At 29.1% G+C, this 144,179-nt stretch overlaps 11 protein-coding genes and 1 pseudogene across 13 annotated transcripts; 5 read left to right on the forward strand and 7 right to left on the reverse strand.

The window, feature by feature from the left end:
- Positions 1-10,028: 10,028 nt before the first annotated feature.
- On the reverse strand, positions 10,029-14,353 carry LOC114187677 (serine/threonine/tyrosine-protein kinase HT1-like). The gene is made up of 3 exons (XM_028075984.2): positions 13,372-14,353; positions 12,205-12,660; positions 10,029-10,357 (listed from the first exon to the last, which is right to left on the reverse strand). The coding sequence occupies exons 1-3, from the start codon at positions 13,789-13,791 to the stop codon at positions 10,109-10,111; spliced, it is 1,125 nt and encodes a 374-aa protein (XP_027931785.1). The 5' UTR covers positions 13,792-14,353; the 3' UTR covers positions 10,029-10,108.
- A 13,667-nt stretch (positions 14,354-28,020) lies between these two features.
- LOC114187478 (Ubiquitin-specific protease family C19-related protein) lies at positions 28,021-32,466 on the forward strand. Its single transcript, XM_028075740.2, has 4 exons — positions 28,021-29,226; positions 30,253-30,408; positions 31,437-31,648; positions 31,775-32,466. Exons 1-4 carry the CDS (start codon positions 28,516-28,518, stop codon positions 31,965-31,967), a joined length of 1,272 nt encoding a protein of 423 aa, XP_027931541.1. The 5' UTR covers positions 28,021-28,515; the 3' UTR covers positions 31,968-32,466.
- A 3-nt stretch (positions 32,467-32,469) lies between these two features.
- LOC114187479 (tropinone reductase-like 3) lies at positions 32,470-34,531 on the reverse strand (annotated as a pseudogene). The gene is made up of 6 exons (XR_014995693.1): positions 34,135-34,531; positions 33,649-33,765; positions 33,240-33,374; positions 32,953-33,080; positions 32,783-32,884; positions 32,470-32,698 (listed from the first exon to the last, which is right to left on the reverse strand). The product of XR_014995693.1 is annotated as a tropinone reductase-like 3 (transcript).
- Positions 34,532-35,238: 707 nt separating this feature from the next.
- LOC114187477 (EH domain-containing protein 1-like) lies at positions 35,239-39,425 on the reverse strand. Its single transcript, XM_028075739.2, has 15 exons — positions 39,179-39,425; positions 38,946-39,094; positions 38,797-38,854; positions 38,623-38,678; positions 38,488-38,527; positions 38,337-38,398; positions 37,628-37,741; positions 37,392-37,494; positions 37,265-37,314; positions 36,949-37,077; positions 36,622-36,873; positions 36,452-36,531; positions 36,116-36,242; positions 35,836-35,979; positions 35,239-35,758 (listed from the first exon to the last, which is right to left on the reverse strand). Exons 1-15 carry the CDS (start codon positions 39,234-39,236, stop codon positions 35,573-35,575), a joined length of 1,608 nt encoding a protein of 535 aa, XP_027931540.2. The 5' UTR covers positions 39,237-39,425; the 3' UTR covers positions 35,239-35,572.
- Positions 39,426-47,872: 8,447 nt separating this feature from the next.
- Positions 47,873-49,297, reverse strand: LOC114189179 (RPM1-interacting protein 4-like). Of its 2 annotated transcripts, XM_028077885.2 has the most exons (4): positions 49,166-49,297; positions 48,537-48,992; positions 48,207-48,404; positions 47,873-48,122 (listed from the first exon to the last, which is right to left on the reverse strand). In XM_028077885.2, exons 1-4 carry the CDS (start codon positions 49,169-49,171, stop codon positions 48,078-48,080), a joined length of 705 nt encoding a protein of 234 aa, XP_027933686.2. In that variant the 5' UTR covers positions 49,172-49,297; the 3' UTR covers positions 47,873-48,077. The 2 variants fall into 2 exon arrangements, with proteins under 2 accessions (XP_027933686.2, XP_085530404.1); XM_085674278.1 differs by lacking the exon at positions 47,873-48,122 and having other exon boundaries at positions 48,129-48,404.
- A 2,004-nt stretch (positions 49,298-51,301) lies between these two features.
- On the reverse strand, positions 51,302-54,472 carry LOC114188821 (uncharacterized). Its single transcript, XM_028077466.2, has 4 exons — positions 53,818-54,472; positions 52,622-53,071; positions 52,076-52,385; positions 51,302-51,982 (listed from the first exon to the last, which is right to left on the reverse strand). Exons 1-4 carry the CDS (start codon positions 54,217-54,219, stop codon positions 51,849-51,851), a joined length of 1,296 nt encoding a protein of 431 aa, XP_027933267.1. The 5' UTR covers positions 54,220-54,472; the 3' UTR covers positions 51,302-51,848.
- A 5,107-nt stretch (positions 54,473-59,579) lies between these two features.
- Positions 59,580-64,084, forward strand: IM (Alternative oxidase family protein). The gene is made up of 9 exons (XM_028074643.2): positions 59,580-59,883; positions 59,954-60,131; positions 60,530-60,623; positions 60,875-60,990; positions 61,700-61,808; positions 62,547-62,615; positions 63,091-63,162; positions 63,242-63,289; positions 63,649-64,084. The coding sequence occupies exons 1-9, from the start codon at positions 59,789-59,791 to the stop codon at positions 63,861-63,863; spliced, it is 996 nt and encodes a 331-aa protein (XP_027930444.1). The 5' UTR covers positions 59,580-59,788; the 3' UTR covers positions 63,864-64,084.
- Positions 64,085-73,011: 8,927 nt separating this feature from the next.
- LOC114187947 (1-aminocyclopropane-1-carboxylate oxidase) lies at positions 73,012-75,175 on the reverse strand. Its single transcript, XM_028076385.2, has 4 exons — positions 74,924-75,175; positions 74,585-74,811; positions 73,780-74,113; positions 73,012-73,593 (listed from the first exon to the last, which is right to left on the reverse strand). The coding sequence occupies exons 1-4, from the start codon at positions 75,026-75,028 to the stop codon at positions 73,306-73,308; spliced, it is 954 nt and encodes a 317-aa protein (XP_027932186.1). The 5' UTR covers positions 75,029-75,175; the 3' UTR covers positions 73,012-73,305.
- A 21,094-nt stretch (positions 75,176-96,269) lies between these two features.
- LOC114186876 (uncharacterized) lies at positions 96,270-97,370 on the reverse strand. Its single transcript, XM_028074933.2, has one exon. The coding sequence runs from the start codon at positions 97,119-97,121 to the stop codon at positions 96,474-96,476; it is 648 nt and encodes a 215-aa protein (XP_027930734.1). The 5' UTR covers positions 97,122-97,370; the 3' UTR covers positions 96,270-96,473.
- An 8,054-nt stretch (positions 97,371-105,424) lies between these two features.
- On the forward strand, positions 105,425-107,370 carry LOC114188812 (Plastid-lipid associated protein PAP / fibrillin family protein). The gene is made up of 3 exons (XM_028077456.2): positions 105,425-105,913; positions 106,559-106,754; positions 106,867-107,370. The coding sequence occupies exons 1-3, from the start codon at positions 105,486-105,488 to the stop codon at positions 107,179-107,181; spliced, it is 939 nt and encodes a 312-aa protein (XP_027933257.1). The 5' UTR covers positions 105,425-105,485; the 3' UTR covers positions 107,182-107,370.
- A 14,314-nt stretch (positions 107,371-121,684) lies between these two features.
- LOC114188593 (uncharacterized) lies at positions 121,685-125,663 on the forward strand. The gene is made up of 3 exons (XM_028077164.2): positions 121,685-122,069; positions 122,988-123,113; positions 124,048-125,663. Exons 1-3 carry the CDS (start codon positions 121,770-121,772, stop codon positions 125,491-125,493), a joined length of 1,872 nt encoding a protein of 623 aa, XP_027932965.2. The 5' UTR covers positions 121,685-121,769; the 3' UTR covers positions 125,494-125,663.
- Positions 125,664-129,697: 4,034 nt separating this feature from the next.
- Positions 129,698-137,105, forward strand: LOC114186927 (pyrophosphate--fructose 6-phosphate 1-phosphotransferase subunit beta). The gene is made up of 16 exons (XM_028075006.2): positions 129,698-129,968; positions 130,037-130,198; positions 130,291-130,412; positions 131,941-131,994; positions 132,063-132,169; positions 132,401-132,506; positions 133,122-133,185; positions 134,040-134,128; positions 134,291-134,422; positions 134,564-134,734; positions 134,822-134,937; positions 135,144-135,255; positions 135,412-135,496; positions 136,236-136,280; positions 136,563-136,631; positions 136,773-137,105. The coding sequence occupies exons 1-16, from the start codon at positions 129,794-129,796 to the stop codon at positions 136,847-136,849; spliced, it is 1,686 nt and encodes a 561-aa protein (XP_027930807.2). The 5' UTR covers positions 129,698-129,793; the 3' UTR covers positions 136,850-137,105.
- The last annotated feature ends 7,074 nt before the right edge of the window (positions 137,106-144,179 follow it).

Here is a 144,179-nt window from a genome sequence, read left to right on the forward strand (position 1 = left end):
TTATCAAAATCGCTTTTTCGTTTGTGTATTGCAAGAACTTTGCTTTTGGAGAACGATTAAAAACGTGATTCCTTACCTTCTCAAAAACAAAATCTATGTCCCTTTTATTTTTACACAAAAATATCTAAAATTTATCAACTAACTAATACTTTTTTTTACTAAAATCGTTATATATAGAGAGAGACACACAACTTAAGATCAAGAAGTGTAGAGAAAATAATAATAAAAATCCTGAAATTTTCTTAATTTTTTTAAAGTTAAAATTAACATTTTTCAATTATCTAAATTTAACACATTTATCTAGTTCAAATCTAAAAAAAAAAAACAATATTTTATGAATGAGACTAAGTTATGCAAAAGTCTCCTAACAAATTATTAGGCTAATACGCCATTAGGTTCGGAGTTATACTGTTTATTAATATTATATAAGGAAAAATCAATTTCGTACACAAAAGGAGCATTCCTATTCCTTCTACATGAGCTAATGTTTATGTAATTTTCTTACTCGATAATTTTCTTACATTCATTCATTCATATATTACGAGTAATCTCGTCGATAAACAATAAATAAATAAATTGTGGGATCAAAAAAATTTTCGTTTTAATTTTTTCGCTTGGAAAAAAATGTCATTTATAAAATAATCATAAAAATATAACATTTTTCCATTTAGATCAAATTATTATTTAACCAAAATTTTCATTTCGTTAATTGTAGTTTTCTTCCCTCTAAAGAAAAAAGGAAAATGACTTTTCGGTTTGCAGGACTAAAAAGGATTGTTTAGGATAATTTTTAAAATAAAAGCTAAATTATGTTTTAGGTTTTTTACCGATTTGAAAACTTTCGACTGAGATTTCATTGAATTTTTATGGTTTATTGAGTACTTGATAAGTTTTTTTTTTTTTTTTTTTTTTTTTTTTTTTTTTTTTTTTTTTTACGATATATCCCTGATATTACTTAATATTAAATTTGTTTGTAACTAAGTTACGTGGTAGTAATGGTTAAATGATTACGTTATTGTTAAATTATGATTTTATAATTTTAATCCAAAATTGAAATATATCATAGTTTTATAATTTATTTTAAAAAACATAAAGCCATGAAACCGATGAAAGCAACAACTATCATAACTACAAGATCAAAGAACAAAGATAAAGAATGGAATCGACTGTTATGTTATTTTTTGCTCTTTGTTTAAAGAATACATCTTGTGGTGTACTTAAAGTACTCAAATAGTTATGGTTTTATGTGTTAATTAAATCATTGAATTTTTTATTATGTCTAAATTTTAATGTTGTTGGTTATATTGAGTTGTATAGTAAAAATATTTGTTGATGAAGGTATATAATTTGATAAAATTATAATTTGACAGTAAAAACTATGAAGTAGATTGCAATTCGACTATAATTCAATAAAATTATAATTTGATAGTTAAAACTATGAAGTGAGTCATAATTACTGTAACAAAAGTTAAGCATACAAATAAATAAATAATATATATATATATATATTTGAATAGTAATAAAATTAGACAATACTTATTATTAATGTCCTATCAAATCATAAAATTTTAAAATCATAACTTAGAAAATTTTAAAATAATAAAATTACATATAACAACCACTCATCAAGACAATATAAAATAATATGATATCACAAGATAATAACCACGTTACCTAACATCACACAAATATTCAATACTCAATATATTATAAGAATTGATTAAGAATTTAATTCAAAAATTTCCAATTCTACGAGAAATCTAAAAGATAATTAAACCTCAAATAAAAAGAAAACCTACTCTTATATTTAAGAATTTTTATTTTCGCTATCAATAAATTCAGTTATTATTTTACTTGTCAATTAGCATTCATAGTGTAACACAATATAAAAGATAAATAAATATACTCTTGCGATATAAATATTTTACGATATTTTTTAACTTTGTTCCTTATCGCTCATGCTAAAATACTTCTTTACAATGTATAAATATAAATATAGTGTAGAGATAGGCAAAAAGAGAGGATAGGTTACTAGAGGTAGCGAAGAACGAGGTCGGCAAAAGTAGAGAGACTTCGATTTAAGTGAAAATGGACACTTCACTCCAAATATTGGTCTCCTTCTCCACACCTTTTTTTTCTTTTTTCTTTTTTAATTTTTTTATTCCTTCGCACCCTACTTTCAAATTAATGCTCACTTCCACAACACAACAAACAGTGAAAAAACAAAACAGTATATATCTCTAGTATGACACCACAGCAAGACAAAATTAATGTGCAAAAAAATTACAAAACAGTATTATTATTCAGACGATTTTCTTATATGCATGTAAACTTAATAAATACTTCTTATTTACGCATGTTCATTAGAAATAAATAATCAGTCAATAAAAATAGATGAATAATAAATATTACTCTCTTCACACTAGTTTACTGATAATTATATTTGTATTTCACTGCCCTCTGCCTCATGTAAGATGTATCAAGATATACTTTTTAAGGCTGTTATTTTATGAAAACCATCGATGTGTAAATAATTTTCTTTCTCATACGGGGAAGAAGTTTGATTATATAATAGTAGAGTTTTACGTTTATGAATTGTTCGGTCTTCTGTTTACCTGGTCAAAGTTCCTTATGTGTAATCCATTTGAAATATTAAATACTTTTTTCCAATTATGGTTGATTATATTCGTATTCTTAATAAGTGTCAAAATAGATTAATATATATTACATTTTGATCTCCTCGTTCTTAGTCTAACAAAAAATAGGATAAGATTGACTAATTGAAAATTTTAACCTCTAGAAAACGATTGAGCTTATTGACACATTATATATTTTTCTAATTTTGTATTTTTCAAATTTGTTATAGATATATTAAAGCTCACGGTAAACACTTTTTTAGTTTTAATTGATTGATAAACGCGAATAACTTAAAATGATTTAAGTTAAAATATTATTATATATTTGTATAATTTAAGTAATATGATACAATTTTTGTTTAAATTAATCTTTATTTTATTTTTGTTTTAAAAATATGAACCGGCAGACCTGTTTATTCTATATATCTCTGACCTGTTAATTTGAGAAATTAGATAAAACGAAACAAAACAAATTAACAGATTGAAAACTTCAATTCGATCTATCAATTTTTTGACGAACACACATATCAACTCACGAATTTATACATATTTTGCTATTCCTAGTTTTTAATTAAATGACGACTAGCTTTCAATATATTTTCTTAAGATTGTATTTCACTTCTCTCTAATTATTTTTACTAATATATATTATTTTAATATAACAAATGAAGAGTTATCAATAGATTAAAGTGTAACTTTTTGAAATATTTTTTATATTAGACTTTTTTTCGATATTAATATTTGAATAGTACTTTTTAATTTCTTCTAATTCAACGGATAAAGAATTTAGAAATAAGAAATAATGAGTAATTAATGATGAAGGAAGCCATTACTTGGTAGTTAAGTTTGAATCGACTGTGCGAGAGGCAATAGGAGAAACTTTGACTTAGTTTTATTATATTTTATTTTATTTTTTCAAAATCCTCTAATTTAAAAGGTTATTCATATATTCTTAGGTCAATTTTCTTCTCCATTTAGATTCGTTACGTACTTGACACTCCCATCAGCAGCTTCCTTATCTTAATTCCAACCCTAAAGCCACTCGTATTTCATCATATTTTTAAATATTATAAAACCCTCTTACCAATTCAATGCAATGAAAATTAACAGAATTATCTGGAACGAGCATAAAGTGACGTGGACAGTAATATTTGAAATCAAGTATTTAATTTTGAATGTTAACAAAAAAGGAACTATATACTTTGGCTGCACTTGATGTAATTTTGTTTTCTTAGAGTTGACTTTCAAGCTATTGAACTTATTTTAAATAAGAATGATAAAATAAACTAATATACAATTAACTCAATCGTATATTGTATTTTTAACTCAAACGAAACTTATTTCACTTTTTTATTACAAATTGTAAAAATACATATTTGAATTAAATGAATTAAGATAATATTAGAGAAGTTCCCTTTTTTATTGGAGAAATGTGTGAGCATAAGGTGATGAAAAAGAGAAAGACGAAAAGTAGTGGAGTTAGGTATATGTTTTTCTCTACATTACTGATTTTGTGTCTTCTCTTACATCATTGTGTGTGGTGATTCGTAAAGCCACAATAGGTAAAATGTGTCTTTGATTATTGGGAAAACCACATGGCACAAAATCATTTTTGATTCTATTCCTCTCTAATGCACAACTTTTAAAAGCATTCATTCAAAAGCCCCTTCAACCCTTATCATCTCTTAGAATAATAACTTTTATTTTATTATAACAAAATATAATTATAATTATGTTAAAGAAATAACAGATTATATTAATAAAGACTCTTTTTATTTTATGAAACAATTCATATAAAGGTTTCCTGCTCATAATAACGACTTTTACTTTCTCCAATTTTAATATTTGATTACCTCGTTTTCTAAATTTGTTTTCATAGAGGATTTCTATTTGTTTCTTCGTCACAATTTATGACATTCCAAAAACTTAAATTATGAGATGTAAAAGAACGTAGTTCTGTTACTTGGAGATAACGTGTGAGGTAAGGAATTAAGCTTTTTAAAAGATCTAGATTTTATGTGTGAATGATTGTATATGTAATTTTTAATTGTATATTTGCCACATTATTTTTGTAATTATGAGAAAATATGGATTATGACAGTGGTGTGGTTAATAGAAATAGGAGTGAGAAAAAAAAATAAAAGATTTTCACTAGAGGGATGAAGAGAGGGTGGAGGAGTGTGTCGATTTTGAGTGTTCATTATATTTTTTTAATTAAAAAATTATTTTATTCTTATATTTTAATAGAAATGAATTTTATTTTATCTTTATTTTTGTCAGATAATATATATATATATATATATATATATATATTTCTTATAGTTTAATTTAATTATTTTAATTTTAATTTCAAAAAATAAAAAGTAAAACAGGGTAGCCATATTTCAGGTGACATTAATTATTTTGTGTCGGAGTCTGAATGAGTCGAATCACAATCAAATCATGGTGTTTGAACTCATACATTCTTAAGTATAAAAAGTTACACTCTGATTAACTGATTAACAACTCTTGGTCAGGTGACAAGCGTTTAATCCAACATTTAAAATTTAGATAAATTCATTTGATTTTTTTTTAATTATGAAGATTAGAAAAGTAAATCTAGATTAAAAAAATGATTTGATTGTATATTATGATGTATGATGTTAGACATTTTTTAATAAGTTTAAATTGATATTTAGTAAAATTGACGTTTTAGCATAAAAGTAATTAGATTGATGCCAATGATAATTGCCTATTTAAGTACTAATTGATCTAGTTTAACAATAATTTGGTTGTTATTAGTAGGGTTAAATATGTTTTTGGTCCCTCAAGTTTGGAATTAGTCATAATAATATTTGAGTTAATATTTAAGTGAAAATGGATCAAATTATGTAAACAATTCAAATACTATCATGTCCTTGAAACGTTAAAGAAACTTAATAAGATCTTGGTTAAAAGGACTAAATCCATACATTTCTAAAGAAGAAAGACTAAATTGGTCAGTCAGAAGTTTCAAAGAGGGACCAATTCCAAATTTCACTGAAACTTGAGGGACCAAAAACATATTTAACCCTTATTAGTGAAACCATTAACAAAAAAAATATATTAAACTTTCAATAACTTTTAAGCCAAGTTATATAATAATTTAGTGGTATCAAAGCAAACGAAGGTTTTCATTGAAAAAAAAAAAACGTGTGTGAATACGAATAGTTATAATTCTTTTAGTATTTTATCTACTTTTTAAGTTGATTATTTTTAATAGAAAATATAATAATTAATAGGTTGGAAAGTTTTTAAGAATTTAAAGGGACAAACTTTAATTAAAATAAATGATTTATTGCACATTTAGTACAGAATTGCAATAAAATAATTAACTTTTTATTTATTTATTTATTGAAATTCTCTTGAATAAAGTTAGCCAAAAACAACATAAGTAAGAAGATAGATTTAACTGTGTTCCACTTTATCCTGTGCACATGTTAGGGAACATGGTCTATTAATGGCTTGAGAGAAAAAAAAAGTAGTCTAGTTTATTATGAGTGGATATATATTTTAGTTACATTGATCTCACGTGATTATGGGTTGTTAAATAATTAATAGTTAAACTCAATAAATGCGCGATGATGAAATAAAAGATTATAGAAAAGTAAACTTAAAAAGTCTTTTTCAAGAGTATTATGCATGTTAATTTAAGTTATCATATCTTGATCGTATATACCTTAAAAAGAAATGGTCACAAATTTTCTGTGTTCTCATTTACGATGGTAGTCAATTTAAAACCAATTTGGTGTGATAAAGTCTCTAATCTATGTATCTTTCTTTATGACCAAAGGTTTGTATTCTTTTTCAAGCAATTAAAAATATGGTTTATTGAATTTAAGCATCTTTATGAAAGAAAGAAATACGATGCCAAAGGTGTAATTTGTTTGAATGAGATGACATTACTTAGATTATAAGTACATTGGATGTTTGTTGGTAGCCACAAGTTATGGAAACTCTATGCCATAGGATTTCAAGTTATACACTTCCTTTCTACACTATTTTTATGCATAAAAAAAGCCAAACAATTTCACCAAACTAGTCAGTGCATGTTTGAAAATGCATTACGTTAAACATATATATGTCTTTTTTTTTCCCCAAAAGTCAGAGTCAAATAGTTTTCCATATGTGCTATAAAGAGTTTTTTCTGTATTTCGTCTTTTCGTTGAAAGAAAAACTAAGTTTATAAAATTAACATCTTAGTTAAAATTTAATTTATTAAAATTAAATAAAATTTTAAAATAATTAAATCGATCACATTTAAATATTTTAAAACATACAAATTATGTTAAATTTGATATAAAATGTATGTTTATTAAGTTTTCAGTCTACCATCAATTGAAATATTTTCAGTTGAGTTACTATGATTTTTTTGGTTAATTACTAAAAGGTTTTATATTTTTTAAATAAATTTTTAGTTCAATTATTTTAGTTAATGAGTGACATGTAACACGTTGTGTCATATTGCTTATTTGTTTCATGTTAAGAAATGTGTCATGTTACTTTTATTCTGATCCTAAGTTTAATTGTAAAATTGTTGTCAATCACCATGCATTTAAACTATTGTCTATTTTTGAATCGTATGCTTTTTATTTAAAGTGCCTTATGCCTCGCCTCCTAGATGATAGACGACTATTGGACGTGATAGGAATATAGTCTTCTAATTGATGTCTAAGGATAATAACGAATCATCCTAACGGAGGATTTAAAGGATCGATGATTTGTATCTCGGCCACACAATGGACGTCAATGTTCCGATCTCAAGTTTGATGATAGTTGCATACAAATTAAATGATTTATAATATAAATAAATTAAAATACACACATCATGTTAATTAAATAACAAAAAATGTTTCACAAAATTACTTTAAAATAAAGTTTAATATTTTCCAACTCAAATAAGAAATATTGTCTAACAACATTAATTTGAATTTTGTACTTATTATATTTTTCAACGTTACATTCGCAAATTAAGTTTCCAATTCTATGTTTGGTACTTATTTTACTTAAAGTATCATGCCTTGATAGGTTTTAGGTTTGTTGGGAGTACATTTCAATTCAGCTTATATAAGTACAGATATAAATTAAAAACTTTGGAATCATGGAAATTATTATTTAATCACAACAAATTAATGTAATTGAAACTTTAGATTGACTTATAAAAGGTTTATAGTTTCATCTCACGAAGTTGTATTAACAAGTTTTCTTGAAGTGATAAGGTCTAAAAAAGTGTTTCATTTAATCCTTGACCATTGTAACTGGCACAAAAGGGATTTGAAGTTAATAATGGCAATTGCTTACACTCACAGGGAGAAGACAGTTAAAAGGAAGAAGAAGGGTGAAAGTTTTGAATATGACATGATAGGGAGTGTAGTAATAAGAGTGATGCGAATGTTGGTGTTAGGTGGAATATAGCAGTAGTTGCTGATCATACTTTGCTCTCAGATTGTTTGGTGGATATTGTTGCTGAGTTCGATTATCCTGTGGTTGTTGGTTGTTGGTAGTTGGTCAGCTACTTCAGATTGATTTATGCTGTGTTATACACACAAAATTATGACAATACCTAGGTATATGTCTAAATTAATGATTCAAAATCAATGTACAAGGTTTTAATTAGGTATTATTTTCAAATTTTATTTTAGTCAAATATCATACTTAGGTTTTCTTAACTTGTGTTTGAATAAAACCTAGATAAATGATAGATAATATCTCCATAGAATTTGAGTTTGAGTATAGCATGATCCCATAAAATCAAGTTATACAATCATTTATAAAGTAAAAACTATCCTTTAGTATACTATTTTTAGATTCTATTTATGCTTAATAATACCTCAGTTAATTAATTGTGTGTTTATGGATGTATTTCATAATTGTGAGTTAATTAATAATTTTATTTGGGAAGAGTAATGTGTTAAAGGAACAGGGTGAGAATATAATTTTGGGATATTATGGATGGGGAACTAGCATGAGTGTTTGGTTTTGGAAATAAAAATGGAGTAATGAACTTGGCAGATGAAGGTAGTGCATATAGCAATTAGAAGAAAAGAAAAAACTCCTTTTTTAATTACCCCAAACCATATTCATCTACGTTTTGTTTTCACTTTTTTTTTCCTCATTCTCTCTAAGTTTTTCTCCATTCTTGTGATGATCTACGTGTGCAAGCTAGTAACCTTTTTTTTTCTTACTTCTTTTCAGAAGAGAATTATGCATGTGTATGGGTTTGGTTTTTTTATTTTATTAAATCTATGAAATTTTTTAGAGTTTAGATTTTTTTGTGTTGGTTAATAGGATTCACATATATCATCAAGGAGTAAGTACACTTGGTTTTTCTAACTCATCTTTTCTTTCAAGTTGTAGTTTCTCTAAGTAGAGAGAAGATTAAGGTAGGAAAAAGAAACTTAATCTAAACTTTGATTTACGCCCTGTTCTTATGAATGGAATTACTATTTAGAAGAAAGTGTGAGCGACGATTCAAAGATTATTTTTGCGTTCGTTTAAAGGTAATAAGAGGTGAAAATTCAATCACGTTGTATATAAAGAGATTGGAAGGGATCACATGCATATTTATATAATTACCCTTTGATTATTTAATATTTTCTACACACTGCACATGGAAACTAATAACTTCCTGAGCAAGATGACTATTCAATCTAAGCAACAGCAAAACATACAAACCCCATAGCACTACACACAGCAGATTCCTAAATAAAATAAAATTTATTATTCATTTTTTGAAAATAAATTTATGATTATTTCAAGCAATCAACACAAATTAAATAAATTATTTTAAATTGTTTTAAATTATTTATATAGTATTTTATATTAATTTTAATATTAGGGATATTTTGGTAATCTCATTTTTTTATCTATTAAAAGTTTTTCTTATGTCACATCACTCAATTCAATCACAAACTTTCACTAATTTCACTCTCTAATTCACTCCAAAATCACCTCCTAATCCCTTAAAAAGAATAACATCAACTTCACCCTCTAATCCTTTCAATCTCTTCCTCTAATTCTTCCTCTCAAAAGAACACAGTCTTAAACTATGAGTGAGTAGTTGATTTTATGTTATCTTGATAACTCTGCTTGTGAAAATGTTTGAACAATTAATTAGTAATTTGGGTGAGAAACTCATAATATCAAGACTTATATAATGCTTATTTGTATAATCATATTATTTTTGTTTTTGAATTTGATAAATAGTAATAATTGTTTGGTGATCATATTATTTTTACATTTTCTATAGTTAGTTACAATATAAGGTTAAATGTATTGGAATTCAATATAATTTTTCCATCTCCTTCTCAAAATGTGAACAAAACTATTTAATTTAGAAAAAAGTAAATTTAATGGGGTTTTTATTTTACGAAATTGATATGGATTATTTTTTTTGGATAGATTTGGTGTAACAAGAGGTGTATACTCTATTGCATATATGTTCTTAGGTAGAATCAAGCATAGACGGGTATGGAGGAGGTCATTGATACACAGCCTTTTAGGCGTTCGACAATAACATTTCTGCTTACTAGCCCTGAATGATGGCTCATTGGTACGCCCTCCTTCAAACACTCATCGTACTTCTCCAATGTACAAACAATGTCGCTGAAATCTGGTCGTTTCGACGGGTTTCCTGACCAACAACGCTTTATCAGATGTGCCAGTGCTGGTTCACAACTTGCTGGCAGAGGAGGCCTTTCATTCTGATCAAAAACAAAAATCACTTTTCAAATCAAAAACTATGATTTAGATCAAATGAACTATGATTTTCAATTTTTTGTGTTCCACAATTTTAGAGACAAATGGCTATTTATCTGTGCCTTTTGTGTGGGGTCTATGGGATGAGTGTGCCTCATGGGAATGCACTAATGGAGACAACAATATTGCGGCTAGCCTTTTGTGCAAAGTTCAAGGACTACTTTTTACAAATGTATGCACCAAAATGTAACAACTGTTTTTGTGTTAGCCTCAAATTTTTTTTATCTGGTTAAGCGATATCAAGGGATTCGTGTTGGGACTAGGGAGGGAACATCACCAAGGCCCATGCATCGGTGCTTCCCATTATTAGGACTAGAAGACACATGCACCGACTGTTACACTTTTCATAAAAAAGTTCACTCTGTTAAAGCACTCTTGAGTTAAAATAATCCATGATCATTGCTAATGTTAGGTTCAGCTTCTGCACATGTTGCCCAACATGTACATCACATAGCTCAAGTAATTCAAGATTTCAATGCCTGGTTTTAACCCCTGAGGCTTCACAATAGAAGCAACATGAACAAGCAGAGTCACTTTAATTACTACTGGTAAACTATCTATGTATGAAAATAAAAATTAGTGGACACATTTATTGATATATGTAGTCTGTGGTATGTAGATTACTTTTTCTGAAGAAAGATTGTATTATATAAGAAAGTGCTATGGCTAAGTAAACCATGTTGTGACACAACGAAATTATCTTGCAAAAAGCGATTAGAGGTTACAATATTTTTGTCTTCACCTCTTATGCTTTGAGGGACACTTGCATCTTGTCAGACAGGCTAAGAGAAGAAAGAGTAGAGGGTTAGAATCTCTGAAATGCAGAATCCCTTAAACTCTGCATAAAGGTGTTTGTGGCACTTAAACTAAATTGAAAAGTGAAAGTATATTGATTGACCCATCCGATTGAAGGAAAGGCAATACTGAATGAGTAAAATAGTAAAAAAAAAAATGCTCACATAAGTCATGAGCCGTGAGAATAGTGAATGCAATTATGGATAACAGCTACACGATAAGGATTCTCCAAGTAACTCTGCCTTAGAGAAGATTTTGTACTAAGTAACCATTAGAAGGTAGATAAAAGTTTGGGAAATTACTGTTGTTTCATGTGGTATAAGATTTTAAAAGATTGGATATTGGGAGAGATCGAAACCAAGCTTCCCAGTTGGATATTTTAGATACTCGAGTGACATAGCTACTGTTGTTTTCTACACTGTTACTAAAAGGGCAGAAGTCTGTAGTGAGTATGTTTGGAACCTTTTTTATAAAATTGAAGTGTGTAGATATCAGATTTCTTCAGTCCCATTAGGGGAGCAAATCAAACTGTTCCAAGCAGAAATTTCCATATTATTGAGTATAAGTCTTATCACAAAGAACTTGTCCAATCAATCATCTTGACAATGCAACAACTGTTTTCAGTTCGGAATTCTTCTTTTTATGCATAAAATTTCATTTCCAGACCAATTTTAAGTCATTTCAGAAATAAATTTTGGTTCAGAAAGGACCAAGAATTATGCCATATGTCAAATTAGACAAGAATTATTCGTCCACTATTAGACACGACCAAGAAGTTCGAGTAGAAAGAAGGAATTTTGGTCAGAGTAGAAAAAAGTCAAGAAGGGATTAAAGAAAAAGATTCTATCAATAAATCTATCAGAATTGGTAAGCAGAGAAGTGATGTAATTGTCTCTCTAAGAGCAATTAAAACTGGTGTAGCAGGATGAACTAAAACAAAAAGCAATTAACACAACACAGAAGAGATTTAGAGTTTAGAGAAATATAGCCATGTTACCTTCTCAGCCACAGCAAAAGCAGCTTGCACTGGGGTCATTCCTTGGAAAGGAAGTAGAGAAGTAGTGAGCTCCCAAAGCACAATACCAAAACTGTAGACATCAACTTTTCTAGTATAAGGTTTTTCCTTAACCATCTCTGGTGCCATCCAACGATATGTTCCCGAGTTCCCTTTGCTTTTCCGGCATCTTGTTTCAAGACAAGATGTGCCAAAATCCGCCACCTTAGCCCTCAAGTCATCGTCGAGGAGCAAATTACTTGACTTCAAGTCTCTGTGAATCACACCTTGTGAATGAAGGTACTCCATGCCCCTTGATATATCCAGAGCCAACCTTATTATTATTTCCAGTGAGAGTGAGTATGGCTCTTTCTTGTTCAGATACATCCTTAGATTCCCTTGTGACATGTATTCTGTTATGATACAGTACACCGGCGGTTTTTTACATGCTGCAATAAACTGTAAATTAAGAGTCATTTAATTATCAGAGTTTACACAAACACCTCTGCAGCTAAAGGTTACAGTTAGAATTTGGGTTTTAGAACCCCAATTTGCAAGTAGCTCAGAATAACTCAATAATTGATGAACCAATAGACTCGATAAAATTCAGATTTCAATGTAACTCAACTTTAAATAAAACTGTCTCTTAAGATTGTTCCCATATAAAAACTATTTGGTGGTTGTTGACATTCAAAAGTAGAGCCAAATCAAATAATCTAACACACAAAAAAATGCTAGGATTCCTCATGGTCGTTCCAAAACCCCAAGGACAAGAAAGAAGATTAATGATTGTATTACTCATCTAAAAATGGCAAAAATTAGAACAAAATAGAAAAGTCAATAGTTGGCAGCGATAGGTGTATTGTATATGTTACTGAGTTCAGCCAATATACTTATTTAAATGGTCCCTGTTTGCCTCTTTTTATGTTTCTGAAACAGTTTTACCAAGAAAAGCTAAGACTTTCCCTAAGTGGCAAGTGGCAGTGTCTCTTTGTGGGAACAACCAAAACTATATATATTAGCTCCTCTCTTGCTTACCTCCTCTGAGTTTCACATCCTCACAGATAAAACGATCGTAATGGATACATAAACAAACAAACTACCATGCAGACAAGAAGATTGAGTTTCGAAACAAGGTTGGAGAGATATCTGTTGATTAAAACAGCGTACCTCCACAATGTTAAAATGGAAGAGACGTGAAAGCAAAGCCACTTCAGAGTTAAATTGCTCCTCTAGTAATTCCTTTTTGTCCTCATCCTGGGATGGCATCTTCACCATTTTCACAGCAACTGCTCTCTGCTTGTAGACTCCACGGTAAATTCGGCTGTGAGCTCCACAAGCAAACCTGTTGCCGATAAAAAGCTGTGATAGGTCGGCAGTCCATTCCTCTTGCTCCCCCTCCTCCTTTGAAGCCTCCCATGTATCCATTGAGTCCAATATCATGGACCACGATTCCATGCTATCAAATCTCTTCCTTTCATTGTTCTCCGTGTCACTCTCCAACCTTAACTTGGAGGAGGATGAAGGGTCTGGTAAAGGTTTACTCTTAGACATCCTTAGCCTTAGTCCATGGAAACATGAGCCCGCCATTGAACCTAGAAAACAAGTGTGTATTTTTGAACAATGATACAAAGAGTGTCAGAGCATACAGTCATGACAAATCTTCCAAACACGAGCTCCAACGTAGGATGAAGAACTAGTATAAGTATTTTAAAATCATCTTGAGGGTGATGTATATTGCAACTGCACCCTTTGATAATCAATCCACGTAAGCAGAAAGGCCACGGTTTATTTGAGTATGAATATCAATACTTGGTGTATAAGAATTGTGAAGGATATGAAATATCTCACGGCATTCAAGAGTGGAGTAGAAAAAAAGAAGGAAGTGGGGATTTCATTGGTTTTTCACAGTAGCATAAGGAGGAATTGAGAGGAAGAAAAGTTTCAAGGGTGTCTCGTGAGTGGTTGGGAAAAAGTGGAGTAGCTTGTTATAGAGAGTGAGAGATAGAGTTTTTGGGAGAATTTATAATTGAAGTTGGTTGGTGATGGGATTATGATGAATGAATGCAGTGCTAAGTGGACACAATGCAAAGCGAGGTGACTTGAGCTTGGCGATTGGTACATCCAACTATTGGTGTTTGCTTTTGCAGTGTTCTCAGACTTTGGATATATCCCCATCCTTGTTGGGGCCATGAAAAGTTTGAGAGTACAAGTGGCATCTTCCATAACAAAAGAAGAAACAACAGACAAGTGCCAACTGCAAGAGATGGACCTCTCTCAGTTTATACCAAACATGTGATTGATTTCTACGTATTACTGTTTTTCCTTCTGCTGTCAAAACCATTGCCTCATTCCAATACATATATCTTATGCTACTCTCTAATTCCTAACTGCGTCTTTGTGTTGGGTTGCTGCTGCCAATAAAAATCAACTTCATCACAACACAACCAATAAAAATCAGGTAAGGGTCAACCGAAAAAAAGAAAAGAAAAGCATTTAAGTTTGTGATATGGAAAAACATTTTTAGGTTCATATACAATCTCTCCAGAGATTTTTAACAAGAAACGTATACGATTCTATTTATTAATTATAATTTGAAGATGATCCAATGTATGTTTTCTAATTTATTGCTTAACGTATTATATAATTTATATTTGATGATTACCGATTTTACCCTGATTTGACCATAAGTAAACTCGGATGGAAGAAACAGAGATGATTGATTAATTGAGAGATATAGGGGAAAAATGCATATATAAATGTTGATAAAATTCGATTTTAAAAAAAGAAACAAATGGTTTGAGGGAGAAATAAAAGAAGTAGAAAGAAAAGTTAAGGAGACATAAGAGTTTCGTCCCAAAACTATCTAAGCCATTCAATATTTGGTTCCAGGTCACACGATATGGACCGCATATTGTTAGGTATGCGCCGTAGTGTGGTTTTTGTGGTATGGGCTTATCACGAGGAACATGTAGGGGATCTCGCTCAGGGCCCAAAAAACAAATTTCGACATTCCGTAACAAGTACTACCATAACTTTTTTTTCTTTTTTTTTTTTCTCATCCATCTATATTACCACTCTCTTCTTTTGCCATTTAGTATAACTACTCCACTTAATTAGAAAATGGCAAATATTATTTACACAATAATAATAATAATAATTCATAAAGCAGATTTTATACTCTAATAAGTTTACATTTAAAATAGAGGTAAAATATAAAAAGTTATAAACAAACATTACTATAAAAAAAAAAGATAGAAACATAAAATATTAACGCATAAACTAACGAACGAGTTTTCCCTAGTCATGCACTCTTATATGCATTGTAGGAAGGTTTTGTTGTTTCATATATATAATTTAAAATAGAGGTGAAATATAAAAAGTTATAAACAAACATTACTATATAAAAAAAAAGATAGAAACATAAAATATTAACGCATAAACTGACGAACGAGTTTTCCCTAGTCATGCACTCTTATGTGCATTGTAGGAAGGTTTTGTTGTTTCATATATATAATTTAAAATAGAGGTGAAATATAAAAAGTTATAAACAAACATTACTATAAAAAAAAAAAAGATAGAAACATAAAATATTAACGCATAAACTGACGAACGAGTTTTCCCTAGTCATGCACTCTTATGTGCATTGTAGGAAGGTTTTGTTGTTTCATATATATAATTTAAAATAGAGGTGAAAAATATAAAAAGTTATAAACAAACATTACTATAAAAAAAAAAAGATAGAAACATAAAATATTAACGCATAAACTGACGAACGAGTTTTCCCTAGTCATGCACTCTTATGTGCATTGTAGGAAGGTTTTGTTGTTTCATATATATAATTTAAAATAGAGGTGAAATATAAAAAGTTATAAACAAACATTACTATAAAAAAAAAAAGATAGAAACATAAAATATTAACGCATAAACTGACGAACGAGTTTTCCCTAGTCATGCACTCTTATGTGCATTGTAGGAAGGTTTTGTTGTTTCATATATATATATATATATATATATATATATATATATATATATATATATATATATATATATATATATATATATTTAAATATGTTTACTTTGATGTGAAATTAGATATTTTTTTTGTTAAACTTTGATATATTTTGTTATTCAAACTTTAAAAATTGATGGATATAATCTTATTAATTCAACTCCAAATCTCAAACTAATACATCTCAAATTATATACATAATCCAAGCTTTGAAACATCTTTTCATATGTAAAAGGAAATAAACTCGGTTGAGTTAAAAATTACTATGTTTATTATTTTTTAAATTTGAAACATGAAGTCTTATTAATCCCACATAAAATATTTAACGACTTAAAAGACTTAAAATATATTTAACTTTTGATAATAAAAATACAGAAAATAAAAGAGGATATGTTAAATGATTGAGGATGAAGCTTAGAGGAAGAAGAAAAAAAAAATCCTGAAAGGGTGTGCGAGGGGGGAAACGGTTTTTTTTTTTTCATTGTCAAGTCACAACAAAGGAAACAAGTAACAAGTGACGTGAAGTCATTTCAGCTATGAAGAAAATTTACCATCTTAGCTGTGGAGGAGATATTGATAAAAAGTGAAGTGCAATATAGAGAGCAATAAGATCTGAGAAAGGTTATAAGAATATTATATTGAAAAGGCGAACAATAATAATAAAGAACGGTGAAAACATGGATAATCAATAGTAGTTTTCAAGAAGACGTCATGGTAGGTACTAGTGAGAGGGTATGACTCTGGGTGCGTATAGTTTTCAGAGTTGTCCACAACAACACGTGTCCAAACTTCCACGTACATGGTTTTATTGCAGACATCCTGGCGCTAACTCGAATGCACTGTCCTCCCATGTTGTAAGAGAAGCCACCTTCTTCACTGTCTTTCTTTGGCCAAATCGTGATGAGACTTTGCATCGACGCAATGCCCCTGTTGGGTCTTCATCACCTGCTGCTCAGGTACCGTGTTCCTCCGCCAGGGGTGCTTACCCTTTTATTTTCGTTGCTTTTCTTTTCCGTGTAACCACAAAAGGAGACACCTCAGTTATTGTTTTTGAAATGAATTCCAATGCCAAGCATGTTAGGTGCATTGTACTGTTTCAGAGAGGGTTTCATATGAGGACAAAACTCTACACAATTTATTTCTTTTGGTTTTGTTTTGTGATTAAAGTTGCAGGTGGGTCCGAGGTTGGACGCTTCATCTCCAACTGGTGTAAGGTTCTAGATCGTTCCTTCATCGACTGGTCATGGAGTTCCTCACCTTCATAATGCCTCTCATTCAGATCTTCTGTTGGCCCTTTGTCCCTCCTTTCCCTCCAAAACATAAATCATACAACTGAAACGTAAAATCTTTACATCATCACACTACTATACTGTGATTCAAGGTTTAACGTAAAATCTTCTAAGATCTTGTGCATTTGTAAGTGTGAGGTAGATATCTACTTCCACTGCACAATATCTTCCATGTAGATTAGGTTTTGAAAAGTGGAGGAAAAATATCACTAACTCCTTACATAGATTGCATGGTGTGTGAGAGAATTAGATCTGTAAAAGATGAGATTATAGAGATTGTATTATGTTTCTCGACTGATGGATGACACGTTTTTCAGACAGAAAAAGAGATTTTTATGGGCAAATAGTACAGACTATGTATAAGTAGAGAACGATCTTAAATTTGGTTCAATATATTTTATATCAGTCTTATCTATGCCTTAATAGTTATCTATATTTTTAGTTAAAATAAAATTTATTATAATTTAGTTAGTTTGTTATAACTAATTTAAATATATAATTTCTAATAAATACCGAATGATAATGACCAAAAGAGTATTATTATGTATAGCTTTTATTTTTATCTCCCTCTCTAAATATTATATGTCATTAGTTAGTATTTATCATAATAAAAGTTGTTAATTCAGTTACAATTAAATCATACACAAATATTTAGTTTCAAGCTCAATGAATATATTAAAAAATTTATATCAATTAAAAATTAAAAAGAAAATTAATTTACAGTTGTAAAGACAATCCTTATGATATGTTAAATTAATTTCATAAGAATAATTATTAATTTGATATTAAATGACAACAATTTAATTCATCCATCGTCAATTATTTGAATTTATAAAAGAACTTATAACGATAACTGAATTAACCTTAATTTTATAATAGTCTTTAAAAGTCATTTTTAACCGTAATTAGAAGTCTCATTATTTGTAGATGTATGCAGTAATTAATTAAAAAAAAATTGTAAAGATGCATCCCAATCTCCATTTTAAAACAAATTGGATAATATTTTCACTAACTCCGATTACATAGTTCTTTTTCTTAGGGTGGGTGAGTTTGAGTGGATACCCTTAAGTTAAACATGTGTTAATTTTGTTGAAGTTTGTGTAACCTTTTTGTAAAAATAAGGATAGAAAGTCAATCTTATGTTTTTCTTCTTGATTCTCATGTTTAACCTTATTCGAGATGGAACCCACTCCAAGATAACATCCTATAACGACATTTAATAAACATAAATGTTTATCACCAAATTATCAAAATAAAACTATTTCTAATAAAAAAACTTGTAAACACCTAAATATTTCTTTATTAAAAAACTTAATTGCATTTTACAAAGTTAGAGGCAAGAAATGCAAGATGAGCCAAAATAGGAGGAATGATATAGGCTGAAGCAACCAAACACACGTGTGGGAGCGTGGGCAGTGTTCGGAACCCAAAATAATTGGGTCTTCAATCTTCATCTTCTTCACTCACAGCTGCTTCATTCAACACAGTTCTTGAACAGGATTTTCTGACGTAATGTAAAGGAGTTAACTTTCATACAGAGATGACAATTTAATTAGCATTCAAATATTAACAAATCCTATAATGAGCCCATTCTAAGTAAATAAAAAAGTATAAAATTAGGGTTTAAGCGAGTCAAATTAAAAAAACTATGTCTCCAAGTTAGTCCAAGTCAAAGTTTGACATGGATTTATTAAAAAATAAAGTTGATTGGTAATTTAGTTGTTGTTAGGATTCTTTTACATTTATTTTCATTTATTTGGTTGTTTGGGTAGAAATTCTTTTGAAATTTGTGTAAGACGTGAATATACTACTTTAAATTTTACAAATATATGTGTAATCATATGTGTGAGATGAAAATTACAAATATAATTTCTCTGTTATCACATATAAATTTACAATCTAATAATCTTTATTTCTCTCTGGGATACTTTATTCTTTTATTATCCTACACATATTACAAATTTGTGTAATCATCTCTTGCACATATAAGAGATGAAATATGTGTAACCATATGGTTTGTTTCTTGTAAAATCTTTGGAGAAAGAAACGACAGCGGTTTGTGTTCAATGTTACAATTTTCGTTTCAGTGAAACACAAGAAGTAGGTCATTGCATATGTACAATTTCTACATGAAAAAAATTTCTTTTACACCATTATGATTATTTGACAATTTTTATAAAAATAAAATAGTATTATTAAAAGTTAATTTTTATATTTAGAAAAGAAAGAAAAAGAAAACGAATAGCAATGAGAAGTAATGTCCAGTTGTACATTTATAAAATTACATTCTCAATTTTATATATCTAGAATGTAGAATTTATATTTGGGATAGGTTACTCCAAAGGCAGCGATCAATGAAGAAGGAGAAGGAAACAGAAGAACCAAATAGACATAGACGGATTTTAGTTGATATGTAGTGGGACTTTATCTTGTAATTTTAAGTGACTTTATTTTACTAAAGCCATTTGATCATCTTATAATATTTTAATTTAACTTTTTACAAGTTTTATTTTATACAATTATTTTTAATATATATTGATAGAAGAATATATTTTTAAGATAACAAGATAGTTTTTTGTTTTTTATGATTTCTAATCTTATTTAAGACTTGAACTTTAGGTTATATAAACATTTTTTAATACACTAAGTTGTATAAGATAGTATTTTAATCTTATAACGTTGTGTATAATATTTTTAATGAAGATGTTGTAAATAAATAATTATAAATTTTTTTTGTTACTATTAATAAACTTTTGATATTACAACGGTAAATGTTAAATGCAAAGACTATGAACCATGAGCCCAGTTCCTAATAAAGCAACAGAAGCCCAAAGAAACTCTAATTGTTAGGCAATTACTTCTCGCACCCATCAAACTTTTAACCGATTACGGGAAAAGAATTGAGACCGCATCTTGCCGGGCCTCCGTAATTTTCTTCCTGAACTCTATATAAATCATTTTGAAAATTAAAAATAAAATTTGAAATATATAATTAGAAAGAAAAAATCTTTGAATTATATAATTTTTAAATTGTATCATTTGAAAAAAAATTTGAATCGCAGAATTCAAAAAGAAAAAAAATGAGGTAAATTTATATGGGATGTAGGACGAAACTACCAGTATTATGAATGGTTATAGAAATGCAAACCCTACAAACAAACATTACCAAAATAAAATTGAAATATAACTGTATGAACGTAAATGATTGCATGAAATTGATAACATTGGACGTATGGGTTTGTTGAAAAAATTTCTTTAGGCCATGGTTCTAACGATGAATGAATAAAATATTAAAGCAACCGATTTCAACCTAAGGTATGGTCATGCAGAATATTTTGACTGAAGTAGTACTAAATTAATTAATATGGTAACACATAACTTTAGGATGAAGATGTTGGTGGAATAAGCAATGGAAATCAAGTGTGTGTTCATTGATTGGTGCCACAAATTGAATTAAAATTCATTAGCTTGCTATGTTTAAAGCTCAAACATTTGGGTCCAATCCCTTGCAGCATATAAGTTTTAGTGCGCGCCACTCGTCACCTTACACCACTCCAAAACACACCACCATAGAATTATTGCGTAATATTATTTAGTGGGATGGCAAAATTTACAATTGCCTGAGAATGTGCAGGGACGTTTCTACGAGTAATTTACTTGTAACTTGTCCATTTTACGTTCTGGTTTTATATTCCAAGAATGCATTTCATAGGAATATTACGATTGAAAAGTTATTCGTTAACATATTTTCAAATTTGTTTGGTTAACTTTTCATATTCATGGGAATAATTTTTTAATTATAAATTAATTAAAATAATGGATGTGTTAGAAAAAAAAAAACTATGCTTTTTCCCATAGGAATCTAACTCATCCATCTCAGCGTGAGAATAAAATTTGTATTGTTAAGTAACATATGAATAAACATTTCCATATTCATATTCCTAAAAATATAAATAAGATTATGGGAAACAAATTCGTGTGAACATTTAATCAACAATGATAATCCACAATAATAATCCACAATAATGTGAACTAATTAATTTTTTTATTATTAATGTAAACTTCAGCATAAAGTTTGAAACATTTATTATAAAAGTAATAAATTAAAGTAAATGATAGCATTGATGAGAGTACATTTTACCAATAACTCATTAACAAACAATAATATTTTTGGTTGGTTGCATTATTGTTATTATTTTTAGAAAGTTTGGCATAAGAAGGAAGAGTCAATTTGCGAAGATTGGTAGTGACAGATGGGAAACAAGAAGATCTTTGTGATTAAAGAGAAATTAAAAAAAATGGAAATTATGAGACCCCAATGGCCATCGATGAAATGCAAAGTCTGGACCTATATAGGGTCAACTAAGTTCATGCATTATTGATCTTCACATAAAGTAACTTCAGCTTCAATCATTTGAAAAACAAGTTTCAATCTACAAGTATGGCCAAAAACATATGTATGAGCTTCAAATATTCATCTTTCTTCTTCTTTCATTTTGAAACCGTGGTTTCTTCTCAATAATGTAATAAAAGTGCTTTTTGAATAGTTTATGTAATGGAAAAAGATTGGGAGTACGTGTGATTTAGCTCAAGAAAGAAAAAGAAGAGCTACCTTCCTTATTCATTTAAATATTGAAAAGCTATTTGAAATGGCAACTTTACACATCTCTTTTTCTCTCCAACTCACTAATCACAAACTAAAGTGGGAGCTGTTTCCTTATTTGAATCCAACATCTCCTACACACAAAGCCCACAATCTCAACTAGGCTAGTGTATTAAAACGAAGCAAAAACAATATCTCACACTTGTTTTTATTTATTAAATATTTTAAAGAATTTTTTTTGTCTTTCGAAAATATTTTAAAATATTTATTCATTTATTATAATATAATAAATAATTAAAATACATAGATATAAATAATAATTAAATTAAATCAATCAATTTAAATTTTTACATTTTTCTTTTGAAATATAATTTTTATAAAATATTTTTTGAATATATTAATATTTACTTAAATATATTATAAACTATCATCTCACTCTTTACTCTCTTTTTTTTCAATCCAAATAATATTTGTATTTACTCTCTTTCCTTTTTTTCACTCTCTGATATCCCCTCTTTAATTGAAACACATACAAGACAAATTTAGGTAAACATTGCTAGTGACACATGCGCTGCAGACAAAAGACAATAGCAAGTTTTTTTGTTCTACTTGATATAATTAAACATTTGAGTAATAGGGATAAACAAAATTAATATAGTACTAAATATATAAATAAAATAAGTAAATTTGTATAACATGTTGAAAGAGTAGTTTAAGTAACATTTTTATACCGTAATTCAGTTGCAAATTATTATATATATAAATTATAATAATTTTTGTGTTACGTAGGATCCGTGAATTTTACACTAATATATATGAATAACGGATTGAGACCTCATTATATAAATTAACTTTTAATATATGTTTTGTGTGGAGAACATTTGAAATACATTTTTTTAACTCAACTAATCTCTAAAGGATGATTTTATATATATAAAATTTAATCCCGTATTTAAATTAATTATTTTTGTTTATCTTATAATGTTAAATATATTCTATTTCACTACTCTTCAGCGATACTGAAAACATAGCCGTGTGAAGTCTAAATTACTTATTAGTTTTTTTTTTTCGCAACCTCCTAACTTATGAATTGTGATCGAAACTCTTTTTTTTTTTTTAATTATAATATTTTTAATACAATGTTGGTTTATTAATTTAACCATATATGTATAGGTTAAAGAAAAAACTTACACTTTGTTTGCTATTATTATCATTCATTATTGTGGTAGTTGTAACTATTTTTATTGTTTATAATATTGTTGTAAACACTAATAATTATGCTACAACATTTTCATATATAGTAATATTAACGTTTTCATTTAATTTTGATATGTTATTAGTATACAAATACAAAATTATCTTATATTTTCAAAGTACTTATCACGAAAAATAATGACAATTAATCCTGAAATAATCCATTGATTTTTTTGGAAGCATATAAATCTTATGTTATAGGTGTGTTTCAATTAAAATAGTTATGTTTTAAACATAGAAAAGTATATCGATATATTTCTTCATGACGTGCTATATTTAATTAAATGTACTAATAGCATACATTAATGCATTAAAATATTTTAAGTTGTTAGCTAACCTAATGCATTAATTGGAATTGGAGTCAAAATCATTTATGTGTCTACAATGAATAAAAACAAATGCTTAATTCATGATTCAACCCCAATCTTTTATTTGAATTAAAACCTTGTTTTTACTAGGTGGTTGTGAGCTTTCCTCTAAAAAAACATCTAATTGACAATCTCCTTTAATAATATAATAATAAATATTTGAAATTTAAATTAAAAAACAAAATAAATTTAATTATTTTGAATTGTAATATAATTATTATTTTTTTCTTTAATAATGTCAAAATACATTCACTGTTAAATTTTTAAGTGTGGTGTGATATGATAGATTTAACTTCAGAAACGCACGTTTTGAATAATTTCACCACATCTTTAAAATTTAACTTGTATTAGATGGATTATCATACTAATCTATAAGATATATTGTTGACGGAAAAAAATATGTAGCATTATTTATTTTATGTTTCTTTTTCTTATTTTGTTTAATATATAACTTCAGTATTTTAAACAAAATACAAAAATATTTGGTTCTTCTATTTTTAAATTCTGTATTTTGTTCACATTTTTCTTTTTACATTTTAACTAATTATTTTTATCCTTAATGCCTTTAAATGAATATGTCTAGTTTAAGGTTTACTCAAATTCAAATAAAATAAAATAATATGTAATCAAACAAAAGTTATAGCATTTTTAAACTATCAGATTAAATGTTTGTATTTTAAAAGAAAAGACAGTAAATGAGAATTAAGTAAAGTAGGAGGATTAAAACTGTACTTTAGTAGTAATTATTTATACACTATAATTCTTAAAATCGTGAAAACAATATTTTACTTTGATTTTTTTTTTTTTTTGTGAAAAGTTGTTTTTATGATATAAATGACACAATTTTGTAGTTAAGTCATTTATACAATTTATTTTACTGTTAGGTATCTTTTATTACACTCGTAACACCAGTAATAGCAAACATCGCAATGAGCATCTTTTAATAGTAAAGGGTACTTTAGTCATTTCATAACCTTGGACCAGCATATATCCCGCACCGACTACAATGAGTATCCGAATTTACTATATTGCCCTTCACATGCCTCATTTGGTTAGCGGGAATCTCACTAACTAATAACTGTCGCTGATAATCTTTCTTATTTTTGTGCCAATCCCTCTTCGTCTCATAATTATTATAAACAGTTTTTTTTTTAATTAATGTAAATATATAATTTATAGTTACAGATTCGATATTAATAAGTTACAACAACTTAATTTGTCCTTAAAAATAAACGAATACAATTAATCCTTATTATTTATTATTTATTTATAATAACGAATCTCTACCCAAAATTTAAGTAATTATTGTTAATAGAGTGTTATATTATTTTAAAAATGTATATAAAGACGAAATACGAGTATGATAAATTTTGAGTAATAAAATTTAAAAGAATATTTTTATAAGAGAAGCTTTAATCTTGAAAAGGAAAAAGAAAATATTCCCCAACATCTTGGAGAGTGATGAGAATTAGAGCAAATATTTATCTATAACAATATGCAGTATAACAATATATAGAAATTCTCATGTGTCTAAATTTCAAAATATTAATTTTATTTTTTAAAATATAATTATTTATTAAATTTTTGAAAATTAATTATTATTTTTATAAATTTATTTATTAATAATTATTTTCTTATTTTTTTATATATTTTATTTATTTTTAATAAATATATATTAATTTAATAATATTATATTAATATAAAATTATGCATATTTAAAAAAAATGTGTACATGCACACTAGTGATCAGATTAGAAAAATGAATGTGATTTTGTAATAAAAGAGTGGGGAGCATTGAATTTGGGAAGAGGGGTCCATTAATGGAGTTAGGGCATGGTCCATTGGAGTTGTTTTGGTGCAGATAACATAAGAAGGAAGGAGGGAGTTTCCACATGTGGGCACATGATAAGGATGGTGGATCTACTACTACTATTGCCACTCAGTATGTGTGATTAGTCCCACACCTTCAAATTAATACCGTCATTATTTTTTGACGGTGATGGGCCAAAGCAAGTTACATCTTGCCGTTGAATTTACCCTCATTTGTGTGTATGATAGACACAAGGCCACAAAATCTTCCCCCATGGAGAATCCATCTAGTAGGACCCTACCCACTATTACTCATTTTTCATGTCCTACTTCTTTATGTCACAGAAAATGACGCCAAAATCTCTTTGAAACAAATTCGAATTCACTTCTGCTCAATCATAATATCTACATTTACGTCTGCTTTTGCTCACAAAAGTTGAATTAGTAAGTGTTGAATTTGAATTTGTTTTTTCTTTTATAACAGATGATGTTTGATTTTTATCTTAGATATTTTTATTGGTATATAGTTAGGGTTAAATATGTTTTTTAACTTTTAATTTTTAGTAAAAACTGAAATTAGTCTCTCTAATAAATTTTGAACAGATTTAGTCTCTCAATCTTGTAAATGTGTGAATTTAATCATTTTAACCTAATTAAAGAATTAAATTTATGTATTTTTAAAGATAAAGAACAACATTAATTCAAAGTTTTTAAGAGGAACTGATCCCAAAATTTATAAAGAATCAAAAATATATTTAACCCTTATTGTTATTTCATCATGGTTATCGGTTGTTTAGATATATTTTTTTTTCAAATTCACCATTTAAGTTTTTGTTGTTAAACTAAATTATAAAGAATTAAATATATTTTAAATTTCTAAAATTCACACAAAATTAAAATTTGTTTGTATCTTAAATTTGAATAGGTTTTGATATTAAATCTAAAAAATGAAAGAATGTAATTCTCGTAATCCAACTCTATTAAATTATTTTTACTTATCAAATTTGTTTTAGTAGTCCGTTTGTTACTATTCTAACATTTTTTAGTTCAAATGTAATTAAAAATATTATTTAACAAATAAAAAAATTAAAATTATTAGTTTATAAGAAGCGCTTCTAATAAATTTTAAATTTTAAAATTTAAATATCTATCGAAGTTTAAAAAAATTATAATTTCAAATATAAATTTACGTAATAAAAATATATTTAACCCAATTATAAATATTTAACCTTTATATTTTACGAAAGTTATATAAAATATCATTCTTGATAAATTACGTATACAGTTTAATAAAGATATTATTTTACATATTTTTTCTAAGATATGAAGACAAAATATTTTATAATCTAATTTAGAAATAAAATATAAGTTTTATAATAATTTGTAAAAATAAGATATTTATCTAGTTATTTTATTATTTAATTAGAAGGCAAGTTAATCATGTTAATAATCAAAGTATATGTATCTTTAAAATAAATCGTCTCAACTTGAATTTTTAAAGAAAAAATAATACTTCTGAATTTGAAAGCTGAAAAAATAAAATAAAAAAACAAGTGATTGGGTTAAAATAGAAAATATTCGGCCATAACCAATAAAATTTGATGATTCTAATTCTGGAACAGTCAACTTGTGGGAATAGTAATATAGGTACAGTGATTAAGAAATGTGTTTCTTGCTAGTCACACAAAGTTGACAATTGAGATTTCAAGTGTATATCTAAAAAGAACATTTAATTCTTTTCATAAATATCTTTAATTAATATTACTGAAAACACATGATGATAAGAGATGCGTCTTCATACTTATTAAAATAAAATAAAAAAGTTATAAAAAATATTTATTTAAAAAATATTTTACTTTATCTTATTTACTTATTTGAAGCTGTTGAAATAATTGTATTGATTTTGAAATAAATATATATATATATATATATATATATATATATATATAAATAATAGATTATTATCTATTATATATGGTAATAGTTAAAGCATAAAGTTTCGAGTTAATTTAAATATACCTTTGCTCTGTTGTACAATTATTAGTTATATAAATTTATGCATAAATACATTTAAATCAACGCAAGAAACAAAAAATGCAATAACTCTTCAGATTTGTCGGCCTTTTGTTTTCAAAAGTAAAATTGGAAACGAAATGTATTAAATTTAAACCAAAGAAAAATAAAGAAAGTATTAAAGGAAAACCCATTAATGAGCAACGAGTATGTAATTAGTTATATAATTAATTACTCTTCCAATGTTATATAAATTAACCTGCACCGGGCACAGAAAGATTAATCATAACTCAAAAAGGTGTAACTTAATTTACATTGTTATTATTTTATAAATAATGATAAAAGAATCATTATCTGGAGAAAACATATACTAAACAATGTTGACATAATCTAATGTAAAATTGAGTTATCACGTGTGTGATGTAAAGCATTGGAGAAGAACAGAACAGAACATCGTCAGCACACTCTCACTACGGCTGCCTTAGTTTTGTCTCCGTTGGTTGCTTAGTCTGGAATCAGCACAAAAAGGGGAAAGAAAAGAAAATAGAAAAGCAGAGAAAGTTGTAAAAAGGGTAAAACAAACAGGAAAAAGGTGAAAAAAAAGGAGGAAAAGGGTAATAAGGTAAAATAAGGAAGAAGTGTGGGGACAGAAGAAACACCAAACTGCAAATAAACCAGCAAGAATGAGGTATACCCTCCAGAGCCCCAACATTATTAGCACAGCTATTTGGCCAAAGAGACAGACAAGGGACACAGGTGTCATTATCAGGAACCTCAACCCCATTTCTGCAATTCCATTCAACCTCTCCCACTTCTAACTTAGTTCTCCTTCCACTTGCACCTTCATCAACACTTACACACACAAAGTGCAGGAGCAAACACCAACACTATCACCACTTTCAGAAACAGGAGGAAGAACACATACCTTTTGCTCTGTGAAGCCAAAGTTGTTAGTTTTTTTCTCAAATGGGGACGCGAATCCCTTCTCACCAGCTCAGCAGTGGCCTATACGTGTCGGGTCGACCCGAACAGCTGAAAGAGCGCCCGCCGACAATGACCTCACGCTCCGTACCGTACACCGGCGGTGACCCAAAGAAGTCTGGCGAGCTGGGGAAAATGTTAGAAATTCCCGGTGTTGATCAAAAGCCGTCGCGGCCGTCATCCGGGTCGGTGAGATCCGGGCCGAACTCGGGCCCCGCAGTGGGGAGGCTTAGCGGGTCGGGGCCCATGTCGAGGAAGTCGTCTGGGTCGGGGCCGATAGCGCTGCAGCCAACGGGCCTGATAACGTCGGGTCCTGTGGGATCCGGCCCGGTTGGGAGTCGGCGGTCGGGGCAGCTGGAGCAACCGTCTGCAGCAGCGTCGGCAGGGAAGACAGTATACGGGTCGGCGGTGACGAGTCTGAACGAGGAGGTGAAGGTGGGGTTCAGGGTGTCAAGGGCGGTGGTTTGGGTGTTCATGGTGGTGGTGGCAATGTGTTTGCTGGTTGGGGTGTTTCTCATGGTGGCAGTGAAGAAAGCTGTGATCTTGGTGGCTCTCGGAGCGGTTATTGTGCCCGTGGTGGTTTTGATCGCTTGGAATTGCGTTTGGGGGAGACGAGGGCTTTTAGGGTTTGTGAAAAGATACCCTGATGCTGAGCTTAGAGGCGCCATTGATGGACAGTACGTTAAGGTTACGGGGGTAATTTTCTTTCTTACCTATGATAATAACGATAATGGTATAATCACTCTTTAGTGATGTTTCATGATCATAAAATGACGATTCTTCTTGATGGCATGCTATTTGTTTTGTTCAGCTAACCTTTAATTTAACATTATTTATCATATATCCTCCCCCTAGTTTTTCTTTGGTTTTTTGTTTTTTTTTTAATAATGTGATGTTAGGTATGGGGTTTTGGTGTGGGTTTGATACTTACAAAACAAGTGAATGTGGTCGTGGTGATTGAGACTGCTTCTTTTGGAGTTGTCCTATATGTTGAAAGTTTTTTTTTTTTTCCTTCTAGCCGCGTTAGGGTCTGGAATGCAAGTATTTATAAGCTAGTAGATTTTTTTCTGATATCGATGTATAGGTATACTTTGTTCATTTTGCGGTACAAACTGGTAGGTCTATAACGTGGCTCAAAACAGAAGAGTTAACTTGCGTGTTGTGGAATTGTTTACTTAGTTGAGAAACTTGAATAAGAGTAAATGTCTCTTCATGAATTCAGCAGCCTACGGTGGTCAGGGATGTGATGTTTGACGTGCATTTTAGTGGTACTAGAGTAATAAAGAAGGATGGCTTATTTGGCTTTTTACTAGAATGGTTGGCATGTAAATGCAGTCAAAATTCTTGGCAGAAGTAACTTAATATGAATTTCTTGGATTCTTCTGTTTGTGGATGGTATTTAGGGATGTTGATGTTGAAGTTTAAGCGTGTGGCATTTAAGTATTACTTTTTTGCTTCATCTTCACTTCTTCCAACTCTCTTACTCTGCTGTGAAAAATTCTTCTGCAAGATATTATGAATATATCATGAATATCAGGCTTGTCAGTTGCTATGTTATTAGTTAATATCTAGTTTTTAATCGTAATCCCTGAACTGCTTCAACACTAGCTCCTATCACAATGCACTCACATAGGGGTTGTTCTATGGATGGATGATAATGTCCTATACAGACCTTGATGTTCTACAATGTATTTTTTATATGTATCCTGTCTCTTCCTGTAGGTTGTAACCTGTGGCAGCATTCCTTTGGAGTCATCCTACCAAAGAATACCGAGATGTGTATATGTCTCCACCGAATTATATGAGTATAAAGGATTGGGTGGAAAATCAGCAAATCCTAAACATAGTTGCTTTACTTGGGGTTCTAGATACTCTGAGGTTAGTTGGTTTAATTCTTATTGATGCTTTGTGTATACTATTGATTCAGGGCCAAGCACATGGTAATAAAAGAGAGAACCACATGCACACAGACCTGCATTTACTTGATTGGTACCTAAAACACAAAATGAATAGATGCTTGAGGAGTAACAAGTTGATGTATAGGTAAGAAAGGAATCTTAAAGCAACTTAAAATTAAGGAAACCTTAGAGCTCAGATTCGTGTTTTATGCTCTTTAGGTTATCGCCATGTTCCCAGTTATATATAATATGTTGATTTAACAATATAGCTTCATGTCAATGTAATTTGCTCAATAATAAATGTGCTTGAAGGTTTATTTGATATTATTATAATGAAATACTACTATATTTTCTGTCACTTTAACTGTCTCCACTTTCTTGGTATATGTAACTTACGTGTATACTTCCCCTGTGTCGAGATTTAAACAGAAAATGAAGATGAAAATGATGATTCCATTGAAATAGTAGTTAGCAAAAACACAGGAGTAGATGCTCACTTGAAACTTGAAAACAGTCTAAGGAGCCTTCCCATCATATGCTTTTGATGGATTGAGTTTTACTCCTATGCTTGTGGTGGCCAACCACACCAATCCACCGATTTGAAATTTGTAAAGCCCACCAAAAAGTCAAAAGCCCTAGCACACTATTGTTTTTAGTCTGCATAAGAAAACTATTTGCACAATTATCTCATAGCTTTCCATTTGATGAATGCATATACATTTTCATGTTTGGTTCACTCACCAACTGAATTATTATGTCCACATTACCACTTTGATTGAAATGATTACCGTGCTCTACATGTGTTTTGTATCACCAAAATGAGTAAATATATTGAATCTTGTAATCTGGTCTTCAGCATCAGCAACCTTTCTAATGTGAGAAACTGCTGTGTAAGGATTGTGGTTTATATGTTTGGTTTTATCAGTATAGATATGACCTTATATTTGTAATAATCATGTCTCTCATACTCTACATAACGCCAAAGATTTCATTATCTTCTATGAACAGAAATATGTAGCGGATTTCTATGTATCAGACTTTCAGTCTGGATTAAGAGCATTGGTAAAAGCAGGCTATGGTGCCAAGGTTGCTCCTTTTGTGGAACCAAATACTGTGGTTGATGTAACAAAGGATAACAAAGAGTTGTCTCCTAATTTCTTAGGCTGGCTTGCGGACCGCAAACTCTCTAGCGATGACAGGATCATGCGCCTCAAGGAAGGGTATGGACTGCTTTATTCTGCAGTTTACTAATCCTTCAGAAGTGTTTTTTTTTTTTCCTCTCGTTTTTAACAATTTCCTTCCTAATTGTGACTTAGTACTTATAAAGTAAATTTGGAAATGCATAGGTACATAAAAGAAGGTAGCACCGTAAGTGTGATGGGAGTTGTTCAACGACACGATAATGTGCTCATGATTGTGCCTTCAGCCGAACCTGTCTCAACAGGATGCCAGTGGATCCGCTGCCTTTTGCCAACCTATGTTGAAGGGCTGATCTTGACATGCGAAGATAATCAAAATGCTGATGTCATTCCTGTTTAGTTTTTTCTTTTGCTTGCAAATCAGTGTGACACACTTCTGAAATGACAAAACTGATGGGGAAATCCTACACTAAGGAATCAAAGTACTTTCCACTTGCTGGTTTTGTGTAAAATGGGTTGCAAGATTATTCTAAGAGCACCACTAAAGTTGTCATGATAATCAGAAGATTTGATTAATATGACGCAGGGATTCACGAGTCCAACTACAAGCACTTTGAGAAGGTCATCGATCAATGTATCCACGAAGTTGGGTTGTACTTTTTCTGCTTATTTATGTACATAGGTAGAGGGGCCCGAAGGGGTTCAGAGTAGTTGTGTTCTTATGTTTGAGCTAATTCTAGCCGGAATGTAGCTAAATTTTATTTGTCAAGTTTGGTTAACTTGTATTACTAAGTCGATATGATGTACCCTGCCTGTGTTAGTAGTTGTAAAAATCGAAAACCATCCATGTTACTGTGTAAATGTTGGTTAAAATCAAGTTAAAATACGCATTTACATTACACTTTCTTGTATGATTACTCACTTAAATTGATGTTTAGAAGTTCATACTTGACATTTTTAACAATTTTCAATAAAGTGGAACTACAACCTGGAAGGCATTCCCCCAGAAACCACGAGATTTTCTCCTGTTATGTAAGAAGCATCATCAGACGCCAAAAACGCTGTAGCAGCAGCCATTTCTTCAGCTGTTCCAAGCCTTCCGATCAATGCCGTCCTTTCAAGTTCCTCTCTCTACAATACAACTCCAAGAAAATCCACTCAAGTTACTAATTGATAGTTAAAACTAAAACTCTATTTGGGAGAATAGATACTCGCTATAGTATCGTTAGAGGTATAAAGTGCAACGAAATGAGTTGGCACAATTCCAGGAACAACACAATTCACCCGAGTGTTTGGTGCCATTTCACTAGCCAGAGCCTACACAAGGACTTAAGTAAAGAAACCATATAGAAAGAAAAAGGAACAAATGCAAGCTAAGTACTTACTTTGGTAAGTCCAAGAACTGCTGTTTTGGTCACTCCATACATAGCCATAGTAAGTGGTGTGGGTTATAAGCAGCAAGTGAGGAAATGAGTACAACAGAAGAACCCTTCTTCAAGTGAGGAGCTGCATCCTGTATACACCATGAAATGGATAATGCACCATACAAAATTTCAATTTCATCACATTCCATGGAGTTACATTAAGAGAATACGCTTAAACACATAATATATTGCATTTGTTCATATAGTCTTTTGGCTTTGCCGTGTTACTATATTAGACAATTAGTTACCTTGAGAAGAAGAATAGTGGATTTGACATTTATCTCCCACAGCTTGTCAAGGATCGATTCTTGTGTTTGCAAAATGGGATCTACCGAAGGATGTACGGCAGCATTCGACACAACAACATCTATCTTTCCATACTTCTGTAACGAAACCAGGGAAATTGGTCACTTTATGTTAGATTTTTGCATTACCTAATCATGAGAATGATTTGTGTTTCTCTTGATAGTATTTTACAAATTTTGATTGATCTCACAAGTGTTTCCTTAGCCGATCGATAAAGGAACAAAAACATGGACTAAACTTATCACGCTTGGAGGAGATGAAATCCACATGAGACTTCTTTGAGCTTGGACAAGATATTTTCTAAGCGAATAAAAATTCCATCGTGTATCAAAAGAAAGTTTAAAGTCTCACCTGTAAAGTTTTGTCGATCAAATTCTTCCTTTGTTGTGCATTTGCAACGTGACAAACAATAGGCAATACTTGGATTCCTTGAGCTCTCAGTTTGCCAGCAACCTTATCAACATTTTGCTGCAGTAACGAAACAGAATTCTTCCAATCCTATCATCACCGATTTCCTCTCATTTTCCAACGACAGAATGAATCAGTTAAGGGAAAAAAAGTGAATTATTCATATCCGACCACTAAAACAGAGGACTTTTATAGGGGTGACGAAGTGCCAACATGTCATTAATAAACTACCATACAGAAACTACCTTGAATTGAACAGGTAGATTAAATGGCGCGAAGACTTAAATTTGTTCAATGATTTCGAATTCCGGTATGGGACACATAACCATGTTAAGTATTGGAAGAAAAGGTGCTGTTGTAATCTTATTTAGCTACAAAAGGGAAGAAAAAGAGTGAAAAGAGGAACGTTGAAAACACCAATAAATTAACCTGTTTCCGAGAAGAGATGACAACAGATGCACCCTCCAAACCAAGCCTTTGTGCTATGCTAAAGCCGATTCCCAGAGTGGAAGCCGTCACAATGGCCACCTTACCTTGAAATCTCATGCCAAGTTTGATCTTCTCCATTAAAACAGAAACAGAAACAACTTAGGGAATGGTTGGTTTATGAATTGTGTGAAGAAAATTGCCTTTACAGTGGTATGACACTGAGAAATAGGTTATGTCCATTCAATCCACAGTTCCTCCACCATTTTTGGTTCTTCATCAGTCGTCAATTACCGGGCATATTGCACTGTAACCATTACTGTTCCATTTGATAGACTACGAAGGTGCATTTGCATCTAATAAAGCAAAATGGGATGTGTTTGATTCAAGTTTGAAAATATGAATGAGTTGGCTTAAATATCCTTAAAATATACTCCTACTTTTTTTTTTTCCTAAAAAAAACTGTCTTGACTTTTTATTCCACTAAAATAATTTTTATAGCTTTATTGTTTTATTCTTTTTAATATATATATATATATATATATATATATATATATATATATATATATATATATATATATATATTGATCCGACATAAAAACTTTAGTTGCAGTTCTTACTAATATATTTTATAGGGTTTTTTAGAATTATTATTTTAGAAAGTACTGCATTTTTACTTTAGTAGGTTGAAAGTACTGCACTTAGATGATGATATCATGAATTTACTTCCATTTTTATTCAAAATAAAAGGCATTTATTATACTATATCTTTTTTCTCATCATGCAAAATACTACAAGAAAATAAAATTCAATATATTTCGCACTAAAAAGATTAAAAATAAAAATGTCCAAACTCTACCCGCAAGACTAAAATTCTTACCATATACATTTATTTTTCTCACTATAGAATAAAATTCCTGTCTTCAGAGAACTATACTTGGAAAGCCTATTTTCAGCAAACGAGTCTATCTATTTCTTTATATTTTTCCGTGACCTTTCAAAGTGCATGTTTTGACAAATGGTACCTTCGAAAATAGCTTTTTTATATATACATTATATTATAAAGCATGTTCAATAAAAAAGCAAAATGTATGTGCAAACATCATATAAATCATAAAGAAAATGACTTCCATTGGTAGCTTTTGTTCTTACTATTGTTACTTGGACCTGGACAATCCAACTCAACTCCAGTAGTCCCAGTCAGCACTGGGGACAAACACATTCACAATTTACCAACATGGTTGTCCCACAATCGCCACTAACCCACAAGAGGATTAGAAGAAATGCTTCATTTGCTGTACCCCTCATTGTAAGTGAACAAAACGTTTAGGAGAAATGCATCCAATTGCAAAGTGAATGAAACCATCCACTATCCACTAATAACGACCATTAAAAATGTCACACAATTGCAAACGTACATGACAGCATAACATTTTCTATTTTAATCATAAGGATTTCTGAATTTCTTTAAAAGCTCTGGTATTTCATATCCAAGCATGTCATCCACGGCTTGAATCATTTTGGGCTTTAGTTTCTCAAATTTGTCGATGCTATAACCAATCAAAACTTCTCTGAAGTGTTCAACACTGGGGAAATCACCAGCAGGTAGATGAAACTCTCTTTGGACCTGTTTTTCAAAAACATTGAACTGTAAGTAGTTGAAAATTAAACACCCAAAGTACGAGGAAGTGATGGATGAAGGACCTTTGCAAATTCTTCCTCAAGATTGTCAATAAGTCTCTGTTGAGCCTTCGCTTTGCCCATTATTGCAGGCATCTCTTTCTTAAGGTGGCTAATTATATGCGCATGAATTTTAGCAGATCTAGCACGTTTCACAAATTCGTTGATCTGCACCATTTTTAACAGAACAAGTTTTGAAACACGAAATAAATATTGGAGTTGACATGAGGTAAAGGCATACATATAATTAAACTCAACCTTCGTCACTTTGTCAGACAAATAAATATGAAATTAAGGAACGTACCCGGCGATCGCATGACTTCTTTGGAATATCTAGCAAATCTGCAAGCAGATCACTTTGTTCCTTCTCAAACAGATCCCGTCCTAATGGACTTACGAAGTCTTCATCTATAGGCTTATCGTTAAATGAGCTGTACAGTCAAGCAAGGGAGTACACATTTAGCAATACGCATTACAGTTCTTATTTCGACAAAAAAAAAAATTAGAAATGTTCAGAATGCCATCATTGTTTTTTGAATTCCAAAATCACTGCAAGACAGTAAATTTGAAAGAACGGTTAAATACTTTCACATGAAAAACAGTGGAACGTTAGATATTGTCGAAAAATAAGAAAATCTACCCAATGTATACACGTGAAACTTCGGGTGTATTTAGAACTTTCCCCAATGACCACATCAACGCTCCATACACTCTCATAAGCTACAATATTGCGATTAGGCACGTTAGTACACAAAAAGTTACATAATAAATATAGTAAACCAGGTAACATCGTTCATATTATTGTCTTACTTGTTGAGTATCAACTTGATCAGCCTTATTCAAAACCACTCGTATCTTGTCATCATTACCACGTAAAGATGTGATTACACGTTTAAACTCATCACTGATGTCTAGTTTATGAGGATCAAACAGGAGAAGAATGAGGTCGCATTTTGCAGCAAACCAAGACACGACACCAGTGAAATCATAGCTTCGTTGAGTCCTCTGTTTCTCTCCAGATAAGACTCCAGGAGTGTCCACAAGTGTTATTTCATCCAACAGCTGAAAGAAAAAATTGCTTATGTAAGCACAAGAAATGACAAAGTCATTGGACTTTGAAATATAAATAAGACTCACAGGATGTGGCATTTGAGAACATTGGAACTTTGATAAAAAAGAACCTCCAAATGTTGTCAAGCCGCTGAAAGGCATGTCAGCATCAACAGCGATGGTATTTCCAGGAATACTCCTCTCATCAGGTCCAGACTATAAATAAAGTTTCGAAGAAAGCAACAGGAACATGATCAGAACACGACTGAATTTATGGAAACAAAATTTGGGAACAGTGACATCGTGATTTCTATTTCTTTTCACATATATTTTTCTATTTGGACTTTATCTACTTCCAGAGGCAATAAAATAGAAGAACATAAAGGAAACTTCTCGCTCGTACCATGACAACAACAAATCTATCAGTGGTAGGCTCTGGTCCAACATGTGCTCCTGTAAGAGTTAGGATCGAGAATCAATAAATCATCAATTTTATAAACCAACCCTACATTGACCGGAACTTAACCTACCTGGATAATCACATCTTAACAAATGTTTTATAAATGTAGTTTTTCCTGTTGAATATTGACCCAGAAGCATGACCATGGGTTTAGCATCAAAATCAGTGTTGGTCTGAAAGGGAAAAATCAAGATATTCCTTAAGTCAATATAGACATATTTATGTGGTATAAGGCATCCTAAGTGGAGAAAGTACAATGCGCCCACAAACACAGTTGACAAATGCTACTGAGTAGTTCGTCCTTACCAACAATGGAGACACAAAATCATTATACCGGTAAGTAACTTCCAACGGCTTTAACCTCTCGATATATAATCTCTTCAAGCCATCAATGATTGATGTAACGGAGTTGAGAGGTAACTAACAAAACAAACTACTATAGTTAGGAAATATTTAGAATATTTAGTAACAAATAACATAAAGAAAGAGTACATGCAGTAACTTGAGAAGAAATAATCACAAAGACACATTCTAAATTATCATTTAATCACTCCACTGCTTGCTTGTATATATTGACTCATCAGAATGATGAATACAAAATGGCGTAGAACATGAACTATACAAATAGTAAATAAATGATGCATCTACTCCCCTAAACAATCTACATGTGAGGAAAACTTCTGATTCGCTAAAAAAAAACGCGGAACATTTGCACCATAAGACTGAACGAAGATTATAGTGTAACTCGCAGTCCATACGTGAACCGATATATTTAAACCCATTCGAGTTAAGTACTATTGGCCGATAAGTTTTAGAAATATCTCTCAAGTCTTGACTCTCAATCACTGAAGAATCTGATAAAAGGAAATGGTTAATTCATCTCCAAAATAATGAATACCCAGTGCCAACAACTAATTGAATGAAATTCATTGCAAAGAAGCATGTAAAATAGAAATCCAAACGTCATGAAACCCTGCACAAACCTCAAGATCTGAAAATAAATAACATAACTCACTTTCTTTGAAGATTTTGAACCAAACCAACGATTAGTTGGAAACCCTTGTGGCTGAGCAATCCCTACATAATACAGGTAAAACAATCCAATTAAATATCAATCAAAGAATAGAACCATATAATAATTAACTAAAAAGAGTTACATATCCAACCATTTACTTCGGGTGGGGTAGTAATTGTTAAACTCTTTTGCTGGGAAAAAATCAATAAGGAAAGGAATCAATAGAGTTAATTAACACGATCTACAAATAAATCAAGCATAAGATTACACAAAAAGCGCAACTTACTGCTACCAAAGCATCGAGTCCTTCCAATATAGGAGGTTTAATATTTTCCTTATCAACTGCAATAAAAAAAAACAGAAGGATGAACTTACATGCATGATGTATCCTGCTCGCATATATATAATCCATGTTCTTAGCCCATCTTAATTTCTGATGATTATGAAAGTACACACTCACCTTGAGTTTTGAGAATATCTGAGTTAAGTTCTTGCCCTGCTTGCGCCAGCGAAACCAACTGTTTTATTACAAGGAAGAAAATTGAATTCAAGAGCCAGAAACCAGAACGACAATAAATGAAATGAAACGACAGTTAAAATGTATGCTACCTGCATTGCAGTAACGAACTCCGGGAAACCCAAAAACCCCTGTCGTTTGACATCGGCGAGAGCCCAAAGCTGTTTGAGTTGCGAGCGTGACAAGTTGGAGAGAGCAAAGAACTTAGTGGCCTCGCTTCCAGAGATTCGTCCATCTCCGTCTGCCACATTCCAAAGCCGAACACCAAATCAAATTGAATCGTTTCAATCTGAAACTGTGGAGTGAGGAAAAGTGGTGAACTAACCTGAATCAGCCAAATTGAACCACTCCTGATACTCTTTGGAAACCGACCCGGTCTTCATCTTTGTAAATCGATCGAGAAAATCCTCTAGATTCAATTCAGAGTTGGAATTCAAAAGCCAGAAAGGGCTCTTATCAGTTTCAAATATCGGCTCGGGAGCCTGATTTTGAATTTAAGGATGAATTTCGATGCTGTGATCACTTTCGGTGTGATTTAATTTTGATTAGGAGCGGGACCCGTAAGATGGATATAGTTTAATGTGAGACCGTGCGATTATTTATCCACCAGATGATTGTGTGGACATGTCTGCATTGGATACCCTTTGTTGAGTTTGCCGTTTCAAACTTTTGAATTTGGGCGCCATTGTGACCTGGCAGTTTCCGTCCACTTGTAACGCGCAGATTCGTTTCTCGTCACCATCTAGTATCATGAATTAATTTTTACTTCAAAATTATAAATAAATATTTTCAGAATTATAAAAAATATTGATTTTATAATAACATTTTATAAATTTAATAGTATTTTTTATCTATAACAATATATAAACAAAAATATAAAGAAGATTCTCTTTTTTGTATGCACATTTCATAATACCAATTCTATCATTTACAATATATTTTTTATAAAACTGTTTTTTTTATTCACCAACAATTAATTTTTCTATTCATTTAAATATAAATTTATTTTATATATTAACTTAACACCTACTAACATGAATCGAATTTAACCGAACCGAATCTTATTGAACTGAACCGAACCAGACCAGACCGAACCGAATCGAATTGAACTGAATCGAACCGGATCAGACCGAACCAAACTAAACCAAATTGAACCGGATCGAACCGCACTGAACCGCACTAAACTGAACCGAAAAGAATCGGACCAAACCAAACTGAACCGAACTGAACCAAAAGGAACCGGACCAGATCAAACCGAACTGAACCGAACCGAAATGAACTGGACCAGACCGAACCAAAGCGAACTGAACCGCACTGAACCAAATCGGACCGAACCAAATCGAACCACACTAAACTGAACTGGGCTAGACCGAACCAAACCAAACTAAACCAAACTAAACTGAACTGAAATACTCTTTAGTTGTGCTGAATTTTAAAACACCAGCAAAAAAGAGGAGAAAATTTAAAGGAAAATTTTACACTTTCATAATTAATTAATATAGAGCAAAAGGAGAGTTGCTTTGTAATGTGAGTAAAAAATGTCATAACCAAAAGTTTTTTCAGCACCAACACCACAATCGTAGGGTCCCTCTTAAACAATTGAAACATAATGTTTATCCTCAAATTAAATATAGCAAGTGTATAAACAATAACATAAACAAACTATATATTTTCAATAAAAAAAAATCCAAAAGACAAGTTTGAATTGGTTTGTATTCACCTTTCACACAAATAATTATTTTGTCAAAGTGGATAACAAAAAGTTTCGAAATTGGTAAAAACCTAAATATTTAAGAAAAATATTATAAGATGATGAAAAAAATGTAATATGGGAGTAGTGAAACATTAAGTATAAAAAAATGAGAAGAATGCAAAATGCAAAAGACATATAAGAGAAGGATAAAATGTTAGTTAGAATTAAGGTTCAAAAAAAGACATACTAGTTGAGTGAGATGTGAGATGTTAGAATTGTAGTGAAGGTGGTAGGGTGAGACGACGAGAGCAAGGCGACATGGCCTTATATAGTAGTGATGAGGATAAGAAGCTCACGATCATTGTCTCAATGGTGGTGATTGAATTAAAAAAAGAGTGTGCGTGGTGTTTAGGATAAGAAACCATTGATGAAAAATGAGAAAATAAAATACATAATTCAATTAGTGAGTAGTTAACCAGTAGAAGTTCAATTTTTTTAAAAATAAACAGTAAAACAATACTGTTTAATTTTTATTAATTTTTTTTCCTTTAATATTTAATTTTTCTTAAAAATAAAACACCATTAAAAAGAGAGGAGAAAATTTAAAGGAAAATTTTACACTTTCATAATTAATTAATATAGAGCAAAAGGAAAGTCGCTTTGTAATGTGCGCAAAAAATGTCATACCCAAAAGTTCTTTTAGCACCAACACCACACAATCGTAAGGTCTCTCTTAAACAATTTAAACATAATTTTTTTTCCAAATTAAATATAGCAAGTATATAAACAATAACATAAACATACTGTATATTTTCAATAAAAAAAAATCCAAAAGACAAGCTTGAATTGGTTTGTATTCACCTTTCACACAAATAACTATTTTGTCAAAGTGGAGAACATAAAGTTTCAAAATTGGTAAAAGCCTAAATAATTAAGAAAAATATTATAAGACGATAAAAAAATGTAAAATGGGAGTAGTGAAGCATTATGTATAAAAAAATGAGAAGAATGCAAAAAACATATAAGTGAAGGATAAAATGTTAGTTAGGGTTAAGGTTCAAAAAAAGACATACCAGTTGAGTGAGATGTTAGGATAACACTGAAGGTGATAAGGTGTGACGACGAGAGTAAGGCGACATGGCCTTATATAGTAGTGATGAGGATGAGAAGCTCACGATCATTGTCTCAATGGGGTGATTGAATTGAAAAAAGAGTGTGTGCGGTGTTTAGGATAAGAGACTGTTAAAGACAAATGAGAAAATAAAATACATAATTCAATTAGTGAGCACTTAACCGGTAGAAGTTTAGTTTTTTAAAAATAAATGGTAAAACAATACTATTTAATTTTAATTATTATTTTTTTACTTTAATATTTAATTTTTATTAAAAATAGTTTTTTTTTTTTACTTTAATTTTGTTACTTTAATATAATACATATAATTATAATTAAGTTTAGTTAGATTGATTTTGTTCATTTAAAACAATATATAAAGAGGATACCCTCTTTTGTGTTTATATTTCGTTCTTCCAGTTTTACCCTTAATTATTATTTTATAAATAGTTTACTTTTTAACCGTTAGTCTAAAATCCTCTTTTGTCTTCAACAGTTGTTTAAAAACCTCTCTTATGTACATATTTTATTTTTCTAATTTTATGTTTAATAACTATTTTAAAAATTGATTATATATTCTTTCTTGAACTGAACCGAACCGAATCGACTTGAACTGAATTGAACCGAACCAGACCGAACCGAACTGAACCAGATCAAACTGAACTGAACTGCATTGAACCGATTTGAACCGCCCTAAACTGAATCGAAGCGCACTGAACCAAAACGAACCAAACCAGACCGAACCGAATCGAACCGAACCAGACCGAATCAAACCAAACCGAACCAAAACGAACCAGACCAGATCAAACCGAACCGAACCGAACCGAACCACACTGAACCGAAACGAACTGGACCAGACCAAACCAAATTGGACTGCACTGAACCAAACCGAATCGGACTGGATCGAATCGAACCACACTAAATCGGATCGCACTAAACCGAACCGGGCTAGACCGAACCGAACCGAACTAAACTGAACCGAACCAAACTAAACTGAACTTAAATACTCTTTAGTTGTCTTGAATTTTAAAACACCTCCAAAAAAGAGGAGAAAATTTAAAGGAAAATTTTACACTTTCATAATTAATTAATATAGAGCAAAAGGATAGTTGCTTTGTAATGTGCGTAAAAAATGTCGTAACCAAAAGTTTTTTCAGCTCCAACACCACAATCGTAAGGTCCCTCTTAAACAAATGTTTTTCCCCAAATTAAATATAGCAAGTGTATAAATAATAACAAAAACAAACTGTATATTTTCAATAAAAAAATTCAAAGGACAACTTTGAATTAGTTTGTATTCACCTTTCACACAAATAACTATTTTGTCAGATTGGAGAACATAGAGTTCTGAAATTGGTAAAAGCCTAAATATTTAAGAAAAATATTGTATTGCAATGAAAAAAATGTTCAATGGGAGTAATGAAGCATTAAGTATAAAAAAATGAGAAGAATACAAAAGACATATAAGAGAAGGATAAAATGTTAGTTAGCATTAAGGTTCAAAAAAAGATATACTAGTTGAGTGGGATGTGAGATTTTAGAATTGCAGTGAAGGTGGTAAGGTGAGACGACGAGAGTAAGACGACATGGCCTTATATAGTAGTGATGAGGATGAGAAGCTAACGATCATTATCTCAATGGTGGTGCTTGAATAAAAAAAAGGAGAGGAGTGTGCACGATGTTTAAGATAAGAGACCATTAATGAAATATGAGAAAATGAAATACATAATTCAATTAATGAGTAGTTAACCGGAAGAAATTCAGTTTTTTTAAAAAATAAACAGTAAAACAATACTGTTTAATTTTTATTAATTTCTTTTACTTTAATATTTAATTTTTCTTAAAAATAAAACACCTTTAAAAAAAGAGGAGAAAATTTAAAGGAAAATTTTACACTTTCATAATTAATTAATATAGAGCAAAAGGAAAGTCGTTTTATAAATACATAAAAGTTTTTTTAGCACCAACACCACAATCATAAGGTCCCTTTTAAACAGTTTAAACATAATGTATTTTCCCAAATTAAATATAGCAAGTGTATAAACAATAACATAAACATACAATATATTTTCAATAAAAAAAAATCCAAAGGACAAGCTTGAATTGATTTGTATTCATCTTTCACACAAATAACTATTTTGTCAAAGTGGAGAACATAAAGTTCCAAAATTGGTAAAAGTCTAAATATTTAAGAAAAATATTATAAGACGAAAAAAAAAAGTAAAATGATAGTAGTGAAGCATTGAGTATAAAACAATGAAAAGAATGCAAAAGACATATAAGTGAAGGATAAAATGTTAGTTGGAGTTAAGGTTCAAAAAAAATATATCAGTTAAAAGGATGTGAGATGTTAGGATTGCACTGAAGGTGATAAGGTGTGACAACGAGAGTAAGGCGACATGACCTTATATAGTAGTGATGCGGATGAGAAACTCACGATCATTATCTCAATGGTGTGATTGAATTAAAAAAAAAAAGTGTGTGCGGTGTTTAGGATAAAATACTATTGAAGAAAAATGAGAAAATAAAATACATAATTCAATTAGTGAGCACTTAACCGGTAAAAGTTCAATTTTTTAGAAATAAACGATAAAACAATACTATTTAATTTTTATTATTATTTTTACTTGAATATTTAATTTTTATTAAAAATATTATTTTTTGTTACTTTAATATAATACATATAATTATAGTTAAGTTTAGTTAGATTAATTTTGTTCTTCTATAACAATATAGGATATCCTCTTTTGTGTTTATATTTTGTTCTTCAAATTTTACCCTTAATTATTATTTTATAAATAGTTTACTTTTAACCGTTAGTCTAAAATCCTCTTTTGTCATCAATAGTTGTTTTAAAAACATCTCTTATGTACATATTTTATTTTTCTAATTTTACGTTTAACAACTATTTTAAAAATTCATTATATATTCTTTCTTGAACTGAATCGAACCGAACCGAATCAAATTGAACTGAACCGAACCGAACCAAACTGAATCGAACTGAACCAAACTGAATCGCACTGAACCGAATTGAACCGCACTAAACTGAATATAAGCGCACTAAATCGAAACAAAACGAACTGGACCAGGCCGAACTGAACCGAACCGAATTGAACCAAAATGAACCGGACCAAATCGAACTAAACTGAACTTAACCGAACCGAACCGCACTGAACTGAAACGAACTGGACCAGACCGAACCGAACCGAATTGAACCACACTAAACCGAACCAAATGGAACCACACTAAACCGGACCGCACTAAATCGAACCGGGCTAGACCGAACCAAACCGAACTAAACCAAACCAAACTGAACCAAAACAAACCAAACTGAACTTAAATACTCTTTAGTTGAGCTGAATTTTAAAACACCTTCAAAAAAAGAGGAAAAAACTTAAAGGAAAATTTTACTCTTTCATAATTAATTAATATAGAGTAAAAGGAGAGTTGCTTTGTAATGTGCGCAAGAAATGTCATAACAAAAAGTTTTTTCAACACCAACACCACAATTGTAAGGTCTCTCTTAAACAATTGAAACATAATGTTTTTCTCCAAATTAAATATAGCAAGTGTATAAACAATAACATAAACATACTGTATATTTTCAATAAAAAAAATCCAAAGGACAAATTTGAATTGATTTGTATTCACCTTTCACACAAATAACTATTTTGTCAAAGTGAAGAACATAGAGTTCCAAAATTGGTAAAAGCCTAAATATTTAAGAAAAATATTATAAAACGATGAAAAAAAATGTAAAATAGAAATAGTGAAACATTAAATATTAAAACATGAGAAGAATACAAAAGACATATAAGAGAAGAATAAAATATTAATTAGGATTAAGATTCAAGACATACTAATTTTATAGTAATAATAATCAATTCTTATTTTATTATATTTAATTTAAAAAATATATAAACATAAATGTGATATCGCGTGTGTATATGCTAGTTTTATAATAATAATAATAATCGATTTTTATTTTTATTATCAGAAGATAAAAGTGAAGGGTACGTCACACATAATTTTTTTTTGTTATGTACGTATACAATATATAATTATTAATAAAACATTATTTTTTATGATTATTTTTTAAATTGTTTTTGATATATATAACTTATTATCAATTTTATTCTTGTCAAACTTATTATAACTTTGTTTATAGATATAAAAAAATAGTTAAAAGTAGGGTAGTATTTTGTAAATGAATTTGATTGATTATTTTATTATTACAAAACAAAATATATAAAAACAATCATCTCTCTAAAGACTATTATATTTTTCCCTGTCATTTCTCTATTTCTAACCATTTTATTCATATATTTGAAAATAAAAAAGTGGTACTGAGTATACTAATTTGTTCCAATTAAATCTTTTATTAAAGTGAACTTAACTTTTATCTTTTTAAGTTATTCAAAATATTACATGCACGAGTTGTTATGTGATTACATATGGCTTAAAAGGATTTAAGGTGAATCTCTCCTTATTAGAGTGTGTCTATGTAATTGATTTGGTAATGTATTACATTTTGTGTAAGTGAAAAGAGTAAATAAATGATGAGTTTATTTATTCAAGATAATTCAAGATACCATGGTTGTTGAACGTTGATTAAGATTTTCATTTATGATATTTTTATGTGATTGAGGACCAAACTAAGAATATGTATATTAATTTGATTATATTGATCTATGGTATCATATTTTAAAACTGAAATAAACTTATTTTAATTTATAAAAGAGATAAAAAGACAATAACTAATTAATTAAATTAATATGTATAAACATATGTTTTTTAATAATGTTTTTTATTTTAATAATTGTAGTGAGGTTTTTCTTTATTATAAAAATAATAATCATATAGTCAAAATTGTTTCCTATTATATAATAAAAAAATTAAGAAAAAAATAGAATAAAAATTCTTTAATCCCTATAAAAGTTTCCTATAAACTAAAGTTAAATCAATTTAGAATATATAAATGGGTGCAACCCCTGTCTTAAAAGTCTGTTAAGTTTTATAAAGTTGAATTAGACTTAAAAGTCATCTTAACATGTCTTAACATAATATCAGACTTACTTAGAATATATATTAGCGAAATTAATTGTTTATTGTTTCACCCCATTATTTGGCCATTATTAAACCATTTATTAATGTTTAGATATATGTATGAGATATACATGTCTCGGCTTGAGGATATGTTAAAAATACCACATCTATCATAGATAAACTAATTAATAAGTTCAAACATACTTTGCTAGTCAATGTTGTAAGATTAAGTTATACTTAAAGTTACTCTTTAATATCCCTTCAATTATTTTTTTCTTGCATGTTTGAATTTGAAAAAAATCTAATATATATATATATATATATATATATATATATATATATATATATATATATATAGTATTAATAATAATATTTTATGGCATTTTTAGTTAAACGGTTATGTTATAATAAATAATTATTTTATTTATTTATGTTGAATTTAATAATTTTAATATTAGAACAATATTCTTTCATTAAGCAAATTACAATTAGCGTTATTTTTAAAGAGTGTAAAGATATTAATTCTCTTTTTTTTTTCAAATAAAATTTAATAATGCTAGATAAAACATATAATTATTTAAGAATATACTCGACTAATACGGCGGAAAACATATAAGGCAAAATTTGATGAAGGTTTCAAAATAAAAATACTCATATTAGGAGTCTTTGAAAATCATATTTTATAATGAGAATATTTTAGAAAACTGATGAAGATGGTGAATCAAATATTTAACAATATTGAGCATTTACAAATCACATCAAATAATAAACAAGTATTTTACTATGAGAATAAATGTAATCAGTACAATAGGTCTCACCATTGCACAAGTATATTGTCGACATAAGGTATATGTTAGTTTGTGAATCACCAAGGATGAAGGAATACACATGAATCGATAAACAATACTACAATAAAATATTTAACATTGAACATCTACCAATAACATCAAATTATTGATAATAAAAAAAAATACACCGTAATTGTATGTATTGAAAATACAATATATATATATATATATATTTACAAATTATTATAATTAGTATTTCATGTAAGATTATCCAGAACAAAAAGTCAATTAAATTATTAAATTATTATAATAAAAGTTATGTAAAAAGGTAAAAATTTAAATATTATTATAATTAGTATTTAATGTAAGATAGATTCCTCATTTGTCTTAAAATGTCACACCCAGAAATTATTTTTCCTTCAGTCAATTAATATGTGCACATACATTATTACATTATATGAGAATGACAAAAGGCTCAAATAAATGAAACTGAAACAATTTGAAGAATTGGATGAACGTCCCAAATAAATGGAATCACACAACGGGGGAAAACAAAGTCAATGAGGGAAATGGGACCTTCATTATATTAAATTCTGCCATTTGTTTTGGCTTGGAAACCACAGCAACAGTACTGCATCAAATTATGAAAATATTCATGACATCAGCACTACGGATGAAGTACACGAAATGAACTTGATTTGTTATATAGCATCACCTTAGAAAACCAGGAGAAAGATCCAGCATATTGGTTCTGAATATTTGATTTGTGAAGTGGTGGAGTATTGGTGATGTTGGTGGACTTGATTTGCCTCTCTTCTTTTATTTTGTTGAATATAGCAGTATAACCCTCTCCTGAATTGGGATTTGTGACATCCCAAGTACCAAATTTTGGTATTGCAGGTGCTCTATTGTTCTGCCCCAAATTCCATCACCACCATAGAAAAGATCAAGACGAAGAAAACAAGATGTAAAAATAATAGTAACTATTTATAATATTGACGCAATTGCCCAATCAGAGTATTTAATTAAGTAGTCGGAATATTACCGGTGGGTCGTTGAAGGAAGAGTTTCTACTCTTGTTTGTAGTATGACTCGACGAAGAGAAGCTCTTAATGCTGCTTCCTCCTTTCGATATGTTCCGCTTGTGATTTGATCGGGGGCTTCTCTGACTCTCAGATTCATCAAAATCCGTTGTGGAGCCACCATCACTACCCCTGCTCCTGCCACGCATATGCCGTTGAGTGTGGTTCCCCAAAGCCACAAACCTTCCATTTTCCAAAGAATTTCCGTTGTGGGAATACCCACCAAAAGCCGTAGCGTCATCCATATTAACACCAACTCTCATGCACTTGTTGTTGAAGGCCTCAGGGTTTTCTATTGGGTCATTAGGATTCATCATCGTCATCCTACCCTTTTCTCTGCGTGCATGCTCGAAGTATGCTGTGTATGGAACGTTGTCACTGTCCCAGTTGCCAAACTTGGGAACGTGATGAGAATGTTGCTGCCATCATCAACCATTGCCAAAACATTTGTAAAACATGAATATATAATTTGATATCCAAACATATGTACAAGCCTCGGGATCAAAGTTTCTCCCATGCTCGTTTTGCCAAGAAAGCACGACTTTTAAAGTTTATGAACATAAAATGTTTAGTAAGAGAAGAGAAAACTTACAGGCATTTTATTAAGAAGAGTGATCTTTGACCTCTCTGTGTGTGTCTCTGAGATAGGGTGTTTTGAGAGTTTCTGGAAGGACTAAAACCCTTTATAGTCACCGAGGAATGATTATTAAAATCAATATCTTAACAATATGCAGAATGAGAAAAAAATTGATCTCAAAAATCAGGGGCCACACCCCAGAAAATAATTCGGTAGTTACAAAGTTTCTTTGAATATGTTTATATATAAATAGGAGTCGTTTTCTTCTGGTGTAGCATTTTAAAAGACACGAAATGACTTCGTAGTTGGCTTGGCTTAAGTTTTGTTCTGCTCTTGGTAGCATTGTTCACCTTGTCACAATCTCATTTACGCGTATTAGAATTTCTTTCTAGTGGCATGTAGAAATTATTTTTTTAAAATATTTATGTATTAAATTCCAACCCATTTTTTTTTTTATCATGGTAGTTGCTCTCAAGTCTTACGTACTTTTGTTAACCGTATGAATGATAAAAAGGATAAAAGATAAAGCAATTAAGACAAGGAATGAAAATGAAGTGTAGAAGTAAGTTACCATATATATCATAAAGGTTAAAATACTTTGGTCCCAATTTTCGTCAAGTTTTTTGAAACAAGTCTTAATTTTGGTTTTGTGTTCAAATAGGTCCCAATTTTTGTCAATTTTGTTCAATTGGGTCCTTTTTTTCTAACACCGTTTAAATCATTAACGGCCATGAACAGTGACTGCCATGTGTCACTTCGTGGTTTTTTTTAAATTTTTTTTTTAATTTTTTTTTTTAATTTTTTTTAATTTTTTTTAAATGTACACGTGTCAACCTAGGGGTGTGTCACGTGTCACTTTGTGGTTTTTTTGAATTTTTTTAAAAAAAAATTTAAATTTTTTTTAAATTTTTTTTTAAATGTCCACGTGTCAACCCAGTAGAGTGTCACGTGTCAAAGTCAATGTTCTAAATTCAATTTGGTCCCTATATTTGTTATTTTTGTTCAATTAGGTCCAAATTTTTGTTAACATTAACCAATTTGGTCCCTCTCCAAATTAAAACCAAATTTAATTTTTATATTAAAATTCATATTTTTTATTAAATATCTTTATTTAATATATTAAAATTCACATCATTATAACTTTGATATAAAAATTAAATTTGGTCACATCTTCTATAGGGACCAAATTGGTTAATCTTAACAAAAATTAGGACCTAATTGAACAAAAATAACAAATGTAGGGACCAAATTGAATATAGAATGTTAACTTTGACACGTGGCACACTACTAGATTGACACGTGGACATTTAAAAAATAATTCAAAAAAATTCAAAAAAATAAAATAAAATAAAAAATTCAAAAAAACCACAAAGTGACACGTGGCACACTCCTGGGTTGACACATGTATATTTAAAAAAATAATAAAAAAATTTAAAAAAAAAATCAAAAAAATAAAAAAAATCAAAAAAAATTCAAAAAAACCACGAAGTGACACGTGGCAGTCACTATTCATGGCCGTTAATGATTTAAACGGTGTTAGCAAAAAAGGACTCAATTGATCAAAATTGACGAAAATTGGGACCTATTTGAACACAAAACCAAAATTAGGACTTGTTTCAAAAAACTTGACGAAAATTGGGACCAAAAAGGTATTTTAACCTATCATAAATGGAAGCAATAATGTGAGAGAATAATAATTTTAGAACCATTGCTGGCGGTTGTGAGCTATACAAATGTATAATTTGTTTATACCATACAGAATAATTGGTTATTGAGTTCTGAAAGTTGAATTTCACCAAAGATGGAGAGCTGATGGTCTTAGTGGTGGAAATATGTTAAAGATCTTATATAATATATAAATGAAGACAAATCTCATTTTAGATTAAATTAGATGTAACTATCTTGATATATTAGAGCTCATGATACTCAAAAATATGCTAAATAAATTAGTTTTAAGAAAATGTTTTTTTAGCAAAAATATAGATGCAAAGGGGAAATTATTGAGAAGATGGTGGAAGAAAATTAATGTCCCAAGTATCTGTAGCTAAAATGGAAAATAACAAAGATTAAGATTTATAAGGATCCAGCTCCACATGAGTTGTAACATATAGGCCTTTGTTTCATATGAGACGGCGAGCTAAAGAAAAAAAATAATAACAACGCTAATAAAATAAGCTTAAAAGGGTAAGGATCCAGATTGACACACGTAGTATCACAGTCCACTCTTTGCGATTGAACATAGGCTTTTGCTCAGAAGTGGAAAGGAGCTAATACATTTTCACTTTTGTAATTCGAGGAATATCAAATAATTTTAGTTATTAATGAATAAAAATAAATTTATACAAAAACCACGTACGCTAATACGTTTTATCACACTATTAACAACTATTTTGTTTTGATCTATAAGCCGAATGAACACTTACATATACGTTTCAGCCATGTATCACCACCAAAAGTTTGTTTCTGCCTCTGCAATTCGATGTGCTGTACCTGTGTCATCTGATACTAGAACTCGTTCCTTTGTACTGTAGTAGAACATGCAGTCACATTCACAATAGTCTCAGCAATTTGTGGTGTAAACGTGTATCGTTCACATTTCACAGATCATAACCAGATAGATCCAAATGAACGCTTGAAAATAAAAAAATATACAACAAACATGATACGAGGATCAGATCACAACAGTTACAGTCTGTCCCTAAACACCAACTGTCTTGTTAAGTAGCCAAAGGCAAAGGGCCAATTGAATGCCAAAAATGGAGTGGAGCCAGGTTCTGTCAAGCGTGAACCCAAACACTGTGATTCCTGCTCTATTGTTCTCCAAGTAAGTCACTGCATCAAAAGCTAGATAACTCAGGACAAAACACAATTGGACTAATACTTTGGACAAGAAAATTACCATAAAGAAAGAAATTCCCCACTTACCTAGAGCCTGCCTCTTGTGGAATGAGATTGTTTGGGTGTAAATTGGCATCAATTTTGTGTTATCCAACTCGTCCTCCTCATCTCCCACCTCATCATCCGATGATCCCCAACTAATATTTGCAGCAATAGCTTGGGCTGAAATTGCTTGCGCAGTTGTTGGTGTCTCTCCATCAATGTTGTCAAATGAATTTATGGTAGCACATATATGCCACTTAGCTGCAAGGCCTGTAACGGAGTGTGCTTTATGTGTGATCTTGGTTGCACCTCGCAAGAGTAAGAAAAGTCCACTCACCAGGGTGATAGACACGAACTGCAACATTGAACTCAACCTATTACATTCTATTTGCACTATTTAGTGCTTCAAACATGCCAAACATTTTGGACAAAAGCATAGTAGAATTCTCAATTAAGGACCCTTATGAAGAAAATTAAAAACATTGATTAAGTTTGAGTATAATTGTTATATAAGTACAATGTGTTATGACATAATGTTGTTTGAATAAGTACGTGATTAATCTGTTTATGAAAGGAGTGAAGAGGCTTTACCGCAAGTTCTCCAGACTTCATGATATCAACATCAGCATGGGGTCTTGTAACCATAAGCAGAAAAATGAGTTGGCTTGCTGTCACCAAAAGCAGAGAAGATAGAATGAAAACTCGGAAACGATGGCTTATGATCCGAAGATTCCTTCTCAATCTAAGGTGCTCCAGCAAGATTGACCCCACCTCAGTTTCTCGATGAAAAACTCGGGCAAACTCATCTAGTCTGAGTATTTGCAAGTAGCAGATAAGTCGAAAGAGAACACACACCAGGAAGAAAATGGAGGTTCTATAAAGCCAGGAACATAGCTCAAATGCGCACAGAATGATGCTGCTCGCGTATATATTACCGTAATATGGTATTTGTGATACTCCTGAGACGTACCACCATATCTTGTAGCCACATTCTGCTATGAAACAGGGAAGCCCCCACCTCATGATGAGCTTCATGGTTCCCTGCATAATGAGACCAAGTTAGCGAACGTTGAAAAATTCGAGTTAAATTTATCCTCCAACAAGTGATCTTCTCAGTTGATGTTCGTTGACCAATGAATGTTCTTCAACAAACAGATTATTCAACACTGACCAAATATTTATCACATAAGACTGATAATGTAATTGCCAAAACAACATGAGTGTGTTCCCTTCTTTGATTGCATATCGTACAATTCTGAAATTGATATTTGCATGCCAATTCAGAGGATACGCTGATTAATTATTGCAAATAAAAGAGGGCTGGATTGTACCAAAAATAAAAGTATAGTATTAATGAATGATATAATAGAAATTGAGAGAGAAAATAGAGTTGGAATCAAACTCGAATTTTTGGTGGTATCAAAATCTATCATCACAGTTAAGCCGAGGGAGAAAGACCAGAACTCGCAATTAAAAAACGTATACTTTTTATGGAAATAATTTTGTTCAATTCAGATTTTACATGACTAAAATGTCGTCAAAGCTTTTTCTTAGTACTTAATGATATATGTATACTTAAGTTGAAATTTGATAGTATTACTTAAGCTTAAACAACTCATATCACGTAATCATGTAGTCAATGCTAACTAAAAACAAGTTTCTTCGGACACAGGCATTGTAATTGGATGAGTCAAACAAAAAATTGAACGAGGGACACTTCGGAATTGTTTATAGAACTCATACCAAATAAAACGGGAAAAAGAAAAAAGAGAAAAGAGAGCAGAAACCTGCATCTGTTCCGAGTACCCTCGTTGAATCTTGAGGCTTTCATCACCTAATTTATCAAGGAAGAGAAACTTGCTGAAGCCATATTTACGATCCCAGGAAGAAATACTGATGAAAGAAAGGGCTGCAAAGACAGAGAGAGAAATCTGCACTGGTATGTGGTACGGTCGACTATGATCTTGATCGCAGGTGGGGCAATCAAGTAGAAAGTGTGAAAGTACGGGCACAACAAAGGCCAAGGTGAAGAACACAGACCAAGAAAAACCAGCTTTGCACACGTTGGAGTGATCCACGTAGACCCATCTCAGGTATGATCTGAAGTTCTTCAATTCAGTTCTTCCATCAAGTGGTAGTAGGTGCTCATCTTTGTTGTTTGGCAGGAAACTCCCTCTTTCATCGTCCATGGCCTTGAAATTGAAGTCTAGGCATGCACTAGAATCAGATAAAAGAACATGGAAGTTGAAGATCCAAAAGGGTGTGAATGTGATTGTGTATTGCGTTGACGATTGTAATCTGAAGTACTGTGAGGGATCTTAATTTGGATGTGAATGTTGTCCCTTTCTCTGCACTCTCTGCTTGCTTTTTAAAGTTTAAACTGCAACAATAATGTAATGTTTTGTGTCCCTCCTTTGAATATTTCATATTAGTTAAGGGTTTAGGATGGACTCTTTCAGAGGAATTTAATAGCTGAATGGTTGCTATGATCATGATGTCAGTGTTACTAATCCCATTACTTTAACCATCGTAGCTGTCATCATATTTTAGTAAAACTACGAGAGAAAAAAAAAAAACACAATTTGGCTTCGCTCATGAATTCTGATTAAGAAATGTTGTTGTACAACCCAACTGGACTCCTTATGGATCGGGAACTCGCTAGCAATGTGGGACATGCCAAAACTGTTTCCGCGCGTTTGCTTTAGAAAATCAATTAGCAACATTTTTATTTCTTTTATTGCACTTTTCAATTAAAAGATACTTTCTTTTCTATGCAAATGCAAACATGATCCTTATATCGGAAGTCTTCCTAACTAGAGTTTTAGGTAGACGTATCTCGTTAAGAAGAACGACGATACATAAAAAGAATAAAAAAATGAGTACTCGTAGTTGAGAATGCAAAAAAAGAAGTGTACCAATGTGTTTGAAGGAGCTCACCATTGAGAATGAGATCATTAAGAATCCAAGTGTGAGTTTAAGTCTCACATTGACTATAAATGAAAAAGTAGAGTACTATGTAAGGTTAAAGACTCCTAAACTCATTGTCTTAAGATTTTTGGTTAAGAATAATATCAATGTTTTATGTGATTGGACTCAAATGTCATTGATTTTTGTTCTTCCGGAGTTTATAAACCTTGTAACATCATCTTCTTCTGTCAATTCTATCAAAACCAATTTTGCCTAACTCAATCAAACAACAACTCGTCTACTTATAGTGTGATTGATAGACAATTTTAACAAGTAACTAAGCTTTTACAAAGAATTTGAAACGTTTTACCACAGAAAGGAATTGTTTGAGTAGGAAACTTAAAAAAAATAAAATTCTATAATTTTATAAGAGTAATTAAATTACTTAAAATTAAATTATTTTATATTTTAGATAAAAGACTTAAAATTCTTCTTTCTCAAATTAATGGATTTTCATTGAATTCTATTCTCTACTTTATTTTGACTAGGACATTGATGATTTGACTAATACTGAGATAATATTAGCTTGATTTAAGTTTTTGTGTCACAATCTCAACATTGCTTGTCTATTAATGGCGATGAACGTTTCTTTTAGAGTGACGTTGATCATGTTTATTTTTGTAATGATATTACTACAGTTATTATTCTATTGTTGATATCAAGTCACTTATTTTCCAACATCTTATTAGTCATAATTTTATTTATTGTAAGGAAACATTTCTTTGAAAACAATTTTATTTTCCAACATTATTTTTATAAACAATTTAATAAAATGTTGAATTTGACTACTGAGATAATATAAGTTTGATTAAAGTTTTTGTGTCACAATCTCAACATTGATTTTCTATTAATATCGATGAACATTTCTTTTGGAGCAAAGTTTATCATGTTTATTTTTGTAGTTATATTACTAGAGTTATTATTCTATTGTTGATATGAAGTCACACTTATTTTCCAACATCTTATTACTCATAATTTTATTTATTGCAAAACCTAAAAAATAGTTAAGAGTAAAAAATATTTTGTATAAACTAACTATTTTATTATTAAAATGTTAAGCTTATAAATAGAAAAATCAATTAGTCGAGTTAATTTTATAAAAGATCATTATTCATTTAGAAACAAATTTATTTTCTTTCTTTACCTTTTTTTTAAGTTTCTAAATGTTTTCCCATCTATTTGAAGATTATAGACTATCATAGAAGTCTATTTGAAGATTATAGACTATCATAGAAGTCTTAGTATAAAGAAAAAACATTTTTGTCCTTATTAGAATTTCCGCTAGTGTAGTTCATCCAAATTATAAGTTATTTTAAAAATTTGCTTGCATATGCTCTTTTGAGTTCAAGATGAATATCCATATGTATGTGATCATTATATTTGTTCAAATCATTGAGTTGAGATCATTGATTTGAATTTACTTTGTGTATGTAAAGTATTTCGTGTGTGTTAGAGCCTATAGAGATACTTGAGTTAAAAGCTAAGTTTAATTAAGGTAAGCTAATTATTTTATTATTCTTTTTGGTGAAATAGACTGATTTGGTTGTGTGAATGATATCTCATATGAGTAAAGATGATTAGTGATATGGTCTAATTTTGAGATGTGAAAATATACGAATATTTGTACGAGGTGATGATTTTTATGAGTATCCACTAAATTGGTTTATCAATGAGTCAAATTAGTTCAATAAAAAGTTATTTTAGTTCAAATATATTACTTTTAGCTCGAGAAAACATTAATATACTCATCTCAAATCAATTTGAATAATTAATATCTTTGCTGAGGTTTTTGAGTTATGCATACTTATTGGTGAAAAATTTAAAATGCAGAGAGCTCATGTCGCTTTACTCATTGGACGAGTCTTGTAAGAAAGGCTTCTTGAGGGTTGAGTTCCTAAACGAAAATATTTTATGAAATTCAAAAAGATTAGGTGGTTGGATCATTGGACAAGTCTGGTCTTATTGAATAAAATTATTTCATTTTGGATGGATTAGTTAAAATATTTTGATAAAATCCAAAAAGTTCAAAGAAAATTGGTTGGATGAGTGTACCAAGGGTAGCTAAGTGAGTGAAGTTGACAATTGAGTAAGCTTGATTTTTTTAAAACTTTCGATTTTGTCTTGCATATGAGTTTGTGTGTTATTACTAAGTGAGAAAGAAATATTTTTGAATGAAAAGAAAATCAATAATTTAAAATTTTAAAAATAAATATATGTGATAGATTGGGTAGAATAAAAAATATAGACCATAATCTAATATATATATATATATATATATATATATATATATATATATATTTTAATTAGATTTTTTTTCCTAAGATTAAGTTAAAAAACTTACAAATAACATTAACTATGATATTTGTTGTCAATTGATGAAAAGAATTCAAACAAAAAGCTCTAATCACTTATATAACCTAAATAAATGTTAGTTTAAACAATTATACTAGACATCAATTACCAAATAATCTTAGGTAAGGTTGATTTAGAAAAAACTTTATCAATGTTACTTGAAAAAATCTTGACAAATTTAACTGATTTGTTTAATCAAGATTTAATTGAAAAGTAACTTCAATCAAAATCAATTAGAGAACGTTAATATCGATATTTTCAATTATCAATAATGATTTAATATTTAAATAATTTTTTATATTTAATAATTAAAATATTTAATTAATCAATATAATAACTTTGAATTGTTTTAAAAACCTAAAATATTTAAAAAATAAAATAATTTAGAAAAAATACTTTAAAATAATATCAATTCAAATAAAGTATATTTAATTATTTTTTAACAACAAAAAAAGGTATAAAGGAAAGAAATTGAGAAGTGGGAACAGAATCTAACAGGAATAGAGTTCAAAAATAAAATTTTCACCGAAAACTTATGTTTATATGTGTTTGTTTAGAGTTATTTTAAATCTGAATAGACCTCCAAAAATTATTGGCTTAATTGAAAGAAAGTAGTTGTTGTTTGGTGCAAGGAACTTAGTTAGAAGACATGGAGGACCCAACCGCGAGAAAAGTGGCACGTAAAGACTGGTGTGTTCGGATTTGATTTTAATGAGAGCAATGAACAGCTCACAAATGTTTCTTGGGCGGTTCTGCATAAGACCACCACACACGTACACAAACTTGCAAATAATAAATCATTTTCACAATTTGTTCATACCTACCATTACCTGCCTCATATTTTTGCAAACACTTCAACTTCCTTACGAAACCCTTTCTCCATGCTCAATGCCAATTTTTCTGTCCTTTTGTTTCTCGCTTATTACAAATATTCTAATCTTTATTTAATTATATTCTTTAGGCTTAGATGTAACTTTCGTCGTATATTTTATAAAATTCAGTAATTTGGGTTTCTATTCTTTTACAATTGTATTCTTTAATTTTAATTATCTATAGTTTAACTTCTGAATTTTTACACAATTTTTATCTCTGAATTTTAATTATATCTAACTTTATTATTTTTAATGTTATGTTGCTTTGGACATTCGATAACAAGACTAGGGATAATGGATAATTATTAAATATATTTTTTAAAATTTAAAATTATAAATAATTACAAATTATGGATTTTTGTAAATATACTAACCAAAATTATATAATTTTTACATAGATTTCCAACAATAAATAATTTTGTTATGCTAATTTGTTGGAAATCCACTAAACTAAAGATAAGATCATTTATAAGATATAAATAAATATAATTCTTTATTTACAAACTGATTTTATGGGATTAAGTTATATTTTAATCTCACTTCTAACATAATTAGAAAATAAATGACACTTTAAAACCTCTCTATATTTCTTTTTAAAATAAAAACTAATAATGGTAAAATATACTAATGAATGCATAACAAAAGAGTGTTACCTATTTTAAAATTTTGTGCTATCTATATCATTATTAATTCACTTTTATCTTTTAAATGTTTTAAGAAAAAACTCATAATGTTAAATCTTAATTTCGTAATTACACACTACTTGTTTTGTAGGGTTAAATATGTTTTTTATCCCTTAATTTTCTGTGAATTTTGGAATTAGTCATTTTGAAACTTTAACCAATCTAGTCATTCATCTTTCGAAATACGTGAATTTAATTCTTTTAATCAAATTTTGTTAGGTTTATTTAATGTTTCGTATGTATTTCAAGATTGTATTTGAGTTGTTTATACTGTTTGACACATTTTTGCTCTAATGTTAAGTCAAATATTATTATAAAAGGTATTTGAGATATCAAATAAACTTAAAAAAATTTGATTAAAAAAATTAAATTCACGTATTTCAAAAGATAAAAGAATAAATTGGTTCAAAATTTTAAAATTAACTTAAAATTATGGTACAAAAATATATTTATTTTTATGTATTTATTTTTATGAACCATGCACTATCTAAAATATTGAATTATATACTTTACTATCCAAACATGTTCTACATCTTAACATACAGAAAGAAGAAAAGGCTAGAAGAATTATTATTACCTGACATATAACTGGTTTTTAATTTTTGTGACGTATATTCTATGAACCCAAAGGTCGATTAAACTAAATTTTCCGTGAAAGGACAACGAAATACCGAATTTTGTAGTTGATAGAAAAAAACAAAATAAGGAAAACCGAGCAGAAAGAATATCCAATACAGGGGCACGGGAAGTCGCCGGAATTGCCGTAAATGCGGCATTTGATAAATCTAATGCCTCCGTGGACCTCTCACCTTGTCGTTCTTCTTTTTTCTATTCAACACTATTAATTCCTCACTCTCACACACACCTCTCTCTCCCTCTCAATCATGGCGGCGATTCTCTCTTCTTCACTCTTTGCTTCCTCCTGTCTCCCCAAACCACTTTCTCATTCCCGAACTCATACCGCTCCACCACTTCTCAGGTTCGTAACCCTAACCTTCATTATTCCATTCCTATTTTTCAGTTCCATTCTCTGATTCCATATTCTCTAGGGCTCGCGCTTCTCTCCTTCAGGATAACGAAGAGAAAGTGATCGTGCAGGACTCCTTCCCCTCCAAATCATCTCCACTTCACACCACTAATGGAAAATCTTCTGTGGACTCAATTAGCACCTCTGCGTTTGAGAAAGGGATTATCAAGGTCGAACAATCGGTCAATATCTTTCTCACGGTAATTTCATTATCCTCTTTCAATTCTCAACTAAAATTCGCTGTCAGAATCACTGTTACTGTTGTATTGTTGCGGAGTCTTATTTATTGTTCAAATTTTTACCAAAACATTTTAATTGAGTTCGTAAGAGTAAGAGTATTTAGCAAGCTTCTTACGCAAGGTTTTAAAAAACGGTCGCAATTTTGTCGGTTTCCTTGGTATTGAAGGAATCCACACACAAATGAGGTTGATGTGGTCAAAATTGGACAACCTTGATGTTGGGCGGAAAACAGATAACCTTACACAGTTGAAACTTTCTTGACTCGTCAGCTCTGCTTTTGGGGATTGTTATTGTTAGGAAGAAGGATGTGAGTATTAGTTCGTTATTTACTTATTTTCAGCTTGGCTGATAATTTCAGGATTCTGTGATAAAGATACTTGATACTCTGTACAATGATAGATACTACGCCAGGTTTTATGTGCTGGAGACTATTGCCAGGGTTCCTTACTTTGGTAAGTACTTGGAATCCTTACTGCTACACTTGAATATCCTGTATTTATTTTTTAAGTGAAACTGTGTGTTATGTTTTGATTTTAATCTTAAGTTACTTGCAATATTTTAGCTATACTGTAGTAAAAATTACCATGCTCGTTGAGCATCACAGTCAATTTTGAACTTAATTTACTTGTAAATGTATGGAGTCCCTGGGCATTTCCATTGTGACTTTTCGGTATTAATTTTTGTGTATTGTTATCTATGGCAGCCTTTATGTCAGTTCTCCATATGTATGAGAGTTTTGGATGGTGGAGGCGGGCAGATTATCTGAAAGTACATTTTGCTGAGAGCTGGAATGAAATGCATCATTTACTCATCATGGAAGTAAGATCTCTGACAAAGTATTTCATTCCAGCCTGCAAATCTTGTTAGTTGATCATCCAACAGTTGTTTTGTTTTTAGAGGATCGGTATTTATCCTTTGTTCAGATAAAAGCTATTTATACTTTGTTCAAGCCCATCTTCAATGGATTGTAACAATTGGCCAGGAAGCTATGCTCATTTTTACCACTACAGCAAACATTGAAAACTGCTTTCTGATAGTTGTTTTGAGGTACCAAAAATAATAGAACATGTTTCTGCAAAAACTTTCAACCCAAATCCTAGAAAATCAAATCAAAATTAAAAATTAATATCAGAAAGTTATTTTTACGCATCCATAGAATGTTGCATTTCTAACTATTTTTTGTTGGCTGTTAAGTTTAGGAGAAGTCAATTTTGTAATGGTTGTAATTTTCTGTTTTATTGAACTTTCATGGAATGACAGTATCAACAAAGTGTAATGTATTCAGAAAAAGCTTTGTTTTTCCTGCACCTACCAACATAAAATGTTTATCTGCACTAAAATTGAAAAATATTTTCAGGAAAGATATTTTTTGTATGACGAATAAGCCCTTAAAATGAAAATAGAGATTAAAAGTATATTTCTTGAGGAAGGGGCCTTTGCAAGTTTTGTAGTTTCACATGCATTAGTATTGACTCTATTTTGATGTACCTAATTGCATGAGATGATAAGCTTGGTCCTCTGACTGCAGGAACTAGGAGGGAATGCTTGGTGGTTTGATCGGTTCCTTGCTCAACATATAGCAATATTTTATTATATTATGACAGTTTTAATGTATGCAATTAGCCCAAGAATGGCATGTAAGTATTAAATGCTTGGATTTTTTTTAACTGCAATTCCTGCTAGTGCTACATCTTTTAGTTTGTTTGTATTATCTTTGAGTGATCATGTGAGGAGTTTTGAAGACATCAAGTGAAAAGTTCCCATTTGTTTGATTGAAAATATAGAAGTTGTCTGCACATTACTCTTCCTTTACTACTGTCACTAGTTGTTACTTGGTTGGTTGTACCAGTAGTAAAGGAAGAGTAACTGCAAAAGTTTCCTCGACTCCCGTATGGCCTTCTTTTTCTCTGGCATCTATACCCATATAAAAAGGGAATATAATTAGGTTACAAATTTTGTATGTCCTATTTTACCCTTGTAACTATCATTGTGAATGATTATTTTCCTCCCACGCTCTTCAGATCACTCCAATCCTCCAATAGCATACCACAAAGCACTCATTTATTCTTTAACCTTAATTGTCACTTTTTATTTATTTAGTTTTTAAAGAATATAGAGACACGGAGGGCCTCTTTTTCCCTAATAACTGAAAAAAAAAGAGGTAAACAAAGGATATTAAACTGTAATGAGAAGCTTAAAACCACTAAAGTAACAGCTCAGCACAAACAAATAAGAATGGAGAAACTGACCTTTGTTGCTTTTGCTAAATTATCAGTATTTAGTCACCATGTTTGATTGAATTATATTCTACTGTTAGTTACTTGGAAGCTTGGTTCTTGAATTATTGATTCTGTGAATGGTTTATTCTGCCGCAGATCACTTTTCTGAATGTGTAGAGAGTCATGCATTTGAAACTTATGACAAATTTCTCAAGGTCCAAGGAGGTATTATGGATATTTCTTTTGTCTTTTTTTTTTGTCATTTATGTTTTTATTCTTTGTTTACACTTGGTTTTATGCTTTTCTCATTGAGGTCTGGAAAACCATTGGGTCATACGTGCTCATTGGTCGTGATTATTTGATACGATAATTAATTATAGATCAGAAAAGCAGTTAGCCCGTAGCACAGATTAATATCCACAATCTGTGGTTATTCTAGCTTTATGTGGATGCTTACATTTTTCATCTTTTGCCTTGGTTTAACTTGGGCTTGAAATCACCTTATTTGTTGTATAAGCCAACAGAAAATAAAACAGATAAATGATACTGCATTTTTTATTCAAAAATAATATATTAGTGATTTTATTTGATGAAAGTTCCTTATTAGATTGTTCCTCTTTCCTTCCCATGCCCATTTTATTGTGTCTATTTGTGCCAGGTGCTTAAATAACTCTAACATGGTTTGGTAAATTTTTTGCAGAGGAATTGAAAAAAATGCCGCCTCCTGAGGTTGCTGTGAAATATTATACAGGAGATGACTTGTATTTATTTGGTAAGCTTTTCTCTTTTATGAACTAGGGTTTCTTCTGGAGGAAAAACCTGGAATTCTCACTTCACATATTTTTCCTCAGATGAATTTCAGACTTCCAGAGTTCCAAATTCTAGAAGACCTAAGATAGGTATGCTTCGGAACCTGTTCCAACATTACTTTTTTACTAATTTTCTAATCTGAACTGTTGTGTCTGGGGAGGGGATTTTTTTGGCACAGGTCCTTCAGAATAATCAATGCCTCAAGTTTTTAAGTGGGCTGATCATTAATCACGTTTTCAACATTGAATATTATTTCTGCTGTTAATTGCTCCTGTCCTGAAGTGGGAATATTTGTACCGAAATTTCATTGTTGTGGTTTTCCCCAATCCCTTTATTCTTGTATAATTATTTGTTTATAACAAAAATAATGCTTCTTTGCAGTGGATTTTTGAATATGCTGTAAAAAATTCTCACATCGATGATTAATAGTTTACTTTTTGTCATCCAGACAATCTGTACGACGTATTTTTAAATATCAGAGATGACGAAGCTGAACATTGTAAGACAATGAAGGCTTGCCAAATCCATGGTAACCTCCGGTCACCTCATTCATATGCAGAGGATGATGATGATGTTTCAGTCTGTGCTATGGAAGCAGATTGTGAAGGAATAGTAGACTGTATAAAGAAATCAGTTAATCCTGATCCAGCCAATGTGAAGTAAGACCTGGCACAATACATAGTAAGATAGGAGTCAGGAAATAGTTGAAATTTGGATGTGGCAAGTAATTGCCTCATAGCAAGTAAATGTGCAATTATTTAACCTTAAATATTAATAAATCAGCATAATGAAATATCTTATGTTGACAATCTTCTGTAGGTTAGATGTTCATACTTCACTCAGTGAAGGTATCAAAGAAAATAATATTATGGAGATCGTCTATAGTTCTGCTCTTGCTTTTTCCTTATTTTTGGAATTTGGAGATTTGCCATTAGAGGTAGAGGGTTCCATGCAATGCCTTGTAGAGCCATATCTATCACTGATCTACTCAGATTATGACAAATGGAGTGAAAAATAAAAAATAAAAATAGAAGAAAGGCTGGTTAGTGGGATTGGAATAGCGAGATTTCTACGGGTGTGGCAGTTTCTGGAATTTACACGTATGATTTCCTCAGGTGTAATGGATGCAACATTATGCCGTTTGAGATATTTGAGATATTTCTCTCGTTTCCACGGATGCCATACATCACAGCTTAAGATATGTGGCATTCATTTGAGAATACGAGTCACTTTCCCCTAACCTTAGTATCAGCACTGCTCTGCCAGTTAAATCCAATCCTAGGCATACCCCATACATTCCTTTTGATCAGACTTTTTTGATAGATCACATAACACCCATTGAATCTCCTAATTCGAAAAAAAAAATAAAAAAAATTAAGGAACACTTTCGTGAAGTTGGGGTTGCGCTTCAAGCTTGTTTATGATCATGAAATTAGGCTTCTAGCAGGTGAATTGAGGTTTTAGAGTAAGAAAATATTTCCGTTGTTGAAGTTAGTTTTGATTATTTTCTGACGATGATTTGGGGCCTGTAACCTCCTTTAGATTGATTATGGTAAGGGGACATATGACTTGCAAAATTGATCCAATGGGATGCTAAGACTCATCACTGAAGTTCATCCTGACCTTTATTAGACTAAGAAAAATAAAGTTACCTAAATGAGATTCCAATAATGTGAACATAATTTTTTAATAGAAAACAATAATTTGTATCAAATTACAAAATTTAAAAACGGAGATATGCTGAACTCTTTTACACGGAACATGTAATATTCAAAGTATAATTTACATATTTCGGAAGTTAATTATTATTAAAAAATTAATAACTATTTAAAAGTAGAACTTAAATATTAGACTGTTTTTTATTAGATCAGTAGAGTTTCTCTATGTGAACATTTCTACAAGAGGGATACTCGTTTTAACTCACGCTCTCTGTATTTATAATTACTTTTTTTATTATTATCTCATTTAACTTAAGTGTATTACGGTTATTTAGATGTTATTTCTTGTGTTCAGTATTCACAATTCTAGTGAATATTTTACTTTATTTATAGCTCGATAAAAGAGACTTATATTTTAGAAAAAAGTATTTGTGGAATTTCAGTAAAAATAAAATTAGGCTACACAAATTTGTGTTTTTGGTGAGGAGTTCATGCAAAAAAAACTCAACGCAAAGATTTTAGGAGCTTAAGGTCAAGGAACAAAGTGTAAATAATAATAATAAAATAAAAAAAGAAAAAGACAAGAGGTCTCAAGAATAAGTGTAATGATGATTTATTAGCTAGTTTTGTGTTTTTTCGTCATCTTATCTTTTAAGTTTCTTTTCTTGCTTTTTTTTTTCTCTTTTGAATGTTTTCTTCTTTTTCAAATATTTCTCTATGCTTAATGTTTTTTTTTTGGTTTCATCCAATCATTTAACCTTGTCAAGGTGAGAGAACATAATAGAGAAATGTGCATAATGAATTGGAAAGCAAATTATAATAACCCAATGAGGATTGAAGCAAATTTGGACGAGTGTGAGACTATTCTAACCATCTCAAACCCTCACAAAATTAAAGAGTCCAACAACTAAGTGTAAAATTGACATCTCTAACTTTTTGCTTCCAAAGTTAGTGAAAAATATCATTATATTTAAATTTCAGTAAAACAGTAAAATAGTCAAATAGTGTTCATGTAATGAATGGATGAGTGAAAAATAAAGTATTGAATAATCAAATAAAAGTTTTGAATTCGATATTGTTTTTTATTTAACGTCACATGAATAGGTGAAAAATATTTTTAATCATAATTAAAATCCTAACAAAGCTATAATTAATAAACATGAAACATAAAAATAAAATACTAATAGAGAAATATATATATATATATATATATATATATATATATATATATATATATATATATATATATATATCATGCAAGTTTGAATATCCACCATTCTAGCTCCAAAATAACATGGAAAAATGTAGAAACAACTAATACTTATGAAATTGAAATCAATAATAGAAAAATAGAAAAGTTGAATCTAATACAAACACGCCATGCAGTTTTGATAAAGCTGCTTCAAACTGATTCTACAATCTTTCAACAGTGCAGTGGAGAAATCAAGGCTGCAACAGATAGTAAAGTAGATAACAGGGTCCAAACACAAGCAAAAGAAAACAACTGTTGAGAAGAAAAAACAGGGAAGTGGCACTGTGATGAATGATGATATATGGAGACTTCAGGTGTTGGGGGTGACGAGGGTGACGTATATGAAAGAAGCAACTATTATAGATCTCATACCTTTTCTTCTGGACTAACCTAATTTCTACAATCCCAGGTTCAATGCATGTTAGGGTATGGTGATTGGAAGAAAAACATGGATGCTGCTATTTATTATTTTATAAGTTTTCAGATGATCTCAGATTCACCTACAAAAATAATCATTGTGGAAACGAACATGCAAGAAAACTCAATACAGTATCTCCTTTGGAGAAGTAAAACTATACATTCTGGATCCAATTTCATATGAATGACGAGTGGCTTTGGAATACTGTCCATGTTTGCGAATTGGCATCTGAAAGAAGTAGCTGGACAAAGTATCTGAGCTCAAAAGGAAATTCTTGACACCTTTTTTTTCAAAGGAAATACTTGGAGTACGTAGTTTTCCAGTTGCTTTTCTTAAATTTTGCTGAAAAAAACTCTTAGCAACCGAGATTTTACTTTTGGTAATTGCTTTCTCAGAATCATCAGCTTTTTAAGAATGAAATTTGCACACCGAAGAACAGTGAATTTGTTGAGCATTTTGGTCCATGAGGTTTTGTTTTATGCGGGCATAGGTTGAAGTTGTTACTTTTGGAGACGTGGTTTGATGTGGGTGAAGAATGCAAGGTGTGGTGGAGCTGAATCAGTTTCCGAAAAGAAAAAGCAAAAGTAGAAAAGTAAATGCATGAATACCTCTGCACTGCAGGCCTGTGCTCTGTGATGGATTGTTTCAATCAGGGAAAGGAAGTAGCGTAGTGTAATCAACCGATTCGTTGAAACAAAGTGTTTAGGATAACTATATGTTGCAGTGCATGGCATGATGATGATCGTTATGTAGCATGAATTTAGGCACATGTATATATAATGTTAGGTTTACCGAGGAGGTTTTATGGAGCAGATATAACATCAATGAGACTTGAATTAACCACATAAAGTATTAATAACACTCTCAACCAAAAATTTTAAGGCAATGGATTTATGAGTCTTTATTGTTATATGATGTTCTACTTTCTTATTTTTATCTAATGTGGAATTTAAACTTACGCTTAGATTTCTAAGATGGCATTATGATTATTATGTAGCATGAATTTAGGCACATGTATATATAACGAAAATATATCTTCAAGTTTCAGCTTATACATTTTTTTTTTCATTACGTGTCTAGTGGGTATTTCCCGAAGAGGAGAATCGTAAACCTTCTCCCTGCAATTGCCTCTTACTTCTTAAACCTGGAATCAATTATTGGAACAAAAACTTAGGTGTTGCTTTTAGCATCTTATGCTTTGTTTCATTTGAGTGATGCAAACTTTTTTAAACTTCTTTTTATTAATATATGTCCATAATTTTTATAGCCATTTTTCAATTTTATTAATTTTTTATAATCTTCATTTGTTTAGAAAAACTCAGTTCTTATAATCTTCGATATGCACGGTTCATTGCGTGATGCAGATCAGTGAAAAAGAAAGGAACATTTAATTATTAGGTTTAGGTTGTGGATGGATTAGGAGTGAAAAGCTGGTTTACCGGTTAAAATGAAGAGAATATAGGAAAAGGTCATGGATTAAATCTCTTCTCCTAAGAAGGTATTATGCATATTTTTATAAATAATTCTTTTATAATTTTAATCATTCAAAAAAATTTATATAAATAATTCTAAATCATTTATATATCATTTTATTTTATTTTTAACATAGAAGACAATTTTATAATCTAAATTTTTTATCTATTAATTTATTTTAAATGTCACATTAGTCAATTCAATCACAAACTTCGCTTTCTAATCTATTTCAAAATTAGCTTCAAATCCCTTAAAAGAAAAAAAAAATACCAACTTCATCATCTAATTCATCTAATCTCTTCCTTTTCCTCCTCTAAATCAATCTATCATAAAGAACGCACCCTTAACTACAAGAAAAACAAACAAATATCAATACAAACAAAAATGATTAATATCTTAATTTTATTAATCTCACTAACTAATATTAATTTTCTAAATAGTGTTTTAATTAAATTTAATAAAATAAAAAAATATGCACACGATTTTACATCGTATTTAAGGATTAGATTTTACGTATAATCATAACATAGTAGCAATGGCGGAACTAGGATATGACAAAGGGAGCCACGACTCCCCAATTTTTTTCTTTGAATTTTATATATATATATATATATATATATATATATATATATTTATATATTTTTTAAAATTATATTATATATTATTTATATTAAGATTATATTATGGAAAATTATAATAAAAGATAAAATAAAAAATTTTAATAAAGACATTAATTTATAAAAGAGATTAGGGTTTTTTTTTTTACTATAAGATCTTTCCACCATGTAAATTATCATAAAAGTGTCTGAAGAGAGATAAATACAAAGAGATAGATTGGAAAATAGAGGTTGGAAACACATAGATTGAGATCCTTGTATACATTCTTGCATGATCTCTCACAAATCAAGGTTAATATCTTATTATGATTTATGTATGTTAGTTAGTTTATGATTCTTTTTAGGATGTTTCTTCCAAATTAAGTTTATCCCAAATTAATATAAACCCTAATTATGATTTTAGGGATTCTTTTATGAAATTGGTATGAACCCTAATTATAATTTTTCCTAAATTATTATAACCCTTAATTATGAAATTTAGGGATTTTGTGTTTTTCGCTACTTATGGTAATTTTTTTTTAAGTTTTGAATTTATACAATATTGCTTATTTAATTAAAGTAGTATGAGTTTTGTTATGTTTTGCATTGTGATAATTGTGATTTGTGAATATAAATTTTATTTTTTCTAAATAGGTGAGAGGTGATAAATTTATATTAGAAAGATTATGATAAAAAGTAAAAAAATTGATTCCTTTTTTCAAAGAGGAAGATTTGTGATGAAGATGAAAAAGAAATGCATTTATGTTAACTAAACTTGAGAAATTGAATAAGAACCAAGAATTTAAGACAATATAAAACAAATCTCTAAAGTTCTCAGAGTTACATATAATGAATTTAAAAATTCATTAGAATGTGATATGGGAAAAACGACATCAAATTTAACAATACCACAAAATCAAATTGATAAGATACGAATGACTTATCTAAAATGGTATTCATGAATTGATATCATGATATAATAGCGAATGATAATAATATTTTTTTGAATTCTACTATTATGTGTGTCTGTTTTAAGGAGAAGAAATGAAGAGAAAAAAATGAATAGTTTTTTTTTCTAAAGAAAAATTATATATAACAAATCTAATTTGGCGCCCTTACAATTTTAGTCCAAGTTCCGCCACTGCATAATAGTATCAAAAAATCATCATACAAAATTGTAAAATGTTATAAAGTTACGTTTTCTTTGATTCTTGTTGTTATACTGAATTCAATTTAAATTAAACCTAAACCCAACTAAAAACTAAAAAAAATGTATTTTTACGTGTGTAGTCATCACATTTCATCCACTTATAAATTAATACAATTATTGTTAAAATTCATTTTCCAATTAAAAATTAATACAAACATCACAACATCACCCAACTAAAAATATTGTAATTTTTTTTTGTGACCATTTTATCTACGGATTTTTTTTCGTAAATAATCCATAGGTAAATTAATCTTATGTACGAATTTTGTGTGTTATTTACGAATTTATTCGTAAATAATTACTTATCAATAAATCCATAGATAATTACCTACAAATATGTTTATAGGTTCTCATTGGTACAATTTTGATCATATTGGTTTTTTCCTATCTTATCAATCATCAATATATTATAATTTCTCATGAAATTAAAAAAAGAGGCACCAATACAATTGTAATGAAATTATAATATATAATTAAGAGTAACACATATTAAAAGTATAATGTTCATATCTAGATTTAACAGTATCATGGATACAAAGATTTATCCAACCATCTAAATAAAAATACATCCAACCAAACACGATCATATATATATATATATATATATAAAAAAGAAAAACTAAAGTTTCCTAACACTGATAATCAATATAATCAAGAAGGTATTTTTGTTATTCTTTATGATCATGTTGCTCTTGATTTCCTTGGTGGTAAGTATTTGCTGGCTCAAACATATTTTGTGTAGCAGTGGTTAGTTTAAAATCTTCCTATTGAAATAAGACATATTTGTATTGAAATAATAAATAAATAATTCAAATGCATTAAATAATATATATGAACAATTGAACTAGTTTTCAACACCTTGTTAAGCCTTTTTATAGCGACAAAGAATAGCTTTTGTGTAACAAAACTATCATAATTTAGATATCAACTTTGTATACCGACTGTATTAGTAATGATCGTATTATACTCAGATCAAGATTTAGATATCGAGTAGTATTATTAAGATAAAAATTTAATTTGTCAAAAATAGATAAAACTAAATAATATTCCGTTTATTATTAGTTTGTAAGATAATAGAATCATTAAGAAAAAATAAATTTCTAGTTATTTTGAAAAGTATTTGTTCCACCTTTTACAATAAAGACGTGTGTTTTTATGTTTACAACTAAGAAGAAACTTTCATTTTGTAAAATCTTTAATCATCAATAAATCACTTTATAAAAGTTTGAGAAAACAATATAATTGGCGCATCACACATACACACGTCTAATCTCAAAACTAAAAAGCAAAATCCCATGAAAACAATATTGAACTAATATGTTGAATTAACGAACAATTACCACAATTAACGAACCATTAACTCTTCAAAACATTTTTTCACATAATTAAGGGTTTTATAATAGAATTTTTTTTTGGCGAACTGGTGACAAAGTCATTAAATAGATACTAAATTTGGTAAAATCATTTCCTTTATAATAATAATAATAAGATATAAAGTATTTATACATTCATGTCTATGTGTACTATCTGTTATCGTGTTATCGTGTTATCCACTGTCATTTTTCTCGTACTCACCAAAAAAACTAAATAAAGCTTCAAATTAATTTTCAGTGGTTGCGGGTATGTTTCTTCTTTGGACACTATTTGCATGGCGGAAGGCATAAGGATAAAATCGTTATCCTTATATTAAATAGAGAAGCATCATTACCTTAACAAGTCACCTACGACTGATGTTTTATTTATCTTGCCTTGTCATTTTCATCAAAGATTTGTGTACTGTCATGAGTTACATGGTAGCGTGTCTTTTTGACGCCAAAAGTTGCTGCTCTCAATGGGAATGCATTATCTTAACTGCACAACCGCAATTTTCTTTTCTCGGCCAACACATTAAACTATTAATCTTATATCATACAAGCTCATACCACAAACTCTCGTTTCAGATTATCAGCGATAAAGTAATTTTGTGTTTGAGTTATTAGATATGTATGTTGTTATAGTACAAAGGAAAACAATAACATATTGAATTATAGAAAGATTGTTTTTATATTGAAGAAATTAAACTAGATTTGGAGGAGTGGTGGTTGTGGTCCCACTACAGCATTATGAGTAGTAGAAATTCCCCATAAGAAGTTTAAAAATGAGGTTGAAGAATATAAAATTAAGAAGAATCATCTAGTTCTCTTATGAATTGCAGTGACCTACTTTCCCCCGAATTCTTTAATGAATTTCCAGATGCTACTGGCAGCCATTCAGTGTTGGGTTTGAAATCCAAGGAAGCTGCTTTCTTACCAACTTTAGATTGCCAACATGATTAAAATTCTTGTTTGGTCGCTGTCCAATGCTTATAACTTATCATTATTGTGCCTTTCGGTTCCTCAAATGGAAACTTAATTAATTACCAATCAGAAGGATTGGTATTCTCCCCTGTGAAGAAAAGTAACCACATTAATTAATAGCCCAACATGGAATTCAACCTTTTTTTAAGGTACAAAAACAAGACACAAACAAGACTTGAATGTTTGACATAGACGATGAATAAGACGAATGACATCCGAAATGCACGTTTGGAGTAATTGAAGTTAACAAGGGAGTGGTTACTCAATAACGATAGATTAAAGCTTTGCGCTTTTGCCTTTACATCACATCATCAACTATGAAAAACCAAAACCACGGGACATGGTACTCAATCCAGATTGGAACAAGATCTGACAAGTGGGTTCGACAACTGTTGCTACATGTGTCCATATTTTACGTGCATATTCAACTTAACTGCCCAAAATAAATCCAAATAACCATTGTTTGTAACGTCATCAAACTAACACAATTGTTCAAATAAGTATACATTAATTACATCAAGTGAAAATCATCTTACCTTTTAGTATTTCCATTTATTTCTCAATTTCTTCTGTCCCCACTTCCCACAAAAAGAAGGGAATAGTTGATTAATAGTGCTAAGAGTCGTCAATTCCCTTTGGCCACTTCCAAACTTTAACTGTTTCCACTCTTCACTTTTCCAGTGGGTATAATCGGAGTTTATGTTGCCTTTATTTCAATGCATGCAAAATATTTATCTTTCTCTTCTAAATCACAAGAAAGGGTGCGATAACATTTATCTGTTCATATAAAAAGATAGAGAGAGAAAGAGAGAATATATATAGTACTGTTCACAGAATCATAAGGCAAAGAAGAATTATGAGAGACAGATTCTTGTAAAATGGGCAAGAGGAGGTTACTTTCTAAAACAGTGTATCACTACATCGCATTAACTTGACCATCATATCACAGATCACACACACACCAACTAAGATCAACCTAATACTTTATTTTTGAACTAAATATTATATATATATATATATATAAGGTTTGATTATACTGCACAAGCTTCCATACCAATTATCAAGGGCATCAAACACTATACGGTGAGCTGAGTAGCCTTTGTTTATTATTAACATAAACACACATACGTTCCCATGCTTATATAATATATATTTAAGAGGCTCAAACTGTGGCTATGGCACCCACATCAACGCTTGACACGGCCTTCATAGCTTCAAACCTTGGCTCTTTAGCCTGAAACTTGAGACCAGCATAGAGCTTCATGTAATCGTTAAACACAAATTTCGGGTACACTTGGCTTGTCTCATCCGATTCCTTCACCAAGGCTGGTGCGGGAGAAATGACAGCATCATCTCCGGGGTTATAGAAGGAAGCCAGGGACATTCTGGTGCCATCCGTTTGAGCAATGACTCGGTGCATCACACTCTTGTACTTCCCATTGGTTATGACCTGTTAATGTCAGATAAATTATTTAGAGGAATTAAAGCCAAGAATAATGCACTGAAAGCCAAGGCTATGTATGAGTATATATGGTGTTGGTGTGATCTGTGATTGGAACGTTTATGTTTTGTTGTATGAAGAAAAGTGACAAGTGAGAAACATTATACGGTAGTGGGGTATGCAGTGTGTATGTACCTCAAGTTGGTCACCAAGGTTGATGACAATGGAGTGACGCATTGGTGGGACATCGATCCACTGCTCATCCTTGAGGAGCTGCAGTCCACTGACCTTGTCATCTTGGAACAGTAGGATAATGCCACCAGCATCGGTGTGAGCTCTTAGACCCTTTATCAGATCAGGGGTAGGACAAGGAGGGTAGTTGCTAACTTTCGTCCCAAAATTTGGACCCTTCGATCCATAGAACACCTTCTTCAGGTACCCTTTCTCCAGTCCAAGATTCTCACACAGCAAGTCAAGAAGATGCTCTGCAAGTTTCTCCAATTCCACTGCAAACTGCTTCATTATCTTCCTGAAACAATAAAACATTAAACATAAATCAACAAGGGTGTCTAGTTTGGTAGATCACTGCATGGATTGATTGAATACAAGTTTACAAACATAAATTTGAAAATGGATTCCATATTTTGCTTTGCTACTTTTTCTTTTTTTGTTTCAAACCAAACATAAGCTGTGGAACTACCTTATATATGGTGAAACTTAGTTTATTATCGGATAAACCTGAGTTGAAGGTAGGGAGAGGAAAAATGGAACATAGCCTTACAGTTTGGAGAGTCATAACATCCTTTCAAAATGTAAAACTAAAGAAAGAAAACTTTGGTTAATTTTATTGTTATATGGGTCTGATTGAAACAAGTTTGGTCTTAGTTCTGTGTTGAAATTTAGATTGAAATAACGAAGGGAAGGTTGATTTCCCAAAACTGGGTTTGCAAACAAGTTGATTCAAACTTAAAAATATACAGTAGATGTAATTAAGTGTGACCTGTAGTTTTCATCAAGATCTGTGTTCTCTGAAACATTGGAGACTGGGAGATGGCGCAGAAAAAAGGTGCTTTCCCAGTCCAAGTCATTGATTTCTGACTGAACTGACTCAAGACCTTTGTTGGCCACCATTTCTTTGAACCTGTGCTCCATGGTCTTCTTGTAGTGCTCTTTTGTTAACCTCTCCACGGTGTCCATCAACTCAATGGATATACCATGGTTCACCAACTTCAAAAACAAACACGCAAAACAAAGTTAATTAGTTAAGCCTTTTTCACAAGAACTCATGCATGAGAAGATTTGATTGGTGAGTGGTGAGGGACGTATGTGATTATAGTACCTCAAAGAAACCCCAGTTCTCACAAGCATCTTTTATCATCTCCATGGCAGCACTTCTCTCTTCAGTGTTAAGCTTCCCCATGTCAACAACTGGAAAGTTTGCCATTTGTTTCTTTCTTTTCTTTCTATCGCTTTAAAAAACTATGTGATTGTGAGTATATGCTGTGATCTGCAATTTATAGCCAATCTGCTGTATTTATAGGCCTTAAATTCAAGGAGAGGCTAAGAAAGGAAGATGTTTATTTAATTTAAGAAAAGAGAAAGTTGTGTGCGGACGCATGTTGCCTAATTATCTACTATTCTTTTTTCTTTCTTTTTTTCAATTTTCTTCCTTTTTTATTATAAGGTAAATCAAATTAAAGTAAGTTTACAAGAAACTCTAACTAGTGTGCGAAATGTTTAAGAATTAAAAGATGAACTAGAGAGGTTATGTACACCAAAACTCGCATGGTTTTATGAACAGTATTTTTTTCTTTTGGCTATCTTTGGTTCAAACATCAACCAACTTGATCCTTTAAATACTTTTGAATAAGAAGAATGAAACCATAAAAAGCACTAAAATATGGGAGGGGTAACCACCGGTGACAGCTATCCTATAATCATTATTTTTTAAAGTAAAATATTTCATTCTTGAATTTGAATAGATATGAAATTAATTTTTATTTCATTCTTTTACGTGCAAAGTCACTCTTCTACTCACCTCTTATTATTTTAAATATTATTTTTTACAAAAAATAAAAATTATGGTAAAAAAGTATAATATTATTAGTTATTCAATATCATTGACAGTGTTTTGAATTCAAAATATTTTTAAGTGAAAAAATAAATATGAAATAATAAATATTAAAAAGAGAGAGAAAATAAAAATTGTATCTTAAAATTTATTTGATTTAATAAAATTATGATTTTCTTTTTGCTTAAATATAATATATTATTCGAACAAAATCCGAAAAAATATATAATCAAATTGTAATTACCAAAGAGTATACGAAGGACTCAAGTGAACTTTACAAGTAAATAAGATTATTTTGTTTGATTTCTTAATTTATACCATTATCTAAAGAGGATACACCATAATGTAACTTCTTCTGTGCTATCCTATAATTATATGGTATTATCCTTTAATAAATGAGAATTATTTATTTATTTCAAAATAACTAAATAACTTCTCTCTTTTTTTTTAAAAAAAAAACCTGTTATATATTTTTTAATACTATTTTTTCAAAATTATACATATTTTAAATTGTATCGTTACCTATTTTATAATTAATTACTCATAAAAAAACTACAACTATATATATATATATATAAATTATATATTTTTTAAAATAATAAAAATGTGAATACACGTACCTAAATAAGTTTTTTTTCAATAAATTATAAATGTTTCACTAATTTTTATAATGGAAAGGGATGAAGATGTAAATGTGCATATACTCAAATTAAAAATTATTAATGGTATTAGGTAAATGAAGATATTTTTCATCAAAATCATAATAAATTCAAAAATACCTATTTGTCACATTCAATCAAAATAATTAAATCATTCAAAATTCAATTCACAACGTTTTTCTGTTTAAAATGAAAATTTAATGTACTTTAATTCTCAATAATGTATGAATGTAATCTATTTGATATTCTAAAATATATCATTTTATTTCAATATAATGTCATAATATATCATATTATGTACACATTTTGCACAATTCAAACACATGGTATTGTCATGTGCCACCATATACTGAGTTAAAATACTTACTTTTTTAAGTTTGCAGGATGTTACATTTTGCTTCCAAACAAACAAGATTTCTTCTCTTTCATGAATAAAGTATTAATCACACTTTTCATTAGAGTTGAAGTAATAGGATATGGTCTTCTCATGTCCAACTTCCTGGTAACTTCCTGCAAAAACTTTACATTCTATCTCTTCATGAAATATATGATATCGATAAGATCTTGCTTACTTAAAGGGATAGGCAACTTCTTTTGTTTTTGTTTTTTGTTTTAGAATATTAGAGTTTTAGTGCATGCAATGGCAGGTAGAACACTTAAGTAATCTGAATTTGAATTTTTTTGTTTTTTTTTAGAAATTATTAAATATAGAGGGAACCAAGTTGGGTGGGAAACATTAATATAGGGAAAAGAAAAAAAAAATGGTAGAAAAATACGAAAGTTTCAAAAGACAGAGCAAAAACTCGTGGAGAATGTATGTGTGCACATATTGATGGACCCCTACCACCTTTGTCACTGAAAATTAATGTGACCATGTTCTTGGTTAAGAGTTTGAGTGATCTTGGGTTTTGGTAGGACATGTCAATGGGACCCTCTTTCTGCGTTTTCTTTCTTCATTACAATTTGACCCAACCCCACAACCACAAGTGGCTACACCAATTACCACCTTTCCTCTTACACGCGCGATTCAAATGTCTTTTTCGGTTTTCATTCTTTCTATCTTTTTTATCCTACAAAGTATTTTAAACTCTCTTGTCTTTTTTTTCTTTCAGAAACATGGTCACGTTAATGAAACCACGACGAAAAGATCTAGGTAGCCTCTCTCATTTGTATACATCCCATAAAGATCAGACATAAATCTAAGCTTTAGATCGACATCATCATGCACCAAAATCAATCATCCTATAGTCTCGATCCATTGTTCTTTATCTCGACAAAAAGAACCGCGTAATAATCACCTTATTTAGGCAAATCTAATCACGTAAACTTACCTAATATCATTCATTGTCACACACATTACTGTAGGTATCAAAATCAAATTATCTTTACCCGAAAATGTTTAGACTTTATTTATTTGATAATGCATCAAAAACAAGAATTTGGTAAGAGTGGTTTGATAATCATGTGAAGAAACAGCTAGAAAAATGAGATGTCGTGGTCGTTAATATCGTTCATTGCATGAGATGGATGCATGTATATGAGCACGATGGTGGCTTTTTCTTTTTTATTAATCTTATTTGGTAATTTGTTACACAGAAGAAAAGCTTGTAGATGAAACAGAAAAAAATAGGTGTCATCAGGCTTAATTGTTCATTGCATGAGATGGATGCATGTATACAGGACCAAATTTAACTGTTTTTAATGCTTATTTGGTAACAAGAGGAAACTTATAGCCATAGAATTTGAAAGTAGTTATACAATAAAAACCAAACCAAAACATAATAAGAAATTAAAATACAAAGAAAAAGTTGACCCATTACCTCATTATGATAAATACCCTAATATAAAGATTAGGCAGCAGCCAGCAAGAGGGTCCAAAAATGACACAACATAAGCCATCCCTGTAGGGTGCATGAATTTGGCAGCCCCTTAATTATATTTTGGAAAATTCAATAATAATAATAATAATAATAATAATAATATAAAACCTATCCCACTCACATATTATTTTCTTTTTATTCCTACTTTTTTTATACGAAACATGAATCTTTGTACCATATGTTACCCCTATGATATCTCTTTCAACGACAACCATCATACGTATTATATACACGTGCTGTTAAAAAAACGTAATATCTACACGTTTGCTGGTTGACTTTGATGTTCTATTTGTATCTACTTGTTTTGTTTAATGGATTCATGTATTTTGTTTTTTCAATTATAACTTCTCTTTGTTTCTTAAAAAATGCACGTATTTCATTTGTACTTTATGTGCAACTGTTTTTTTTTTTTATATATAACTTGTCTTCTTATAATTTTGGACAGCGATAATTTAATTGGTCACGCATTATGTGATGCCAACGTATTTAAAATATTTATCTCAATTATACCCTATACAATACAACCTGAAAATTTTGAGGTTATTAAAAACGAGGGAATGTACTGATTAACAAAGTAATAATCACATATATAATATTATCTGGGTTAAAAATATACATTTTGTTTTAATAACACTTATATGTCGAAAAAATGTTTTTAATGATCATTATCTATGGAAGAACAACAAATATACATGTTTATTACATGTGAAAATAATGTTGATACATGTTATTAAATTAATTCAAAAACTGATTAAACTTAAAAAGATGATCGAAAGTTTTTGGATGAAAATAGAGAATTGATAAAATATATCAATTTTATTATATAAATAAAATTTGTATTATTTAATTAAAATTTTATTATTTCAAAAAAAAAATAGTATTTATACTTATTTTTTAAAGTTATATATTTTTATTTGGATAAGTCACTTTTTTATGAATTTAACTAATAATTGCTTATCGAATTTAGTTTTTATTTGTAATTGTATTTCTTATTTCTATATTATTTACTGCCGATAAAAAGAAAATATCAACGACATATTTTATTACTTCAACTTGTAATGTTAAATATTTTATAATTTTAATTGTATAAAAAAATTAACAGGTATTAAAAGTAATATGAGAATTAACTGAGCGTATAAAATTACAATGAAATTAGAATTTTTATTATGTAAAAAAACAAAATTTATTTTATTATTTGTTTCGGTTAACCTAATAAATTTCGGCTTAGGAGTGAAGGTTAAGCAAAGTTTAAATATTTTACTTTCCTCCACCCTCCGAGATACTTTTTAATGACACAACCGTGACAGAAGTCAAATGTTTCAAAGCGGACAATACCTCGAGAATACAGGTGATTGTTCCTAATGATGACTACTGGACAAATTTGGGTTGAAATCAAAAAATTATTAATTTTAATTATCAGGTAATTCTTTTATAAATAATTATTTTCTACAAAATTTAAAATATTACATACAAATTTTATAAAAAAAAAGGTTTTGTCCAAAATATTTTAAAAAAAATTGATAATATTATTTTTTAATTATTAGCCATAACAAAATTTATAAGAATTTAAAAAGAAATTCAAAAGAAATTTGCAAAAAATCTGTCGTTTTTAACCGGTGAATATTAAATAAATTAAAATATAAAAAGTTATACTAAAAAATTAAATAAACTGAAAATTAATTAAAGTACTTCAAATAAAACTCCTAAAAAAGTTATTCTGAAATATTTACTATTAATAATGACAAAATTAATGTGAGCTAATCAAGTGAACTAATAGCTCACCAGATATACTCTGTCTTTCCCTCTTGAAAAGGTTAATTCAACAGAATTTATATAAAACAATGTATGTGATAATATAAATAATTGATAAATAATGCTCTTTTCTTTTTTCTTTATATGTAACATTCTTTTGTAAGTTTTGAGGGTGAATTAGGACCATAATCATATCGTGTGCATAAATTTAAAAAGCAAAGGCAAGGGTTAGCGAACGTGTGAAGTGAGGTAAAAAGTGGCACCGCCATGACAGGCACCATAATTAATAAAGAGATGAAATTAACTTGTCTCAGCTCGTGATTCAAGTACAAGACATGCCTTCAGATATTTCGGAAAATGTTTTCCACTTACATTTAATATTTATATAATTTAAATGATCATGATGATGTAACTAAGTGATTTTATCTAAATTATTACCCTGCCTTTTTTTTTTACCAATCTGCTACAGATGATTTATTAATAAATTATTAAAATAGAGAATCGTGACTTTGAACTGAGAAAAAATTAAAGTTAAAAGGTATTAATAATTAAATAAGTGAGTAAAGTTTAAGTTTGATAAAAAAAATATATATAAATAGCAAATAGAAAACACATTATTACTTTAAGAAATCAAAGCAGAGGTTATTGTGAAAAAAAAAACCAAAGTAAAATTTGCAAGTTCCACTGATTGAGAAGCAAATTATATATAATGTCTAAAGTAATAGAAAGAAAATTATTTTGCAAACGAATCTTTGCATAAAAGATAAGTAGGTGTTCCGAACACATGATGAACATGCAAGCTGTCAATTTGACACACCCATATAAATCATTGAATTGTGCGACTAATTGGTTTAATCAGAATTCAAACTATAAATTATAAATTATATATATATATATATATATATATATATATATATATATATGAAGGATGTTTTTAGTTGTTTAATTTTTAGTAAAAATTAAAATTAGTTTATTTGAACTAATTTAGTTTTTCATTTTTAAAAATGCGTAAATTTGGTTATTTAAATTAATTTTTAATTTTTTTAAAGTTAAGTTGACCTTTCAAACCCATTTCTTAGATAATATTGAAATTAAAATATATCAAACAATGTAAACAAATTAAAATACTATAATAAAATATATTTGAAACGTCAAATAAATTTAATCAAATTTGGTTAAAATGATTAAACTTATGCATTTATAAAGTTAAGAGACTAAATTGGTTTAATGTTTCCAAAAAGAACTAATTTCAATGTTTACTAGTTGAAGGATAAAATCATATTTAACTCTATATTTAAATATGTGATTGTGAAAAATCAAATATCGCTAAAATAACATAAAATTATTTTACTCTAAAGTTGATTACAATTTATTGTATTAAATTTTACTGTTTTCATGCAATTACGTACTTTAATTAATTTAAATTGAAAAATATTATTAATTTTAAAAAACTCATTGTTATAATTTATTTTATATTTAAACCAATTCCAATTTTATTTTTCACATAAAACAAACAACAATTACATGAAAATATTTTTTGAAATAACTTAAGTTGATACTTAATTCGATCCCCAAATTAAGAAAATAGACATTTTTGTTTCAACTTAATAATTATTGTTTTTTTTTTTATTTTTTTGAATCCATAATGTTATTATCTCGGTCTTTTTTTTTTTCAATTTGGTTTTTTTTAAGGTATTATTACAAAAAAAAAAAAAAGGAAGTCGACAATGTATATTTGCATCTTAAATTTGGACGTTTTAATTTCTAATACCATAACTAAGGTTTTTGCTTTGTTTTTTATAATAGTGGAAACATGGCCATTTATTGTTTGTTTGTGAAAGGGGAAATATGTGAGACCCAAATATATAGTCACATGTATTTGTTTTAGTTAGGTGAGTTTTGGCCATAAACTATGCTTTCTAGATACATCTTTATATTGACCAAATATGTTCTAACATTTGGCTTGGTTATTATCATTATGCATGTTTGATTTCAACCCTAAAAGGGAAGAAGAATATTGGTTGTTGCGTATGCATTTATTGTACATATATCGAGGGAGAGTAAAATTGTGAAAGTTGTAAAGAAAGCAACAAAGGCCACTCTATTCTGCTGCATCACAATTTAAAGATTCCAGAATAAGTCACAGTAATTTAACCTTTAATTAAATTATAAGTTAAATCTAACTCAGCCAAACTCATTTACAGTAACATCTCATCATTTTTTTTTTTTTTAAGTTCAAAAGAATATTTTCAACTGGAGGTAATCTTATTTAAGTCAGAAAATATTTTATATCCGTCAAAACTTTTCTCCAAAAGTATTTTTTATACTTAATATTAAACTTGAGACCTCCTGTTAACTTTAAATAATTTCTGTTAATCATCCACACTCTTAAATATTTTACTATGATTTATTCAGGGATTAAACATTCTGGTCATTTTCTAGTACAATTGATTACATATTATTCTCTTTTTAATTTTTTGAATAAATAAAAGGAAATACATGGTTTATTTTGTTTTGTTGGGGAGAAAGATAATCCATTTAACGAAACGTTGGGAATGTTTGACCAAAAGGATTGGGTGAGAGGTGACTGTTTTGATACGTGTGTTTCATGCAATTTTAGGGCGAGTGGACATGTCCTCCATCATCATTTACAACCAAACAAACAACCTCTTGAGTTAACTGCTACTACATTTGTTGTCACTCACAATCTATACTCACATGTTAATTAATTTTACTTTTTCCATTCATTACTAAAATTGTGATATTTTTCCTTTCAGCCCCAAGTTATAGTATCCCTTTCAGAAAGTTATTTGTGTTTTTACAAAAATAGTTTCTAGTTAAATGAACCATGGATTATTACTTTTTAAAAATATTTTTAATTTCACATTTAAAATAAATTATAAAAAACTTCTCTCTCTTATTTTGATTATAGAATACAAGTATATATTCATAATAAATGCTTTAACTTTAAATGTGTAAAAATAATATCTTAACAACAATTCAATTTTAATTGATGATAGAAATATATATTTTCTATTTTTGTGGTTATTTTACGTTTACTATTTTTTTCCTTTCCCTCCTGCTCTTTCCAATATACCATGAAAAAGAAAAGACTCACACTTAAAAGGAGATTGTTAGAAATAATTCAATTATGAATCACAAGTTTGACATTGGATATAATAGACAAAGTTAAACACTATATAAGAATAAATACCCACAACATTATTGTCTTAAGATTTTTGTGTAAAAGTAGTGTCAAATACCTTATATATGTAAAATTAGTGTCATATAATTATATGGAATTACAATATCTAGATGATTATTACCATAATCATATATGAGAAAATATATAAGCTCATTATATATATATATATCTTTCGTATTATTTTAGTATTTAATACAGGAGTATTTTATTTTTGATTCTGGATTTTCTGTATATTATTTATTGTTTGGGAAATGAAGAGGAATGATAGCTTAGTTGAATAAGTGTGATGATATCTAGAGAGAATTGATAGTGAAGAAATATAAATATAAAGTTAATGATTATATTGTGTAGTAGTTAAATGGAAGGGAATGGGCCTGGGAGAGTGAGAAGGATTTGGGTCTTCATTCACATGCAGTGTTGCTTTCTATAATGTCAGTGGCAGATTGTGTCTTACAGTGTGGACGGATAATTACTGAATGAGCGCAGAATTTGGAGTTGCAATACCCAAAAGGAATAATGTTGGAAAATAGCACCAACACCTATGCCAACCACGCCTCACTTCCCACAAATCTTTTTCTTTCTTTTCTCATGTCATTTCAGTGAGTTTCATTTGTGGAAAGTGGAAATTCAAAAGGATAAATAATAACTGATTATTTATTAAGTTCGGTTCAAAGAATATAATATATTATAATATAAATATCTGTGGGTCATTTCATTCATGTGTTGCCATCAATTCTGATTAGAACTCACATCGCTACCTGCAATTCCCATCCAAGCTTTTGAGTTAAATGGACCATCATTCTACTCCAGAAGTCTAAAAGATTTAACACCATTTTCTTCTATTTTTTCTTCGACACCTCAACATTATTCCACATCCGAGCTCCTATGAGCACAAACAACTCTTCCAAACTCAACCAAATTCAAAATAGCGGGTGAAATAGAATATCCAAGAAACTTTATTAGCATATGTTCTAATTTTATTTTAAATAAGAACTCTGATACCATATTAAAAATGTATTTTAAGTCTAATTTAATCATACAAAATTAATTTGTGTAGTAATATTTACACCTTATTTATATATTATAAAATTATCTCTAATCGATTCGAGACTTCCAACAACAATGTAACAATCTTTTCAAGTACATATATGTTTTTGTTTTAAGTTTATTACTTTAAGGTTTGACAGCAAACCCGCAATGTAACTATCATGTCTTTGACGTTATATCTCTTTAGTGGTTGCAGGATATGAGCACACGCACACAGAGCACATGTGAAGCAGTAAAGAGGACATAAAATAAATGGCCACGTATATATCCAAAGGTTTATGTCGTACTTTGTTTCTTATTCAAAATTCCATGAATTTGTTCTTCTATATCTAATATGTGGACACCAATTTCAGACCTATAACCATGGGTCTGTAATCATGGATTCCCAAGACAATAAAGATCCTGCATCAACAAATATCCTCTGGCGTGCAACCAATTCTCATAATCTTGGACTCTTCCCGAGACTATAACAATACACTATTATTTTTTTCTTCTTTTCTCCTTCAAAATAATGTTAGGCCTAATATTATTAATATTTTTTATGCTGCAATGTGACCAAGAAAATAGCCAATGGAGAAGCATTGTGGTGAACACCAATTAATAATGTGCACATGATATGCTGTTCATCTCACTAGGGGACAAGAAGTGGAGCCCTCTCACCTTTTTTATATCCTCTTTCCCTTTCTCATTTCCATTTCTGTGGGCCTTTAACTAGAATTTCTTCATTTCTATGTTGTTTCTTAAATTCTAAGTACATTTCTACATTGTCCTCTCCTGTGCTGATTCACTGAATATATTCACTAACACCAAAAAACCAAATTTCCTTTCTAAAATATAGCACTAATTTGATACCCTCTTAAACTTAATCAGCTTCATATTCTTTCTTTTTCTTTAGCCTTTCAAACACTACTTTCTGATAGATAAACATCATAACATTGCGTGTCTATCATGTTAACCAAAACATGCATTAATTCCCTGTTTGTGGCAAACATATCTCTTGATTTATTGGTTAAGATAGGTTTACGTATCATAAAAAAAAAAAAAAAGGAAGAGAATTGTGTTTTTTCTTTCGAGTGTGCTAAATCTAGGTTTGAGTATGTCATCACTTAAGAAAGATTTCTGCTATGATTCTAAAAATGAAGATTCAGGAAAACTAAAAACAAGCATTAATTAATGATGATGGGAAACACCAGTGCATGATATCTTCTTTGTTTAATTCCCTTTAAAGAATTTGTTGGACGGGTAATTTACGGTATTCTGTGTTGAGCTGGAGACGCTATCTGCATTATATACTCTGATAAAGATATATCAATTAATTGAAAGGTTTTGGTTGAAAGATACATGCATCAGTACCATAAATTACAAAATTTGTGTGTGTTGCTGTGTTATTCTAAACGAAAGCTTATGCAGTAGTCTCATTCATCCCTTTTGGAATCAATCTATGTTTAATTTCATAAGTAAAAATGGGTCTTCCCATTAAGAGGAATATATTCATATTTTGCAAGTGTGATAGGCATTTAAATTCGTACCACGATTGTGTCTGGAGTGTTAAAATTCTGGAAATAGTTTGCCATATGATGTGAGAATCGAATCAGGCATTTATAATGTTTTGAAGAGGTCCACTAGCCATGCATAACATACTCAAATTGATTTGCTGCCATCAAACAGTGGCCATTACAGGGAATATAATCATATTCCCAATAAGGTTATTCTTTTGGAATATAAATTGGACCAGCAAATTTTATATTTTTACGCATCCACACGTACCCTTGCACACAACAAACACAAGATAAAAGTGATTCCCATCATTTCTAAAAAAATCCTAATACTTGTAATCAACAATCCTAATTTGAATGACTTCACAAAATGTCAATTTTCTACTTTGTCGAAATTCTCTTGTTAACAACTGAAGACTAATGAATAATTTTAATGAAATAGTTTTTTACTCCGATTAATGAATTATATATGCTGGTAACAAAATAATAAGTAAACAAAATAATAAGTAAAAGTTATCTACATACTACTGTGTGTGATGGTTCAATAATATAAATATTAGACAGGGAATTTTAAATATATAAGGAACCAAATGTTAAAAGATCGTTGCATATAAAATAATTGAGAAGAATGATAATACTTTTAATTTTGTGGACTAGTTCACTAGCGCATTAATTAAGACAAATTTAGTTCAGATTCGGATAAATGAGATGACTGAAGTTTTAACTTCATTAAAAATCTTAAGATGCCAGTATTTTAATTCTTATCCAAAATACTTATTTATTATCAACTCACAAAATTATTCTAATTTTAATCCCTTAAATAAGAGAATCTAACCTTAATTGTTAATATACATTGTGAGAGAGAGAGTGTGCGTCTGAAAATTTTAAATTTTTAAATAAAAGTGATTGAAACCAAATTATTGTTCGCTAGAGATCCATATCAATGCCCTACCCTAGAGACCAAAATTAGAAGTTTAGTCTAAAATGATTGATTTTTGAAAACTTTACGACATAAAATGCAATTAAGAAAATATTAAGCTTTTAGGTATATGTGTGTATAGTTAGTTTAATCTTTCTAATATTGCTTCATGATATGTTGGGAAAATTAAAATTTTATTGTCAATCATTGAAAATTTTGCAATTTAAAAAGAAGGCATGAATTAAAAATATTTTAAATATGTATATGCTGGTTTATTTATGTTCTTTTTTCACTTTAGATTTAAATCAGCAATCATAATTTATTTGGCTAAAGAATTGTTTTTTTTTTCATTTGAATCAATCTAATTTTTTACTATTTGTATTTTATCAGTCTTGTATAGTTATAAAAAATAAAAAATAAGCTTCCCAGAAAGAAAGAGTACACGGTTTACTCTCTGTTGGGTGATGGAAAAATTTTCTATAAAAGGAAACAGTATGCACAGATGAGTGTGAAATTGGCGATTTGACCCATCTCAAGCACACTCTATAGGTGGATCACATGACATGGTTTATTGGAATACATGTTGTGTTTGCAATGCAACCAAGAATTCAGTGTTTCTTTTTGTTAAAACTTAGAAGGGAAGTTTATCAAATAATTTTTTAGTCATCAAATAACATAACTGAATTTTAAGTTTAATTTGACCTCAGTGAGATTTACATTTTATTTATATATTTTAAATATATTTTATCTATAATTGATGTGGATCTTTTACACATTCTTCACATTAAAACATTAAAACATATGATATAAGTTCAACAAACAACAATTTTTTTTATAACACCTAATCAATTATATTTTTTTAAAATTTTTTATTGTGATATACTTTTAAATAACTTTGATACTATCTTAAGTAGTTGATTTAATAGTTTCATTCAACATTAACATAAATTGGGGATTTCTCAATAAATGACCAGAAATCTCTCCACAAATATCATATCAGGGATCTCTCAGTAACTTCTCAATAAAGATTAAACACCTCTTAATAAGAGATCAGGAACCTCTCCACAAATCACCGAGAACCTCTAAAAAGAGACTAGACCAGATGATCATGAATTTCTAAACAAAAAAACATAAATTTTTAAGCAAGTGATCATTGAGCTGAGAGATCAAGCATTAATAAGTCAGGAGTCATTATATGGAAGAAGATTTCAATTTGAGATTTTTATACATGTACCCGTTTCAGTTTTTAAAATGAGGTTGGAGATCGCTATTTCTTTTTTTAATTTTTTACTTTTTTTATTAAATAACTTGTTATATATTTAGTAAATAAAGTATTTTAATTCATATTTAATAATTAAACTTCATTGTACTTTTTACTTAAAATTATATTTTTTGTTGATTTTGAATAAAAGTTCACATTTCAATTTAAGTATTTACCATAATTAATATCATTTCTTATTTCATCTTTCAATAAATTAAACTCAGCCCGAATTACAAATATTGTATTCAAAAATTATATCTAAAATAAACCTGACTATTAAAAAATGATAAACATTTTTATAATATTAAAGAACATAACTTTATACTGATAAAATTTAATTCTAGAATTTAGATTAAAAATAATAAATAATTAAATATATTACAAAATCTCATTTAATATGTAAAAGGAAAAAAAAGTATTATTAACGTGTTAAAATGTGATATTATATAATTAATATTATGTTTAATATGAAATAATGGTTATTTTGTATTATTTTAATTAAAAATATATTGAATACTCTTTCTATTAAATAGCATACGTAAAAAAAAAAATGATGAAAGGGGTAACAGGTAATGTAACTAGAACCACAGAAAAAATATAAAATCTTTAGGAATAATTAATGTACGTACTCTATTGGTAAGATTTTTTATAAACAAACAAATTTAGCCAGAAAGAGGTTAACAACGCCAATAAAATGAACAATCCCATCACTCTCCATTTTTGCTTGAAATGCAGTATGATATAAGAAGCATGTGTACTGTGATTAGTTAGTTCATGGGTCAACACTGTTACGTTTTTTCATGAAACTAAAGCGTGCAAGTATGCTACAAAAAATTGTGAAGAGCAAAACACCATACACACACCTGATTGAAGTGCATGCATATCCTGAACACGAAGCTATATTAATTTGAATGTGTGGTTTGGTTGAAGAAATAGAAATTTGTGGTCCTCGTGCATGCATATGTGTATTTTGCAGTACGATATAGTTTTTAAGTGAGACAGAGACGAAATGATTGCATCCAACGGGTAGAGACTTGCGGCTAATTTGAGCAACTGGGTTGTATACAAAGAATGTTCATTTTTAGCAAAAAGCTTGTGGTGGCATGCTCCATGTTTTGAAAGCTGATGGGGACTGTTCTATGCACCAGTCACTGTCTACGCCAATTCATTATAATAACCCAAAGTTTTGGAGCTCTTCTTACGAAGAAATTAATAACATATGAATGAATATGTAAGAGCAGGGATAAGTCTGGTGAGAATTATGAAGATAGAGATTCTACGATTGGGAAAGAGACTTCACAGTTCTGAGGCCACATAATTGGAACAAAGAGCCAAAAACCCTTTTCAACTTTCTCTTTCTCGAGTACTTCTTGAATTCAACTTATGAGATGTTGCAGATGAGAGTCTTATGGACACCCCCACTAACTCTTAAAATAATAATTTAACATATTCACCTTCAGATATATAAATAAATATGCATTCGTTGCACCAAACGGAAAATATCATGCTTTTCCACTTATATGTGCTGCATTGCATATGTTTCTATCTGTTATATGTTCCCAACCCTAAATACCTACAACCTAATTAGTTTCGTAGAATCTAACGTGTTTCTTATTTTAAGGGATGTCCGTAAATTTTGGCATGTGTTAAATATCGGTAACAAGCTTTGCTACGGTAAGAATAATGATATTTTTATTCGCTTTCTTTTACTTATTTTTAATTTATATTCTAATCATCGTTCAATTATTATATTATATTATTAAAAAAAAATTAAAAAAATAATTAAAAATGATAATTGAGATAATAGATTAAAAATAAGTAAAAAAAATGGATCACCATGTCATATCATTGTCTTTACGTACGTTAATTTCAAATTTATAGTCCGGATTGTTCCATGTGTTAACATTTACATTATTTTATTTGAATCATTGAAAATCATAAATAATATCTTTTCATTTTTATAATCGGTATGGTATATATCTTAATGTCAAGAAGATTAAGATTTAGGTTTAATATTTTTGTTATATAATAAAGGTTAGAATTTATAAGCACTCGCTTTAGTATTAATTCATGAAAATGTCTACAGAGAGGAATTATTATAATATTTTCAATTACTTTATATTTGAGTATTTTATCTTTTTATTTATATATTTGAGTATTTTATTTGTTTCATTTATTTTACCTTGAATGATTTATTTAATATATTCATTAGTTCTTTTCTGCAAATGCACCCATTGACCGAGTGAACAGTAGGACTAAACTTATTAATTATATTTATAAAAAAAACTAATTTGATTTCATGTTTTGATGAATTTAAATTAATAATAGTAACTAAGAAAGTTCAAGATTACTTTGAAAGAAAATAAAACTTTAGTATGTATAGAAATGGGATTGAATTCCATCATTCATCTATATTATATATATATATATATATATATATATATATATATATATATATATATATATATATATATATATGTGTGTGTGTGTATGTATGTATATTATCAATATATTTAAAAGTGAAAATTACATCTAATTCCAATGGGAATGTCTAATTGCTCATGATACTCATCACAAGCAGAAAAATCTCAAGAAAATCTTAGTAAAGGGCAACTCAGATCCAAGATTCTTTTTATCTGATTTTTAATTTTTTAGTTTCTTACCTTCGTCCCTTTTGTTTTCAATCCTCCAACCATTTATATTTTGCAATTAATGAACTTTGGTTCAAGCCAAACAGTTTTACTCGAGGAAAAAATATTTCAGATTAAAGAAAAGTATTTTTGTTTAAGCAAAAATAATGTCAAAACCAAATTCTTTTTTTTAACCAAATTCTTTTTTTTTTTACCAAATTCTAACTCAAGAAAAAAGTATTGCACTATTTGTTTTGTTATTTAGATATACTTTTGGTTGCTTAATCATTTTATTTACCTCTTTCTCCTCTCATTTGTTGTAATGTTGATAAAATTTGTAAAATTTTGATGATGTGCTTTCTCTTATTTCTAGAGCTAAGCCCAGGAAAAAGATTTACAACCATATATTCTATATTGAAAGAAGTTATACATAAAATTTAAAACAATTAATTACTAAGTACCCAATTATTTTTTTTTTACCCATTTTTAATTTACGTGAATTTATCAAGTCCCTTTCTAGTGACGCATTCTTCCATCAGCATGGTGCATTAGGGAATTAGAAACTTAAATGGGCCTAATACACACAATTTCAAGGGTTGTTACTTGTTCCCATCCAATTTTTAATTTAATACCGACTTAATTATGTTTATATATATTGAATGGAAACAAAGAAACAAGCGGAAAATACAATTTTTTTTTTTGGGGATAGTCAAAGTTCTTATTTAAAGCAGGTACGTTAGAATGAGTAAATAATAGGATACATATTTATTTAATATAATTAATGTATATAATAAATAAGTAATTTTATAATTGCATTGCTATGACAAAAAATCACAATAAATAGATACTTAGATTTTTAAAATTTATTTTCACTTTATGATATATAGTTTGTACTTTGATAAAAAGATGTGTTAACCATTAATAATTTCTTTTAAAATTTTTAAATTAAAATTTTTAAAAATAAAAAATATATATATATATATTAAAGATATAAGAAGTTTTGAAAATCCTAAATATATTCTGATGAATAAATAAATCTAAACATACTCTAATTGAATAATGACTCCTGTATTTTCATTGACGATAATAATTATAATTCATTGAGAAAGGATATGTATTTTGAATACCTCTATTAGTGGTGGATAGCATAAGATATACGTTAAGCTTAAAATTTACTTAAATGTAATTAGCCACAGTTATCGTTCCTCGGATTAGGAGATAATAAATTTAAATGAAAAACATGATAATATTTCAAGTTCTTAAAGGACCTACAAGACTACCAAAATTTCAAGGACACGTTTCGAATAACACCTATAACTTCAAAGGACCAACAGGGTTTAATCACCCACAAAAGAAAAAAAAAAAAAAAAAACATTGCCGATTAATTATTCTTAACTTAGCAATAAACTAGGGTAGCTACGAAAACCTGGAATAGTTTCTTGGAATTATTAGGCATTGGGCCCTTCATCCTTTTGCTTTCATATTATTGTTTTGAAAAGGACTATTTCTTCCTGCACCTCTATTTTTGTTTTTTTGCCGCATACCTATGATTTTTTAAGGAAGGATGCGTCAGGTGTATTGGGGAAATGAGGGAGAATACATTTCAAAATGCATTTATTTTTCAGAATGTATTTAAAAGAATAGTACAGTCTAAATGAACTTATACATCCAGAAATACAAATGTATTGGAATAATTTAGGTTTCTATTAATTTTTTCAATAAAGGTAAAGTGGTCACTTACTCACGCATATCAGTGCAAAAAGAAGAAAATGAGGGCGTGCAGGAAGTAATAGTCTTCTGGAAGCGATGGCATTTGGATCAAATTTATGGTCCAGACAGATATACATCAAACCGAGCTAAGAAAAGGGGCTTCTCCCTGCACCTCCAACACTTCTTCTGTACCCCCAAAAAAGACCCTTATACCCTTGTGGTAAAAGTCGTTAGGACGCAGTAAATTTCATTTACTGCGTCACCAACCTCCTACACCCCCAAGCGTTTCGTTTCTTCTCCAGTGCTTTCTTTTAAAATTTTGCCCTCATTCTCTTCTGTTCCGTGGTCCCTGAAATTTTCCATTTCATAAACTATATAATAACGCGTTTCAAACTTTTACTAGAAAAGTCGTTTTACTGAAAAAATCAAAATTTATGGGAAACGGATTACACAATCCGTTTCATACACTGTAAAACGGATTACACAATCCGTTTCATACACTGTAAAACGGATTACACAATCCGTTTCACAGTGTATGAAACGGATTCTGTAATCCTTTTCATAAAAAAATTTGCAAATTTTTTTGAAATCCGTTTCAATCTTTTTTTATTTGTGAATTATTATTGCTAAATGAAGCTCTCAGCTGTTATTGTTTCAAAACCCCTCTTGAATGTTAACAAAATATGTCGAAATGTGGTTACGAGACCAACTCTTGTTCTCCTATCAAATGTAAGGACAAATACTGATTTTTTTTTTTTTTCTTTTCTGGTGAGATTTAAAGTTCAAAACAATAAATTCAATATTTTTTTACTAAATATATGGTCTAAGTGAAATATCTTGGACATAATAGATAAGTTGAATATAGCATAATTTAAGTCCATGATGTAGGACATGAAGATGAGCTTTTCTTCCGCATCCTTTTTTTTTCTTCCTGCACCCCATAAAATTGGTAATTCTCAAATTAGTCTTTATTAAAAATATAATAAAAATCTTGCACGTTTTTTTTTTTTAATTACGAAAGTATTTTCGAAAAATATCTTTTGAAACTCAATCCAAAAATACAAAATCATATTTTCAAGTATTTTAAAATATATTTTTTAATTCAGAAATACTTTAACGATATCTGATCCAAAAAAATATTTTTATATTCAAACAAGAGATATTTACTTAAAAAGATAAGTGTAACAAAAAACCAAAGATAAGTGAAACAATCTTATGAAACAGATTTCAAAAAAATTTGCAAATTTTTTTCTGAAACGGATTACAGAATCCGTTTCATACACTGTGAAACGGATTACACAATCCGTTTCACAGTGTATGAAACGGATTGTGTAATCCGTTTCCCATAAATTTTGATTTTCCCAGTAAAACGACTTTTCTAGTAAAAGTTTGAAACGCGTTATTATATAGTTTATGAAATGGAAAATTTCAGGGACCACGGAACAAAAGAGAATGAGGGCAAAATTTTAAAAGAAAGTACTGGAGAAGAAACGAAACGCTTGGGGGTGTAGGAGGTTGGTGACGCAGTAAATGAAATTTACTGCGTCCTAACGACTTTCACCACAAGGGTATAAGGGTCTTTTTTGGGGGTACAGAAGAAGTGTTGGAGGTGCAGGGAGAAGCCCCCTAAGAAAATTATATTGGGCCACAACATTTTATGATCTGTTAATATTGGGCCGTTTTGTTTATCTATGTGTCCGTCCTCCAGTTGAGCGATTCAGCCGAAAGCTATCCAATTTAATTTACATTGCATCGAAGTGGGCTTAGAAATTCTAAATAATCCAAAGACCAGAAACCCGGCTTAGATTTATTCCGAAAGCTTTTAATCTAATAATTTGTTGTTAATGTGCTTCGTGGCTTTATAACGAATTTCGATTTTATTTTATTGTCCTGAAATAGAAAACGTTGTATACTTTCTGATCAAAAAAATACAAGAACTATTTTTCAAGTAATTAAGAATTTAAGTATAAGCTTAAGTTTATATTGAATATTATTACATTAAAGTTTAAAAGGAAAATGATGTAATAATTCTTTTATGGTTTATTCATGACGCATTGATATTAAATCCCTTCAATGATATAAAAATCAATGTATCTTGATAATTTATTCACTTAAAGTAGGTGTAAAATGTTCAAGTTTGTAAATTTATTTTATTATTTGGTATATTCAAAGTTTATTTGGTAAAATCGGTGACATTTGATCATTCATTGTATTTATTGTAAAACTAATGAACCAATATGAAGTTGGATGAATGTATTAAATTTAGTATAATGAGAACTATGAAGTACTACGTTTCATGCGTTGCCGATCTACAACATGAAAAGAGGAAGAAAAAAAAAAAGGGAAATAATCTTCACTAAGCTTACTGCTGTGTCATGATCCGCCGTTTTCTTTGAAACAAAAGCGTTGACAACGTAATGCTTTACGTATGGCTATTCTTCATCATGTTAAAATAAAGTTTATTTATTGTCTTTCATTATTATTTTTGTTTTATACTAATGACAGCAACAAACAAAGGAACCACAAAGTATGGTATTTATATCATTTTGAAGAAAAATACACCAACCACAATTCATACGGGTAGCAAAAGGAAATATATGTAGAGATTATGACTAAAAATACATAATTTATATAAAAATATATATTTGACAACCCTTGTACTATGACCTCGATACAATTTTAACTAGAAACTTATATTTTATCATGGTTAAAGTGTCTTACTAAATCACATATTACCTGAGAAGTCATTTAGTTCAATTAAAGTCGTTAATTTTGGCAAATCAATAAATAGTAAACTTAGTTGAATCTTTGGTAAGATAGACAAGTTGACTCACCTAATTAAAATAAAAAATCAAATATAATATTATTTAATGACAACATATTAAATTAATTAAACATCTATTACAATATAAACAAAAACAAAACACACACATATTCAAGAATATTTAAGGAAAATGATAGAAATCAATATGTTCGTGAACTTCAAAACCAATCACTTCTATGTTATTTAAAAGGATTCGATTTTTAAAATTAAACGTGTAAAAATGGAACTTATACATATTTTAAGGATTTTTAAGTTTTAATTTAGATTAAATTAACTAGTCCGTGTAATTATATTTGGATTTATCTTTTTTTTTTAGATAAAAGAGAACTAAAAAACCAATAAATGTTATAAAAAATCTCCGGTTTATAACCTTTTTCCATGATCGTCTTTTTTATAACTAACAACTGGGTGTTTACTTATTTTGCTGGAGACCTTTTCGTTAATACAGCTTTTACTTTGGGGTGTGTTTGGTTAAGAGAAAATTGATTCTAACTTAATTATTCAATGCAAAAGTAAAAATTTGTTGTTTCTCATTTAATGTAATTTTTTGACTCTTTAATTTATTTTGAAAATCAAACACACACTAATTTTATCTTAAAAAATTAATTATAATGAATTGTACATCAATTTAATCCATAACCCAACACGCACTTAATCCTGGTAACAATAACTTCTCATATTTCTACAACTTCATGGAACTTACAATTCTATCTATCTGCTCCATTTCTTAAGCTTAATTTTTTTTAATTGCAAACTATAATTACACTATTTTTGATAAATAAACTTTCAATGTCGATAAGATTTTTCTAACAGCGTTTACTAAAAATAAGCATATTTCATAAAACTACTTTTTTAAAATCCAAAATTTGGAATAACTCGCTTGTTTTATTTATTTATTTTTTCACTTTCAAATTCAACATGGCGAATGTCCTTCTTCAGCCTCCACAACATTTTTCCCACTCCCAGTCTTAATATTTCAAAATTATAAATATTTAAAATCCCAAAATACAAAGACACCCTTAATTTCCAAAATATACAAAAGCCATACACGTGTTTTCTTGGATCAACATTTGTCTGAACAATGAAAGAGTGGCGAGTCAAAAGTGTCAGGCCATGACAATAATATTTGAGGAATCAATCTCGTAACAGTAGTTATAAATACATCTGATAACACCAAAAGTCAAGACTGAAGATGTGTTGTATAAAAACAAAATAAATGCGAACAATAATGTGGAGTTTGGTGAATTTTGTCTATTGATATAGTAGAATTTACATGAACAGATAGAAATGGTAACAGAGAGAGAGAGGGGATGAAATTCAGGGTATGGTATTACACGTGGCAAAGGACGAAGTTGTTTGAACGAAGAAGTAAGAGGAGTGAAAAAAAAAAAGTAAAAGAAAAAGCGAGATGTATTGAAGAATGAGCAGTGATGTGCTAGAAAATGTCGAGGATCTCGAGGATGGAGCGATTGCAGAGGGGACAGGACCCTCGATTCAGCCACAGTTCCCTGGAACACACTCTGCAAAAAGTGTGACCACATGGGATGAAGGCCGCGCCTTTCTTCCTTCCCATGCACACGCAGCACACCGAATCATTCCCCACAACACCACCCTTCTCCTCCTCCTTTTCCTTCTCCACCGCCGCGGACTCCCCTGCTTCGCTCTCCTCCAGCAGTCTCATCAGCGACACCCTCCACGGCGTCCCCGGCGCCCTCGCCACCTCCTCCTGCGGCCCCCTGATTTGCCGCTCAGCCGCAAGCGCCGCCGCCAAGTTCATACCCGAACCCGCCGCACCGTGGTCCACACAGTCCAAACCCGACCCTTGACCCGGATCCGTTTCCTGCTGGTTCGCTTGTTGCTGGTGCTGTTGCTGTTGTTCTCCTTGGGAGAAACTTAACGCGTCCGAACGGAACCCCCATGTGGCCCCGCAACAGCCGATGCCTATGAATCCGAAGCGTTCCTTGAAGGTCTTCCTCCTGCGTGCCCCACCCTCTACACCGTCCATCTGATCCCTCAACAACCCCAGAATGGTTCTGGGCTCCCTCTGTAGCGATTCCTGCAACACCACGCCGAGTTGACTCATAGCTGGCGCGAGTGAGAACAGAGGAGTTAGACAGAAGAGGAAAAATGGTAAGAAGACATTGTAGAAGAGAGGTTAGAGGTTAGGGCCACAGAGATCTCGTGAATTGGAGAGAACGAAAGAAAGAGAATTGGGAATTGGAATAGTTGGCAAACGCAATGCGGGGTTTAATTAATAGTGTGGGTCTTGTGAAACGAAATGAAGTAAGCAAGGACAAAATAGAAGCACCAAGAGAAGGAACGTGCTTCCCTTTACAGAGTGTGACCCTCCTTTATACTCTCCCACTTTCACTAACACTGTCACGCAATACTTCTTTTTTTTTCTTCCTTATAATTACACTTTGTTTTTTGTTGTCAGTTATATATATAGTTCAAACCCTTATATCTTACATATCCTCTTCACAATATAAACTTTTTTTCTTACTTTATTTATATAATAACATCTTAAAATTTTGTATCATATGAATAATCTTATATACCTTTGTATTTCTTTAGCTTATTTTATATATATATATATATATATGAAAAATTGTAAAGAAATTATTCAAATCTATTTCCTTAGCTCATTTCTCAACTTACGTACCGTGTGTATTCTACTTCTAATTTATTTGAACACGCGTCACTGTTCCGTTGGCCGAACTTGCTATTAAAGTCAAAAGCCAATGAAGCCGGCACTCTATTAGTTGAATATTACCCGTCTTTTTTTTATAATACTCTTTAACTAAGATTAAAGTTTCATCTAAAAATCACGTGACGAAAGTCCATTAATTGTTGAAGTAAAACTTTAATTCCAATTAAAAGTTATACTTATTACGTAATTTTAGTCTTTTGATATTTCTCTGTGAAAGTAATTTTGATCGAATCAGTAACTTCTTGAACCCTAGTATCTGAAAACCGTAATTTTCAACTAAAGTAAAATAATTTTGAATCTCTGAAGCTAATTACCCGTACCTGAAATTATTCATGAGCCGGGAATAAATTTGGATGAAAAATAATAACTTAAAGAAGAAGAAAATTGAAGAATTAAATTTGCTTAATTTAAAAATAGAATATTTGAATTGCTTCATAAAGTTTTGTTAAACTAGCGTCGCACGCAATCAAATTAATGAACCCATAATAATTAAGCCTAGTTAATAAAAAACACACGTAAGAGTTTTTTTAATAATCGATTCATGGAATAATGTATAGAAATTGAAATACAGAAATGGGAAATTATTGTATTGACGGAAACATTGTAATGTTGTTAACGATAAGGACATAGTTTAGAGAAGTGAAATAGAAGTGAAATTGTTTATTCCTATCCAATCTCGGGTATCCTTAACTGCACCAAATGTCACCTAAACCAACATTAGGTTTGAAGATTCTTTAACGCCTGCTCAACCTCATTAATTAGTTGCACCAATGTTACTTCTTAAACCACAAAATATACCCTACATGCATTTAAAATACAAAAAATCAACCATCTCTCTCAATTAAGTATAGTTTATCTCAATAAATTATACACTCTACACAAGCTACATGATAATTTTTTTATAACAACACATATTGTGTAAAATGGAAAAGAAATAATGAATGAGAAGTTAATCTGTTGAGCTACTTAACCATAAAATAATGAATCATACATAAGGGTAGTTTGTTGGATGAGAAAGGTTTATGCATGAGGACGTGTGGAAGATAGGATAAAGTATGAAGAACAAAATAAGGTGAGTTCGAAACACATGGAAGTGAAGTGAATAGAGAAAAAAAGTAAGAAAGAGAAGGTTGGTTTGGTGTGTGGGAGTGGTACCTCTCGGTCACAGCAATTATTTTCTGGAGATTCTGCTCAGAATTCAGAGACCAAAATTAAAGTACCCCATGTTATGGCCATCATCATCATAATCATCCTCCGTGATTAAAGCAATATTTAATTTCTTCAAATAAAATTTATTGGAGAAAGATTAAGGATTTTGAAATTTGATTTAAAGAATAGAATGATTGTTAATTTGAATGATGATAAGATTGTTTAGTCCTGATGCAATTTTAATCAATGATTGGTGTTGGTTAGTAGATGGAGTCCAACCAATCAATCTATACGTGGACGTCCTATGACTCTTCAAAAAGCAAAATCTTCTGCCTCCGACCATCTAAGCACGGTAATAATGAATAAATAATTTTTCAGTATTTTAATATTATTATAACATCGAGATTAAATATATGTTTACTTTTTTTTTTAATAATAGGCGTACTTAAAAAAGTTACTTTTGAACCATTTATTTATTAAGAAATGGATTCTAAAAATATGCTTTCCGATGAACAATTGAGGTTTTTTTTTATCATAGTATTAAATATTTTATCACATATATCATGATATCAATTAAAAAATATTTAGAAATAACGAAACGCTTTTATAGCTAAAATTTTGAATTGTGATGATTTTAAAAAATATTTATTGCAGTCGTTGTTACTGACTTTGAAACTGAACAAAAAATGGCAGTTGTTTTCTTTCTTCTAAGTTGTTCTCCGATGTAAGGGAGAGGTTGACCAAATTACAAACACTTAAGGCATCAAGCCCAAAAGGAAGGGAATTAGGAAAATGCCCAAACACGAACCGAATTGGGCCCAAAATCTTGAAATGACTTACCAATAATAATGTGAAAAACTTATATATGGTGAACCTCCTCCTATGACCGTTGGCTTATGTGTTTTTTAAACCTATAAACTTGTTTATATGCATTTTTATAAAACAGATCAAGTATGTATGTTTTTTTACGTTCGATCCACTTCAAAACACATCATATATACCATATCTTAATTTGGTCTGGAAAAACTAAAAAATAAACTCAATCTTTGTGATTCGTGTCGATCACAATTAAATAATTTGGCTTATTTTCACTTATACATATATTCAACTTTTGCCCTGTTGAAGATAATTAGTATAACTTAAGTGAACAGTATTTTAATGGATATCTAGATTGACCGGTGATTACTTGAAGTTTTAAAGAGATGATATGTGAATTTTTGTAAATATATTTAATTTAATTTTTTTTAAAGAAAATTATTATATCGATAATGTAATGTTTTACCCTAATGTTTATTATATTTTTTATAATAAATATAGTTTGTCTATATTTTATGAGGTATTATTTTTTATCATGAATTTGGTTTGATTTTTATACTTTGTATTTATTTATTTTCTTTTTCATTTTAATAAGTTTTCATAAAATAACAAATAATTGATAAATTTTGAAATATCAATATAATTGAGATATCAAAGTTTATAAGAATATCTAAGATAAAGTTATTTGAAAATTATAACATGTATTTATATATAGAATGGTGCAATACTCATCCTAATATGATAACTAATTGGGTCAAAATAATATGATAACCTTTTATTCTAAATTAGACCGTGTCGACACTGATACAGTGATTTTTACTAGTTGAATTTTTCAAGAGAGAATCACCAGAGAGATACAATTTCAATAAGACATGAGTCCAACTCACAAATAAGGATTGACATCACTTCTGACCCAAAACTTGAAAACAATGTGTTTATGGATATTTATCTTTGTATAATGCTCAACTTTTTCATTTTTACTCGATGTAAAACTTTGTCTCACACTTATATACCCAACTGTAAAACTAAGTTGAGAATATTAAAATATTTTTTTGGAGCAGGAGATAATTTGTAATCTTGAAAGAATTTATATTTATCAACAAAAATATGCATTGAAATTTTGAAGACACATGTTTATTAGGTCTCAAGTCTACGAATTTTTCAATGAAACAATACGATAAGCTAACATTGTTTGTGACTAAACTTGATCTTGTGTACTTTGTACACAATTTATTTTAATTTATGTACAAACCTTGTGAAAAGCATTGAGAAACAACCTTTATTAGATGTTTGAATAAATATTCAGGATAAGGTATTTTACTTGAATAAGATAATAAACTAGAACTACAAGATGGTGTGATTCAAATTGCACGACTTTTCTTCTTACTATACATTTTTTTGATTGACCGAATGGTACTTCATGATTTTTCTACAGTGTCTTGAACTAATAAGAAACAAATAATTGTATTTTTTCTTTTCTATAAAAGTTAAATATCATTGTATAACAACGACTACTTGTGAGTTAATGACTTAAACAATCAGTTGGTTATTTGGGGTTACTAATTCTAAATATATGTAGTCGTATTGTGATAATTAGTCAAACTTACATATTGATCGAAATTTATTATTTTGTGAAAGAACAAAACATATCAAAACAAGTGATATCATTTATCCTCACATGCACAACTATGAAACAATTTTGCAAAGATCTAAAAAACATAACTTGAATTTTTTCTTTGCAAGCTAAATATTCAAAATATTTATACTCCAGTAAGAAGGATATTGACATTATTGATATATTATTATTATAGTAATTTATTTTGTTATTAATTATGAATTATGTTGTTGATTTTTATGATCATTTTTAGAAACCATATATTTTCTTAATTTAAATTTTGAGTAAGTATCTTATTATATGTATTTATATAGGTGATTTGATGAATAGAAAAATGATAAATTTTCTTACAATAAAACTTATGATATATTAATTTTTGTTCTGAAATTATATTATTTAATTGACATATGTTTAATACAAAATAATAATAGATATTTTAAATGAATGACATAAAATTCGGTTGCTAAGTATTTATAGTTATTATTTTTCTGAAAAAAATGAATTAGTTGACAGATCTTATAAATAAAAATAAAAGTAATTTTTAATAATTTTTAAATAATATAACACGAAGTGTTAAAAAAACCTAAAAAAAATTGTCTTAACCATCTTTCTTGATTATAAATACATGGATGACACCGCATAGCAATGTGAAATTGGCGAGAAATGCAAATGAAAACGAAAACGAGAACGAGAACGAGAACGTGACAAATGTTGAAATTTAAGCTTCAAAATCAACGAGGAAACGGAAGATTCTAGAGTTGTCACGACACATTAGAGTGTCCTTTTTCACTTGAACATATCAGAAAACGATAGTTTAACGAGTGGCTCAAACTTTCAATTTTTTCTTGGCAAATTGAAAGCCTCAAAGCAAGTCCATAATCAAAATATCAGCCCTGGTCCATTTGACATGACTCATAAAATTGGGTACAAGGTCCTTAAGGATTCTACAGTATCACACGTCTCTTCTAACTCTTATTTTCATATATTTAATTATATTTTTGTTTTTAATTGATTAGATTACTCATTTTACCTAACTAGCATATTTATTTATTTATTTTATTAATAATATTTGTAATTGTTAAAATAATCAAATTATGTTCACATTTACATGAATTCATTAATGTTTTTATAAACAGAGTTCATTGATAAAAAAATTAATCATGTGTTCAGTTCCACCAACCCATCCAGACAAACAATTGTATTCATGATTTGTCAACTTAACAGTATTTTAAATTATATGTGTTTTTTTAGAAGAAATTGTGTTTATATTATAAATCATAATATAGTGAAGCATTTATGTTTTTAGCACCTCCGATTAATGATTTTCATTCATTTACATCTTCTTTTATTTTGAAGCATATTTCATAACTAGTTAATTTATTTTTCTCATTTTATATTTCGTTTACACGCTTAATCTTCATAAAAATGTATCCTTCTGAAATTATTATTTTTACCTTTTATGATTAAACTAAACTTTATTTTTTATCAAATAAAAACATTTTAATGAATTTTATATACAATATAAATTATTTTTATTAATGTAACTATAATTTATAAATTTATAAACATCTATTCAGCGTAAAATATAATATATAGTATTTTTTTGGTTAAAATACTCCATTGATTTACGTTTTTGTTTAAAAATCTCAATTAGGTCATAAAATTTTTTTTAGTCTCAAACAGGTCCATATTTTTTAAATGCGTAATAATTAGTTCAATTCCATTAGTATGATGGTAAATGTATTAAGGATGTGTCACGTGTCAGCTCCTCATTTTTTAATTTTTTTTTGAAAATTATTCATGCCATGTATCAAGTCAGTAAGGTGACACATGTCAAATCATTGTTTGAATCTCAATTTGGTCCATATATTTGTTATTTTGATTATATTTCAGTTTATTTTTTAATTCTTTTTAATTGTAAAAAAAAATATGTTTTTGGTTCCTTAAATTTCAGTGAATTTTGGAATTAGTCTATTTTTTATCAAAATTAAGATTTTTGAAAAAAACGTGAACCAACGGAGTATTTTAACTTTTTTTTTCATTTAAAAACATATACAATGTAATTAAATTGGGACACAGATATTATATTTGTTGGATATCTTTTTGTTTTGAAGAAGTGTAAAATACTATGCTATATTATTTTTAAAATCCTATATCTACACATCTACACAACTCGTAAAATATTGATTAATGATATATTATTTATATTTTAACTCTATTATTTTATTATAGAATATTTATATGAATTAAAAATTCCTCTTAGTGTAAACAAAAATTCTTTTTAATTGTAAAAATAAGAGTTTTATTTCAGAGTTAAATATGTTTTTGGTCCCTTAATTTTCAATGAATTTTAGAATTAGTCTATTTTGAAATTTTGGACCAATTTAGTCTTCATCTTTTGAAATGCGTGGATTTAGTCATTTTAATCCAATTTTGTTAGGTTTATTTGATGTTTTGTACGCATTTCAATATTGTATTTAAGTTGTTTATACAATTTGACACATTTTTACTTTAATATGAAGTCAAATATTATTATGAAATACGTTTGAAATATCAAATAAACTTAACAAAATTTGATTAAAATGACTAAATTCACGTATTTCGAAAGATAAATGACTAAATTGGTTCAAAGTTTCGAAATGTGTTAATTCCAAAATTCATTCAAAGTTAAAAAACAAAAAACATATTTAATCCTTTATTTAATATCAAAGATTTAAATTTTTGTTATCATCTCAATATCGATTAATTTAGAAATTTTATAAGATCCGGAACTTAGAAATGGAAATGGAACTATTTATGTCTTCTTTTGCATTATTTTGTGTTGTATGAATCTAATTGAAGACTCTTTCATTGATGTCATAAATTCAGTTTAATTTCGAGGTTCTGCTAATGAATGTTCTAAGATAAGATTAAAAAAAATTAATATATATTTAATTTTATAAAAATATATTAAATAAAATTTAATTTAATAATTATTAATATAATTTTATTTTATTTAAAAGATAAGAATGCCCATATATATTATATGATATATTTAATATTTTATTTAATGATCATCGATAAAAATTAAAAAATAATAAAATTATAAGATAATTATATTTTCATGTTGCTGCAAATTAAATATAATTAAATATTAAATTTTAAGTTAATATAAAAATCAACGACAATAAAGTTAAACATTTAAAATATAAAAAAAAAATTAAATATAAATATTTTCTTTTCTTTATTGATAAAAATTTTAAAATTTTTGAAATCCTTATTTTATATCTTATTGTTTAAAAATTAGAAAATATAACATTTTAAGATTTATAAAAGGTTTAATGACTTCCGCTAAAATAAGTGTCAATTTAGTTCCCAAATAAGTTTAAGTGCCATCAAGTCTATCCCGTAGATTATCAGAAATCACATTAAGATTGTGGTGATGTGGCAATGAAGAAGTCATTCACCGAAGAACAAATTATTTAGGTCCTTACCGGTATTGCTGTCAGGAATGTCATTGGCGTCGATCAAGCCTTGCTTCTTCCTCTTTCTCGTAAGATACCAATTTGACACACTTCAACCAAAGTGAGTACCATACGAATAATTAAATCTTTATAAAATCTATTATATATACTAGCGAACACACAGGTGTTATCGCGCCTGTGTCTTTGCATTTTTTAATTTTCAAAAAATTTAAGATCAATAATAAATATATAATTTTTAAAATAGTTGTTAAATATAAAATTTAAAAAAATAAGATATGTAAAAAAAAAACTTAAATAATGATTTAAGACAAAAGAGAGAAATAATTAAAAAAAAATAAAATATGTAAAATAAATGATTAAAAATAAATTATTTATAAAATAATTAGGATAAAACGGATATTATGAAAATTCCTTTATTATTCTAGAAGATAAATATATATATATATATATATTATTTTAATTATTTCAATTTTTAATATAAAAATAATAAAACTGATGCAAATTAATTATTCTTCTTAATATAATATAGTTAATAGAAGGAAATTAATGTCTTCCGAATCCGGACGACACGCTCTTTTCATTTTACTGCATTTTCAACCTTAGACCAATAAATTCTGATTTCTCACTTGTCCTTATAAATCCCACTGTTTTGCTTGGCTCTTCTGTGTTCTGTTCTCTTCTATTTTCTCAACAATGGCGTCTCTCTCACACCTCAACAATCTTCTATGCGTTCCACCGCTCAACTCTTCGGCCTCTGTTTCGCGGCCACCACGCTCGCTTGGGAATTGGACCAAGCCCGTCAGAAGGCCGAGGATGGTCGCCGAATCAGCGACTTCAGCGTGGCGCGTCCGAGCGGTGACGAGCGAAGACGAGTGGGGCACGGAGAAGGAGGAGGCGTACGGCGGTGGCGTGGCGGTGGAGGAGAAAGTGGCGACAGAGCCGGAGACAGAGAACCTGAAGAAGGCTTTGGTGGGTTCGTTCTACGGCACGAATCGTGGACTGAAGGCAACGAGCGAAACGAGAGCGGAGATCGTGGAATTGATCACTCAGCTTGAGGCCAAGAACCCTACCCCTGCTCCAACCGATGCCTTGACTCTCCTCAACGGAAAATGGATTCTCGCGTAAGCTACCTTCTTATACCAATTGCGCCAAACCCTAACATCAACTTCATCTATATATTATACATAGACCAATACAAAAGCCTTAAGCCTTCTTAATACACTTTTATTTTTCTCATTTCAAAATTACCTTGGGGTTGAATGCAAAAGGACTGGGTTTCTGCTACCAACTTCGGTTTTTTAGTTTTAGCATAATTTAATCCCCCAATCTGTCTGTCACGCCTTTTGTTCAATTCAATATTTTGTTGTCACAATATATTTTAAGGTTTTCATCCTTTTCTATGGTGGAAAACACCTTCATCCAGTTATTATACAATTGAATGCTCTTAGAAACTGAAGTTAATACATTTCTTGTGTCGCTGGCAACATGTTTTATGTTCCTATAAACATAATAATTGTAGGTTTTTTGTTTTTATTGTTTGCTGTCATGGTGGTGAGTGAAAAAATTATAGGAATAAAAAATTAAAAAATAATTGTATGGGAACCGAAAAGAATAAGCTTTAATATTGACAGGAACAAAAAACATATTTGAAGTTTTTTAGTTTCTTCTATGGATTGTGTTCTTTCCCCAATATGTATGTGTATATGAAAGGTAGAGGTTGTGAACTGGAACTTACGAGCTCATGGGTGGACTTGTGGTGTTCGCAGATATACATCCTTTGCAGGTTTATTTCCGCTGTTGTCAAGGGGAACACTTCCGTTGGTGAAGGTAGAGGAAATATCTCAGACAATCGACTCGCAAAATTTCACTGTCCAAAACTCTGTTCAGTTCGCCAGTCCTTTGGCCACCACCTCAATTAGTACAAATGCCAAATTCGATGTCCGAAGTCCAAAACGCGTTCAGGTTTGTGTAGTGAATTGAATTTTGACACTCATCGTCGTCTACTTTAGCATCTTGATTTTGACTCTTGTTTAGCTTCACAAGTAACGTTTTTCTGATGTTGCATATTGTTTAGATAAAGTTTGAGGAAGGCATCATTGGCACACCACAGCTTACAGACTCGTTAGAGATACCAGAAAATGTCGAGTTTCTGGGTCAAAAGATTGACCTTACACCTTTCAAAGGCATCCTCACCTCTGTTCAAGACACAGCCTCATCGGTTGTGAAAACAATCTCAAGCCAGCCTCCCTTGAAGATCCCAATTTCCAACACCAATGCCCAGTCCTGGTTACTCACTACATACCTTGACCAGGAATTGCGTATCTCAAGGGGTGATGCTGGCAGTGTCTTTGTTCTCATCAAAGAAGGAAGCTCTCTTTTAACAATTTAAACACAACAATCGACTTTACTTCGGATTAATATCCGGTTAATGTCTATAATAAGTACAGGATCCCAGCTATGTATACAATGATTCTGAATATACATGTGTAGAACAGAGTTGATGCCGTGACGTGAATTATTGTTCGTTAATGAGAAATTTTACGGGTAAAAGCGAATGGCATCAAGCAGCTTCAAGTAACATCATAAAAAGTTTTCTGCTTTTGTTTTGCCGATTTTCTTGTCTATCTATACGCGTCCTCACCAGAACCGAATACTTTAATTTCAATATTTAGGATAGATAATTAAAATGCAGACTAATATTAAAAAGGGAACAAACTTTCTACTTATCCCATTTCCTCTGCTACTGACTCTCTTCTTTCGATCCATCACTCGCCCATCCCCTATCTATTTTCCAGCGGTTTATTTTAGAGAAAGAAATGGTCGCAAACTAGAATATCATTTCGTTTAGTCCAATGAGAAATTTTATTATAATTATGGAATATTGTTGATGTACACCCATTCAAAAGCTCATAATGTTTACTGACAAAATAATCTTTTTTTTTTCTCTTATCAAATACTTTTATTGATTTCTTATATCAAATAAAGAATGAACAATTTTTTTAAAGAAAACTAAACGTCAAGACACTTTGTTATTAATAAAAATGAAAAATGAATAAGGATGAAACATAAAAAAAAAAAATCTTCGAAGAATAATACTGTGTAAAAGTATCTTAATAAAGATTCTCAAAACGCTCTAGTGACATGTCATAAAAAAACGTAAAACGTAAGTAGAATAAGAAAGAACAAACTAGTATTAAACAAATGTCAAAATACTTACATGACACATCTTTTTGCAGATCTTAAATAAAGTGCAAAAAATTAAACATCATATATATAAGGACATATTTCACAAACATTGTATACTTTTATAACACCTACAATCATGATGAATGAAAAAAGAGTTAATATGGATTTTCTCTTCATTTTAATTATGGATTTATTTGTTGTCTTATTTATCTCCACTCGCATTTATTTGTCACTTAAAGTCCTTTATTTTATTTTCCTTTTGATTGCTTTTTATCTCATTGTGGTTAACTCTAAATTTGTAGTTCTGATACTTTATTCTTCAAAGTTATCTCGTTCTTTTTTGCATCATTTGTTTTCCCTTTATTTACAACTCTGTAAGTATGTTTGTGGAACTTATCATTCAACACCTTACCTTTTTACAATTTGCATTGGCAAATTCCTTACATTTGGTTTGCTATTTTTTTTTTAATTTACATACAATATTTGTAATTAATGTTTCTCGAACTAAGTAATTTTGCTTAACCTTTATTATCTTTAAAAACTTCTTCAATTTTTTTTTATGAATACTTTCTTTCAAAATTTTAAAGTTCTTATAAAAGGAAATAAAGGTAAGATAGTTAAATTTTAATCCTGAATATAAATTTTAATTCTTATAACAATTAATTAAGTATTAATATTGGTCATTCCCCATTAAACTTATTGAATCTCAATAAAAAAATTCCCCAAAATTATATAATAATTCTAATATAAATAAAACAACTATTTTCTTTTCTTTTCTTTTTTACTAAAATGTCCTGATTTATATTTTTACGAAAAAGCACATTTTAATTCATCTTACCAAAACGTAGATGTGAAATTATTGTTGCACTTAAGGGATGTCAAAACAATTCGTACCCGCGAGTACATGCAGATAAAATTCACAACGAGTAAGAAATTGATATTGTAAATGGATATCCACGTGTAACGGGTACGAATAACTTTTATACCCGTTTGTTAACGGGACAAGTACGAATATCATAGTATTTGTACACGTGGATACCCGTACCCGCTATACTTTAATTTAAATTAAAAAAAAATTAAAATATTAATACATTGATTTTGAATGAATTGTTTTTTACAATTGGTTTTAAAATACAATCTTCATTTTTTTGTAAACTGTCATCCAACACTATTTAGATGTGTTCTTTGACTATATGAATGTTATGTATATTTCATTTGAATTTATGGTCAAGATATATTGTTAAATATTTTAATTTTTAATTTTTAAATACCTGTAGGTACCCGTGAATGTCCATAAATATTTAAAAAATATGTGGGTACTCACATGATAGATACATGTACGGATATGGGAACAGATACGAAACAAACATTTATCCAGAAAAAAACTACTACATGTAACCTACCTGTCTCATTTTCATCTCTAGCTGCACCCATCTTCCTTATTTGCTGTTGGTCAATTTTTAAGACATTCATTTATTTTTCCTGCACATACTATTTACTAGATTCTATATTACATAACTCAATAATTTATTTATTTCGAATTTTGTAATCCGTAAATACATATTTAAATTTTAGATAACAAAATTTGAAAATATATTATTAATGATAAAATCAAAAATATATTTATAAATTAAAAAATATGTTATAAATTAAATAATTTAAAATTTAAAATACGTGTTCAATTTACATAATTTAAAAATATATTTTAAATTATACGATCTAAAATATGTGCGTAACTCAAAAACCATTATAAATTAAATAAGTTGAAATTTGAGATGTTTTTTTCAAATTCAGAAATTTATTTTTTATTTTTAATTCAGAATACGTTATTGGGTTACACATGTTTATAATGCATCTCAGAATCCAAAAAGGGGTCTTTCTTCTTACACCTTCAAGTATTTCTCCTGCACCTCTAATTTTTTTTAAAATTTCTAAAATATCCTTTGACCATTTCAGGATTCTCACAGACATCACACCCCCAAAAATACTTTTGGAAGTTTTCCGGAAGTCAAAATATATGACTTCCGGAAGTCAAAATATATAACCGGAAGTCGACTTTCGAAAGTAAAAATATATCACCGAAAGTCAGCTTCCGGAAGTCAAAAATCATTACCGGAAGTCAAAAATCATTATCGAAAATCGACTTCCGGAAATCAAAAAACATGAAGTCGATTTCCGTAAGTAAAAAAATTAAGTGATTTTAAATATTTTTAATTTTTTTAAAATTTATATTTTCTAACTAATTTTATTTTATTTTTCAAAACACATATTAAAAATTATAAGACACATAAATTTTTTAAAAAATTACTTTAAAAATAAAAAAATAAGTAATAAAAATACTAAATAAAATATTGAAAAATAAAATTAAAAAATAATTTAAATTAAAATAACAAAACTTTAAACTTAAAAAATAATGAAAAATATATATATATATATATATATATATATATATATATATATATATATATATATAAACGGATCCGTTTATATATTTATACTATATATATACTGGAAGTTGATTTCGTGTATATATATTTGTATATTTATTTTCCTTTTTATTATTTTTTAATTTAAAGTTTTATTATTTTAAAATGAATTTAAATATTAAATAAAATTAAATGATGGAGAATAAATTTTTATTTTTTTGTTTTTTATTTAAAGTTTAATATTATCTTAATTTTACTTATATTTATATTTATATTTATTTTTCAGTATATTAAATAAAAATAAAATTATATATATAAATATTAATATTTTAAAAAAATATATATATTAAGAAATATGAAAACATAAAAAATAAATAAAATAATAAACTAAAAAAATCATTAAAAGTTAAAAAATATAAATTTTAAAAAGAATTAAAAATATTCAAAATAAATTTTGTTTTTTGACTTATGGAAGTCAACTTCCGAAAAATTATTTTGACTTCCGGAAGTTGACTTTCGGGAATATTGTTTGACTTCCGGGAATATTTTTTGACTTCCAGAAGTCGACTTTCGGTGATAATTTTTGACTTCTGGAAGTCGACTTTCGGTTATTCATTTTGACTTCCGGAAGTCGACTTCCAATGATATATTTTGACTTCCGAAAGTCGACATAGTTTTGGGGGTGTGGTGTCTGCAGATTTCTTTAAATGGTCAAAGAGTTTTTTAGGAATTTAAAGAAGGTTTGAAGGTGTAGAAAAAATGTTGGAGGTGCAGGAAGAAAGACCCTCCAAAAAGTAAAGTGCAAACACTTTAGACTTTTCCAGCATTTTCCATGAAAAACCTATGGGGTGCAGAAAGTAATTTATAATCTTCTGAATGCCAAATTCTTTTAAGGGCCGAACCTGTTTTTGAACTGCCAAAAGAAAGTGGAGTAGGCCCATTTAATTAATCGGTTTAAATGTAGGTAATTTATGTGTATGTATATCCCACACAATTAAATACTGTAGCTTACATAATTATTCTACTTTCTATTATTTTCTTCATTACCTTTCCGTTTTATTTTTGTTTTCCAATATTCTTCCATAAACCAACCTGCCTTAATTATTTCATAATCATATTTCAACTATAATCTCAACCTAATGAACTTCCAATGGTTTCTTAGAGCCCTCTCCCTCCCTTCCTCGATTTATTATCAACTTTGCGTATAAAAAATACAAAAAATACTATTTTGTTCATAACTTCTTTGGTCTTTGTAATAGCATTGGCTTCCTAACTCAATTTAGATTTAGGATGGAAATATAATAAATAGATAACGTAAGATAAAAAATAAAATACAATTATAACATATTATTTTTCACTATAAGGTGTGATGTCGTTGAATTATTTGAAGATGTGAAATCAATTAGTTTTAAGTGAATGTTTAAAATCAAGAGGAACTCAAATGATAATATTGAGAGACATAAGACTCGTTTAATTCCTAAAGACTTCACTAAAACACGAAGAGATTGATTATAAATAAATATTTTCTCCACTTTCTTCAAAGATTCTTTTAGAATAATAATGACACTAATAATTCATTATGATTTAGATTTCCAATCAGATGTAAGTTAAGACTACATTTTTAAATGGTGACATTGAAGAAACAATTTATATGGTGCAACTAGAAAATTTTGTGTATGATGATTCAAAGTCTATGGTATACAAACCAAAGAAATCCATATATGATCTCAAACAAACTTCTCGTCAACGGTGTCACAAATTCCATCAAGTTATTACCTCATATGATTGAGGTAAATATAGTTGATGATTGTATTTATCATAGATTCAATGGGAGTAAATATATATTCTTGGTGTTATACGTTGAGGATATAGTGCTTGCTGGCAACCATATATGCTTATTGCATGAAACTAAGAGATTTTTGACAAAGAAATTTGAAATTAAAAATCTTCTCTTTTTGTATTAGGTATTAAGATACTTCTCATGGTATTCTAAAGTTATTACAAAAGAGTTATATCGATAAAATTTTCGACAGATTTGACATGAAAGATAGTAAACCAAGTGATACCCCTATCATTAAAGGAAACAAATTTAGTCTCAAACAGAGTTCTGATAATGATCTTAAAAGAAATGAGATGCAAAAGATATGCAAAAAATTAATATCAAACCCATCACTTGTAACCCTTTCAACCTTAACAAATCACTCCTCTAATTAAATGATTAGATTATTAGTATCATGTTTCAAATTATGTAAAAGAGTTGAATATTTATTTTGTTTTCATCTTCATGAATAGTTTCCCTTTTATTATTTTTAAAAAATAAATGTATTTTTTTATTCTTCACCAATTTACCTTTTTTTTTTTAAAAAAAAGAGTTTAAAATTCAAAAATAGTTTAAAATAGTTTGAGGGACCATGGCCCTCCCACTACTAAAAATTTTCATATTACATGGGATTTTTCTTGTAAATTTTGTTAAATAATTCACAGGAAAAGATTTTTTCTGTTATTTTTTTTAAGAATCTTAATTGGTATGTAATTTTTTTGTGGATAATTATTTCTTACAAAATTATAAAATTCACAAGTATTTCTAACAAAATTTGTTGTAAAAAGTATTTTATACAAAATATTTTGCAAAAAAATTGGTGACAATTTCTTACAATTTTTTTTTTCATAACAAAATTTATAAGTATTTTCTATAAATTTTTTTTAGTAGTGATCGTATAAAAGATCCATTCCTAATATAAATATTTCATTACAATTTATATTTTATATTTTTAGTAGGGATCGAAAGTATATGTTTGACTATTTTAAGTATAATCTATATTTCATTGACTGAGCTATTAATAATTTAAATTTAATAAACTTAATAAATATTAACAAAAAAGTGTATGAAATATATGTATTATGAAATCATAAGATTTTCAATTTTTTTTTTGGTAAACTCCATTTTTAATTAAGTGTTTATATTTTCAAAATAAGTATTTTCCTTAATTTTACTTTAAAAATATCACCGTATAGTTGATCTCGGGTAATAATACGTAAAAACTACTATTACAATAACTCTGGTAATTTTTTTAAAGAGAAGACATAATTTTTGTATTTCATTACCGCATGATTATGTCAGTGTAATGACCGTATAATCACATTATTTTCATCAACTATGTCAGTGTAACATATTTTTGTTATGTAAGTACAATTTTTTTTAATTCATGAATAGGAATTTTTGGTAAAAAATTTATGAAAGTGGTTTAAATTAAGAGGGAAATAGTAAGGTAGTTAGTAAAACTAGTAGAAGGACATAATCACAGTCATGGATTAAATTTGGTTGAGCTAACATTGCCTTTAAGAGCATCTTTTATTACAGTATGAGCATTAAAATGAATAAAATGTGGTAGAAGAGAAGGACACATGAAACTGACTGAGATCTGATTTTGAAGAATCTGGTACAAATTGCAATTGCAAAAGCAGAAGGCAAATAATAAAGATAATTAGGGAGCCTGCAAGCAATATACAGAAACAATTATACGTATACCATCACACTATATATGTAAATTGTTAAATATACATTATGGTTTTAAATTTTAGTTGTTATCCATTAAATGATACGTGTAAATTAATAAAAATGAATAATTAATGAACTTGCTTGAGAATGAAGTACATGACGTGCTATAAAGTTGGCTTGGCAATAAGAAATAAGTGAATGGAAGAAAATTTGGGTTAATGGTGGGTTCAAATTCCCTTCTAAAAAAACCAACATATTAATAACTATATTATTTATTGATAAAGAAAGTACATCTATACATTTGAAATGTCCTAACCCATATAAAATAAAAAATACATAGAAAAAAATATTGTGATACCAAAAAATACACTATGGACCTATATATTTGTTCCCATAGATGTTACATTACTCTTCTTAAAAGATTTCAAATGTTGTAAGAAGATTCCAAATGTTTTACACATTTGTAATAGAGTATGCATTTTTCATATAATATGGACGTCTTTGTCTCTGGTTGATATTGTTTTGCATTGTTCCTAATATGTTTTCTCTTTTGGAGTAATTATTGTAACTTTCTCCCAGTATTAAAAATTCAATACCATTTAAAAAAAAAAACACTATATAAAAAGCAACCTTCTCATACTTCAAATGATGTAAGTGTCCCAAGGTTTAGCATATAATTTATTCTTAATTAAAAATTTAGCAGAAAATTAGATTGAGTAGTGGATATATAAACAAGTATTTGAAAATATGTGATATGTAATTATTTTGAAGTTGCGAAAGGAATAATTGAAGAGATAAATAAAAGTGAAGATAACTTTTAGAATAATATGGAGTAGAATGTGAAAACAATAGTTGACAGAAGTATAATATTTTGTAATTCTTTACTTCAAATATTAGTGTACATGGTTATTTACAGATCTGTGAATATTTATAGACTCTATTTTACTGACATAATTATTCTAGAAAATGTTAATCACAATTACTTATTTATATATATATATATATATAATCTATTCTTAATTAGAAATTTAGCAGAAAATTAGATTGAGTAGATATATAGAAAGTAATTTAACAATATGTAGTGTAAGTATTTTGAAGTTGTGAAAGAAATAATTGATGAAATAAAGAAAACATGAAGATAAAATTTAGAATAATATGGAATAGAATGGGAGAGCACCGACGGAAAGAAATATATTGTACTTAGTTGTCTATTTCAAATGTTAATATACTTATGTATTTATATAAATACCATTTACTCACATGATTATTCTAAAAATCGTTAACGGCTACATAGAAAATTCTATATTTTTACCTTCTATCTTACACTTTTTTTTCATTGTTTTAGAATTTACGTTAACATTCTAATATATGAACCTAAGTTTGTGATTGTTTTTGTTGCATATTACTAAAGTTTTAAAATTAAAAAAAGTATTAAATAAACTTTTGGAATTGTACGATAACGGTACAAAAGTAAATAAATTTGTGTAACTTTGGCAATAATATGTAAGAACTGACATGATATTAAATATTTAAAAGATGTATTTAATATATTTTTTTCTTAATTTCAAAAGCTAACTTGAAGGGTTAAGTTTTTAGACCGAAAATACAAATGAATAAAAAGAAAAGTAACCAGTAGTTAGAAAATGCAAATGGTTCTCTGTAGAACTGTATCTCACCTCGAGTTTGTGCTAGCAAGCAACTCAATAAGCAATTATGACAAAAACATATCTCCTACCACAATCTACGACACACGTATTGGCTCCATCGATCAATTATCAGTTGCTGGACAATGATACGCAGTTCTGGTTTGTTCTTAAGGTTATTATTATTCTTAAATAATATTGTATCAGTCATGAACTGTCTTTTGGTTTAGACCGTTTGGTACCAAGTTGTCAAAAGGAGTAACTACACTGAGTTCAACAAGAAGGAACAACTTGCTCTCATATCTTCTCAAGATCCAACATTTTCAGAAGGATCAACCCTTACCCAGAAGCATAGTAAAAATAACAAAACCAGTATTTAAAAAGGTTAATGCTCAGTACTTTCTGTGCAAAACTCCTATTACTACTAGTACTTACAAGAATGAAGCTTTTGGAAGGAAATGGATGAAAAAAGCAAAATTTTGAAAGATGAGCATGTTACAACTCAGGAAAGTAGTTAGTAATTGAAGTTGGAATGTTGTAATCTATCAGGAAAAGAAAAAAGGTTGGAAATATGTCATTTCAGCGGAACAGTTCTCCGTTATTTATACGTGTGTGTATATATATAATAGTGAGGTTATGGGTGATGACCACATTGATGATAATAATGGTTGTGCACCAGAAATGATTTGTGGAGTTAATGACAGAGACTATTTGGCATCTGTCTCTGCATCAGAAATAACCTTTGAGATTTAGTTTCTATCAACTATACTATCGGCTATGCCAAATTTATGAATAAATATTGATGAAAGTAACCAAAATTAGGAACAAGTGGTCCAAAGATTTAGCAGTTAGCAGTGGTAGGCTACACTCCACGTATCATTGAAGTTAGTTATTGGTCAGTTTCAGTACTTGGTTTTGAAATCTTTACATATCAAATCAAATTAATTGACTTGAGGGAGCAGGTTGAAACAAGATTTTAGTTGCTTATTCTTTTATGGGTGTGTCTTTACTTTTTTAGTACATAATTTTTAGGGTATGGTTTCTTCAGGTAAAATTTTAATTGTTGAATGTAATTGAGCCGATTCATGTTTCGCAGCACCCTTGTCGAGTTGTGAAGACTATCACTTGCAGATAGAACCATCTTTGAAGAGTTAGTTCAGTTTTTAAAATTCTTTTCTATTTGGTTGGTGGAGTCAGAAACAACTTATAGTACCATACATTCATTTGTTATTTGTTAAGATGTCGATCAATGATTCAAGGTGGAAACTCTGATTTAGTTTAGATTTGAATCTATTATCTAAGTTAATTTTTATAAGTAATTTTTTTGTAGTAAAGACATAATTTTAATAGTTCATTAATTCATGGAAAATTTGATAAAAAAAATGATGAAAGTGGTTAAAATTAGGAGGGAAAGAGTAAGGTAGTTAGTAAAAATAGGAAAAGTATAGAATCGGAGTGATGGATTAAATTAGGTTGAGTTTATAAGATTGGCTTTAATGGCATCTTCTACTACCACATGAACATTAAAATGAATAAAAGGTGGTAGAAGAGAAGGACACATGAAACTGACTGAGATCTGATTGTGAAGAATCTGGTACACATTATTTGGGATCTGCAGTAAGAGATGACAGAAACAACTACCATCTAATATTGGAGAGACATGTGTGTCTTAGGGTTTTTTATCTAATCTATTTCAGCACACTATTCACGCTGTTAGATATACATATTCATTATTTATTTTAGTTGTTATCATGGAAGGATATGTGGAAATTAATCCAGATGAAATAATTAATGAACTTGTCTGAGAATGAAATGTATGACATATTAAGGTTGGCGTGGTAATAAGAAATAAGTTAATGAAGGACTTGGTTAGTGAATTGAAATTCCCTTCATAAAAAAAAAATTAACATATTAACGATGATATCTACCGATAAAAAAACTATATGTACAAATAGTAGGTAATGTAATATTAGTCGAACGGTATTATATTAGTTGTATTATATTACGAAAAAAATAAAAATACGGAAAATTCTGATTTTCAATTCAATAAAATTTCACATTGTGTAAGAAGTAATAGAAAAAGTATTATAAAAATAAAGAGTTCTTTTTGAGTTGTCATCATAACTTAATAGGTCTATTAAATGTACAGGAAAACGAGTAGTGTATGTTGAAGGATTTGTAGTTTTGTGATTTTTTTACAAAAATGGGTCACTTTACTAATTAATTACATGACATGGTCAGTTTACTAATGATTTGACTACTCTTTATTTATTTTTAACATTTATATAATTTCTAAAGTTTCATATATATATTTTTAAAATTTTTTAATAATTTGATTAAAAACATTAAATAAAATTTTATTAAAATTTTGATATTTTAAATTTTATTATAAAATTTAATTAAAAATATTTTAAAAACATTATTAAAATTTTGATATTTTAAAACTTAATATTTTAGATTTTATTATTACATTTTATTGTAAAATTTACAATAATAAAATTTGATTAAAAATATTATAAAAATTTTGATATTTTAAAACTTATATTTTAAATTTTATTGTTTCATTTTAGTATAAAATTTTATTTAAAATAATTTTAATCAAATTATTAAAAAATTATTTAATATATATATATATATATATAATTTTAGAAATTATTATAAAAGTTAAAAAAAATAGAAAGAAATCGTTAATCAAATTTGCGATGTAATTAATTAATAAACTGACAATCTTTGTAATAAATAAATCAAAATGACCCAATTTTGTAAAAAAAACTAGTCAAATCATTAGTAAACTGACTCTATCATGTAATTAATTAGTAAACTGACCTATTTTTGTAATAAATGGGTCAAAGCCATCCATTTTTGTAAAAGAACATAGTTTTGTGAATAAAAGATGGTGTATGAGTATGTTTCGGTTTGGAGAAATTATTTTTTTAGTGTGTGATTCCCAAGAACTAATAGTATTTTTTTTAAAATATAAAATAAAATTTTAAGAAAAAATATATAAAAACATTTATGGTCTTCCACCAATAATATTAGATTGAAGTTCATATATTTGTTGGTTAAACAAGTTTGATTTGTTACATTAAATTTAATATGTGAGTAGTATAAAGAGATGAAATTTTCAAAGTAACAGGGATATTTAGATTTATCTAATATTATTATAGGGTGGTCTAAGTTCCTATATAGGACACTCTAAACTTACTTTATAAATTCCTTCAAATCACATATCAAGTGGCCAAAAAACCTCACAAGCACCTAAATAGGCGAGTGTCATTTCTGTTATTTTTTATGGATTTGCAAATAAATAGAAATGATGATTTGAATGAGAACGAGAGATGATCTTCGATATGAATAACAGATTGGAAGATGATTACGGTTTAATTTGGGTGCTTTTACTTTAGTGCATGCTTACTTCCATGCTAACTTGTTGTCCCTTATTTTTGATTGTACATGTATACTTTTCAAGAAGGTGGAATCGGTTTCATGTTTGAGGACCGATTCTGTAATTAGGAGACTCAATTGGAAAATTGATTCTATATTATTGGAATCAGTTATACACTTTGAGGTGACTTTACTTTCTTTCCACTAGTGATGATAATCCATACATTTTTGCACTCCTCTTGCATCAATGCAACTTCTTATAATAAATAATGAAAATAATAACAATAAAAATAATAATAACTATAAGACAAAAAAATAATTTTACGTTTTAATCTATCACATCCATCAAATGTTTCACAAACTTCATTCCAAATTTCATCTATTTTCACTTTCAAATTTCATTAAAAAAAAAACATAAAACTTTTACCTTCAAATTTAGCCAAATTCATTCACTCACTCTACCTAAAACTCATCAAACACTTGTGATATCAAACCATAATTTTGTTATATTAAATACACAATTAATGTAATTCCAAGATACTTGCAAGATTCCTTAAACACACTCTTTAAATTAAGGTTAATTTCGGGGAAAATCCAATCCTAAAGAAAAGAAGCAAAAAGTTGATCAGGTCATCCAACCTCCTTGCGGTAAAAAAAAAGTATATACTAAAACTTCAATAATGTATTTAAACGAAACATTTTAATCATTTCATAAAGAATTGAAAAGTTTTGTTCAAATTATTTTTGTAACTGTTTTTTTTTAAATATTTTTGTTTAAATAAAGTAATAAAATCTTTATATTTTAATTTTCTCGTTTGAATAAAAAGTTGAATTTTATTTTAAAAAATTATTTCAAATTATTTATTTTAAAATGTAAAATTTTAAAATTAAATTTTACAAAAGAATATATTATCCAAATTTAAACATTTAAAATTTTATTATATATATATATATATATATATATATATATATATATAAAGAGAACGAATTAATTGTGAAATGTTTTTAGTGACTTATAATTTTTTTTTCAATTCTTTCCTTCCAATAACTTATTTCATTTAAAAAAATTATTTTTGTTAAATAAATAAATTATCCTTGGAATTATCTTATAAAAAAACTGTTACAAGCGTGATCAAAAAATAAATTTTATCACCTTAAAAACTCACTTTCGGCAAAATATTAAAATATTTTTTTATTGATACAACATATTCTTACGACATTTTTTTAATAATATATTACTATGGTACTAATTTCATCTATTATACAAAAATAGTAAGTGTAATTAATGTACACATTTGATTTCTTAGTCTAAGTTATTTTTACCAGCTTACCACGAGAATATGAATTATTTTTATTATAAATTTTATTTTTATAAAATATTATTTTTATCTAATTTTAATCATTTCAAATTAAATTGTTAACTTTATTAATCTGAAGAATCATATTGTTAAGTATCATGTGAAATGAAAATTTTAATTTTGAATATATTACACACTTAAATAGCTTTAAATTTTGTTTTTCTTAGACTAAAAAGCAATTAAGAAAAATTACAAAGCACACATGATGAAATGTGGATTCTTCTTAGCCAGAAGATATATTCTTCTAAGAGGAGACAATCGTGATTTGATTACAGTGTTAGATTCATGTAACCTAAAAAAATATTAAAAATAATTTAAATATGAGTCAAAATTTTATAAAAAAAATAAAATTAAATATTATATAAAATGAAAGATTTATAATTTTATTACCTTAAAGTTTTAAATTAATATTAATGTCAAATATTTTATATATATTTATATAGAACTTATATAAAAACACAATCTCTCCATAATTATAATTCATATAAAAATATATATAAACCAAACCATAGCTTCGGTGTGATGAAATAAGTAATATTCAACATTGACACAACAAAAATTCTTCAACCCAGAAAATATTATACTACATTATCTTTATATATGTCATTGTCATAAATATCGTATGAATTTCAAGAAAATTTCATACCTAAGTTGTTACAATAACTTTATTATAATGTTAGAAAGTTGGAAGTTTCAACCGAATAAAGTTGAGAAAGATAAATAATTTATAAATAAAAAAGATAAAAAAAATTGTTACTTTTAATTTTGAGTTGAAGATATTACTAAAAATTAATACATGTGTAGAAAATATAAATTAGATAAGGAACTGTGAACATGTTTCTCACATCTTTCAATTATTTGAAGATAAATAGTATTTTTTTAAAATACTTAATATAACAAGTATTTTTGTTCAAGTACGAAAACAAACTTTCTAAATACCAAAAATAATCTGTGGTAGGGGAAGTATTTTTAAACTATACAAATTTTCCTGAAAACATAACTTCTAGCAGCACGTAAGAAAGAGAAAAAGGCATAAAAATGCTAAAACAGAATTTTGGTTTCTTAAATACATTTTCATATGTAGGTATGATCTTTTAATTCGACTAATATCGTGACAGGTAAGAGAAGTCACATCAGTTACAATTGAATAGAAAGTTTATGAAAAAATTCAATAAAGGACTGGATTCATCAGACGCAAATACCGAGAAGACCAGACTGAAAATTTCAAATAAAAAAAATACTGAATCTAAAAAACCTAGAAAAACATTAAAAACAACTGAACCAAAAAATATAAAAGAGAAAATATATCGGAAATAGTATGAAATGTATGCAAATGAAGGAAAATAAATAGGGGTGCCGGTGACTTCATGGGAGACAGAAACATTATGATTTCCGAAAGTCCCAACTAACCCACGTTCGTTTTCTCCCATGTTTTTGCTTTTTATCTTCTTTCTCCTTTTGCTTTAAACTCTGACGTATTCATGGCCTCCAACAACAAAACTCCTCCCGACCCAATCATCTCCTCTGCCCACACCCTCCTACCACAGATTCCTCGTCACCGGAAACATCGAAATCCCGGCATTGCCATCGCTTTCCGCCTCAGAGGTTCACACAACAAAAAACACTCTGCACGTGACAACACTTCCCCTGTCAATTTTTGGAAAGGTTCTCCGAAAAACGAGATTTCAGCGAGGAAGCTCGCTGCAGAGTGGTGGCAGTGGCAGTTTATGACCGGTGACGTGTTCCCATGTGCATCACCGTTGCCTTCGTCTAGGTTTCAGGTATATATATAAACGGTGTCAAATTTTGGATCGTATTTATGACGTCACTAAAAGCAAGAAAAGATACATTCATACGTATATGTAGTCACCGTTTCGTGCTTCTTCGTATCAAAGAAAGAATACTAGGTTAGCCAATATTTTGTTTTGCTTTTGTTATTATTGCGCGTTCTAACTAGTTATTTATTATTAGCAGTATTACCGTGAGTATATTAAAAATTATAAAATTATGTACGTGGATTAATAATAGTATAAGTATGAGTTAAAGTCCCACATTAAATAAATAAAATTAAATATTATATAAGAATAAAAATTCATAATACTATTATCTTAAGTGGTGTCAAAGGTCTTATGTGTGTAAGACTTATATAACTCAACATATCCATAACACTATTACCTTAAGATTTTGAAGTTAAAGTGGTGTCAAAAGTCTTATATGTATAAGACTAATGTCATATAATCATATGGAACCACAATCTCAACGAGTATAACTATAAACCATATATATGAAAATATATATAACCCAACAGTTATATACTGAGAAGACAACAAATGTTTATCCTCCTTTGCACACTATTCACTTAGTCTAGGAAAGCAAAAACCAGGATATGAAGATTCATAAAGAATAAAAAATAGCAGGCCCTAGCACAAGCTGTGATTAATTAAGTCAAAGTGTTGCGAATGCAGGCGTATATAAACTGTTCCCATTGTAGCAAGTAGAAACTCTTCTGAGTTCACGCACGTATTAGCATATGTTTTACAAAATTTTCACTCTAATTTCTTTAAAGTAACATTTTACAAAATTAAGAACTAATGGGAGATTATAAAATCTAAAAAATTAACTCGGGGGTTTATTCATTCTCTCTTGTGCTATTTTCATTGTCTCTTATATCATCATCTCCTCACGCATGTTTGCTTCAGCTTGCTAACGGGATAAAGCCCACGTTTCGTCATTCTCACAATTCTGGAGAAAAACTAAAAGAGAGAAAAGATGAGAAAATGAAGTCAATAACCATTTTGCGTTCAAGAAATGGACTTCGCCGAGAGGTATATATGATTTACATGCTTCTTGTTTTTCTCATGCATCTGGAAGGCCGTTTTAGTCAACTTAATTATAAAGTTCATTTCTATTATCTATTCATAGAAAATCGTATTAAAGATTAAACAGTAAAACTTCAATTATATCATTCTTCAATCAACGGAATAAAAGTTTATTATATATTTTCTTTTCTTAATTTCGAACCAATTTAAACTTTATTTGTTCCATTTTCAAAAGTAGTAAGAGATTATATTGAGTAAAAAAAATTTTACGATATATAATACATGTAAATCTCAATTTATAAACTAATTTTATAAAGTTAAATTATGTTTAAAATTTACTTTTTAGAATATCAAAATTGTTTGAAATTTATTGTGTATATTACATGCTATTAAACTATTCATCAATATCAAATATCACGTCTAATATATATATATATATATATATATATATATATATATATATATATATATATAAATTAAGTTAGATTTAAAATTCATTATATTGTTAAGAAATATACAAAAATAAAATATGTTTCTAAAAACTTTTAATGTAGTCATAGAAATTTAAAAGTATTGAAACTGTTATTTTTTTTATCAATATTCGCATGAATTTAATATTATTTTCTCTCTATTTTATGTGTACATATTTGTTTAATTATTGATTAAAATAATTGTACCAAAATGATTAGATTTCTTTTTTATTATTATGAAAAAGTTTAGCCAACGCAATCCCAACATCAAAGCTGGATAACATGTCTTAATAGAAAATTTCTATTTCAAATATCATTTGTAAACTAAAAATAAAATAAAAATTAACCAATTAGCTAAAAGACGAATTGGAACTTAAATATATAATCATATATATGTTTCGCCTCCTGAAAACAAAATTCAGATACAACAATTCAATCTACATATCCTTGACGTGGTTTGTTTTCTTCAGCTTGAATCTTCAATGCAATGTCTCAAGTGTTCAAAAGAAGTGGCAACAAAATCGAACCCTGCCCTTAAAGATGAAAAATCCAACAAGTCTAAGCATCTTGAAGACAAAGAAATTGGTGGTCACCATTACTTTGGCATCACTAATTTGCTAGAACTCCTACGCTCTCAGAGGGCCATCAATGAACTTAAAGCCACACAGAAGTCCTCCAAGAAAATAGTGGAACAATTGTCGCAGAATGTTGAAGACAATAGGGTCTTCCACAAGTGTAGAGAATGCAAGAAGAGTGAAACGGTGTTAGATGACTTAAAAGACAAGTTGTCAAGGGAAAAAAGAAGTAGAGAAAGGACGGAGTTATTGAATGCCAAATTGGTACATGAAGTGGCTAAAACCAAGATATCTTCGAAGCAGTGCATGACAAACTACAGTAAAGAAAAGAAAAAAAGAAAAATGTTAGAGGAAGTGTGTAATGAATTAGCCATGCAAGTGAGAGAAGACACGGTTAAACTTGAGGGGTTGCTAAGCGATTCCGTGAAGATTTGCAAGGAAGTGAAAGAAGAGAGGGAGATGATGGAAATGGCTGAGCTATGGCGAGAAGAACGTGTACAGATGAAGCTAGCTGATGCACAGATTTTACTTGAAGATAAATATAACGAGATGGTCCAGTTGATTGCTTTTCTCCAAGTGTTCTTGAGATCAAGGGGTGCCGAGATAGACACCACTGAACTAGAGGACGCTCAGTTTATCAAACAGATAGTTGAATCGGTGAGTATTAAACGCATTGTGGAGCTTTCATATGATTTCTCGAAGTCAGATGTTGCAGTTGAAACATTCGAGGAGCTAATTGGAAAAGACAACACTGGTTCCTATACAGCATTTACTAGCCCCTTGTCCAACATACACATTGAAAGTCTCGATGAAGTGCAGAATAGAAGTCCTAAACATCATACAAGTCCTTGCAGTGATTATAATATTGGCTTAGAAGTAGCTAATTCGATGGAACCTATTGGGGTTGATTTTAAGCAAGAAAAGGATATATTTGGTTGTGAAGAAGAATGTAGTGAAAAGGCGTGTCTGGAATCTTTGAAGACAGGAATTAATGGGGTGTGTTCCGCATCTGTGGGAAACTTAAAGAGGAAAGCTTTTCTTACTTCTAAACAACTAAAGTCGTGCCTCAACGGTGGAATAACGATTTCGTCGTCAAAATCGTGTCGGTATAAAAGGGTAGGTGATGGTTGGCACAAACAAAAGGAGTGGAAGCATAGAATTGGAAGAAGCCCTATTCAGAATGCAGGGAGTAGTTCTCAGTGTGAAGATTGCGGTGAGGGTAGCTTCAAACCCTCGGAGGTGTTGGAACAAGGAAACTGTGCATACAATAACATGAACCCACACATAATCCGTGGGATGAGAGGGTGCACAGAATGGCCACCACGTCTTCAAAAACGATAAACATTTCACACCAGCAAATTTTTTACACCTATTTAATATTACTCTTAAGTATCTTTTATTTTATTTTATATTCCTAAAACATCACTTTTGTTAGGACCGTTCATCTATAATGGGTGGTTAAAGGAGAGTAACCAGTGCCCAAGATTGTTTTTCCATTTAGAAATGTAATTTCAAAGTCAACTGTAGCGTAAGAAACAAAGTACAAGTACAGAATTTTTATTGAATTTTTTATGTTATTTTCTGAAAAGATTTAAAATATTGATATTTTAATTTTTTTTGACATATTTAAAATGTTAAAATAAGTGCCTTTCGCTATATTTTGAAAGTACTGAAAAATTTGTAATAAACGAAAATTTAGTAAAGAATTCAAATTTGTAAAAAAAAAAAATAAGAGTCTTAATTTTAGGTTTTATTGAAGAGATTTTATTAGGGAGATACAACATTAATGAGATCTGAGCTTAACCATATAAGGCATTTACACCACTCTCAATCCAAAATCTTAAAGTAATAAGTTTATGAGTCTTTATTCTTATATAGTTTACACTTATATAGTTCACACTTGAATTCCTAACACTTAGATGATCCAGACAACTAAAGAGTAGGAATTAATTATCCATAATCATTAGTATTTATAGGGGATAGATGACTTGTTGATATAGGAACATATTTAATATATATCAAATATTCATTCTTTTATTTTGAAATCTAAAACTATAAGATATATGAAAAAAATGATTTCTCCATTTATGATATATGAGATATAGATATTTCTACTGCTAAAATTGAAGTATATTTCTTTTTAAAACATTATTTGTTTTAAATAGGCATATTTGTACACTTCAGAATAAATTTTAATTTTAAGAAGTATTTTTTAAAGTCAAAATATGTTAATAAATTGCATAAAAACAAATGAGATTATGTTTCTTATGGACTTAATTAATCTAATATTTTGAAATATGTTGAAATAAAATTTGCGATTGAATTTAACAATATCAATTTGAGAATTTTAGTAACAATTCAATAAAAAAACTTCCCTCCTTAATATTTTATTTTGCTAAGTTTTTGGTCTCTCCCAAATTACGTATCCATTGTGAAATCCCAAATTCATTCAGCAACACCTTACGTACTCAAGATATTGTGTATTCGTAAAATTTTTTATTGTTCATAAAGCTTCAAGTTATAGTATTCATACTGTGAAAATTTGAATTGCTTCATGTATCCAATTAGAGGAATAACATTTCGAGAATAAAAGAATTAAAAAAGTAATGTAGAGATGATTGATGATGATGAAAATTATATATGACAATGCCGTTTCATATTTGGCAAGTTAAAAACGGATAAGTACTCCTTAAAAATTGAAAAAATTTAAAAATTTAAAAAAATATAATCAATTCTTCGTAATTTTCATTTTTAAATTGAAGTTTATGTAAATACAAAGATTTATTACTAGGTATAACTATTATAGAAAAAAAAAACTTAAAATAGTAATATTTGTTGTAATCTCAAGTATTGTATGATTTGGAACTTGTATTGATCATTCTAAAAAATATTAAAATTGACTGTGAATATTTGTATTTAAATAATTTTTTTAAAAGATAGTTGTAATCCTCGTCGAGGAAAAGTTTTTAAGATATTTAGTTATTCCATGTATTTAAAGTGTGAGATTTTTAAATTTTGTTTTCATACATAAATATAAATAAGATAAAATGGTGTAAAATCACAATATAAAAACTCTTTTAAATTCACAAACTCTGTTTTGTAGGACTAAAAATAAATAAGTTTTATCATAATTAAAGAAATATTCCAAAAATAATTGATATCGAGAAATATTTATTCATTTAAATTTTTAAAGTGACATCTTCTCTTTATTTCATAATAATATTTTAAATTATTTTTTATCATATTTATTTGTCATAAATAAATAAAATAAAAATTGTGAAATTAGTCAATATAAATCAATAAAAAGGACATTACATGTTGAAATGAATAATTAAATGTAAATATAAATAAATAAGAGTAGAATGTAACTAACTAAACTAATAAATAAATAAATAACATAGATGCATAACGGAATATAAATATAAATAAAGAAATCAATAGACCGATTTATAACTAAAGGTAAACATAAATAAATAATTAGGATACGAGAAAAAAATATATAAATAAATGAATAAATAATATCGATGTGTAAATGGATAACTATATATAAATATTACTAAATAAATAAATATGTGAATAAATAATATTAGAGACTTTTTCGATGAAAATATATAAATAAAATATATGAATAAATATGTGAAATGAGATGAGAGACACCTGAATAATTACAATCATAAAATAAATACATAAAACAGATAATATAAAAGAAATTTCATTCCATTAATTGAGTAGTGGTAGAACATACACTTAAATAAACATATTTTCTTATTTCTTTTTCTCTTTACTTTCTCTCTTCGTGTAAACATTTATAAGTTATTATGCATACATATAAGTAAATTTTTATTTTATTTTATTTTATTTAAAAATTTTATAATTATGAAAAAAAAATCATTTTATTCTCTTCCTTTTCTTGTAATTATGAAAAATAAATTTTTATCTTTTCCTTATCTCATATCTTAAGTGATAAATTAATTCAAGAACAGTTTTAATATATTATATATCTTATATTATTTAAACAAAAATAAGAAATATTTATATAATTTATAAATAACATAATTATAATATATTGTGTAAAAAAAATTATATTACAAATTTTGAGATACTACAAATAACTGAAGTCAACATTTTTAAATTATATGAACAAAAAGCATTGAATAAATAAGAAAGAAAAATGAAAGAAACGGTGATATTTCAGGTACATAAACACATTTAACTCGATACAATTTATGAAATTATGTTATTGTATATTCAATTTTACAGACAGCAACCTAAAGAGACGCTAAACTGTTATCGAACTTAATAAAAGTTATAACTATAAACATTTTACTTGGATCTGAAAATAACGTCTACATTGTATTACCAAAACATGTTATCAATCATAAGGCACGTTATTTTGTAGCAATGCGGAACCAAACATGCTGTAACATTCATAGTTAAAAAGGATAAAAATAAGAACATAACCTTTTGTCCAACCAACCAGTTAAAGGGAAACAGATCCACCAAAGTTAGGTGTGATTTTTGAATCATTTCAAAGTTAGGTGAACATGGGCTCTTTTCTTGAATTGGGTGGGGAAGGATGGGTGTTGCTTACCCAAAATAACAAAGACCATTTGAAATGACCATGTTTCGCAATTGAAAATTAAGTCTTCAGAACTAATCTTAATTATCAATTGAACAAAAACATTTTTTCATATAAAACCAAAACTCATCAAACGTATCAAAATTTTCAAGCCACAGACGCATCTATAATAACATGTGCTGCTGGGGGCTTTTAAGGAATACTACCTGTGTGGGTAAAATTGGTTGATTTGATTATTCTTTTTAAAGCTTTAAAGCATCTTTAATACAGTAGTAATGTAATTTTATGGCTTAACTAATTTTTTGTCCTCATTTTCGTAATGTTTGTTGCGGATGATCTCATTTTGACAGAATGTTTAAAATAATCATTATTTTTTACCGAATGTTTATAATGATCCTTATTTTCGCAATTCGTATTTTATTTGGTCCTTTTCTGTGACGCACAGAAAAGAACCAAATAAAATACGAATTGCGAAAATAAAGACCATTTTAAACCTTCGATAAAAATAAGGACTATTTTAAACATTCTGTCAAAATAAGGACCATCTGCAAAAGATATTTAAACCTAATTTTATGATATTCACTTTCTATGGTTCTTTCCTTTTCTCTGACTTTATAGGTAAATGTAATTTGGAACAAAATTTATTTAATATAATATTATCATTTTGTTTATATATGTCAGTTTAATATCATTTTAAAATAACGTTTAATAATTTTTATTTTTTAAAAAAAATCTAATTAAAACATCTTCTTACATATTAAAACTCAATTGAAATTTTTTAAAAAACGGATTCTGATACATTAAATAAAAATAAATATCATCTCATTAATTAAATATAAATAACTAAACACATAATTGAAATAGCATCTCCGAAATTAATTGAGGATTTTGCCAAGGTGGCACAAGGACAGTGTGGGTTTTACCTTCGCTATTAAAAGCGGCGGATAGGTATATTCAAGACCCTTTTCAAACCTACTTCACCTCTGTTTAAAACATACCAAACACATTTCTCATTTTAGATTCACGCTCCCACTTCACTCTCTCTGCAACCAAACCAACCAAATGGCACCCGTACCTAACGGTACCGTTCCCTCCGCTCCCGTCACTGGACGCCTCTCCGCCGTCTACAGCGAGGTGCAGAAGAAGCGCGTCGACCACGCGCTTCCTCTTCCCTCCGTCCTCAAACATCCCTTCACCATTATCGACGGTCCTCCAAGCTCTGCTGCCGGAAATCCAGGTCAGTCTCCCTCCATCATCTCGATCCGTTAAGTCTCCTTCATTCTCATCGCGAGTGCCCGCGTGCAGACGAGATCGCTAAGCTCTTTCCACATTTGTTCGGCCAACCTTCCGCCGCGTTGGCGCCTAGCGATCCGCGTGTGGCGCAGACGCACCATAAGTTGAAGATTGGGGTGGTTCTGTCTGGAGGCCAGGCTCCTGGAGGCCACAATGTCATTTCCGGAATCTTTGGTAACGCTCATTTTCAAATCTGATTTAGTGAAACGTGTTTTTCTTCTTCTTCTGTTGAGATGTAACTTCTCTTATTGTTTTCTGCGTCTTAGATTATCTTCAAGAGCGCGCACAAGGAAGCACATTGTATGGTTTCAGAGGTGGCCCGGCTGGCATTATGAAGTGCAAATACGTTGAACTCACCTCTGAGTATATTTATCCTTATAGAAATCAGGTCATTTTTTCTCTGTTACATCTTTCGAATGCTGTTTAATTTGTTTTTTGCTGAAATTTGGAGGATCGTGATAGTTTGTTAGTTTTCTAATTTTATAAGTATATCTGGTGATTTAATTGATTGGAGAATTATAATTATTATTATAATCATAATGATTAAAATAATTATAATTATTGTTCTTATAATATTCTTTTAATAATTTTTGTATGTTTGTGATGGTGTTGGTTAAACTATTTTTTAAAAACAAAATTTCATTATTTTAATTGCTTTTCGTAAATAAATTATTGGACAACACAAATGACTCTCCAAGTTACTTACATTTATTCATTTGGCCCGCTACTCACAATGACTCATGTCTTAAATTCAAACTAAATTAATATAAACATTAAATTTATAAATTTACACTTATTTATTCATATATATATATATATATATATATATATATTTCAATCATTACTTATGAACAAATCATTGTCTCATAATAATGTAAACTAAAATTAATATAAATAGTACATTTTATTTCAATAAGCTAAAACTTTATAAGTATTTAATTTTCAATTCAACTAAATAAAAGGCAATTGTTTTCTGAATTACTTTTTTTATTAGAGTAACGGTATTAAGAATGTTAAAATAATTTGTACACGAAGGAGACAGAACAGGAGACCGGAAGAGGGGTGTGGTGTGGGAGTGATCTAGATTTCTTCAATTGATTTTTCATGCATTCACACACTGTTATTTGGATGGCTATATTTAACGTTAGCTGTACACTCATATATGTATTTAAAACTGAGGAATTGTATGCTTTATACGATAACAAACCGATCTATATGATCGGATTATGAAAAAGCGCTTCGAACAAAAGCAGTTTGGTATTGTTATTTACAGTAGATTGTCAGAAATCAAGACCTATGGAATCCCATGATTGTGTGATTAACTGTTTCCGAAATTTAAGAAACTCTGTCTATTTGACCGAAATGCTTGAATATTTCCGGTTGGTTGGGAGCAATATCTAGCCAATAAAATATTAACTTGATTATATAACTATAAGATTACCGGAGGAGCTTTTTATATAAATAAGCTTTGAATTATTAAAAAAAAAATAACATACACTCGAATACTTTTAGTCTACTCCCAAGATATTAGAATAGAACATTAGTAAATCAGCATTGTCAGTTATAACACATTTTGAAATCTGAGCATTCGGGATGAGAATTTCATGCTTTAATGAGAAGAAAAATAGGATCACGACCCTTAACTTTTTTTTTTTTAGTTATTAAGTTATTAAAACAGAAGAATTTTTTTTTCCAGAATAATGACTGCAGGCTTGACTGACTGAAACTTACCTGACAGTAGTGAATCCAGGTCTGCCCGGTTCCGAGGGAAGTAAGATAAGTGCTAGTGAGAGATTGAGGGAAAAAAATGAGTGTGTAGAAACTGTCGCCATAATCTGTTGTAAGAGTACACCATTATTGATTTTTGTAATCATCACAAGAATTTGACATCTAATAATAATCATTTCTGTTGGCAGGGTGGATTTGACATGATTTGCAGTGGGAGGGACAAGATTGAAACTCCAGAGCAGGTAGTTTTATGTTGCTACATGTTTAGTATTCAATTAATTCGTCTCGGTACTTACATTACATGACATAGTTTAAACAAGCCGAAGAAACAGCTAAGAAGCTAGACTTGGATGGGCTCGTTGTTATTGGTGGTGATGACTCAAACACCAATGCATGCCTCCTTGCTGAGAACTTCAGGTATGTTTTAGCTGGTATAGATTATAATGTTTCCTTGGATGTTTTTGTATGAAGTAATGTTTTCTCGTTGGATTTTTATTTACATTTCAAGACCCTTTTCCTTTTATCAGTATACTTATTACGTAATTTAGTGGATGGATGGTAATAGTATTTACATGCGAAGAGGACATTTCAATTATGAATATGTACAATGTTTCCGATTGTTCAATGCTTTAATATGGATCCATGCAGGAGCAAAAATTTGAAAACACGTGTAATTGGATGCCCTAAAACCATTGATGGTGATTTGAAATGCAAAGAAGTTCCCACAAGTTTTGGGTTTGACACTGCTTGCAAGGTGAATGGCGATAAGCATTCGATCATTTATAGTCTTATATGGTTCTGGTCTCTAGTCTACATATTTAAATTTAAATAATGCTACAAATTTGTAATTTCTCTTTTTATCACCAGTTATTTGTTAAGGAAATAATGCTACATTTGGCAAGAAACTCTTAGCCATAAAATAACATTCATTTCATTTTGTACATTGATCTCATTCTTGCAATTCTTTCTCTATCTCAATAAAGTCTTGAGAACCCTTTCTTCTATAAAGTTCTCTTCTCTAGAAGTTCTTCGAGTAAGAGTATTCCTGCAACTGAGTAAATCTTACAACACTCTTAAATTTATTTTCGCAAGCTTTCTCTTCTTGGTGGATTTTCTGTTTCTTTTTTGAAAGGGTACGTTGTAACTTTTTTCTAACACTTTACTTAAATTTGTTTTTTCTTCATGATTTCAATTTCCTTTAGTATTATGATATTTACAAATTTCTATACTAGAAATAATTTTAAATATTAATTTAGTAAAGCAAATGTCCTAATTGCTGAGTGTTGTATAGTGACCTGACTATTTTAGATATATGGCACATGATTACATGACCTGACTATTTTCCTATTTTTATGTTAATGTAATGCAGATATACTCTGAAATGATTGGAAATGTTATGATAGATGCCCGATCAACTGGAAAATATTACCATTGTAAGTATACAAAATTGAGAAACTCTTTAGATCTATATAGCAACTAAAGACTGTAGTCTTTGAAAGTTGTAGATACTATGCTGTACTGTTTTTAACGCTTTTCTTTTCTGACAAACTGCTTCACTCTTTAAACATTTTGCACTTTAAAACTCTGCTATCATCTGTTCTTATTCTATCATGTGAAGACCTGAATTCTTATTGAGTTCTTTTCTTACATTAATACGGCCAACAAGATATCTAACAAGTTTTCCAGCTAAATGAAACACATGCTATCTCCTTTTATAACAAATTACTCATAACATTTGTCATTCTCTTCTCCACTTTTATCAATTATAGGCCAGAACATTGAGATGGAAGATGGTTATGTCTATTCTTATTATCACCAATTTGTTTATATGGTATCAACATTTTACTTTTGAGTGATAAATGACTAGTTCATTCATTCATTATCCTTGTAATAAAAAACCAGCTTTGTTTTGTGATTTTTCTGCTTCTCATTTTTTATTTGCTTGAATGGTTAAATTATATCTAAACTCTTGCTTTTGTGCTGTTGAAGGGTTTAAATAATTTGAAGATGTTTTTATTGAATCATTTTCAATTATTGGAATATCATCAAAGCCTTCAAAATCAGAAAAGAAGTTCTATACTTTGTTGAGATTCTTCCTTTAATACCTAAATAAAATGTGATATTCATAAAAAGGTTGATGCTTCAATTTATATGGCTGATAACAGATAACAGACATCATACTTTCACCAGCCTACAGCTCTCTCCCTTTATATCTATTCATCGAATGTGTGTGATTTCATAATTGAATAAATTTCAAGCAATAAAACATGCAATCATCTGTCTGCAGTTGTGCGGCTTATGGGGCGTGCGGCTTCACACATTACACTGGAATGTGCTTTACAAACTCATCCAAACATTACAATTATTGGAGAAGAGGTTCCTCCTATATTTGATCATTTTATCTATATTTCATACATGCAAGTGGTTGATGGAATCGATTAAAGAAAAATGCTTCCATGTTAATCTTATGATTAAAGTTTTCTAAGGGGAAAGCAGCCCTTTATCAGATTTGATTTAACCCATAAGTATACATTTCAGGTAGCTGCAAAGAAGCTGACGTTGAAAAATGTCACAGACTATATTGTTGATGTTGTTTGTAAAAGAGCTGAAATTAATTACAATTATGGTGTCATTCTTATCCCTGAAGGTCTAATTGATTTCATACCTGAGGTATCTATTACTTTACACAAGAGAAAAAAATAACTGTGTTTCTCTGTGTATTTGAGATATGTATTTGTGTTGTTCTTGTACTATCAGTATTAAATACACTTTGATGATACTTATTTGTTCTTCATATTTTGCTGTTTGCAGGTCCAGCATCTTATTGCAGAACTAAATGAAATTCTTGCTCATGATATTGTGGATGAGGGTGGATTATGGAAGAAGAAACTCAGTGATCAATCATTGAAGCTTTTTGAATTTTTACCTCAAGCAATTCAAGAACAATTGATGCTTGAAAGAGATCCACATGGAAATGTTCAGGTGCCTAATGTTATTGCTGTGTTTATTTGTCTCCTCTATGGAATTTGAACCAGCATCAATGTTAACCTTGCTTACATTCCCATATAGGTTGCCAAGATAGAAACAGAGAAAATGCTTATTCAAATGGTTGAGACTGAGTTGGAGAAGAGAAGGGAAGAAGGCAAATACAAAGGCGAATTTAAAGGGCAGTCCCACTTTTTCGGGTATGTTATCTAGTTTTTAAATTATGATTTTGAGTGGTAAACTTTAATACATATTGCTGCAAACTAAAAAAGTTTCCGGGGACATGCTTTTATTCCTCTTTACTTGGATTGAAATTTATTTTGCTCACATATGTATGTTATGTGTGATCTTTTAAATGACACTATGTAAGAGTTTGTAGTTACCGATTCAAATTCAAAATATGCAGTTACGAAGGGAGATGTGGCTTGCCTACTAATTTTGACGCTACTTATTGCTATGCTCTGGGTTATGGCGCTGGAGCCCTCCTCCATAGTGGGAAGACTGGACTTATATCATCAGTTTGTGCTTCTTAACACGCCTTTTTTTTATGCCTATTTAACTATCTTAGACTAATTGGCGTTGATAATTGATTGCACTTTGAAGTTGTGCTTGTTTTTTTAATATTGAAGTCACCAACATACTTCTTTAACTTGCTTTGACATTTTTTTTATCAGGTTGGGAATTTATGTGCTCCAGTAGAAGAATGGACTGTTGGTGGAACTGCACTCACCGCACTGATGGATGTGGAGAGGAGACATGGTACACGTTTTGACCTTGTGCTATATTCCAATGACTATTCACTGACTTAATTTTCATGCAATATTCTGCTGTAATTTGATAAGCCAAATCTGATTTATGCAATTATAGTTCTTTGGTAGGAAGTTATTTGGCAGTTATTTTTATATTACTTAAGGATCGTAGAAATATACAAGCTGTGTTACATCTATAACAATATATAAAGGGGATTCCCCTTTTTGTGTCCACTTTTCAAAATACCGATTTTACCCTTTAAATATAATAATTTATTAAATTTTTAAAAATTGACCGTTACTTTTATAAACTTTTTATAAAATCAGATGCCTCTGTTGTTCTGATATATTTCACTTTATTTTTAATAAATATAATTTTAATATATATATATATATATATATTTACTTAATAACATTATAATATTATCACTACTAATAAAATATTACGTATATTTAATAAATATACACACAGGCGCGATAGCGCCTGTGTTACGCTAGTACTTGTAAAAGGGAATTACGTTGTCAGTTGCTATTCCCCATGTTTTGTTAAACCTTATGATTTTACTCAAATGTGGCCCAATATTCATAATATTTCTATATTTATTCATAGCTCGGTGTATTCTTTTTTTCTCGAGGCCAAAATAATTAACTCAAAATGTGTTTTGGTTAGAGATATTCTTCTCCTGCAATTTTATGTGACCGCTTTGTTCACTGTTCAACTCTTTACGAATGTGTGATTTTCTTTGCAGGTAAATTCAAGCCTGTGATCAAGAAGGCAATGGTGGAGCTTGAAGGTATATTTATATTCATAAAAACATTCTTTTGGACTCGATAGTCCACAAACGTAGTTAGCAAGGAAAAATAAATGAAAGGGAGGATAAAATATTTTATTTCTTATGTTCAAATGTGGTTCGAAAGATTAACGCTTCAGTTGTTTGTTTTAACTCATCCCTATTACATACTGAAACATAGATTATGCAATATTGAATACTATACCAATTACAGATTTAAGCTTTTAATATAACTCCAGTTATCTTTGGATACTGAATAAAAATATTTATTGTTGGATCACTCAGGGGCACCCTTCAAAAAGTTTGCCTCCTTGCGGGATGAATGGGCCTTGAAGAATTGTTACGTCAGTCCAGGTATGCTATATGATTATTGATTATTGTTTCACCTATTTTTTCTGCTTGCTTCACTGAAGTCATGTGTTGAACTGGAGTGATCGATTCTCTCTGCAACATGATTAGTTTAAATGCTCATGATGATGATGATTTTCCTTGTAGGTCCAATTCAATTCTCTGGCCCAGGATCCGATGTAACTAATCACACTTTAATCTTGGAGCTTGAGGCGCAAGCTTAGACATAGAATGAGGTCCTTGTTTTGACGTTGGCAATTCATATTGTTTTTTGGGTTCTTTTAATAAAATATTGAAACTAGCTAGGGATTATTGAGTTACTTTTGAAATTTACCAGGTAATGGTTCGAGTTAGTTGATGAGTTTTGATTGCTCAACTCTATAGTTGCTTTCAACATGGGCAATTTATTTTCACGACTCCCATCTTCACTTTGCCTGAACATTTGTCAGAGTTAATAATAGTAATAATTAACAAAATAAATATTTTCTCATTGGTTGAACTCCATGACATAGATTGCTTTAAGTAATTGAGTTTGGTTAAATACTTAGTCTACAGGAACAATTTATTTCATCGGGTTGTAAAATAGTTTTATTAACGCCAAAAAAAATCTGATTAGCATTTACCTAAAAAACATCTTAACATTAGTTAAGAAATAACTCAATCTGCTAAGTTTAATTTAGTAAGTCACACACATTCATTTAAGCATATGTAATTTCAAGACAATTACAAAGATAGACTTTATTGTTGCATTGTTTACGTTTTGGAAATATGAAGTTTGACCTCCTACCGTGTTTTAGACGACTTTATTATACAATTATGTAAATCCATTTATTTGATTATTTTATAATTCTTTTGCGATATATATATATATATATATATATATATATATATATATATATATTATTTAGTTATCTAGTGAAATTTTACATTTTAAAATTTTATCATAAAAATATATATTTCACTTACAGATAAATAAAAATGGACACCTTTTCCTATTATATTAAGTAGATCACGTAAAGCGAAAAAACAACATAAGTATAAATAATGAAAATGTAATTAATATGAAAGATGGGAGATCAGTAAGAAGCTGCATAATATTTTTATAAATATTTTGATCAATAAGAATGTAGAAGGTAGATCTCTTGACCAAAACACTTAATTGTTAATTGATAATGTTGGTCCTTTTTTCTTTTAGTCTTTCTTTTTATATTCTTTACTTATACTTCTGTCTTCCTTTTTGTTCTTTCTTTCTTTTAGTCCTTATTAAGTTATTTAATCCCTTTTCATTTTATCTTCACGTCACCCTTTATTGGACCTTAACATGTCTTGTTGTACTAATCAGGTAAAAACCTATCATACTTATTGGTATTGGACATAATCCAAAACCTATCTTACTCATCGCTAATCGACCTACCACAACTAAAAAACTAAAATCATCAACAGGGACTATATTATCAAAATTATTTCTCCTTGTTCTTTTCATTTTTTTCATTTTCAAAGTTGGACTTGCTTTCTGCAATAACAAGAGGGTGAGGCTGCAGGCGCAATTTGAAAATGGATCTTTTTATAGGGGAAAGTCTGTCTGTAGTAACTTCTACCCTATATTTTTTATGATAGACACTTATATACTCTCTATTTTGAATAAATGTTTATTTTTTTTATATTTTTGATAAATAACATTCACATTTTCTATCTTTTGTAATTTTTATTTTTAATCATGTGATACTTTTTTTTTATAAAAGGAAAAATAATTTGTTTATAAATTTTTTAACTTATATTTTATCATTTAATTTTTATTTAAGATTAAGTAAAAAAATTATTGTTCAAGTTTTAATAAAAAAATTAAGTATGACTGTATTAAAATTATGAGAGAAAGTATGTGTCATTTATTAAAAAGGAAATACCAAAATAAGAATGTTTATTTAAAAATTAAAGTAAAATGTTAATACAATTCCATTATAAGCATAATAAATATGAATTTTTAATTTGAAATTAGAAAAATTACGAGTATATTTTTTTTCAGCAATATCAAAATGCATATAGTGTACCATAAGGTAGGTAGAAGAAACTCCATTTCAAAAATAAAATAAATAAGAGTATTTTTACTTCACTTAATTTTGTTGAAGTTATAGATGTAATTATCATGTAGGGTAAGTATATCTTTCAAATATTTACTTTAAAGGAAGACTCGGATTTGAGTAACTTATAAGCTAAAAATCAACCATTTATATGCAAACATTCTCACACACTCATCGCAAAATCTCAAAAGAATCTGGAATAAATCATACTCATATGTCTTCTGATTTTGATACAGCAGGGTTCTTCAGAAGTTGTGTCTGCCATAAAATTCTGAACCAAAATATTCTACATTGATTCATGTTGATAAGTGGAGATGAGGCCAAGTGGCATGGTATATGAAAGATATGAATGTGGGAAACATAAGATTCAACGAATTATGATTGCATTATGAAAGATTGGTTTCTACTTTTTGGGGTGACTACACAGACACAGACCCAGCACAGCTAGTAAGACGTTGACGATCAAACGTGGTGGGCTTGGAGTTGGGTGAAGGGGAAGGGTTCTTTTGTTGCTGGCTCTGTCTGTGACAAATCAATTGACACTTTATGATTTTGGTTCCTAGTAAAATATTTAAATCCACATGAAAAAAATCTATCACTTTCCCTTCATCACACACATTCATCCATGCAGATACAGCCAGAGAGAATGCTGATTCAGCACCATCACTCACTAATTGGTAAGCATGTATTAAGTTTTTTGACTCATAAATGTGTAGTGGACTTGTTCAACCATGCACATGACTTCTTTTATGTCTCACCAACATGGGTCCATGACACTAAGCTTCTAATTGAGGTGATTTGGAAGGTAATAAGATAAGCACAAGCATTCAATTCTTCTTGATGCTTTCTGCTTCGTTTCTTTATCTTTTGCACTGAATTGGTATCTTTATCAGTGACTCAGAGTGAGTTAGTCTTGGTTTCATTGTGTGAAACTGAAAAGGACAGGTTTTTTTCTTTTTTTCTCTCCAAGACACAGCATGCAAGGGTTTATCTTTTGGTCTTGATGGGTGCCTCTATGTGCAATGCTTGTTCTTTCACATGCCATGCTTATTTATTTGTGCTTTTTGGACTGTTCCACTTACCATGTTATGGAACATCACCTGACACCTATGATGTATAAACCCTCTCAACCTCCTCTGGAGAACTTTTGATGTTCCTGTCATCACTCAAGATTCTGCTAAGAACCAAATTTTCAAAGTAAACGAGAAAGGATAGATCCATGCAACTTTACTGTGCTTTTGTTTTGAAATTTGGTGGTTCTTGACTTGTGTGTATTCATGGTTTTTTGTTGTGTATTGTGGCAGGCTCTACTCTTTTTGATTATGTTTCTTCTTATTATAGATGTTTTTGATGATGGTCTTAACAAAACAACCCAAATCAAATCCAATTATATTAACAAAATGCCAAAACCTGTCACGTAAACTAACTTAATTACTCTATGGAATTCGTTCTTGACACAGCATACCCTCAATAATTGTTTAAATTAGTGGAGACTTGGTGAAGAAGCTTTGACTTGACTGCATACATACATACAAATTATAAAAGAAAAGTTTGAGATTAAAATATATACATTGCATCTTTATTATATCTTTGTATTTATTTATATAATTAAAGATTTTTTATGACCATTATTTTTGTCAGTTAAATTAGATAGTTTAGTGGAGGTTCTGATTGATGCAATAAGCATAGTATTATGAATTTATAGTATAAATGACAGTATATTGTTTTAAGAACTAGGTTTTGTATATTCATTAAATTACAATGGATTAAAGGTAGGTTTAGTCATTGATAATTTATCTAGATGGGTTGGAAACATGAAGATAGTCACCTATCTAAGACCCTAAATTAGTAGGAACAATTAAAAATTATTTAGATTTTAATTAAGTAATTTTTGAAAATAAAAATAAAGAATTAAAGAGAACAAAATTAAGAGAAACAAATATATAAAATTAAGAAAAAATATATAATTTTTTTTAATATTTAAAAAAAAAAATTAAAAATCAGTGAGTTTTTGTCAAGTTTAGTTATATGTAATTCTGCAAAATTACATGAATGAATGAAATTGAAGTGAATTAGGGTGAGAAATTATGTGAATAATTTAGGGTTTGAAAAAACTATTGAGAGTGAATCCTTGGTGCCTTACTATTTTTCTTTGTTGCACTAAAATTGGGAGGAAACGAATATACTTTCCTTTCTCCTACAATCAATGAACCAATGAACGTGCTCTATATACACATGCATGCTTCTAAACTCAAAAAGGCAAACAAAACAGTTTTCATGTTCGATCAAGTAAACCTCTTCTTGAAGTGTTTTTTATTTATTTATTTTAGTTATTAATGCAATATTTTAATTAAAACACGTTTCACAAAAATATTTGTTTATTTTTTTAGTTGACATGAGTGAAGACCTACGTATTTAATTATTATACTGGTAAAATCGGTTTGGATTGCAAATTGGGTTATAATCTCATCCATCACACCAGCAAGTCAAAGGCGGTGAGACACAGCTGCAAACATGTTTTTTTTTTTAATTTAATATTATTTGAATAACGTAAATATATAATAATTTAAATTATATTAAGTTAGCATATAAAGTTATAACCATTTTATTTTATTTAAGTAAAAACATTAATTAATTCAAAAATTATAAAATATTATAATCTGTGTTTTTAATATATATTTGTGTGTATATGCATATATAAAATAAAGTTTTAAAAAAAGTTATGGTTAGATGATCAAAATTCAGTTCATTTTATTTATCATGAATCGGTTCTCTTCATCCTATTCCATTTTTACAGGTAGCCAAATGAAAGTGGGTCCGTCTGACACATGGTAAATAAGTAAAAGTTGAATCCTTTTCAAATCGTCAAAAAAATTATATTGCACATCAAGTTATTTTTTAAAAAATAATTCCAATACTAAGAATAATTCAACTTTTTAATGTATATTTTTAATATATTTATTTTTGAAATAAGTAATTTCATATTTAATTGACAAATCTTGGACCAACTTGTTTGTTTGTGTTCATTAAAAAATAAATATTGTTTAATAATTAAACAATCAGTTTATTTTAATACGTACATAATAGACGAGTCTCAAAAATGATTTTTAAAATAAATTATTTAGAATTCAGACAACTTAGTTTTTATTTATTTTTTTAGTGTTACATCTCAGATCAAACCCAACAACACCTACTATTTAAGCAAACTCGATTACATTTTCGTTACAACACATAACAACAAAACAAATTAATAGCAAACCAATTAGAATTTCCGTTGTCATTAATCAAGAAAAGGAAAGAAAAAAAAAACTTTTCTTGTTTTGGTTTTCAAGCAACATTTGTTGAATCTTGGTACGGTGATCACTCCTTCCACTTTATCTTTTTCGTCGTTCAATTCCAATTCAAATAACTACATTCTTAGACAATCTATAACAATATATAAAGAGGAATATATAAAGAGGATTTTCTCTTTTATGTCCACATTTTAAAATACCAATTTTATCCTTTAAAATATAATTATTTATTAAATTTTTGAAAATTGACCATTACTTTTTACAAACTTTTTTATAAAATCATTTATCTCTACTCTTCTCTTTTTCTCTATTTATTAATAGTTATTCTCTTATCTTTTCTATATATTCACTTTATTTTTAATAAATATAATTTTTTTATATATTAACTTAATAACATTACATTATTATCACCTACTAATATAATATCACATATATCTCATATATCTAAAAAATGTGTACACATAGACGCGACACGATAGTATTAATAAAGAGCTTCAATTCGGTTCTCAAAGACTTTCAAGAAATTTCAATAAAAACACACCATTTGTGTTTATGTCTTCCACGCACTCAATATAATCATGTTTAAATTGAAATATATATATATATATTCTTATGTAATAAAAATGTTGAACAATTTGGTGGAAAAGAGCATAAGTTAGAGTGATTTAATGAAAATGAAGGCACGTAGATAAAAAGGGAAAAGGTTGATAAGGCAAGTGGCACAGGAAAAAGAAAAAAAGGTTTACATTGGCGAAACATCTTGGAAACACACTGAAACTATAATTATGTTGAACAACTTGATAACCGAAAGTTTATATAGAAGATTAATTGAGCTATAATTATAAATATGTAGCTTTACAACTCACTAAAAAAGTTTAGGCTTATCCTAATCACTTGGTGTTACGGTGTGTTCTCTGTTTCCCCTATATGTACCTAATTGAGTGGAGGGAGGGAGACAAAGGAAAGAGATTACAACTTTAGTTCTACACTGTTGCACATAAGATCTTTGTAATTTAATTAAATTAAGATTAAAGTACTTAAGTACTGAACCCTCTTCCTAAACATGGACCAGCAATAATCATCAAAACTGTTTCTCACAAACTGACACCCTGCCTTCAATTGACAATTCAATTTTACTTTTTCTTCTTACTTATAATGTTTTATTGATTTAATATTTTAAGAAAATAAATCAGAAAGATCTCTTTACTTTGCATCAGGAGCTAAATTCCAATGATTTTTGTCTTTTCTTGTGTCTGGAGTAGGTGTAATCAGAACTAATATGATTCTGTATAATGTTTCCGCCAAAATTGAAAAGGAACACTGGGATTTAGTCTATGCTTCTATTCAAACTTAAATACAGTGTGAAGAGAAAAAACTACAAATAACCATGATTATTAAGAATTTACTTTTATTACAAATATTTTTCTTTCATGAATATGTTATTTTTAAATAATAAACTCGTTTTATATATTGTTTTTATAGTTTTGTGTTTTAGCTAAACTAACTAACACCTATAATTCACTAACATTATCCGAATAAAATTGAACTTTTATCACACACATAGCGTGGATAAGAATAGAAGTGTGGTTAAAAAACTATTGAAATTGATTAGGTTTTCAAATAAAAACTATCCATCAAACTATTGATTATTTTACTTCTTGATGCACACACTTTAACTTTTATGATTCAGATCTATAATTTATAATTGCAATTTCTATTCGTTTATGGTATTCAACCTAATAAATATCATAAATAATAAACCTAAATCACTGTTTTTAAATTTCGTACTCGTGATATCTGCATAAATTTGCAAATCTATTTGGATGAGTTTCTACCTACACACTTACAATATACAAAAATGGAGAAAAAAATGTGTATAAATTGTGAATAAAAGTTTAGGATAAAATATATAAATTTTGTTAACAACTTAATTTGTGTATAAACTAATTTTAGTTTAAAAATATATTTTTTTTCTAAAAACACTCCCCCACACATATTCTTAAAACATTAATATAAATAGTTTACTCATTGGACTTGTTCTGATCAGGAAAGGCTGCTCACCTCCACTAATATAATTTTCATTTATTTTATTCTTTATATTTAATTTAATATCATGTTCTAATATAATGCCATGATGTGATATTAATAGCATGTTATAACCTTATCTATCTAATGACGTAATA

This window comes from Vigna unguiculata, chromosome 6 (genome assembly GCF_037176805.1).
Source record: "Vigna unguiculata cultivar grain cowpea cultivar isolate G323 ecotype 2 chromosome 6, ASM3717680v1, whole genome shotgun sequence".
Lineage (NCBI taxonomy): Eukaryota > Viridiplantae > Streptophyta > Magnoliopsida > Fabales > Fabaceae > Vigna > Vigna unguiculata.

Excerpts from the sequence above, each read along its gene's own strand:
- LOC114187677 (XM_028075984.2), bottom strand. The coding sequence starts at position 13,791 with ATGGCGGGCTCATGTTTCCATGGACTAAGGCTAAGGATGTCTAAGAGT. Across the intron at positions 12,661-13,371 it reads TCCATTTTAACATTGTGGAG|TTTATTGCAGCATGTAAAAA; the intron begins GTACGCTGTTTT and ends CTTAATTTACAG. Across the intron at positions 10,358-12,204 it reads CTTTTGCTGTGGCTGAGAAG|AATGAAAGGCCTCCTCTGCC; the intron begins GTAACATGGCTA and ends GTTTTTGATCAG.
- LOC114187478 (XM_028075740.2), top strand. The coding sequence starts at position 28,516 with ATGGGGACGCGAATCCCTTCTCACCAGCTCAGCAGTGGCCTATACGTG. Across the intron at positions 29,227-30,252 it reads AGTACGTTAAGGTTACGGGG|GTTGTAACCTGTGGCAGCAT; the intron begins GTAATTTTCTTT and ends CTCTTCCTGTAG. Across the intron at positions 31,649-31,774 it reads ATCATGCGCCTCAAGGAAGG|GTACATAAAAGAAGGTAGCA; the intron begins GTATGGACTGCT and ends GGAAATGCATAG.
- LOC114187477 (XM_028075739.2), bottom strand. The coding sequence starts at position 39,236 with ATGAAGACCGGGTCGGTTTCCAAAGAGTATCAGGAGTGGTTCAATTTG. Across the intron at positions 39,095-39,178 it reads GTTCAATTTGGCTGATTCAG|ACGGAGATGGACGAATCTCT; the intron begins GTTAGTTCACCA and ends GGAATGTGGCAG. Across the intron at positions 38,528-38,622 it reads GACTCGATGCTTTGGTAGCA|CAAAAGAGTTTAACAATTAC; the intron begins GTAAGTTGCGCT and ends ATTTTTTCCCAG.
- LOC114189179 (XM_085674278.1), bottom strand. Across the intron at positions 48,405-48,536 it reads CTTCCTTCAACGACCCACCG|AACAATAGAGCACCTGCAAT; the intron begins GTAATATTCCGA and ends AATTTGGGGCAG.
- LOC114188821 (XM_028077466.2), bottom strand. The coding sequence starts at position 54,219 with ATGGACGATGAAAGAGGGAGTTTCCTGCCAAACAACAAAGATGAGCAC. Across the intron at positions 53,072-53,817 it reads GGTACTCGGAACAGATGCAG|GGAACCATGAAGCTCATCAT; the intron begins GTTTCTGCTCTC and ends CTCATTATGCAG. Across the intron at positions 51,983-52,075 it reads CCACAAGAGGCAGGCTCTAG|TGACTTACTTGGAGAACAAT; the intron begins GTAAGTGGGGAA and ends CTTTTGATGCAG.
- IM (XM_028074643.2), top strand. The coding sequence starts at position 59,789 with ATGGCGGCGATTCTCTCTTCTTCACTCTTTGCTTCCTCCTGTCTCCCC. Across the intron at positions 59,884-59,953 it reads ACCGCTCCACCACTTCTCAG|GGCTCGCGCTTCTCTCCTTC; the intron begins GTTCGTAACCCT and ends CATATTCTCTAG. Across the intron at positions 60,132-60,529 it reads CGGTCAATATCTTTCTCACG|GATTCTGTGATAAAGATACT; the intron begins GTAATTTCATTA and ends TGATAATTTCAG.
- LOC114187947 (XM_028076385.2), bottom strand. The coding sequence starts at position 75,028 with ATGGCAAACTTTCCAGTTGTTGACATGGGGAAGCTTAACACTGAAGAG. Across the intron at positions 74,812-74,923 it reads AGAACTGGGGTTTCTTTGAG|TTGGTGAACCATGGTATATC; the intron begins GTACTATAATCA and ends TTGTTTTTGAAG. Across the intron at positions 73,594-73,779 it reads ACCTTGGTGACCAACTTGAG|GTCATAACCAATGGGAAGTA; the intron begins GTACATACACAC and ends TGACATTAACAG.
- LOC114186876 (XM_028074933.2), bottom strand. The coding sequence starts at position 97,121 with ATGAGTCAACTCGGCGTGGTGTTGCAGGAATCGCTACAGAGGGAGCCC.
- LOC114188812 (XM_028077456.2), top strand. The coding sequence starts at position 105,486 with ATGGCGTCTCTCTCACACCTCAACAATCTTCTATGCGTTCCACCGCTC. Across the intron at positions 105,914-106,558 it reads AACGGAAAATGGATTCTCGC|ATATACATCCTTTGCAGGTT; the intron begins GTAAGCTACCTT and ends TGGTGTTCGCAG. Across the intron at positions 106,755-106,866 it reads GAAGTCCAAAACGCGTTCAG|ATAAAGTTTGAGGAAGGCAT; the intron begins GTTTGTGTAGTG and ends CATATTGTTTAG.
- LOC114188593 (XM_028077164.2), top strand. The coding sequence starts at position 121,770 with ATGGCCTCCAACAACAAAACTCCTCCCGACCCAATCATCTCCTCTGCC. Across the intron at positions 122,070-122,987 it reads TGCCTTCGTCTAGGTTTCAG|CTTGCTAACGGGATAAAGCC; the intron begins GTATATATATAA and ends TGTTTGCTTCAG. Across the intron at positions 123,114-124,047 it reads GAAATGGACTTCGCCGAGAG|CTTGAATCTTCAATGCAATG; the intron begins GTATATATGATT and ends TGTTTTCTTCAG.
- LOC114186927 (XM_028075006.2), top strand. The coding sequence starts at position 129,794 with ATGGCACCCGTACCTAACGGTACCGTTCCCTCCGCTCCCGTCACTGGA. Across the intron at positions 132,507-133,121 it reads GGTTTGACACTGCTTGCAAG|ATATACTCTGAAATGATTGG; the intron begins GTGAATGGCGAT and ends AATGTAATGCAG. Across the intron at positions 135,497-136,235 it reads GGATGTGGAGAGGAGACATG|GTAAATTCAAGCCTGTGATC; the intron begins GTACACGTTTTG and ends TTTTCTTTGCAG.